Source organism: Zonotrichia leucophrys, chromosome Z (assembly GCF_028769735.1).
Source record: "Zonotrichia leucophrys gambelii isolate GWCS_2022_RI chromosome Z, RI_Zleu_2.0, whole genome shotgun sequence".
NCBI lineage: Eukaryota > Metazoa > Chordata > Aves > Passeriformes > Passerellidae > Zonotrichia > Zonotrichia leucophrys.
In genome coordinates, this window is record NC_088200.1 from 52,366,582 (window position 1) to 52,510,760 (window position 144,179).

The following is a 144,179-nucleotide window of genomic DNA, read 5'->3' on the forward strand; positions in this document are numbered from 1 at the left end:
TTACTCAGCTTGTAGATCGAAAATTATAAATTATTAAAAGACACATTGATATAAAACTTACATTAGTTTGAAAAGGGTGTAGAGGTTTAGTATGTCAGCCACAGAAATAGTCCATCTTACTGCTGGGGTAAAAATCCAATATACTTGGCCAGACACTTCTGCATCAATATGATCTGGGAAACAATGAGGTGATGAGGATGTGTTTGCAGTGAGTACTCTTACACAAGACAAACAATGATGCTCTCTCATGCCAACACCCACTTAAAAAAAATTTTGCAAGACTAATCTTTGATCTGCTACTAATGGAAGGGATTGGATACTATTGTTAACTCATAAAGTATCCTCTTTACTACATAGTACAGATTACAAATCGTATGTAAATGAAGGTAGGTTTAGGAGACAGACATGTATTTGAAGATTTTGTTTTTAAAGCTGTTACCAAAGACACAATCTCTCATCTATAATTTAGAATAATGGAATCATTTAGGTGGGAAAACATCTTTAAGATCATTGAGTTCAACCATGAATGTGACACTAACACGTCCACCACAAAAACACATCCTTAACGACCACGTCTACATGTCTTGTGAATACCTCCAGAGATGGTGACTCAACCATTTTCCTGGGCAGCCTGTACAGGTGCTTGGTAACTCGTTCAAGGAAGAATTTTTTCCTAATATCCAATCTAAATATCCCCTGGCACAACTTGAGGCCATTTCCTCCTGTTTTGTTATTTGTTATGTGGCAGAAGAGACCCATGCCCACTTAATTACAACCTCCTTTCAGAGAGCAGAAAGATCACCCTTGGGTCTCCTCCAGCAGAAACACCCCCAGCTCCCTCAGCTGCCCTCCGGGACTTGTGCTCCAGACCCTTCACCAGGTCCACTGCCCTTCTCTGGACGCTCTCCAGCACCTCAGTGTTTTTCATGGGTTGAGGGGCCCAGAACTGAATGCAAGATTCAAGGTGTGGCCTCACCAGTGCCAAGACCAGGGGGACAATCACTGCCCTGGTGCTGCTGGCCACAGGCAGGATTCCACTGGCCTTCTTTGTAGCCACGAAGGGCACCTGGGCACAGCTGGCTCATGTTCAGCCATTGAACCAGCACCCCAGGTCCTTTTCCACCGAGCTGCTTTCCAGCCACTCTGACCCCAGCCAGCAGCACTGCCTGGAACTGTGACACAAGGGCAGAACCCATCACTCCACGTTGCTGAACTTCTCCTGCTATAACTGTAATTTCTAGAATGCATAAACTACCTACTAAGTCACCTGAGCTTATTACACAGGTATTAGTATATTAGTTACGTACATGTAAATTACATAGCTATGATATAAATATTATATACTCACAAATGCATCAGTTCATGCCAGATAATATATCTATTTCCAATGTGCTGAGAAGTTCAGCAAAGCTTTATATTGTATAGCCATAATTTGTCTTTTCTAGGCTAACTGGAAGTAAGAGGACCAGAAGACATTGGGAGAGTATCTGAGAAATAAGCTAAGGTTTTCTGAAAGTAGGAGTCAGAAGATAGCTTAAAAGCAAAAAAGGAAAAAAAAGTTTGCCTTACACAGATTATTAATTCTCTATTAATAATGTCCACATACATATTGAAGGTTAGGAATTTGTATGTAAATAATATGCAGATAAAAGGTATTGGGATGTTTCTTCTCTGTCACTAAACTCTGTTCTTCAGAGGTATTCATCTGCAAGTGGCCCAAGATTTCTCTAGAGTTTATTATTGCAAATTAATATACCCAGTGAAATTACCTCCCCAACAGGCTGACTTACTGTCACAGAATCATAGAATAATTCAGACTGGAAGAGGTAAATTTCCAACTTTAATGACACAATTTTAAGTATTGAATTTACACATTTATTTCACGTTGTATGCAGTAAGAGACTGTCTATTGCTGTTATACGTGACTTTCATATGTTTTCTTGGCTGTTAATGAATCTTTATTTACCTACTGTTCCTCAGAATTCCCATAAAAAACATGTTTCTGGTAAAATCTTGTTTATGTAGAGTAGCTTTCTTAAACTGCTATAGGTCTCATCCTATGTCCAAGAATCAGTAAGAAATTGCTAATTTTTTAAAGTTAGTTTAAGATATTATAAAGAAATAAACATTAATTTCTAATTTTATTTCTGATGCACAAACATGTGATACTCATAACGTGACACTAACTGGCAAATGAACAACCAACATATTTCATAGATTAATGGCAGTGAACCCATCTTTGATCATCAGATAAAAAGAACTTGAATTGGACAGAGACAAGATTTTTGATTTTTTTTTCAACCTGAAATCACTTTAAGAATGATTTAAACCAGTCCATTATCCACGCTTTCTTAATATAAATCTTGAATTAATATTTGCCAAATAACTTCAGCTTCTTACACTATGAACAAATTCACTTACTGCAAGTCACAACATATCTCCTTTTTATTTTCCTAAGAGTAATCTGGTCATAGCAGGGAAAGAAAACAACACACAAATAAACAGAGCTACACCACTCCACCCCTCCCCAACACCAACCTATAAATTTAATCAAGATAATGATCTCTAGAAAAGTGCATCCATTCACCAATCACTTGGTTAAAGAAGAGTCAAAGGAAAATTACTTCTGCCTCAGATTTTCAAAATGGGCTGCTTCAGCATTATAGAAGTACCTTAAAAAAATTTAAACCTTGTTGCATTGATGGCAACAGGTACATAACGAAAGTCTGAAATTATTCAGGCCTGCATGAGAATTGTCTGACTTTGAGCATTTAGTAAAACCTTCTGATTTAGTAAAATCCTGTTTATCAGAGGATTATAATGCTTTTGAAGTCAAGGATTTGAAGAAAATATAATTTCTTATATGCTGTAAGTGTTAATAATAGGTTCTGGATTAAATTCACAAATAATTACAAACTCTAATTTAGATATTGTATTTTCAATAAGCTTGTGCAGCAGCTTAAAATTATATACTGCCAGTAAAAAAATAATTACTTAACAAATGAAAATTACTGCATTAGCACTGTATCTTTAAAAATATCTATATAATTAACTGAATTACTTCTTATTTTCCTCTGCCTCTCATGCTCCTTGATCAGATGAGGTGAACCCAAGCCCTTGGTTTCAAGCTACTCAGAGTAGAAGGATGAAACTGGTTCCCACACTCGTATTTAAAGAGTTGGTACAGAAGGGAAGTTATCTTTTCTCTTCAACTAATGTGGCTGCCTATATTTTAATGCTTGCTCTGAGAGTCTGCTGCTGTGAACACTTTCTTAGAAGAATGCAGAAGAAAGGAAGAGGTGTCTACAGAGCAAAAGTTACATTTTATTTGAATTTATGGGAGAATCCAGCTTAATGATCTGAAATATCTCTGAATAATATTTGTTTTCATGTCTTTTTACACTTTTTTAAAATATTAGTACTGTTTTGATTTTATTAGAAAATTGTAGGGTGACACTTTCCTGATATTTCTTATTTATAGGAAAATAATGTTTCTGTGTCAAGCATTCATATGAGCAGTTCTCAGAAGAGGTTTAGGAAAGCTCAGAATCGCCTCCACAGAGAAGGATGCTCAGCCCTGGACCAGAATGGAGACATTAAATAACCAGAATTTTCTTAACATGATCATGGAGAAATTCTTAATATGTTCATAGAGAAAATTACATGGCAGGGGACCTCTGAAGTATTCAAAGCAGAGCCAACTTCAGACTTAGACAGAGCTGCTCAGGGACTTGTCCAGTGTTGAAAATCTCTGAAGATGGAAAGTCCAGTTTTTGAGCAGCTCATTCCGGGGTCTGATCTCTTTACCAGAAACAAACTGCTGTTTATAATGAGTCAGAATTTTCACTGCTCTAATTAATGACTGCTGTCTCTTGTCCTTTCACTGTGTATCTCTGAGAAGTGTTTGGGTGGTTAAAACTGCAACACACCCAATCACTTTGAAGAAACTGCTTACAAGCACAAGTTTAGATAACACATAATTAAAACAACGCACATACATATGGCCAAAAAAGACCCCACTTGTGAAGGAAAACAGGTTGTCAGTAAATCATGTTGAATTTACCTCACCTGCCAAAAGTGACTCCTCAATATATAATTGTTCCTCCATTTTTCCATTTCCACTATGAGCAGCCAAAGCAAATTTTCAAGAAGGTGGCTACATTGCAATAGGTAGACTCTAGCGTAAATAATCTGACAACTTATCACAGGCCTTATCTAAATAAATAGATATCTTGGAGATAGATTATGGGATCTGCTTCTGTTGAAATGAGGGGCTTTAACCCCAACATCCCTTTTGTGCTCATTCAGCACCCCCATTTTACACAACATCACTGTTGGTTAGACAAGTTTAAATAATTATCATGCTAGAACATGCATTTGTGTTTCAACTACACTTTCACTGCAATTCAGACTTACTGGAGGAGACTTAAGGGAGCTGTTTTCCAGTCAAGTGAACTAACAGACATAAGAAGCCTCAGTTTATTTATCTGCAGTCTAATTTCCTCTTGTATTCTTTCCTTTTCAACATTCTCTTTCCTAATGGATCTCTATATTTGAAATAATATTGCAACCCTTGCTGCAAAGCTCATGATGAGACCTTATAAGAAGAAAAGGTTTGTTTATTTTACAGTAAAATCAATTTCACCCACACTATCATTCACACTCACAAGTGCACTCAAGAAGTGTGTGTCCATGAGCTGTGTCATCTGTCAAGCATCAGGTGCCACTTAGTGTGCTGTGAGGTGTCTTTACAGGACTCAGATGACAGTGCAAAGGGCAAGGTACATAGACTACCAAGCCTCCTTTGCCACAAAAGCCACTATATTGCTCATGATCAGTTTATCCACTGGTTTCAGCTGTGTTTTGCATCTGTGTGTCTACTCCTAAATTTCTTTATCTATTTTGCCAGTTGCTCTTTAAACTCTCTTTAGCAATTGCAAGGGGAACAGAAAATTTCTATTCTTTGTATCATCTGTGTTGTCTGTCAGTGAGCATGAAGACAGAGGTGCCAATTGCTTCAGCCCCACTGAAGCAGACACATATGTGGCTGCAGTCTAAATCCCCAGTTGGCATCCCCACCTCCCAAACATGATGGATGTTGATGCTGCTATTGGACAATCCATGTTACTTGTTTTCTCTGATTCATAAGTTGTCTACACAAGTAACAAAGATTTAATTTCTCTCTAAGTGAACAAAAATGGTATCTTTTGATTCTCTGGAACCATAGGTAAAAAAACTTCACGGATCACCTTCCTCAATCCTGCTACACTACATAAAAATCATGACATAAACCCCAAGATATTCAGATACTATTCTGTTGCAAAGATTGATGATTTCTGCAAGCAGGGGAGACTTCATTGAATCTTATAAGCTTTTTTGAGAGTTAACTCTGAACATCTCCTAACAGCAGGAGCTTATAAATTACTTTTCTTTCTTAATGAAAGGAAATCTACTCTATATTGAAACCAGGAAAAGTTTACCTCAGTATTTTTTGAACAATTTTCTTTCTGCAGTATCTTTGCTGGTAGGCTGGCTAGCTTATTTCAGATCCATTTGATTCATTAACACCTCAAGCCGGAACAGTTTGAAGCAACTTTCTTGTATTTTTCAATATTGATTCAATTTCTGTGGCATATTATTTGTTCTTCCCAATGATTGCATGATTTCATATTGTATATTTTTTATCACTGTGAATGAGAGCTAAAGCAGAACTTAAAAAAAAAAAAAAAGAGGTGAAAATCTAACTCTGGTTGGACAGGAATATGTTTTCCACAATGAAATATTTGAATGACAATCCTTTGTGGTTTTTTTAAACATGACAGATTGCTTTGTAACCATCTGTATTATAGATACTACAGGTTATAGAAAACAGTCGAAAGAGTAAACTAATCAACTCTAATATCAAGAGATACGTTCCCAGATCACAAATTCATATGTTGGATCTGAAACCACACTGTGAAATCTTGTCAATCATTATTCAGCATATTCCAAAAATGCATATTCATGGAAGGCTGCAAGAAAATGCATTTTAGAGAGATCTACCCACCTGTGAGATGTTCATGTGAATTTCAGTTTTTAATGTGTACAGTACCTGGAAATATTCAAGATATTTAAAAGGCACAGGTAAGCCTCAGGAAAAAAAAAAGTAAGAAACTGTTCTGCAATTATGGTGATCACTAAATACTACCATTCGGGATTTTGGTGATCATTAACTATCTTCTTTCTGGAATTAACCTAGATGTTAAGTTTTGATGGTTTCCTTTTGAGTTAAGAGGAAAGGAAAATATTTTAAATGAAGGTGCTGAGAATCTCTGTAAGTTAATGAGCTCCCTTAAATCTTCTCAAGATTTACAAAGTGATCTTTATTCTCCATATTAACTGTGTACTAGAAATACATATAGTCTGACTGCTGCTCGCTGGCTTCAGAAAATGAAAGACTACTCAGGCTGAGTACTCCAGTAATATTATTAAATTTAAACAGATTGGAAACAATTATTTTTAGACTGTAGACTAGAGAATTTCATTATATGAACAGTCAGTATATGCCATAGTTTGGTTAAATCTGGCAGAAGAAGCACAGGAAAGCCTTAAGAATATTTATCTAGTCAACTGTGCTCACAAGAATGTTCATTCACAGTACCACTAACAGGTGCTTATATAAAAATTTCCTTTACTGCATCTACCAGTGCAAAAGGAAGTTGTGGGAGAAATCAAGACTAAGATCAGAAATTAGATTAAGATAATTTGAGCAACCAAACAAAAATCGCACCTATCATGCTAAGAACATTTACATTAAATTTAACTGAGTTGTACACATTAACATAAAAATTAGAAAAAAACAATGCTCTGTACGAAGCAAACAGTAGCAAGTGGTAGAGGAGAGTAAGCGCTAGTAGGGAGTATCTGAAGTGAAATTTTAGATTACATATATACAGAGAAACAAATTCAGAACAATTTCTTCACTAAAAGGGTTGCCAGGCTCTGGAACAGGCTGCACACGGACAGGGCAAGAGTCACTATCACTGGATGTTTTTAGAGGACATGTAGGTGTGACACAGAGACATAGTTAATGGTGGACCTGGCTGTGCTAGGCTCGTGGCTAAACTTGATCTTAAAGGTCTTTTCCAACCAAAACAATTCTATGATACTATGTCAAAATCCAATTTTTTAAATAAATTCAGTTAGAAACCTTCGGTCCCCTTGTATAAATGTTTGCTCCCAAGTGTGGTTTAGAAGGTATTTTTTTTAATCCCCCCAGAGGAAAATTATTAAGGCACAAAGGACAGTTATTTTGTCAAAATACTACTACTACTAAATGGATGTCTCCATCCTTTATCAACTGGTTCAAAAGCAGTGTTTGTTCATCAGAACAGCACATAGTTCCATGAAGACACATGATGGTGCAATGGAGTGGATCACATTCCACTAGATACATATATAGAATTATTATTATATTTTGATGTTTCTGTGCTAGGAGGTACCTATTGAAGTAGCTGTGAAGTTCTGTGGGTATGTCTTCTATCCATTGTTCTGGTGTGATTTGGTTCCATTTGCAGTATAGGCTTCAGGAAGCTTGACCCTAACGAGTCTCACAGGGTTGTGCAGAAATTTTAAAGTTTAAGCTTTAAACATATTTTATGAATTCTTATAGAATTTTCAAAACAAAGTGGTATAAAACAACTGTATGAGGTATCGCTTCATATTGTACTAATTTTACATAGGTTTTCCTTAAATTCTTCTCTCCATGCTGAGCTTTGCAAACTACTTTTTCCTTGTGTTACTCTTTCTCAATTTCTTTTCAGGTTCTGTTGCAAGTGCAGCTGAGTATAAAGTAATTGAGGCTTTTACGCAAGCATATGTTTTAGATGGTTGCAGGTTTTATGAAGGTGGATGTGTTATGTCTGAGTTTAAGTGCATCTAGTAGTCCACAGGTTGCTATTTCTTTTCATGTTCATCGTCCTACTCAGAGCTTACTGGATAAGTATCACTATAAAAACAGACTGATTTGTACCCCTAGACCATCACAGCTGAGACCACTAAAATGTTCATCCTACCAAGTTTTGTAGAGACTGCATCTTCAGTATCAATACAGAACACAGTAAAGCCCACTTCCCTCTTTATACTAACCATGTGTAAGAACTAGCAAACACATCTGAACTGGAAGTGACATGGCTGTAATTAAAGCAAAAAAAAAAACTAAGTAATGAAGACAGCACACATAAAAAGTGAATGAACAAAAGAAAATAATAAATATAAAGCACAAGTAAAGTACAAGTTTTCATGGTAAATATTATGAAAAATTGAAACAGAACGAGATATGCTAATAATGCAACTGGAAAATACCTTTTAAGTCCTAATTAATCCAACACTACTGGGAGAAAATCACACAAGATTATCTACATTGTATTTTCTATCTTGCATAGAAATACATTTGCCTTTCTTAAAAGTATTTCATAATTTTTCTTCTGCTTTCAGTACTAAATCTTTGAAATAACAGTCTTCCTATATTCCTTGAAGGCTATTAATAAGTTGAGATGACATGCCTTTTTTCCCAAGATTGGTCACAGTAGTTTTCTTTCTTTTTCTTCCTGCTGTGTACATTTTTAATATTACTGTTTGGTTCCCCTGGAAAGCCTTAAAAAAGAACATGGCACAGAGACCACACGAATCTCAAATGCTTGTGTAACTCCTTTAAAATAAAAATCAGAATGGAAATGGTTGTCATATATTTGCAAAATTAATTGTTAATCAAACTTCTCATGTTTCAAAGCCCATATAATGGAAATCATGAACAAAAAGTGTATTTTGAAGTATCTTCCTTTTCTGTCATAGAGATTAATTTCTTCTACCTATATGGAAATCAGTGGAAAAAAATGTTATACTTTGTTCTGCAAAAGGCTGACAACTACTTATTTAGGATATATGTGTATGAAAGTGAGGAGGGAAGATATAAGAGTGGGAGGAGAATGGTTTAAATTTCTGCAATAATAGTATGATCCATTTGGCATTCTCTCTTGCTGTGACCAAAGTAAGTCTGTGAAGCAAGATGTCATCTCATATGACAGAAATATTTATCTGTTTTAAAAGAATGTTGGGTTAGTATCTGTGATTCTTCTCTCAAAGCACATTAGACTCCTTCCCCTTCAGTAGTTTATCACTCCTTGACACTTAGTAATAGATCATTCACTTATAAAAGGGATGTAACTACACCAGTAAAAATGAAGGCTTTTGTTAATAGTAAGAAAAATGTAATCACGAATTGAGACTGAGCTATAAGAAAAATAATTAATTTAGCTACAAAACCTTCCTTATCAAACCTCTAAAATTTCAGTTGGTTTTTAGATTTTGCTTTAAACTGAAGTTCTAATTTAGTTTATTTTGAACATAGTTTAGTTTGTTTTTTACTTTTTATATGTTTCAATTCTAAGCAGATTCACTGTAAGCCTAGAAATTAAACACATTGATCAGAAGTCACTCTCTCTGTTAGCACATGATAGATATCTCTGATAGATCCTGAGCATCAGTTCTGTAGTAGCTGGAGAATCTCTTTAGGCTGAGCTTTATTCACCATGTTCTGATGCATACATAGATACATTTTTAAAAAAGACAAGTTATAAAATCACCAATATTTGAACCTTATTGTTGTTTTACTTAAATTGTTAGAAGACAGGTATTTGGCTCCTGTAGACATGATAATACACAAATGTTGCAATCATGTCATTCAGTAAACACATTAGGAGGCCTCTGTTTCCTTTAATTTTAAATAACTTCTATATCAGCTTTATAACAACTAGCTTGGAACAGACAAATTTTCCAGAGAGTCAATTAAAGCTACCCTTTAATACAGCAATTAAGTCCCCTTAGTCCCTTAAATAAAAATTAAAACAATAGGCTGACTAATCACAGTATTAAAGGATGTGGATTAAAAATCAGGCTCAGAGGCAAGGTGGCATTTCCCCTTCAAATCCACAAGCAACTTGAACTCCAAGAGTTCTTGATTCTACTATCAAGTCAATAATCAATTTCTTTCTTCAAGACTGACTGCTGATAATTCCTAGACGAGGAGGATGTTGAAAAAGAAAATGTTTCTGGAACTGGTGGGAACCTGGTTCCTACCAAGATCATCCCAACTGCCTTTAAAGCTTGTGGGAGATTTCAGCCATTCTGTTCCCAGAGAAACTAGACATCATTTAGAGCATTGAAAATTCCAAGAAGTTTTTGTACAACATTTCGTAAAAAATCAGGATACTAATAACTGAATTAAGCTGCTTTTTGAGTTCACAATGTGATGGTGCCAAATTGAGCTCTTCATGACTCTTAAGGTACTCCTAAGGAAGACAGATGAAGAGTGTTCTACGGGTCTTCAGGAATTAGTTTCTTTGTCTTATGTTGTAACAAAAAAGTCACATTATGTCATGCTATACTTGCCAAGCTCTAGTGGAAGGCTTTTCACCCTAATGGAACCAAAATGTAAGGAGCACAAACAACAGTTCACCATGGCCATGTGAAAAGAACTTGCAACCTTGTGCTTTTTTTAGCAGGGAATTTTGAAATGTTCCCCTACATTCTTTTTTGTTTCCCTGGTTCACAGATGGCAAGAAGGAGACAATTTTAAAGGAAGACTTCTGATGGAACTACTCCTCCTGCAGTTGAAGAAATATTGCTGAGTCTCTTCCATAAGGAAGACTATTTAGTATAATATATATAAAATATAGTATCTGGGTTTGCTTTGGTCAGCATCTGAGGGCTTGTATTGCCTAGCCTAATTAGTTGTCAGGTAGCCACAAAGTCTTGGGCTTCTCTGTACAGACATAACCTCCAACATTTCCTCAGAAAACCTGAATGGACACAAGAGCTCCAAGCTTGTGCCAAGGAATCCACAGTCAGGCTGAAGCAGACAGTCAGATCCAAAGCTGCAAGGGTTACACAGTTCAATTTGCCCTGCCCTGCCCACAGTCAGGCAGGAGCTCTTAGCAATTCAGAAGGAAGAACAAATGGCCTTGATGGGCAGTCAGTTTCTCAAGAGCTTCTCAATCAAGTGATCTCCTATGCCTCAGGGATCATCACACTTCAGATCCTGAAGTAAGGAATGGCTTGATAGCATTGAGGATCCTTTTCTATGAGGGTTTTCCAAAGTAATGGCTCTCCCATTCTTCCCAAGAGAAGACAACAACTACAACCCTCGCACAGTTCAGGATTAAAAGCAGTTGCAGTTTTCCTTTTAAACTGCTCCTCCCTCCTCCAACTGCATAACAAAACCACAATGTCAGGAGTGTGTGCAGGACTGAATTCACCTCTTGCTCCTGGGACCAGGGAATGACTTAGTTGATTTCACACATGGACTGATGGCTTCAGGAACAAGACCTCATTGGACTCAAATACTATTTCATGTGAAAAGCAGCTACATCCCATTTATGTTCTGTGGCCCATACACTGAGGTACAACGCAAAGGCTTCTGGGTGAGCATGGTAACTGGAGTTATTGGCAATGCTTATTTTGGTCTGGCTTCCTGGGTACAGAAATATCTGAACTGACAAAGTGTAGGAAGACTAGAATTGGTTCTTATACGTTGTGATCTGAATGGAAGCTTCAGACAAACTTAAACAGAGAGACCTTCCCATTGCGACAGAGGGTTCAGAAAAGACTCCCTTGCTTTCTGAACTCCTTCTCAGAGAGAAGTCCAGGTGTGCTGGATCCAATCCTAGTCACAGACTTAACCAACGGTTATGTCTAAAGGACTACATAGGTGTGATCGAAACTTATATGACTTTGTTCTGCAAGACTGAGGATGACAAACCAAACACATCTATATGAAGAAAGAAAATCAGTTACTTTAATTGATGATAGTGATTAGACTAAAAGACTTCAGTCAGGACTGTAACTACTAGCAGAGTGCGCTATTTGTTAAATCAGTAATTTTGAAGCTAGCTAAATAATTATTAAATGGAGACTGATGCTACTTATCTGAACCAAAGACCATGGGCAAAGCAACCCTGAGGGACATGAGCACTCAACAGAGGAATCTCCACATGTACTCCTAGAAGGACTGTGTTGCAAGTTCCTCCTGGAAGAAGAGGGACTGGGTTTTCATAGTACAAAGTCACTGACTGTAAATTACATGTTTCTAGGCCAGCTATGTCAGCTCAGCAGCCTTTACACTCAGCACCTTTAAACTGATTACAGTGTAATCACTTGCTGGTTTCTTAATCAGGATCTTTGTCTGCAGCCTCCTCAGCAATGTCAGTTGCTGTCAGAACACTGGTTTTCACATCCTCAGAATGTTTAGTTTTGGGATAAAAGACTCAGGCTGGCTTCAGCATTCTTCAAAAACAAAAGCAACATAAATCCCTTCTCTATCTAACTGAAAACTTTTACAAATAGAGAAAGGTTTGAGCTATTTACCCCCACTTAGGCAGAGCATCCTACAGTCAATGACAGCTCAAAAGAACAAATCCATCCTGGTGCCATTAAATCCTTTCAGAAAAATAGCACCACAGCCACTATGAGAGGCTGTTACTATCCTTCCCTTATTAACTAGCTAGGATATTAACTAGCTGTTAATATCCTTCCATGATGGAGTATGTCCCACACCATATATTCAGATCTCTGTATTCTCGCTGTCTGAACAGTCATGCATGATTTGATGGGTGGACTGTTCAGAAGATGACGAATATGTAGGATGCTTGCATCCACAGAATAGCGTTCAGAAGCTCATTGTCCAGATGGAGGTAGGTGACAAGTGGTGTCCTTCAAGGGACAAGTCCTGTTTAATGTCTTCATCAAAGTTACAGAGAGTGAGATCAAGTACACCCTCAGCGTTATCTGCAAACACCAAGCTGAGTGATGCAACTCACACAACTAAGGCATAAGATACCATTCTTGTGGACCTGGACAAGCTCAACAAACGTGAATTTCATGAGGTTTAACAAGATCAAGTTCCAGGTGCTGCACCTCAGTCAGGGCAACCTGCAGTATCAATCCAGGCTGGGGATGAGCAGAGGGAGAGCAGCCCTGTGAGAAGGACTTGGGTATGCAGGTGGGTGAGAGGCTGGACATGAGCCAGCCATGGGCACTCCCAGCCCAGAGAGCCAAACGTGTCCTGGGCTGCATCCAGAGCAGCGTGGGCAGCAGGGCAGGGAGGGGATTCTGCCCCTCTGCTCTGCTCTGGGGAGAGCCCACCTGGAACCTGCAGCCAGCTCTGGGCTCCCAGCACAGGGAGGGCATGGAGCTGCTGGAGTCACTCCACAGGAGGGTTATAGAAATGGTCAAAGGGATGAAGCACCTCTGCATAAGGGAAAGATTTGGGATAGTTCAGCCTGAGGAAGAGAAGACACTAGGGAGGCCCCACAGTGGCCTTTCAGTACTTAAGCAAATGTTGTAATAAAGATAGGGACAGACCTTTTTGCAGTAGCTGTGAAGCTGAACAAGGAGCAATGATTATATACTAAGTGAGTGGGGATTTAGGGACCATAGGAAGCAATTTTTTACAATGAGGGTGGTGAAACACAGGCACAGGTTGCCCAGCGGATAGATCCCTGATCCCTAAAAACACTCAAGGTCAGACAGATGGGGCTCTGAGCAACCTGAGCTGAAGCAACCTCTAGTTGAAGAAGTCCCTGCTCATTGCAGGGGCATTGGACTACATGACTTTTGAAGGTCCCTTCCTAGCTACATAATTCTATTACTCTACGTCTATTTTAATTTCAGGAAAATTTAGCCAATGATTGCTTATCTAATGATATGCAAAGCTGGTTGCAGATTTTACAATCCCACACAGATTATTAACTTGTACTCTCATCTTTACCAGTCTTGGTCTCCTACTTCATTGTTTCTCACTCTCTTTCTCTTTCTTTCTCAGAAGTTTCTTCCTTTAAATTGCAAATGAATAATCTCTCAGAATCTCAGAACCCTTTTATCATAGGAATTACTGGGGACACAGTTCCTTGGATGAAATTAAGAGATGTGAAAACAACAAAGGAGAAACTAAAAATAACATTCTCCTCCTGTTCTGCCAATAAGAATTTGAAGCAAAGTTATGTGTGTCTGTACCTTCACATACCCATATTTTACTTTCTGTCACAGGCACAGACTTCATGAATGATGTGATCTGTAAGTGTGACTTAGTAACTTGGATACTACCCTGTGCATTTGCTACTGTTGAACTAAGAAATCCCAAATGTCCATTCTTTGAACAAAATCTTCCCTTCCCCAAGCTGACTTAATTTCTTGCCAAGCCTTGCTTCAGAAAAAGGTACCAGTATGATTTGTTATGGCAGATCAGCTATCCAACTGTTTCCATTATTAGACAAATTTGTCAGAAGGTAACAATCTTACTGATGTTTCCCATTTCGCTGTCTGCATGAATGGATCTTAGAGGTCTGTGCTGTAATGATTTACCAAAATGATGGACTAGGATTTGATGAGACTGTATTTTCATCAATATATTTTCAGAATATTTTACTTTTTTTTTCCTCCCCTAATTAATGCCTTAGACAGTTTCATCTGAAAATTTCTGGTGTTATAAATGATCAGCAAGAAAGCCAAATTAATAATCATAGCAAAAGGCGAAGAAAAATTCGGTCCTCAGAAGCCACAGCCAAAGAGACAGCATCGAGCCTGGGACCAGCGCTGGGTGAACCTGGATCTGACCTCTATCACATCGGGCCTCCTTCTGTTCACAAATGCCAGTTTCCAGCAGGGCTGTTTTATACAGTTTGTTCTGCCTGAGGCAGAGGTGACCCCATTCCTTTTGTCACCTCGCATTTGCATGAAGTTTCTTTTCACTGTACAGGGCTGGACAATTGCTGTGTGGTGGCGGCGCTGATCATGTCAGGAGAAGTCTGTATTCGGATGTATGCTCTTGACAACTTCAGTTGTCTTGATTGATGATGCTTATCAAGTGCTGATCATCCTTGGGTGTTCCTGGATGGTTCTAGGGGAAGCCCATCTCCGCACCAGCCACATCTTTTATTAGTTAACGAGGCATTCTTTCCTGCTGCCACCAGGAGTTTCACAACTTCAGTGCGGTATCTGTCTCTGGGCTGTCCATGGTCTGAGGCTCTTTGGATTTTTGTTACATGTTTAATTTATTTAAAAATTTTTATTTTATACATTTTCCACAGAAACATGAATTACTTTACATCACATATTACACTGGTATGGCTCACCGAATTTCTTCCTTGTGTTCCACTCTGTCTAGATCATGCATGTTTCATGAATTAGAAAAAACTCCCCATAAGGATTAAGAAACATACTAATTTTCTCCTAGATGACCTGGCATCTAATGCTAACAGTTGAAAAGATGGCATCTTCCTATGGTCTGTCAATTGCTGAACAAGTCTTGATAACTTGCAGGTTTTCCATTACTGCTCCCTCAAGTACCGCTCCCTCAGCCTGCACGCAGGACAGCCCGTCAAGAGGGGGAAAGAATTTTTAACTACCGCTTTTGCTCAGCATGGATTTTTGAAGGCTTCTCCCCTTTTTTACGTCCTTATTGCATGGATCAACATGTTTTCAGGGAAACCTTTAAGTTTTGAAGGAACTACATCTTCTTTCTCCCAGTAAAGTTGCCTCTCTTGAAATGAGAAGACAATTTCATACAAAATGCAGTTGTTTGCTTGTATTATTTACAAATACTTCCCCTGCTCAGGTTAAGTGCCAGTCTGCCTTTTGGCAGCTGCACCACACTCTTGACCTTCTTCAGCACCAACCCTGGCAGAATTCAAGAAGCGTTTGGACAATGTTCTTAGGAACATCGTGCGACTTGTGTCCCTTGCGGGGCTGAGAGCTGGACTCGATGATCCTTGTGGGTCCCTCCCAGCACAGGACATTCAGAGACGGCTCGGTGGCTCTCTGCGCCGACTGAGGGCAGCAGGGTGACCTGGGGCACGGCGCCCGCCACCCTCGCCCCGCAGGCCGTGCTGCCGCCCATGGCGGCCCGGGTGGGGCTGACCGCCGCAGTCGGGGCGGCGCAGTGCGCCTGCGCGCCGCCAGGGGGGGCCAGCGCGGGGGAAGAGGGCGGGCCCCGGCCCTGTGTTTTGAACGGCGCGATGCGGGCGGCTCACTATTTGGCAGGAAGGTGAGGAGGCCTCTATCCTGGCGGCGGAGATCGCGTAGGGAGAGGGGGATCCAAATGTGGCAGAGGCGAGCTGGAGGCAGCGGCGGCGGAGGGGGACAAGCGAGACGAGGGGAGCGGCCGTGCCCGCCGCCGCTGCTGCCGCCGCCGCCGCAGAGAAGCTGAGCGGCCCGGCTGGGAGGGGCTGAGCGGCAGCCCTGGCACCCCCGGGCGCCCGCCCCGCCAGCAGGTGAGCGACCGGGGCGAGGGAGGGGACGGGGGGAGCGCAGCCCGTCGCGCCGCCCTTGGCCTGGCCCGGCCCAGTACCGGGTAGAGCCGGAGGGAGTCGCTGTGGGGGGACCGCCGCTCCCAGGCCGGCCGCGCCTCGCCTCCCTCGGGCCTCTCACTTCGTGGATCCCCCGCCCTCTCCGCCCGGAAGCCGCGGGCGGCATCGGGGCCGCGGAGGCTCCGGTCTGGAGGTGTCGTCTCTGTTCTCCCTTTAGCCGCAAGCTCCCTGGCTGCTTGGCAACCCTGGCAACCCCCCCCCCCGCCCTTCCGGGCTCCGGGGCTCTGCCGCCCTCCCCCGGCACGGCCCCGCGCCGCATCCACCCGTAGGGGAGCGGTGCCCTCCCCCTTTCCCCGCTGCGGAGCTATTGTGTGCGGGCTGGGGCCCGCCGAGGGGCTGCTGGCGGATAAGCCTTTCCCCGGGGAGGTGGAGGCGGGAAAGCGGGACGAGGGGGGCGTGAGGGCGGCGGGGGAGCCGGGGCCGCGGGAGACAGCGCCGGCGCGGTGTGTGCGCACCCCGCTCGCTCTGCGCTGCTGCGATCCTTTGTCTGCTGTGCCGCTTTCCCCTCCTCCCTCGCTCCTTTCCTCCCTCCTCCTTTCCCTCTCCCTCCCTGCGTTCCCCTCTCTCTCCCAGGCTCCAAGCGCTGCTGCAGCTGCAGGTTTGTAAATACTGGACCAACACACACACACACAACATGGCTGACGCTCGCCCTGCTCCTCCACCAGGGTCTCCGCCTTCTCCCTCAGTCTCCGCTGCTTAGCCGCTCCTCCGTGTAGGCTTTTGTTTCTTACCCCCTCCCCCTTCATCGCCCATCAAAAAAAAAAAAAAAAAAAAAAAAAGAGAGGAAAAACAATTCACCCTCCTTATTTGCGCGCATGGCGGGATTTCAAGGGTAAGGATCCTCGCTTTGGAAGCTTTCTCCTTTCGTTTTGCTGTTTACAACAAAATGAAACCTAAAATCAGGGGTGATTTGGGAACCTGGCAAGGCCTGGGGCGAGGGAGGAAGGGAGGGAAGGAGGGGGAGAACTGGGTGAGCCCTGCTGAGAGAGGCTTGATTGGAATGTGCGTATCTTTTTCTCGTGTTGGGTGGGGGGTGGCTGATGCACCAAAGTGCTGGCAGAGATGAGAATACCGTGTTACACTTGGCAGAATGAACTAGGGCCTTTTCTTTCGTTTCAGGACGATTTGATATAAGGGGTCAGCTCTGGACAATCACATTAAAAAGATCTGAACTAGTTATGTCAGAATAGGCATTGTGTAGTTAATACCCGTAAAATCGGCGTTTTGGCTTTTTCGCATTTCCTGTATCTCCTTGTTAGTATCTTAAACAGCTTGCGAAACATGGAGCACGTAAACCGGAATTTACACTTGTCAGGTCTTCGTGTTGCTAGCTTTCTGTCACAAATTAATTTGCCCTTGTGATGACAATAGTACAAACCGAAGCATTTCCTTTTTCCTAAAAGGAGTACTTTCAGATTTTTTGATTTTGGGTTTTTTTTGTTGTTGTTATTGCTTGTTTATTTGTTTGTTTTTTTGTAAAAAAGGCATGGGGACGTGAAGTTAAGTGAGCTCCCAAATGAAAACAAGACAGCATGCTTTTGACCTCTTTAGTAGTGCAAGGCAAATGCTTAGTTCAGTACCCTCCACCTCAGTTATTCAGAGCACCCCCTTCTGGCTTTGATAAATATGGCTTATTTTTTTGCTGCTTGTGACGTAAAACCAAAACACTTGAAGGTAGTTCGAGCGTATCTAAAGTGATCTGCCATGAAACAGTTTTATTTCTAGTTTGTAAATTAAGGGTGAATGGTGAAGGTGTTATGGCATGATGCTTTATATTTGCTTTCTAGTCATGTTACTGTAATTCCAAGTGTTTAATTTTTCAAGGATCATACTTAAAGATACAGTCTTTATTTATACCCATGGATAGCCATAGGTTTCTGAGCACTGCTCTTAAGTAACAAATGTCCTAGCTATGTCGTCTTTTGTCTGCTTTGCTTCAGAAGCTTCTAGTGGAGAAGCATTGGAATGGCACAGTCTTGCTGCTTTTCCTGAGATAGAAATTGCGAATTAAATACTGCATATGAGTACTTCTTTCTGCTGCTTTTTCCATCCCCATTAATAAGCAGTGATTAGCAAGCATTGATTATGGAGAAAATAATATACAGAAGGAGTTTACAACAACATAAAACTTAAAAGAAGTAATCCAAATTACAGTATCATTTTGGAATGTGTATCTACGTCATGGCTTCTGAGGCAACTGTTTTAATTCTAGATGGAAAAGTCAGAGTAAAAGTCTATAGCCTGATACATCAGTAGATTCCTGCAACAGGCAGTTACTTTTTTTTTTTACATTTTTCAGTCTGAAGGCAATATTGCCTAAACTAGAATAGTTTACCAGTTGTAGTTAGTTTGTTATTTATTGTGATAACTACTGCATTTTGAAATTATGCTCACCTACTAAAAATGTGAAATGCATTTAAGTATGCAGCTCCTCCCTCCAAACAGGCCTTCAAATGCTTGAGCCAATTCTTAGGCTGAAGAGCAAAACAGAATAAAAATAAGCCATCCGCAATAGAGTTTAACTCTGTTACATTGCAATTTTGTTGCTAGAGCTAAATTTTTTTTTTCTGTAGCATTTGTCTGTATTTCATCATCTTTGTGAAGTTTCTTGCCTCTTTTTGTAGCATCTTTACTTCACCTTGCATTGTATTATTTTCTGTGACACTCAGAAGGTTTTTCTTCCTGTCTTGGTTGTGTTGATTTAGTCAAAAATCAGTATTGTGGGGATCAGAGCCCAAAAGGAGCAGATGTAGTTGAAGAACCTGCCAAATCTCTGCATCTTCACTTAGTGAAGACCCTCCAGTGTTTTTGCCTCTGTGAGTTATGTGAGTTATTTGGCTGTATTCAGCCAAATTAAAAACCTGAGACTAGTAAAGCCTTCTTTTCAGAAAGCGTTTGGCAAATGAGACTGAGGAAAAGGAAGACTGCAGTAAATGCAGTCTCAGGGATCAGCTTGCTGGGAGAAGTTAGAAATTGACTGTTTTTTCAAAGTAGGCATGCTTTTCAGTAGGTCTTTAATCAAGTAAATCGTGACTTGCTGTAGTTCTAAATATTTATGAAATTGCCAAGTACCATACCGTCCTAAAGGTAATAAACATTTAGTACATTCTTATTCAGTACTTTATATTTTCTTAGTCCAAGTATTCTTTCACCCTCTTCTTATCCAGTATTTTTCCTTGCTATCTGTTGCCAGACTGCACTCTTTGACATGTTCAGATCTGTAAACCAATAGCTGATGCAAGAGCTGTGTGTTAATGTAATGCATGATTTGCTTGCTATTTGACAAATTAAATATTTTTAGAAGGATTCTATTTACTGAAGCTAAACACAATTTTTTAACCTTTTTTTTCCCCTTTCCAAAGTATGAAGCCTTTTGCTGCATACTTCTCTTCATTCCATTTTGTTTTTCTTGTATCCTTTTTTTTTTTTTTTTTGACCTGGTAAGAGAAAGTTTGATTTCTTGATGGTGTGGCATGGCAATATGTTTTCATCGGTGACTAAAACCAATTCAACAAACTGGTTTAGAATACCATCTTCGAAAGCTGTGCATTGAAGCTGAACCGAAAGAGAATGCTCTTACGGAAAGTTTTTTCCTGTTGTGTGGTTAGATAGCTTGTTTTCATGACAGGTGTGAGAGAATTTTTTGTTTGTTGTTTGTCTTGTGTTCCTTCTCTTACTGCTCTTTAGAGGTTAGTGATTTTATGATGGAAGGCTGAATGCTGATCTTTCTTGACTCTGGTTTTCATAATGAGTATCTCCTGTATATCAAGATGTGTCCCACTTGTCCAGATGCTATCTAGCTGTTATTGTGCCACCTGCCTTAAAAGAATGGAAGCTGACTTTGCTTTATGAATGTGTAGACTTGCTTCCATCTGATGTGAATACATATTGAGACCCTTAAAACAGTACATTTAACTGGTTTGTATTTAGCTATGAACAGTTGATTCTAGAGACAAAAGGGCCTCCTCACAGACCCATTTGAAACAATGGTGAAATAATTTGAGCTAACTGCTTTCACCATGTGGTGGCTGAAGTTAACTTGCTGTTATATAGTAAAATGTGAATTTGCTAAAGATATACAGAATTCAGGAGGTGAATGGCTTTCAGTTTGTGGGGGACAGTTCTACAAATCCAGGTTATATTTTTTCTTATTTATTTTCTGTAACGTATGTCATGAAACTGCTGTAAATCTATGTTAAATGAGGTCTTGAACGATTGACTTGGAAACTTCACTATTGTAATGATTCCACAAAATGAAATATATAGAAATAGTAATGATTACCTGTGGTATCTACTAGCTGTAACTGTTACCTTATTGTATTTTAATTTCTGGAGTTATTGCACCTTGGTTGGGAGGTTCTTGAAATATTTTGATGAATTCATACTCTTTTTGATAAGACTTAAAAATGTCTAAAACTTGATTAGCTCTTTGATTGGGTAAATTTGGAGTTTTTTTAGTTGGTTGGTGGTTTTTTGGTGTGATTTCCTAATGTTACTGTGGAATATTCCAGTACACTATTCAAGTTCTGCACCTACAGATACTGGTGAGAGTAGGTGCTTATTTCAAAAGCAGTTCTGTGGATTCCAGTGATATAGTAAATACTTGACTTTCACAGAAGGGGTGCTGAACTCAAGACTGTTTGTTCCATATGGCATTTTGAACAACATGGAGCTGTATCAATTAGTTACTACTTTGTAGTATGGTAAGCTATTCTAGCTGGTCTGTGCCATCCTGCTGAGGTCTATAAAGTGTCACCAACACAGACTTCAAAAAAACCCATAAACAACAACAGAACAGGCAAAACCCAACTGCCCAACTTCTTTTCCCATGAACTTCTTTTAAACCAGTTTAAATGTGAAAGGGAGCTTTGCGAGGTTATGATTTCTTACCCTAGCTGTGTAAGGACAGAGAGAGTCATTAGATGTCAAACTTTTGGTCTATTTGATTTATTACAATCAAGTAATTATGTGTTTCAGAACTGTCAGTTTTACTAATTTAGTGGTTGTTTCCTAAATGGAAGTCATTGGTAGTTACATTGAATCAAGGCAGCTCAAGACCAGTATATTATCTTGTGATTTTAGTTGAAATTTTTGAATAGAGAAATTTTCACCTTTCTAGATTTAATGGGTTTTTTTGAGCTGAGTAGCACAAGAAAAAACATGTTCTAGGTTAGTTCTCCAGCGAAAATTCCATAAAGTTTTGTTGAATAACTTGTCTGTATACCTTGACAAACATGATGTTTGCTGAAGTCTGGAGCTCTGCTTCTGGTTCTTTTAGTAAGCAAAGGTTAAGTACCTGCCATGGACTGGGAAGTATTACGTGTATTCTGCTGCATATCTGTAACTTAGTTCTGATTTTAATTGTGCACTTAAAAGTGTCTGCAGATTAGACTGTCTTTCTCCAATTTTCTAGGAATTATAAAAATTAGTAAAAATAATGCTTCAAATTTGGAGTTTGTGTAATTCATAAAATTATACTTGGAAAAGAGTTGACTGATTCTGGACAATTGCTTGGCCATCATGTTTAATAAACATGTATGGTCTAGACGATGAGCTAAACATCACAGTGAAGCTAGAAAGGAGGCAAACAAGTTAGAGATCAATGTACTCCTTTTTTCTCAAAGCATTCCAGTTGCAGAGAGCTTTGTTGAATGGATGCAATTACTTTTTTCTTCAGAAATCCCCTTCAGAAGTTCTTTGTCTTGTTGGTGAAAGATGCCCCACAAACTCATTAATTGCTTAGGTGTCAGTGGAACTAAAAATGAGATACTGTGGTGCTGAGATATTGTGAGATGTGATAGGCCAAAATCTGTACTCTGACAAGTATGCCTTCAAAAGCAGCTTAACAATATATTCTGACTCTCATGTGACTTCACAGAAATCTGTTCGTGAGTGCTTTTAGGGTTAAGGGATATGCAGGTGTTAAATATACTTGAAAACCACAGATTGTTGCATATTCTTAACGGTAGTTTGATGATAGGCAGAGCAGCTGGCCTCTGGGTCATCACTCCCTACTGCTGAAGGGAGGAGTAAATAAGCACAGAAATCTTCATTTCCTAGACTGCAGGAGTACATCTCAGGTGAATTACATCTCTGTCTTATGCACTTCTTTTTGTCAGTAAAGCATACATACTGTTAGGTGCCAGACAGAAGACCAGAGGGAAAGCGGACTTTCCTATCTGCTCAAGTCAGGGGAAGTTTCACTCCTGCCTTCAGTATCCTTCACATACCTGTGTGTCTTGGTTTGAAAGACACTGTCTGCTAAGGAAGGCAAGAGTGTCCCTTGGAATGCAAAATATTATGCTCTTCTTTCTGAATTATTATAATTTTGAAATTAAGGGCCTTTCAGGCGAGGATACGAGAAACAGAATAGCAGCTCTTTGCCAGTGTGTATAGCAAGGCAAGCCAACAGCGGTGGCAGCGACCGCAAAGCAGAGCAGAAATCCCGTGGAAGTCTCCTCCCACTCTTCCCCATCGGTGCGGTTCCGGTAGCGGCCGGCAGGGGCGCTGCTGGCTCCCGGTGGGCCGGGTGAGGGCAGTGCTTCCCCCGCGCCTGCAGGGGGCGCTGTGCGCGGGTCCGGCTGCGTCTCCCCGCCCTGACAGTGGCGGGCAGGAAGGGAGGGGAAAAAAGGGCTTCCTTTAGGAACCCCCAGGGGCAGCCATCCTCCCTCTGGATATCCGAAGGAGCTATTGCGGGGGTATCGGAGCAGTAAGCTGGGACGGTAGGGATCAACAAAGTCCCGGAGTGGTGGATGAGATTTATCAGAAACTTCGCAGCTGCAGCTGGAACCACGGGGCATTCTGGGTGTTCGGGGGTGCAGCGCTACAATGTAGCAAAAACTCAGAACCGTGGCAGGAAAAAACCAAAATGGCGGGGGCGGGAAGTGGCGGCCTGGCTCTGAGCAGGGCAGGGAAAAGGCTCCTTGGGAAGGGAAAGCAGTTGGGATCCCGGAGTTTTCTCCTGAGGCACCTCAGCAGATGGTGAAAAGTCCCTTTTTTAGTGAGTTTGGTTGGTAATAAGGTCCTAGTTCAGTGTCTGCTCTCACCAGCAGAGAAGCAGAACTGGGCTGGGCCTCAGCGGCGGCAGCGAATTCCCTCCCCCAAGCTGCAGCTCCAACCATCCTCCTCCAAAGCCAAGTGCAAGAGAGCTAGGAGCTGCCCCAGCCCCTTCTCTTTGCAGCACAATTCTCGTGGCATCTCTGCCTTTCCCAGAGAAACCCAGGGAGAGTAGCCAGCTGGACCCCTCCCTTGAGCTGTGGCCACTTCGCTTGTCCCTCCTAAGTACCCAGTCGTTACTGTCTCCTAGCAACACGTACGGGAGAAAATTCCCCAAGAGAAAGAAACAAAAGGAAGAATCTTAAAGCCCTGCACTATATTTACAGTGTCTGTACCTGTGGCTTGCATGGAAAGAGATCAAACAGGTTAATGTTACTTCATGGCAGTAGGGAGATGTGGCTGTATTAACAGTAGATGAAAAGTACTCTTTCCAGTGCTGTAACCTTGGCTAACCAGAAATGAAATAGACATTACATTACAGACAGTTTTAGACTAGAAGCATGAAGAACTGAATTTGCATGGATTTGTTTGACACAGGCTTTTTGTTTTGCTCTTAGGTATAATTTAATTGAAGAAGGAAGAGTGATGGTGTGAATAAGCATCCCAGGTTTTGATTGTACTTAAGCCTCTAATCACATTTCTTGGAAAGTTTGTGTTTGGGTGATGGTGGTGCAATATGCACTGGCATGAACTAAAAGGGCAGAGGTGTGGTTGTTGTAGTGTGTGCTTTGATTACCTCCAGGACAGACTCCTAGAGAGCCTCATCTGATTTCATGGGGAAGAATATCCTGCGTCCTGAGATCCTGTTTGCTGGAAGATGCCTCACTTTTTCTCTTCAGTTTCTATATTTCCCATTCTCTGCTGCCCAATTGAGTAGACTCAACTTTGTTTCAAGGACCACAGGACTATTTAGTCCTCTCTACAAATAAGCATGTGCATTTTCAAAAGGGAAGATGGATGTGTGTGTTTTTTGGGAGGATTGTTGTTATTACCAATACCTAGGTTAATGCAGAATCTCAGGAAATACACTTAAGTGTTTATTGGTGAATCTAGTTCAGATCAGATATAAAACTTTTCAAAGAGAAAATGAGATAATAAAGCAAAAAAATAGACTTGGTTTATCTGTTGCTGTTGCTAGAAGTTCTACCTCCAAGTTCTATAATAATTAATTTACTTTCTCATTTAATTTCTATTTGTGTACAGTATGGTAGTTTCAGAGCAGCAGTTGTTTTGATTACAACTTAACCATCAAACTTGAAGAAAGGAAGGCAGGTTTACTGTGGGTCAGACACAATACGGTAAACAAGTAATTCCAAGGTGATTGTTGTGGAAGTAAGGGAGCGACCATCATTGTTGATTTTTCGCATCTGACTCCGGTTTATTCATCAATCCATCACTTTTTATAACCGTGTTAATTAAGTTCATGCATATTGCAAAATCTGAGCTCCTGACAGGCTGTAGAGAAAACTTCAGCTCCTCCTTTTGTTTACAATACCTGAAGTTAGTTTATTGAAACCAAGATCAGTGTTCCCACCATGATATGAAGAGTTCTCAAAACTTTCATCTATATTTCTTTAAGGCATACTTGAACCAGGCTCTCCACAATTGTCATTCTGGAAGCTTTGACTTCCTTCGTGCCATGATTTTAATACCTTTCTGTGACTAGAGAATGAGGACAGCATAGTGTTTTAAGTCAGCTATACTCAAATGCATGCAGATGTTGTCTTAAAGTTCATTTTTTCACAGTCCAGTAAATAACTTCCCAGAGTAGCTTGAAATAGTTTGTCATCTGCTGAAATACTTCACATCTGCTAATTTGTTTCCTGAGTATGTAAATTCCATCATCAAAAGTAATATTTTGTAGTACCATAAAATCAGAAGTAATATTTTGTGCATTTTTCTTCTGTGCTTTTTAAGAAATACTAGTGGTATGAGGGTTGGTGTGTTCCAATGTCCCTGCAGCTTTTAGGGAGAGTCTCTGGTTTCACAGCTGAACTTGCCTCTCTGTTGCCTTGCCCCTTACCAACACTCACACTCACACACGCATACACACTTATGCAGGATGTGTTGTGTTTTTTCACCAAAAATGTGAAAGAACAGTGCTCAAGCAAAGAAGATACCATGGTACATCACAATGCTGCTGATGGTTCTCATCTTAGAGAAGAATGTATCATCGGTGATTTAATAAGTACCATTGTCTTTGATGATGAATCCAGTTCTGACTGAAGTATTTAAATTAATATTGCAAATATCTGACATAAATTTTCTACAGCTAATTTATCTTCTTTTAGAGTAAGTTTTTGTTCTTTCACTGACCCTCCAGACTTACAGAAACCAGTGTAGTTAGCTGCAATTGGAGCTTATATAATAGAATGCTGAATTTTGTTTTCAGTGACTTGCTGTTATGCAGATTGCAGCTTTGACATCTATGGCAGCTATTCACCATTTAAATGTGATAATCTCTTTAGGCCAAGATTTTTAGACGGTGAGTGAATATTCTTCAGTTGATCTGGAAAAACTAACATCTCATTTTTCATTAGTAGCCATGGCAAGAGACTGCCATGTGTAACAGCAAGTGTTTTCACTTAAGTGGTTTATAAGCCCACTGTAGACTGTTACATGGATGCATTTGAGAACTGATTTAATATAAGCTAAAATGGCTGAATAGGAAGAAAATAGGTAAGAAAAATTTGGTTTAAGACTGGCTGCTCAGTTTTTTCAAACGGTAGATTAAAGCCAAGAGATAATTTTCTCTGAATCCTTTTTTCAGTTTTGTTCTTTTTTATTTTTTTTCCATTGTCATTGCAGAGGTAGGATGAAAAATGCTATTGATTTGAATTGTCTAACTATGTAAGATTTTTTCAAAATGAGGTATATAATGAGAAATTTTCCTGTGCTTGGAATATGCATTTAGTATTCAGTGTGATCGTGTTTCAGTTTGCAAAAATGGTATTGTCTGCTCCTTCATTGCAGTAATTTGTAAAAAAATGTGTCCATCTTCTTCTGACTAGAAGAGGCCAAAGTTTATCAATACTTTCACTCTAATTCCTCTTCCTGCTGTTGGCTGATTTAAGAAACAGAGCTACATTTTTATTAGAATAGGGGCAATCAGTGTTTGTGTCCAGTGGAAATCCAAGTTAATATCTGATTTATTAAAAACTGTCTGTTATGTTTGTAGCTACTGTGATGTTGGTATGGGAGAAGTTTGCATGCATGTTTCTGAAATCTTTGAATAAATGATCTTGTGGCTAATCTTGTCATAGTTTTGGTTGTATAGAAAGCTCTAATGTAGGTAACTGTTTTCTAACCTTATCCCTTTTCAGTATTTTGCAGTCATGCTCTTTTTGTTATTTAAGTGTGGAATTACTACTTACATGTCAATATTCTCACTGGTTACTTAGGTTGGGGTTCTTAACAATTAAATTTTGACATTCCAGCCAATGCCATGAATAATATAAGAATCTTGAATGTTTATGCACTTTGTTTGCATTAGAAGTTGATATCTGGTTGTGTTGCACAAGAATTTTTTTACAAGTATTTGTATCACAAATTCTTACATTTGTTTTAGGATTTTTCTTTTATTATGCCTAGGTTTAATTTAGTTTTGCAGTGGTATCTTCTCAGGATAGTCAAACACATCAGTCAATGATTTGGTACTTACAATGCACAGACTAAAAGGGCTCCATCTAACGGAGATCATCCCCCTGCCCCTGAAAACTATGCTGCTTGTATTTCCTCCATGTTTGCAGGTGTATATAGCTGTCCTGGTGGCCTGCATTGTGGGGAAGTGGTTGTGATGTACTTAAAATTATGCTTAGAAAGATCAGCCAACCTTCCCAAGAGTTATCAACACAGGAGTTTGATTTGCCGTGATTACTAAACCTAAAAGACTTATAAGTGCTGTAACTTACCACTCCATTACTTTCTAACAGAAGGGTTGGTATGTTTGCCCTAGGCTTGCTCTTCCAGAACGTTGGAGTGATCCTTTTGGCTTTGGAGCAATCCTCCTCTGTCTAGCACAATAGAAGTTAAACCTAGTCTTCTGACAAAGGCTAACTGAGGTATACTCCTTGAAGAGACACGAGCAGAGAACAGTGAAGTGCCTTACTTTCATAAATAGATGTTTTTCCTCCATGGTTTCCAGAGACTTGTAAATGTTTCCAAACCAAATTCAGTACACTTGCTTAGAGCTGTAATAAATTATTTGTGTCACTTCTCTCTGTAAGAGCATTACTAAGAAAATAATTGCATTATACAACTGGAAGTTCACTTGCATTCACCATAGAGTGGTAGCAAACACAGTGATTGTGCAGTGCTGCTTCATATCCTGGGCAACTGTTATTTTTGTGCATGAGTTTTTGGGTTTTTTTATTGGAGGGAGGGGAGGACAGTTGTCTACCAGGAAAGAAAATTCTAGAACCACAGAGTGGTTTGGTTTGGAATGGATCTTAAAGATCACCTAGTTCCAACTCCTCTGCCATAGACAGGTACACCTTCCACTAGACCAGGATGCACAAGGGCTTATTGAGGCAGACTTTACACTTCCAGACAAGAGGCATCCACAGCTTTTCTGAGCAGGCTGCTCCATTGCCCCACCATCTGCACAGTAAAGAATTTCCTCCTGATACCTGATCTAAACCCATTCTCTCTTACTTTGAAGCCTCTCCCTCATGTCCTGTTGCTCCTTGCCTTGATAGTGTCTTTTTCCAGCCTTCCTGTAGCAGCTGAAAGGCTGCCATAAAGTTACCCCAAAGCCTTCTCTTTGGGGCCGAGCAACCCCACCTCTCAACCTGCTCTTGTAGTGATGTGTTCCAGCCCTGTGATCATCATGAAAAACTTACCCAGTTCGCATTTACCATGATGCAAAGGTGTGCTGCTTAGGATGGTTACACAAGCCTGTGACAGCTTCTTGTTGTGTCAGCGGTGCAAGTTCTTGCCCTGTGGTTAAATGCAAAGGTATTTGCAGTAGACTGGACAATTAGGAGTGGGTTAAGATTTACCTTTGGATAGAGTGATGTAAGGGAGGTTATCATGGCTTTGCATAAGTACTAGATAGATCTCTTCTTTATATTTTTTTAAAAAGCCTTATTTTGTAAGATTAAGCATGGAGGACCATGTAAGTATGAAATGATCAGGCTGTAGGTTAGAACATACACAAAGTTAAATCAGCAAGTATTTTTGCACTGCCTGTAAGAGTGTGGTTTAAAAGAAGTTTTACTTCAGTGTCTTGGTATATGGTGCAGCCATAGGAAGAATTGTGGCAGTATAGTAAAAAGAAATAATACCTTTGTATTAATAAATAGATTGTAAACTTTGTCACTGTTTTTAAAGCTGTTTGGCTAAACTTTGATAGTTGATGATGATTCCATAGTAGAAGGACAGAATAGTACTGAAATTAAACCCTGTGTTCTGTTAGCATAGGCAAATAATTCATTAATAAAAGAGGTTGTGCTTTTTCATGCTGCTTGAGAGAAGAGTGGACAAGAGCTATAAGAAAAGTCCTCTAAAATGTGCTATGTGTATCTTCATTGTTCTTTTACTAAGGTCTGCATAATGTTGCAGTAATGGAATTTTTTTTTTATTAGTTTTGCTCTACCATCTGTACGTATAGGAAAACAGATACATTTGTTCTTAGCCATTAGAAAATGGACCAGAAATTTATTTTAAAACCACTGCATGATTTAGTGTAGAACTTGAAGGTTTATGTTGACAAGCGTATTTCATTTGTTGGGTTTTTTTGGGTTTTTTTTTTTTTTTAAGGAAGTTCTTGTAAGCTTATTTGGCATGAATCAGTTCTTTTATCCCTTCATTAGCTTCATTTCTAGTCAGTAGAACAGCCAAAATATGGGTTTTAATACCAGATACATGAAATTTTCTTTTGCAATTTTGTGTTTAATTTTTGGGATTTATTTTTTGAACCAAGAGACAAGCAAGGAGTGCTTCAAAGGGCAAACACGCGTCAAAATGTCAATGAGTCCTTAGCCAAATATTTAATCTGATTGTAATATTGTCTGTGTGGGGAGCAGATCAAATAAGGAACTATTACAATTTAATCAGTTTAATTTTAGTAAAATGCTCTGCTTTTGCACAGTTTCACTGTTAATACCTTGTAAAAAGCCAGACTAAGCCTACAAGGTTTTCTGAAATTATTTTCTGGAGAACTTTCCTTTGTTTACTGGGTTATTTATTTATGAATGCTTAAAGTTGTCGTCCTGCAGTTTTCCTTTACCCTGAAAGTTTTTGTGAATCTCAAAAACATATTTAGTGTGAGCTTAAACTTAAAAACTGGAGTTAATTGAGCTTTTTTTATTTTGTTTTAGCATTCTGGATATGGCATGCATATGTTATTTTCTACTTTCTTTTGCCTCATTAATCTCATTTTTCCTTAATTTATCACTGTTTTTGTCAGTGGGTTGTTTTTGGGTTTTTTTTCCCCTAGTGCATGTTGATAACTAGCGTTTCCTTTTCAGGCAAAATCCTATGCCTGTTTTTAATTGCAGTCAGCAGCTGATGTCTGCCTTAGTGGCTATGTAATGTTGTCACTGCTTCTTACTTGTAATCAACCCATATGACTTGACTTGGCTTTTAAAAATCAGTGTTTTTTGGATGCAAACCTAATAACCACTGATGTATGATGCCTTTAGGAATGGCATTTAATAGAGGTTTTTTGCCACTTTTTCTGAAGAATTTAGACCATATAGAGCAACATATAAACAAAATTAAGTAAGTTTTGATCGCAGGTTCCCAAACTCTTTCCAATTGATGCAAAGGCCCAGACAATGGAAGAAGCCTTGATCTGTGAACTATTGAGCTGTGCCAGCTGAGATGGTAATCTCTTGCAGGTGCAACTGTCTGTTCTTTATGGGAGGACTGAGAACTTTTAAAACCTCTGGACAGAGGTGGATTAATTCCTACACAACAATAGGAGGCTGGATGTTTCATTAGTTTCTCTAGTGCCTTTTTTATGGAAAAACTAGAATGAAAAATAGATAAAGCATGATTAAAGTACACCTTTCTTGTGTTGAAAGTGACGTCATTCCATTTGCCCTTCTTTGTGCATTTTTAAAATTCCAGAGGTAGAAAGACCAGCTGGTCTTTGGTTCATTTATTTGGTAGGAGAGGGGAACAATAACATGACTATGGACATCTGCATTTTTAGTGCAGTTGAAAAAATCGCTCAGTGTATCATGTCCATGCTGGTGTTAGGGATGCTAAGCAAGTTCCTGAGTTCAGAGAACTATTAAAAACTTTCTGCTTATGCTCCACGTGAAACTAAGTATAAATGTGGTTTTTATGTTACCTTCACTCTAATGACTCTATTCCTGATAGTTAAATTAGGGTGCAAGTTGAAAGGTTGTGCAGCTGTGGACAATTAAATAGTCACTTACTGAAGCATAGTATGTCTGATTATTTACAGAATTTTCTACCAAAAGATGATCTTCCCAGCAGAAGTATCTGCCACTAATGGGTTGGAATAATGAAAATTAGTCTATAATTATTTGAAGGGGATTTCTCAGTTTGTGTGATGCTAATGTAAGCTCTGTATAACTGGTGATCTTTTAGTGCATTTTAGGAAACAGATATAAAAAACTGTAATTAATTGATCCCCATCTTGGATTGTTTTGCTTATTAGAAGTAACGGCACTTTTTACTGCTGAAAGCCTGAGGGTTCAGAGGTGTCCACTCTATCACTGCCATTAAGATTTGTGAAGGCAAAACGGAGAATCGTTGTTGTTGAAGGTTGTTACGTTAATTTTTCTGTGTGGATGATGCAGGTGTTAAGGTATACTTGTAAAATGTGATGAGTTTATAGATGCATGTGTATACCAGAATGTCTGTCTGGAAATTTGTTCTTACTTCATCATTTATTCATTGCATTTAAAAAAAAACAACTTTATTTTTGCTCCATAAGCACCTGTAACCGAAGACAAAACCTTATATCTCAGAAGTTTTTTTCTCAAACACAGTGAAGTATTGTGAGAGTTGTGTCAGAAAAGATACTGTTTTCATCAGTCAGCTAAACTTCTTCAGATGAAAACTTGTCTTAGTGTAACCTACACTTATGGGAGCTATAAATGTAAGTAATAAATTATAGGTGTGTGCTCAGAGGTAGTTTTTGTTATGAAGGTAAGTTTCTTGAGCTGTAAAAGGTGTTTATAAGTAATGACTTGTTGCACGATCTCCTGAGTCCTGATAAACCATGTTTAGTGTGTCCTTGAGTTAGTTTTCATTAAAGTTCCATTAATAATTTGAAAGATAAAATGAAAGCATGCATACAGAGAATAATTTTAGGCAGTGTATTTTAAAAATAAGAATAGAAAGTCTTGCTAAATGGTAAATAGAAAATACAAGACTTGAAAAATTTGCTTTAGCTATATTAAATTTAACCTACCCTCAATTAAACAACAGAAGAGATGATAATATTGAGGACTTTTAAGGTCTAGTTCTCTAAGATTGTATTTTATTATACGTTTTACAGGCAAGAGGAAAAGCCCTTTGAAGCTTTCACTGTACAGAGTAATACAAGAGTAGTTGGAAAAGCTATAGATTAATAAGGTAGGCGTAATTTAAGAAAACTGTTGTTTTAGTTTTATTTAAGTTGGTAATATGTTTTTTAAAAGCTACTAAAAGAAAATGCTGATAAAAACTAAATCACAAAATTCTAGAACATGCTGACCTGGAAGGGATCCATCAGGATCATCACATCCAACTTCTGGCCCTCCGCAAGACCATTCCTAAGAATCACACCCTGTGCCTGCCTGAGAGAGTTGTCTGAATGCTTCTTGAACTAGACAGATTTGGTGCTGTGACCCCTTCCCTGGGGAGTCTGTTCCAGTGCCCAGTCACCCTCTGAGCGAAAAACCTTTTCCTGACATCCATCCTAAGCCTCCCTGGCTGAGCTTCTTGCCATTTGCTCAAGGTCTGCCTCTGGTCATGAGAGGGAAAAGGTTGGTACCTTCCACTCCTCTTCCCCTCATGCAGAAGTTGTAGACTGCAATGAAGTCTATGAGTCTCCCCTCAGTCTCCTCCAGGCTGAAAAGACCAATCATAAAGCTTCCCCTCCAGACCCTTCACCATCCTTGTAGTTCTCTTTTGGATGCTCTCTTATAGTTTAGTGTCTTTTTTTAATATTGTGGCTCCCAAAACTACACACAGCACTCAAGGTGAGGCTGAACCAGTGCAGTACAAGCGGAGTGGGGCAATCCCCTTCCTCTGTTGGCAGTGCTGTGCCTGATGCACCCCTGGCACCTCCTGGCTGCCAGGGCACTGCTGACTTATATTCAAGTTCTTTTGACTAGTGGCCCCAGGTCCCTTTCCACAGTGCTGCTCTCCAGCCTCTTGTTCCTTAGTCTGTACATATATCCAGGGTTGTCTCAGGTGGAGAAGTCAGTACTTGCCCTTGTTAAACTTAATAGTTTGGTGATCACCCGCCTCTCTAGTTGTCAAGATGTCTCTCAGTCCTGATCAACATCTCCTAATTTAGTGCCCCTGTCAAACTTATTTAGTATCCATCTGAGTCATGCATCCAAGTCTTTAATAAAGATGTTGAAGAAAACTGGGCTGAGGGTTCAGTTTAGTTAGTTGAGAGGGTTTGTTTTTTTTTTGCATAGCAGGTTTTTTTATGGTATAAGGCTATAGGGATCTTAAAAATCACAGAATTTGAAGGGACCTGAAGATCATCTCGTTCCAGCCCCCCTGCCGTGGGCAGAGACACCTTTCACTAGATCAGGATGCTCAAAGCATCATACAGCCTGGCCTTGAGCACTTCCAAAGATAGAGCATCCACAACTTTTCTGAGCAGCCTGTTCTTGTGCCTCACCACCTGCGCAGTAAATTTCTTCCTGATACCTAATCTAAACCTATTCTCTCTTTGAAGCCACTCCCTCATGTCTTGTCTCGATAAAAAGTCTTTCTCCAGCCTTCTTGTAGGTCCTCTTCAGCTACTGAAAAGCTGCTGTAAGGTTTCCCCAAAGCCTTCTTTTCCCAGGCGGGACAACCCCAACTCTCTCAGCCTGACATGGCAGCTCAGTGGCCCTCCTTGGGACTTTCTTCCAACAGGTCATGTCTGTGTTTTTGTCTCTGCTGGGGGACAGATCTTGATGCAGTATTCCAGGTGCATACCATGCAGTTGGTATTAGCTCTCTAGTCCACTTGTGAGAGTGGACTAGACAGGTAATACCACTTTCCCAGACTTGCTGGTCATACTACTTTTGATGCAGCCCAGGATGTGATTGGTTCTCTTGACTGCAAACACACATTACTGAGTCATATTGATCTGCCTCTTATCTACCAACACCCCCAAGTCCTTCTCTCTGTGCCTGCTCTTCAACTGATTGTCTGCCCAGTGTCTGTATTCGTGCTTGGGATTGCTTCAGGCCAAGTACAGCACCTTGCACTTGGCCCTCTTGAGCTTTATGAGTTTCCCAAAGACCCATCTCTTAAGCCTGTCCATGTCCCTCTGGATGGAGCATGTCCCTCCAGCGTGTGGACTGCCCTATACAGCTTGGAGTCTTCAGCAAATTTGATGAGGGTACATTTGATCCCACTGGCTGTGTTGCTGACAAAGATGATGAGCAATTCAGATCCCAGTACTGACCCCTAAGGACCACTTGTCACTGCTCTCCTCTTGGATATTGAACTGTTGACCACAACCTTTTTGAGTGCAGCCCTCCAGCAAATTTTCTACTCATTAAGTTGTCTAATCTATCAAATCATGTCTTTTGAGATTAGAGACAAGGGTGTTGTGCAGGACAGTGTCTAATACTTCACACAAGTCCAGGTAGATGATGTTAGTCACTCTTCCTTCAAGCACCAAAACTGTAGAAGGCCACCAGATTTGTCAGTCATGACTTTGTCCTTGGTTATTGGCTGGTGTTGACGTGAAAATGATCCTCTATTGTTACCCAGAAAATCCAGTATAATGTTTTTCTTCAACCATCAGTGAAGATGTTGAAGAGAATTGGATTATGAAGTGATAAATTCATTATGGTGTGATAAATTTAACTTGGTTTGAGGGCCAGGATTATTTTCCTATATTGGGTCACTGAACTACCGGCACGTTAGTAGAACTAAGTGTTAAGGCTTGTGTTATGGTTAAATACAGCTGGCAACCAAATAAATACAACTAAGCTCCATGCAGCCACTTGCTCACTCCCACACCAGCAGGGTCAGGGAGAGAATTGGAAGGGTAAAAGCCAGAAAACTCATGGGTTGAGAGAAAGGCAGTTTTATAGGGAAAGCAAAAGCCATCCAAACAAGCAAAGCAAAACAAGGATTTAATTACTGTTTCTGATGGCCAGGTAGGTGTTCAGCATTCCCCAGGAGAGCAGGGTCACGTCACACATAATGGTTACTTAGGAAGACAAATGACATCACTCCAATGTCCCCCAACCCTTTCTTCTTCCCCCCACCTTTACATCCTGAGCATGATGTCGTAGGGTACAGAACATCCTTTTGGTCAGTTTGGGTCATCTGTCCTGGCTGTGTCCCATCCCAACCTCCCATGTACCCCCAGTTTCCTCAACAATATGGCAGTACAAAAAGCATAAAAGGCCTTAGGCCTGTGTGAGTCTGCTCAACAATAATAAAACCGTTCCTGATGTTATCAGCCCTGTGTTCAGCAGAAATCCAAAACACAGCCCCATACCAACCAGAAAATTAAACTCTACCCCAGCCAAACCTAGCACAGAATGTAATGGAGAAAATAAAATTCACCAGCTTGTCAGGAAGTTATAATTTAATAGCCAGTGTTCTGGGAAATTGGAGGAAGAGAAGTCAGGTTTCTTTTTAACCAAATCTTTCTTTAGAGCAGGGACATGTGCTAAATCTTCAGATCTTAACAATACAGAAAAATAAAAGGAAGATGCTGAGCTGCTGGAAAACTGGGCTAAATGGTCAGTGCATTATTTAGAGCTGGAATATTTGGCCTCTGAAATTATATTGAAAATGCCTGAAGCATTTCTAATATCAGTAGATTTTATTGTCACAGATTACCTGCTTTAGAGAGTGGAAAAAGTCTTGGTTTAACTGTGATAAAAGATACTCTTTGAAGTAAAAAACCTAAGAAAGACAACTGTTTCGGCTTTCGGCTCTGAGAACTTTAGTAGCAAAAAAACAGTGAAGAACCTCCTGTGTAGTTAGTAATTGTAGTACAGATATGTAACTATATTTCAGTAAAGCAGTGAGTAGTAAGCAAATCAGAAAGAAGAATTTTATATGAATGCTTCCTGTAAAAGGGAAACTATTTCCCTGTGTACATAGGAAAGGAATGGATCTCCTGTAGATCTAAAGCTCATAATCCTCTTTAATTATTCTGCTGGCAAAATAGCTTCATGCTCTTTATCTAGAAATACTTGTTACCTTACTTATTCTGAGTAGCTTCAAACTGTCCCTTGCTTAATGTGCAAGTATGCAAAGTGTATACTTTTTGACATGTGATAATTGTGTGCTGGGGTCAGCTATATTAGATAAGTTTCTCTGGGCTTTAGATCTAGAAAGCCCAGAGAAACTTTAGATCAGAAAACTCTAGATAAGTTTTCTGCCTTTTTAAGCCATCAAACAGAGAGGTCACTTGAATTAACCTGTGAGCATTTCTTTCTCTTGCTTTCACATGCATGGATGCATGTGGTTGCATTACATTCTGACCAGTGTTAGTTTTAATTAGTTCTATTCCTGATAGATGATGACTGCAAGGAAATTTGAAAAATGCTTTTAACTTCTGTACTGCCTCTTTTGTTCTGAAAGTTGTGAGTAGTAATATAAGATCAAGTGTGTAATCAATTGAGTTTTATGTACTGTAATGGAAAATACTGTTTTCGTATAAAGTACAAAAGCAATAAAACAACTTAAGTAATACTTCAAATAATATTTAAAAAACATTTTCTCTTTTAGATTTCAAGAAATTGCAGTGTATGGGCCTATGTGTGCCCTGCGTGTTGGTGTTGACTGGCTAAAACTTTTGAATAAATAAGTGAAAATTATGTATGACATGACTTGTCAGATAAGAGTTTTCTGACCAAGATGTTTGATTCAGTACTTCTCTATGATGCATGTTTGTGAACTAAGCTACAAATATTTTTGGAGGTATAGTCACAGGCTGCCCAGGAAATTGTGAAAGAAGTGACTGGATGTAGCACTTAGTGCTACAATCTAGTTGACAAGCAAGATTGTGTTCTTGCTTGTCAACTGGATGGTAGCACTAAGTTCCACAAAAAATTCCTTATTTTCTGTCAAGGACAGTTAATTTTGGAGGTCTTTTCAGACCTTAATGATTCTGTGAGATTTTTTCATTATTAGTTGGTGAACTGAATATTTGCTCTAGCCCTTCTATCAGTTTGTATGGCCTAATTGATTATAAATCAGACATCCTTGGATGAAAGGCAGAAAGGGTTCATTGGTTTTAAGACTGCATAGTGAAACATCAGTCTACTAACAAAATGGTGAAAAGAGCTGGCCAGAACATGGTGTAAATTGAGGGATTAAAATGGCTTCCTTTTATTGCATTTTGAACTAGTAAGTTGAGTGTATTTGGGGAGTGGTTCTAAGCAGGCATTTAAGAATTTTGTGGTACTGCTTATTTGCAGTGCTTGTGGTTGACATTAGTATTTCTTAGCCTGGATATGGCCTCAAAAATTTAAAAGAAAATTCATGATGAAACTTCAATCAAAATTTCTTAAGTCTTTTTATAACTATGTAGTTAGGAAAAACTGATTTTTTTCTTTCAGAAAGAAACTGTATTGTTCTTGATTAATATGTCAGACTTTGTATCAAAGATTTGAAATTGATAAGTGTAAAGAATATATCTTTGTTAAGGGCATAGGTTTTTATAAGTGGAAAAAAATTTGTGAACTGCTAATGGATCACTTCAACTCAAAGAAATAAGCATTGAACAATTCTTGTTTATGCATACTTAAGCAAAGACCCACTGCACCAGAGCTTGGTAAATCCCCACGTTTTCTATGCAGCCTGGTGTGGGCTAGGTAGGATTGCAACTGTAATTTGTAGTGTTACTTGTTGCACTGGTGAAGACAACCACTGAGAATTTTTTAGTTTGTGTTCTGTGATCTGCTTTTTGCTTTTTTAATGCTTCTGCTGTTGACTGAAATGTAGAATTTTTCATAGTGATGGCTATGAATTTTATTTGTGACAAGTAGCCCTCAGTGAGAGGCCAGAAGCCACAGAGAACAGCGTACTATTAGCTTTGGTTGGTTTTGCAAACAGCCTAGGATAGAAAAAAATGCTGCAGGAATCACAAGATTATTGGTATGAGGAACTGTGTAAAAAAAGTTGAGCAACTGATTGAAGTGGTTATGGTCAAATGACTGAAGGATTTTTCCTGTGAAGCAATGGTAGAATGACTTAAATGGAAGAAAGACCAAAGGCTGAGGTCGGGGGAGGGGTAAAGAGAGAATGTAAGGCAGTTGTTGAGGACTAAGGTGTTTTAAAAGAAAATAGAGAATTCTTGGCTTACTTTAGTTCAATATTTCATAGTGGCAGATAGCTTTAGCAACTGCAGAGTGGCTTTGAGAGGTAAAGAGACCTTCCAGTCTGGAAGGGTAGCCAGTGTATGGTAAATGTGGGCAGCCAGGCAAGCCTACATGCTGCTGGTGGCACAGACTTGTTAACCTGATACCCTCGATAGAAGCATTTGAACGTGCTTATGCAGCACCAGTAGCGACTGCTGCTGTGTGCCTGTTGAGGCTTACCTCATCTCTTAAATGGTCATTATGCATGTACTTAAAATGTTGCGAATGTGAGAGGAGCAGAGCTCAAATTAACATGGAAATAATGAACTGTATTTTTATAAAAATGCTGTGCAGTTATAATTAAGCAAGTGTAAGGGTTGCTCAGCTTTCCCCTTAATAGTTGTTGAACTCTTACTAAGTGGCGATGCATCACAGCAAGTTTAAAAGATCCTACTAAGAAAGTGCTAATACTGATTTACATGATTTGGAGAAAAAGAAAAATTTCCTTGAGTTCTATAGAAAAAGTCTTTAAAAATGTAAAAGTAATTTAGAAGCCTGCTTTAACTTATCAACTAGGGGTTTGTAGGCAAAATCTCGAGCTTGCTGTTTTTAGGGATTTGATCTCTGAATTGCATTTTTCTCAAATGTAATATTTAGATGAGGTTCAGGTATTTTAGATTGTTTTTAGTATTGTACACTGCTGTTTTGTTTTGTGTTTAGTTATTGTATTCTTTGAGCATTTTTTTTTATTGCTCTGGAATAAGAAATCTAAAATCAAAACATTGCTATCTTGGAGTTTCAACAGCCTGGGCAACAGCGGTTCGTGTTTGAGATCTGATGTTTGATCGTGGGCTCTGTTTTATTTACAGTGTTCTTAGCACAGAGTGTGCTGAAATAAGATCAGGGAAAACTGTGTCATAATTTTAACATACATGTTGTGAACCAAGATTCTTTACATGTTTTTTGATGAAAAACATGCTATTGGGTTTCTACTTCCTTTAACAGTCCTTATTTTCTTAAAAGAATACAAAGTTACGACTTTAGGTAATATTTAATGTAAAAAGAGGTTCTGATATAACCCAAATGTAAGGACTTTAAGAGCACAGTTGCCTGTCCAGGCCTTAGAAGGAACTTACCATAAAGCGAACTTGCACAGCAGCAACTTTAGATAGCAGAAAACAGAGGAAGTTGCAACAGGAAGATGCTAATTCTAGGCCTGGAGGAGGCAGATCCTTGTTAGTGCATCCTGGTTAATGCATCCAAGGATTCCTACTGTGTGTGTGAAAAGTGTGTGAAAGAAAGCAACTGCTCATAGAATTATCATCGGTCAAACACAGGTCTCAAGGGAGTATGCTGCCATGCATACGTGTAACTTTTACAGTGGACTTCTGCAGGAGGGCAAACTTTGGCCTGTTTAGGAGACTTATTCAGAGTTCCTTGGGAAGTAGCCCTTAAAAACAAAGGAGTCAAGGAAAGGTGGGCATGCTTCAAACCAGAGATCTTGAGGGCATGGGAGCAGACTGTCCCTGTGTTCCAAAAGATGAATCTTTGAGGCAAATGTCCAGCCTGGATGGGCAATGAGGTTTTGAAGGAATTGAAGAAAAAAAGGAGGATGTATCATCTTTGAAAGGAGGGTCAAGGTTCTCAGGAAGTATTTAAGGGGCTTGCTAGGTCATGTAGGAAAAAAAATGGGGAGGCCAAAGCTCAGTTTGAACTTAATTTGGCAACTTTTGTAAAAGATAATAACAAATGTTTTTACAAATATACGAATGGTAAAAGGAAGGGAAAGACTAACCTTTGCTCTCTATTGGATGCAGAAGGGAACTTAGTAACTTCAGATGAGGAGAAGGCAGAGGTGCTTCACACCTTCTTTGCCTTTGTCTTTAGTGGGAAGATGGGTTGTCCTCAGGACTGCTGTCCTCTTGGGTTGGTAGATGGTGTCAGGGAGCAGAATGGTCCCTCCATTATCTAAGAGGAGGCAGTCAGAGAATTGCTGAGCTGCTTGGATGTTCATAAATCCATGGGCCCAGATGGGATCCAACCCAGAGTGAGGAGGGAGCTGGCAGATGAGCTTGCAAAGCCTCTCTATCATTTACCAACAGTCCTGGCTCACTGGTGAGGTTCCAGATGGCTGGAAGCTGGCCAGTGTGACACCCATTCACAAAAAGGGTGCAAAGGAGGATCCCAGTAATTTTAGGCCAGGTAGCTTGTACCTTACTCAGTACCTGGCAAGGTAATGGTGCAGTTTGTACTGAGTGTCATCACACAGCCCTTACAGGATGGCCAGGGTATCAGACCCAGCCAACATGGAAGGGGTAGGTCATGTTTGACTGACCTGGTCTCCTTTTCTGACCAGGTGATCTGCCTGCTGGATGCAGGAAAGGCTGTGGATGTTGTACCTGGACTTCAGCAAGGCCTTTGACACTGTGTCCCAGAGCACACTCCTGGGAAAGCTGGCAGCCCAGGGCTTGGACAGGAGCACTCCTTGCTGGGTTAGGAACTGGCTGGATGGCCGGGCCCAGAGAGTGCTGGTGAATGGTGCTGCATCCAGCTGGGGCCAGTCACCAGGGGTGTCCCTCAGGGGTCTGGGCTGGGGCCAGTTTGTTCATTTTTACAGACTTACATGCATGAGGGTGTTGAGTCTTTAATGGTAAATTTGCAGACAACATTAAGCTGGGAGTGTGTGTTGATCTGTTGTGGTGGGTAGGAAGGCTCTGCAGAGAAACCTGGAATGGTTGGATGGATGGGCAGAGTTTAACAGGATGAAGTTTAATAACTCCAAGTGCCAAGTCCTGCATTTTGGCCACAATCACATTATAGGCCCCTGCAGCATTATAGGCAGGGGATGGTGTGGCTGGACAGGCCCAGGCAGAAAGGGACCTGGGGGTTCTGGTCCACAGCCAGCTGAACCAGCAGTGTGCCCTGGTGCCAAGAAGGCCAATGGCTCCTGGCTGTGTCAGGAATAGTGTGGCCAGCAGGAGCAGGGAGGTCATTCTGCCCCTGTACTCAGCACTGGTGAGGCCTCACCTCGAGTGCTGTGTCCAGTTCTGGGCCCTCAGTTTGGGAAGGACCTTGAGACACCTGAGCATGTCCAGAGGAGGCAACGAGGCTGGTGAGGGGCTGGGAACACAAGGCCTGTGAGGAATGGCTGAGGGGGCTGGGGATGTTTAGCCTGGAGAAAAGGAGACTCGGGGTGACCTTATCACTCTCTACAACTCCCTGAAAGGTGGCTGTGGTCAGGTGGGGGTCGGTCTCTTTCTCCAGGCAGCAGCTGACGGAACCAGAGGACAGAGTCTCAAGCTGCACCAAGGGAAATATAGGTTGGATGTTAGGAAAAAGTTTTTTACAGAAAGGATGATAAAGTACTGGAATGGCCTGCCCAGGGGGGTGGTGGAGTCACCGTCCCTGGATGTGTTTAAAGACTGGATGTGGCACTCAGTGCCATGGTCTAGCTGAAGTGTTAGGGCGTGGGCTGGACTCAATGATTTTGAAGGTCGCTTCCAACCTTGTGATTTTGTGTGTGAACTTGGACCATGTGGGTGGTACTCCTGGAAGAACAACTTGGGGATGCCCACCACCAAGAAGCCCAGAGTGAGAAAGGATCCCTCTCCCTGTCTTCTTCTGCCCTTCTCCAGAGCTTTACTCCGTCCCCTGGAGAAATAAGAGTATGGGCCCAGTGGACTGATGTGTTTGCATGAGAACCTTTTGTATGAGAGGTGGTTTCTGTTTTGCAAGAGAACCTTTTATGTTGAAGATACATACACTCAGTGACTGGATGAGGTATGTGTTCAGAGACCTTAAATTCCAAGTCAAAAAAAGTGTCTAAAAGGGCTTTAGATACGTTATTATTAAGTGAGGAAGGGGTATGTGGAATGTTAAATCTTAATAAAACTGAATGTTGTATCACTGTTCACAATGCAGTGGCATTGACTGAAGAAGCCCAGGGCAGAATTAAGAGAAATTGCTACCAATCACTCCAAGACCAAGACAGTTCTCTAGGAGTTAGCACCAGTTCCTGGATTATGTCAATACTTTGATCCTTGGGACTCAAGGATATGGGGAGGGTCGGGGAAGTGGCTAATGAGACTTGGGTTGATGATTGCCATTGGATTTGCGTTTTTAATGATTTGGATAGCTATCGTACATTGTATGACTGTTCATATTATTGCTTCTGTCTTTTCTTCTTCTGTTGCTTCATATACATCACCCTTGTGGCCAGCCTATGAGCTGAAGAAAAGAGTCCCTGGAGCCACGGGGTGTAAGGTGTAAGGACTTAAAGAGCACAGTTTCCTGTGTCAGATTGTCAAGGCCACAGAAGGTACTTGTCTGTAAAATAAAGCATCACAGTGAAAACTTGAGGTCAGGGACAGAAGGAAAGGATTTGCAACATGAAACTGCTAATTCTAGGCCTGGGAGAGGCGAGATCTGATTAGCACATCCTGGTTAATGCATCAGGACAAAAATTCTCGCTGTACTAAAATGCATGGGAAGCAACTGCTCATATACATACCACCAGTAAAAGAAAGAGCATGTCAGAATCCTCTGTATTCTCCCTCACTCCCTCCCTTGTTAACAGTTAAGGCACATTGAAACTTCTGATCTGTAATCTCCATCCTTATTCTATGATCTTAATTTCACACTTGTCCTAATTTTGGCTAGGACAGAGATAATTTCATCACAGTTGCCAGGAGGGGGATGTCCACACTGTGTGGACAGGGCCAGGTTATTTTATAGCACCCCCATCATTATTAGAGGGCATGGCTTTAAACTGGAGAAAAAGGGAACGTGATGCAGAATGGCCTTTATTTTGTTCAGTTTTTTCAGGAGATCAAAGGAGCCAACAGAGTAGTATGTGGGCAGTCCAGCTGGGGGATATGTACATTATGGTTTTTGTCTTAGGCCTGAGGAAGGAGCATGGGTGGAGACAGAATCACAGAGTGAACTGGGCTGGAAAAGACCTTTTGAGATGATCAAGTCCAATCTATGACCCGACACCTCCTCATCAGCTAAACATGGGACAGAGTGCTACATCCAGTCTTTTTTAAAACACATCTGGGGATGGTGACTCCACCGCTTCCCTGGGCAGACAATTCCAGTGCCCAGTCACTCTTGTAGCGAAGAATCTTTTTCTAATGTCTAACTTAAACTTCCCCTGGTGCAGCTTAAGACTGTGTCCTCTTGTTCTTGTGGGAGAAAAGACCAACCCCCCAGCTGGCTCCAGCCCCCTTTCAGGAAGTTGTAGAAAGTGATAAAGGTCACCCCTGAGCCTCCTCCTCTCCAGGCCAAATACCACCAACTCCCTCGGCTGTTCTTCGTCAGGCTTGTGTACCAAGCTCTTCACCAGCCTTGTTGCCCTCTTCTGGATGCATTCAAGTGTGTCAACGTCCTTCCTAAACTTCCCAAGATGATTCGTGTACCATTGTTTTTCATTGTCTTGGGCTCAGGGAGGAAGATGGTGGCTGTGGTAAAGTCCGCAATATTCTCCTTTGTCTGAGGAATCTGTGTGTCACTGGACAAGGTAACACTGGGTCACGTGGACTTCTATAAGCATTTTTTGCATGTGATCATCCTCTTCTATACGCTGCTGTTATTAGTATTGTTGCTACTACTGTTTGTGTTCCTTAGCTCATTGCTGTTTTTCTATTGAATTGTTGTCTCAATCCATAATCTCTGCCTTTTTGTCCCTTTCTCACTGGAGCTGTTGGAGGAAGAGAAGTGGTAGTTTGGAGCTTAATTTCCATCTGTGTTTGAGCTACAAGAGCCCTCAAAAAGAAATCTATTTATGAGAAGAATTTCTGTGCATTGAGCTCACAGTTCTGTGAACCTGTAGAGTACTGTTTCCTTACAATAACTGCGTATTAAAGTTTCCTACACATTGATTTCTTCAAGTACATGGACAGATAATGCAAGTTAACTATGGAGTTTTTCACAGGTTATGTTGAGATTCTTACCCACATGCAACGAACTGATAATTCCAGGTCTCTAATGGATCATGCTTCAACCTCTGGTTTGTTTGCTAGTATTGTTTAGGCAATTTGTAGTCAGGGTTTTTTTTTTTTTTTTCATTTCCCCATTATAAAAAAACCGAAAAAAACCCCAAAAAACAAACAAAAGGAAAAACCCCAAAACCCTAGACCCTAGGCTGGTACAGCCTGGGCCTTTGTAACCCTGAAGCTAAAAAGTAGTTGTTTTGTGGTCATACATACTTGCTATTTTGTTTTGTGTTAAGTATGTTGAAAATGTTGCCTTCCACACTAAAGGAGCCACAAAGGAAGCAAGCCAGATGATCTTTCTGAGGAGCACCCAAAGGCAGGTGAAAACAATAGCATTCTTGAGGCCAGAATTCCACATTCATGTTGTGCTATATCCTGAGGTGTGGCATAAAATATCAAGCCAGTCACAGGAGAGTCAAGATGACATAATCTTAATTTGTAGTTGCCCAGAAAGTCTGAAATATTTCTATTCTTTGTATGCAGTAGGATCTAGACACTTTAGAAAGTGACCCCTTGCTATGTTTAAGAAGAGTAGGCATTGGATTTTAGATACCTAAACTTTCAGGAAAGTGCTTCTTGCTGTTTGGAAAGACTGTGACTCCCTAAAGCTGAACTTCAGTAATCAATTTCAGTGATGTGGCATTAGTTAGGTATATTGACTCTTATATTGGGCTGGAAAACAATGGGGAAGTTCCACATCTCACAGACACTTTTCACCTATGGATTTTACTCATTTTAAACTACAGTACAAATTTATATGTGAACATTTTAAGACAAACCCTGTCCTTCTTTGCATAGTGCTTAGAATTCTGAAATTGATTTTTCTCCCAGGAATCCAGGCCTTTTCAAGGAACATCATCCACTCTTGCCATCAAATGCGATATAATGTGTTCTTCCTGTAATTTTAAGCAGTTCTCCTGCATGGTAGAGTCTAACATGATTACTCTGTGTTTTGGATGTTTGTTTGGTGTTTCTCAGTAGACCGTGAAAGGTCCTATTTCCGTGGGGTTTTTGGTTTTTCATGCTATTGATGGATGGGTACTCTAATGCAGATAAGAAGACTTATTTTTAGTACCTTGAATCTCCCACAATGATGAGGGATACTGCAAATGCATGTGCATACAAATACATGTAAGCGTAAGGGTATGCTAAAATATATGTAGATGTAGACACTAAAAATTACGTATAAGCTTGGAGAAAACAACATCTTTTTATCATCCAGCCTAAAGTGCTTTTTTCTTAAATCAGAACAAGCTGCATTCTAACATGGGGACTGAGAATCTTGTGCCTTCCTGACCTCTTCACTGGTGCTTTTATTGCAGTTTAGAGGTGTAGTGAGGGTGTTCTGAAAATTAGTCTTGCAAGGTAATACTCTAATTCTATAAAGGTGTAATTAAGTCTCTGAAATTAAAAAAGATAATGGTAAATAACTTGCTCATTTGTTTAAAGTACTGTTTTGTAATCCCAACTCTAATGAAGTTTTTACTGCTGTCTTTGCAAATTAACCCAAATACACACTTCAGAGTTTATTTAAAGTTACACCCATTGTAATGCTGAACTGGATTAAGTGAGTGAGCTGCTTTAATGATATAACATGAAGGAAATGTAATGGAAGTAAAGCACAAACTGTACTGGGTTCTCTAACTGCTACATTTTGCTAATTGAGAAAGTAAAAAGACTGGATAGGAGACAATGGAAATTGCAATTCTGGGATTTCTCTCTGTCTGTTTTTACCATTCATCTTTATTTTTAATGTGTGTAAGAACTTTTGAGTGCAGTATTCACAGGTTACCATCTACATGTGATCTTGTAAGACTATATAATATTTCAAGTTAATGAATTCAGACAAAATAAATCCACCTTTCACCTTGATCACCGTTCCTAACTTTAAAAGAGCTATGGTAAGGACATGCGCTAAAAGATGATAGGTTTAATGAAACTTGCTCAAACTGCTGCCTGAGATAGCAGCCTTCTGAAAGAATAGTACCCTTTTTAAAGCTACCCATGTAATTCTAAACCTCTGGGATAGTTCTTCAACGTAATTACTGTTCATACTTATTGTTCTACTATAGTGTTGCCAAATTTATTTTAGGATTCCTACGTTATGTCAGTTTTCCTGGTTTTACTCTTATCTTTATAACTGTGGTGTTTTAACACCAGCTGGAAACTATACTCCAAATAAGACATGTCTCTTCTCCCTGCCCTTCTAATAAGAGAGGAGAGAAAGGCAGATGCTATGGGTTGACATAACAATTCCTGAAAGCAAACAGGAGTGGAATAAGAAATATACAGTAATAGTAGCAATGCTGATAACAAAAGTATAGAAAATGAGAAGGCTTTACACACAAAAGCAGGTGTTCATCACCATGACTTAGCTTTGCCTGGCTGCCAGGGTAAAGGCAGGTTGGTCGCTGTTCTGCACTCAGTACTGTGTGGTTTCCCTGGAGAAAGACAAGATGGCAGATGCTCTTCACAGCCAGCTTTACCTGTCGCCAAGGCCAAGACAACAGAAAACAATGGCAGAAAAATCCCCAAAAGCAAGGCCATCCATGTCACACTGCACCACTGTATCATTCCTGGTGGCTTCTTGAGCCAGTGACACTACTTTTGACGTCTCCACTCAACTCCTCTGGACTCTGCTTTTCCTGGCACCCAGAGCCACAGATTCCTGAGGGAATGTTCTTGTCATTCGTTTCTAGTCATGCTTACTTCAGCTTTCACAGTCAACTGTTGGGATCCCCATGTCACCCCAGAAAGAGAGATGGATTCTGCCCCTAGATACCTTGATGGCATCAGTGTGTTGGTGCCAGTTAGAGCCGTACATTCTCATGGGTCTTATGTGCCAGGGCATCAGATCCACATTCCAAGTAGACGTGATCATTCCTTTCCCCCTCCTGTTCAGAGGCAGGGCATCTCTTGGTCTGGTCATGGTACTTGTTACTTCTTGTAAATATGACCTGGAGGTCCTTTCAAGAGGATCAGAAATAACATCAGCCTTTTTAATCTCTCTGAGGTCTTGCCCAAGGAAAACTGGAGCTGCATTTATTATCAAAGAGTTTAATGTGGTGTTTATTATTCATCTCAACAGAAGTGCTGCTAGAGCAGAGGTGGGGTTTCCGTCCCATTTCCTCACATGTTCTCAGTGGTCATGCATCTAGAACCACAGATTACCTTGTGGTGTGCACCCTCTCTCTCTAGCTGGGGAGCACCTGCTTCCTAATAGCAGGAGCTCTGATCTGTACTGGCAGGGCATGGGACATTTCCTCCTTAAATTCTGGGTAGTCTTTTTTAAATTGTTGTTGGTCCTCTTTAATTTTCCCATTACATTGTTGTGAGTCCTTGGACAATCATTTCACAGATGAGATTCAGTCCTGTATTTGGATGGAGATTGTTTCTTTATATAGCTGTAGTTTGGTAGCCAAATTGTTCATTTTTTTCTCCTTCCCTCTATGACTTCTCTGCCAGTGAGTTGGCATGTGACACTGGCACACTCTGTAGGAACTTCACCACATGTTTTGTGCACATTGGATTCATCTGTATTTATAGGGGACTGCTCATTTTTTGAATCTTACAGATTACCTGCATTATAACTAATTCTCTCAGGTACTGGATACCTTGCCTTGGTGGTGTTCCACTTGGTTGATGCATTAAAAGGTCATTGTGCAAAAGTACCTCTCCATCAGACTTGGCAGGGGTTACTTGCAGAGACTGAGAGTTCCTGGTCTTTTCTAAATCCCCTGGTCAATGCCTGCATTCCAGGACAGAGATCCTAATTGCTTGGCTTCATTGCCATCTAGTGTTGCACCATTTGCCACAAAATCCCAACATCAAGCAGCCAGGTGAGTAGGGCTCACCAGGCTGGTGGCTGTAATCTTTTTGTGTATCTCAGAGCTCACCCATGGATAAGCATCAGGTGATTATGTCCAGCCCTGTCTCTGCCTCTGGTTTTGAGGGTCCTCATCCCTCACCACGTGAATTGATTTGTTCTTGAATTTTTTTCTTCTGAGCAGGGGCAGCTGCTGCTGGCATGGGTTGTTCCTCTGGTTCAGCTGCAGTTTGAGTCACCTTGCTGCCTGTTGCTCTGCTTTCTTCTCCTTGCCCTGGGCATGCTGTCAGACACACAAGCAGTGTCTGACAAGTGTCAGCAAGTTGCATAACTTTACGCCTCTCTGGAGCTGTCACAGCATTTTCCTTTCAAATATTTTGCCGCTTTATCAAGGTCCTCTCTTTTTCAGGGGTGAACTTCCAAACCACTGGAGCAGCATGCTCCTTTAAAAGCTGGCTTATTTTCTCCACCATCCCATACTACTCATGACTGTTCAGCTCAGACTACTCAGACTATTCAGGGCAGTTCACTGAACAGCTTCCCTAAATGTGTCTATGCTGACTCAAAACATTGTGTAGACGTAATTTGTTCTAAATTTCACTTATTCTAGACTGCACTGAAGAAATTTGGCAGATATTACAATTAGAATATGCTTTCTTTAACTTCCAAATGGAATTCAAGATTCTCAAAAACTGTTGTAGGAGGCTCAAAGGAGGAAAAAAGGGTGAAAGGATGAGAAAAATCATTGTTCTCTGGCCCCTCTACAGGCTGGGTGTTAGTATTAATGAATCCTCAGAGGTAGCAGCCAAGGCCAGGACCAGTGAACAGCACTGAACACACATCCCAGATGACCTTTATTGCCATTGATGTTATCATGTCACACAGTACAGCAACAAAGCAATCCTGGTCCTTCTTCCTACTCCGTAAAAATAGCATCATGGGGAGCATGTATAGGAGCATATGCAGGGTTAAATATCATACCTCCATGAACAAACAGAGCAGCTGTAAATAGTGATTTCTGTACCTAATGAGACAGATTCTTAGATCAGAGTTATTTCAACCCTTTTGTGGCTCACAGTGGGCACCAATGAATAGTGATTTGACCCCAGCCACAAATTAAACTCCAAATAAGCCTCTCTCCTTCTTCCTGACAAAGACAGAGACTCCAAGGGTTAGATCACAATTTAGTGAAAACAAACAGCAGTGATCACAATTTAGTGAAAGCGAACAGCAGTGGAATAAGAAATGCACAGTAACAGTAGCAATATTATAACAAAATATGCAGGAAGAGAAAGTGCATTATAGACAAAAACAGGCGTTCACCACCTCCACGTAGTTCTCTGTGGCAGCTAGGACAAGCACAAGATGGCAGCTGCTCCCCACAGTTGGCTTTCTCTGTCCTGCAGGTCTGAGACAATGAAAAACAATGACAGACCCCTGAAAGCAAGATCATTCACATTGTGCTATGCCACTGCTTTGTTCCCCATGGCTGATTCCCACTCGAGTATCTCTGCTTTTGCCCTCTTCACTCTGTTATGGCTTGGTTCCCTGGGTTTCCACAGGTTCCCAGCAGCACCAGGGCTTTTAACTGTTCACTGGGCTCAGCTGTGTTTGACACCCAGAGCTGCAGTCTCCTCAGGGACAGGAATGGATCAGCAGTGGCAAGAGAGGGCAATGTCCACTCAGCTGATTCGAGCAACCTCTCTGAAAAGAGGTAAACAAAGTTGTGTCATTTTTGCGGGGTAGTCACCATTTCTTTTCCCCAGGGCTGTGCCCTGCAGTGCTCATGTAGATGCTATAGAATAGCCACACCTATGCAGTTCTGAGTTCCACCCCCTCCCTACAACCCCAAGAATTTAACAGCAAACCTTTTTATATTGTTTTTCATTATGGTAAATAACTTGTCCATTTGTTTATGCTAATTTTTTTTTTGTAAATAATTAGAAACTGCAGTGTGCTGTCTCTTGAATTTTAAAGACACCTTGTCAACAAAAGACTGTGCACAAATTTCAGATTCTTCTAGTCTTCTCCTGAATAATCTGCAGTTCATCACAATCACATGCAGTTCATGGGATTGCAATGTGAAGTTAACTTTGGATTTTGTGAGTTTTATATCTGTCATGAGAGTAGTTTGTGTTGGAAGGGGCATTTAAACAACATCTAGTCTAACTGCCCTGCTAGTGGCGGGGCCTTCTTTCCCTAGACCAGGTCAAAGCCCCATAGAGCAGTACCAGTGCGGTGGTATGGGTGTGTTTGTGTATGTGCACACACAGTTGCACACCAGTGCTGTTTGTTTCTGTACAATTGTAGACAGCACTTCTCTGGGTAGAGGTAAAACTGCAGAGGCCATAATAGTGGAGTGGTAGTTGTACTTGATTTGGGGTCTTTCAGTTCATAAACATGTTTCTGAAAAATATTTTTTCCGTAGTTGTTAGCTCCAAATCACTTTTATCTTCAGATTTCATGTACTGTAACTGTACTTTCTTCTCTTACTACCTACACAAATTCCTAGTGTAGAATAAAAGATGTTCCTAATAACTAATACATTGATTCAGCTGCTAAGATATTTCAAAAATTTGTAATTTGAGTTGCTGAATTCTTGTACCACAGGAAAGCATTTTGGATTTTTTTTTATTAGGTAATGAAAAACGAAACCCAACAGTAAACAAACTAAAACCAGCATATTTTTATTGCAATCATTACTTAAGAGAAATCTTAACAGTAAAATTGCCTTTGGGGAGGCAGGTGCAGAAGACTTGCAGAGCATGATCCTTTCTGCTCATATGATAAGGATTGGGAGTCTGAATAACAGACTAAGATGCTGAATAACATACTTCATCCAGCTTGTTAGTGCTGGAATAAACTATACTACTACTTCATCTTAAACATATAGCAGTAGCTCTGAGCTAATTTATGGAAGTCACAATTGCTTACCAAGGATTTTAGTGTATGCATTTCAGTTTAGAATGACTCCTTCCCCAGAACATTTTTGTGAAGCACTGGTCCTCCCCTGAGCAGCTAGCAGTGAAAGTTCTCAGTGAGTTGTATACAGAAGTGTGTTAGATAGCAACGTAAAAATATTAAAGCCCACCAGGTGGTGCCAGAAGGCCTGATCACTGGTGGCTCTGACAGCTGGAACAGAGCTGAGAAAGTGCAAGCCTGCCAGTTTTGGCAGAAATTGTACCATCTAAATGCAAGCAATAAATGCAATTATGCTTCCTCTCCTTCCAAACTTCTCTACCCCAAAAGCATTTCCTCAGCAAATACTTTCTTCTGTGTTCATGATGGTAAAATTTAAATATGCTGGTTAGGAATGAGGCACTTAAAATTGTGATGCTTGGTGTCAGCATTAACTATCATTGGTTTTGTCTGCTAGCATCCCTCTTCAGTGGATAGCAGAGCCATGAAGCTTTCACTAAACAGCATTATGCCATGTGTTGCAGTGAAATGCATGCAATTTTATGGAAATACAGACATAAATGTTAAGTAAAATTTAAGCTAGAGAATTATTTTAGGTGGTTGTACTTATTTTCATGGAGTTAAAAGTTCATATAACCATTTTAATGTTTGTAAACAATTAAGTTTTTAGAAAGGGGATAAGATATTTCACAGTAAGAAGTCTGTGCATGTTGTTTTTTCCATAATTTCCCTTTATACTGCAAAAACTTTTTTTCATTACTTTTTTTTTCTGTCCTTATGTCATGTCTTTCTGCCTATTTTGATAGTATGATTCTACTATTCTCAAGTAGAGCTGGTATGATTGACAATTTGTAATGCTAGTGTTTTTAATCTAACACTTAATAGCCTCTGAAACTCTGCAATAATTAGACTACTATCAGACAAAGCAGTCATCAATTTCCACAGTTTTTCCTAAAGTGTGCTTTTGTGTAGAAAGGCTTGTAAAAACAGATGAGCAACACACCTGGGCTGGTGAGTAGCAGCTCACAAGTCAAAACAATGTCTGTCTTGTACGTGCAACCTGCAGCTGCACTGATCATGACCTGTGCTGTTGGGTGTCGGGGGAATGGGTGTCTGACATGTAGGCAGTCGTTCTTCTCTTCCAGAAGTTACTGGCAGTCTGTAAAGTCTCATCTGTAAAGTCGATTTGGATGTGTCATTTTGTTTCCAAAAAACCCTTACTTATGTATGTTGGATTTACTTTAGTGTATCTGCCACTATCAACAGAATGACTTTAAAAAGTTGATTGTTTCATAGGTCATCTTACCAAACAAGATGCATCAGAAGTGTGTTTTGGTTTTGTGTTTCCTACCTTTATATGAAGCATGACATTTCTTGAGACTTGCAGTAAAAGATTTTTCATTTTATGACTTAATTATCTTCTCTTTATGATTTTTCATATTAGGACATCAAGATATTTGCATTTTGGCATTAAGTCTGATATTTTGTCATTTATCACTTTTAAGAATCCTAAGTTGTACAGGATTTAGTGTATTTGTAATTAAATAAGTAAGACTTATATATTCTTAAAATTCAAAGTGTTCTTAAAGTGCATAAATTTGTTTTCAGAAAATGAGGTTTTATGCCTCATTGTTAGTAACTTCACAACTGTTGCTATGCAAGTGAAATGTATTGAATTCAGAATACTAGTGTTAGGAAAGCAAAGTTTCATCTCCAATAGGGCTTGAAACTGGTAACAGTTACTGACTTAGTTTCTAGCAAATCAGTTTAAACAGCTGGATCTGGTTTTAACTTCAGTAGCCTTGTGTCCATCCATTGGTTCAGAGAGTATAGTGAAGCACTTTATTAAGTGCTAGCAAATTAATTGTGACTTTAAAAGGATTATGAATAAATTTTCTGTCTCCAAAGCATGATTTCAAATTTGGGAATATTCTATTAAAAAAAACTTTACTGGTAGAAAACCATATCTTTTGTTCTGGTTTAATTATTTTTCTATACATAACTGCATAAGCAATGCAATCAAAATATCTAGTACTTTATATTTTCACTGTGAATTGGAAATCTTGTGAGGGGGAAATATGTAATACTGGTGTTACAAAATACTTCCCTTGAATAACAGTTCAACAGCTTACTGTAAAAGGGTGTATTATTTTCTGAATCTGAAGATTTTTCACATTTTGTGGATTTGTGAAGGTAGTGATGGTTGGTTTGTGTTTTGGAGGGATTGTTCTTTTAGTTTTGTGGGGCTTTTTAGATCAGAAGATATAAGATGGCAGTTACTTCTCAACTAATAGCTCAACTAATAGCTGGAGGAGAATAGTTATCTTGTATTTTTATGCAGTACCTGTAAGACTGAGTATGGTAGTATATCACAGCAGTGCTATGATTTTAGAGTTGGTTTTTCATAATCTGTGATGGTTCTATATTAATGTGTTTTGGTCCATAGGAGAATACATCAGAGTTCAGTAGAAAAATAATCCTTATGCTGTATTTGTAGTAAAGTAGTTAAGCAAACTAATTGGTTCCTGTTGGAATATTGTTGAATATTGTTGCCATGGTAGCTTTTAGCATGGTTGGGTATACACTGGTAGATTTCAGGATGAGATGAAATGTGGAAAACTAGTATGTTTCTGTAAATAATTTTTTAATTTCAGAAGTTCTTATTGACTTCATCACTGTAAATTGCTTAAGTTAGTTCTTTCTAACATTTGCAGATGGCTCCCTACCGATTTTTCCTAGGTGTATTGCACTTAGTTGCTGTACTGTTCCAAGAAGTTAATGGGTACAATTAATGAAAGAATTGTCAAGTGTTAGATGTAAATGCATTTTTCTGTGTAACAGTTTTACCATACCTTAAGATGTGTCACCTTTATGTTCTGTTTTTCAGTAAGGCATTAGCTTAAGCTGCATTTTTCCCTTGTCTGGATCACTAGCTAGGGACATTCTTCAGGTTTTAACCCCTGTATGAAAATTGACAACAGTTTCCAAAACTGAAGTAAAAGAGGGAAGATAGTGCTGACTCACAGATTAGACCGGCCCCATCTCTCACAGATTAGCAGTGACATTTCTTAAGGAAGTGATCTGATCTCACTTGCCTCTTTTGTAAGCAACACTGAAGTAGGGAATTCTTAGACACAAATGTTTCTGGCCTATAAATGTTATTCTGAAATAAATTAACCTGTAATGCTTAGATTTTTTTCACACGGCAAAAATTTTCTGTTTTTAAATCTTGGAAAGAGTATTAAAAAATTGTTCTCAGTTACTTCCCTTATCTAGAGGAATGTGATGACTAAGTGCTTTAGGAATTTGATGATCTTAGGTGGAAAGAATTGCCAGAAACTTAAAGAGATCTATGAATCATCAGATCTATGAACTATTGACCTGCTCAACAAGTTGCTGGTATAAGCAGTCATTGCAGTGAAATCAGTGCTTTTAAAAGCTTTTGCGTTGCATTTTTTTCACCAGTCTTTTTTAAACTTGTGTGAGGCAAAGTTACTCTGCTATGTGAGTGTGTCTGCTATATTATTTCTAACCAAATAGATTGGTTAGATACTTTGATTGGTACTTAAACCCAGTAGAGATAATACAGTTTCTCTAAGTTAGTAGTCTTACCTCCCTGTGTTAAGCTCAATGGTTTTTAAGAAGCTTTCCTTTCTCTTTGTAATTGACATAGTGACCTAGAAATACACTGTGATTAGGGGGTAAAAGTAGCAGCCCTTGTATTTGTTTAGCCATATATGTCCTGTGTTGCTGAATGTTTTCAGAATAATAAAATGTGAAGGAATATCCTATTGCATATGAAAACAAACATTAAAGCAGGGCTTGGTTAAGATGGAATATTTTTTGTTTCAAAATCAAGCTACTTATAAACTTAATCTGTTTTATTTTTCAGAGTACTGTAATTGAAAGAGCATCTTTTACATTTGAAGAAGGACAAGTTGTTGATTGAATGGTGGATTAATAAGTGATTGTCTCATCCTAAGACTAAAAAGAAGATATCCTGGAAGTTGGAAAGAACTGGATTTTCACCCTAGTCCAGCAGCTTTGCTGCTCACTTAAACACAGATGAATGAAGACCCCATTTGGAAAATCACCAGGTCAGCGGTCCAGAGCTGATGCAGGTGAGGTGTTCTTTCTGAATGGTTTTCTTTGCTTTTAATGGATGAAAAGCATTCTTACTTTACTGACTTCTTAAATATGTGAATGATTTTCTGCACATGTTGGTAATTTTAGATGTCAGCATTCCTCTTTTAAAAGAAAATTTGCTTTTATTCTAGAAGATCATGGCTTGAAAAGACAAACTAAAAAAATAACTAGTATATTTAAATGTAAATGCAGCAGTACAGATCTGACTGTCCTATTTTGTGTTGTCAAAAGTTATTTATCAGTGACTTGTGTGGGAAAACCAACATAATTTTTTATCACCAACCATTGTGAGTAGCTTTTATGAAACTCTCAAGAAACCAACTGACAAGTGCAATTGGGAAAGCTCAGTTAACTTTTAAAATACCTATGCAACAGATGATTTGGGTGCCGCCAAATACACATTTGATTCATTGAAACATGGAACTGATGCTGGAGGATTTCTCAGTAACCCTTTGGAGACTTTCAAACTTTTATTTTACCTGAGGCTGTGTTAAAATTTGCTGCCACTTGTTTGAAACATGTACTGATTCCAATAGTAATGCAGTTATCTTTCAAGTAAGAGCTAGGGGTTTCAAAGGAGAGATCCAATGCAGAATCTTAAACACTTGGTTCAGTGACCAAATGGAGACAGTGATGACTGGAGCTCCTCAGGTGTTACTATTGGGAGCAGCATTGTTTAACATCTTATTCAGTGGTAGGGATGGTGGGATTGGGTGCACTCTCAGCAGGTTTGCTGATGACACCAAGTTTGTGTTGCAGTCAGCATGCTGGAGGGAAGGAATGCTGTCTGGAAGAACCTGGACAGGATTGAGAGGTGGGCCCTGCATGCCTTGGGACGTTCAACAAAGCCGAGTGCCAGGGGCTGCATTTGTGCTGGGGCAATTCCAAGCACAAATATATCATGGACAGAGAATGGACTGAGGACAGCCTTGACAAGAAGGATTTGGGGGTGTTGGCAAATAGGAAGCTCAACATGTCCCCTCAAGGTCACAGTCATGCAGACACACTCACAGCCCCAGTGGCCTCTCTGGGCTGCATCAAAAGCAGCATGACTAGCAGGTTGAGGGATGTGCTACTGCCTTCCTAGTCCACTCCAATGAGACGCCACCTGGAGTTCTGCATTCAGCTCTGAGGCTCCTAATGTAAGTATGATGTGGATCAGTTGGATTGAGTCCAGAAGGAGGGCCATGAAGATAATCTGAGGGCTGGAGCACCTGTCCCACAAGGGCAGGTTCCAGGAGCTGTGGTTGTTCAGGAGAGAGAAGGCCTCAAGGTGACCTAATTATGGCCCACTGTTACCTGATAGAGACTTCAAAGGAAGCTGTAGAGGAGCTATTTACAAGCTCTTGTAATGACAGGACAAGAGAAAATGGCTTCAGACTGAAAGAGAGTAGGTCCAAAGGATGGCCATGAGTGACTAAAGGGCTGGAGCTCCTCTCATGAGAAAAGGCTGAGAGTTGCAGTTGTTCACCTAGGAAAAGAGGAGGCTCCAGGAAGTGCAACCTTTTAGGTTTTAAGTGGTACTTACAAAGAGGACAGAGAAAGGCTATTTGCCAAAGCCTTCGGTGGCAGTACATGGGGTAATTGTTTTAAGCAGAGAGTACAGTTAGGTTTGACTATACAGAAGAAATTTTTTACAATGAGTATATGTGGTGAAATACAGGAACAGATTACCCAAATGTGAGTGACTCCTCGTTGGAAATATTTAAGGTTATGTTCAAAGGGATATTAAGCAACTTGATCTAGTGAAAAGTGCCTTCCCCCATCATAGGGCTGAACTAGGTAAACTTAACAGAATCTCTGAGATTACCTAGAGCAGCTGTAAAAAAAGGAAAATGTTGTAGTTAAAGAAGTAACTTTTTAATCAGATTTGTTGAGCTTTGCTGCATTATGGATACAAATATCTTATTTACTGCCTTCCATTTTTAATGGTGGTTCCCACTTTCCAAGAAACTTTACAAACACACATAGGGTTCCAGAATAGCTACATCTTAAGTAGAAATTAGAATTTTAAGTGTTGCCTATAAAATTCTGTCATCCAAGATTGAATAATAAAGCACTAATGTAGTCTTCATCAGGCGGAAAAAAAATTAAAATAAGAAGATACAGTGAAAGAGTGGAAAAAGTCCATGTATTTTATATTTTAATAATATAAAATATTATGTTAATAATATTGTATTAACATAAAATATTATTAATGTTAGCGTAAAATAATAAAATTGTTGGATTTTAGGATCATGTATGGGTAGGTAGCAAAAAACAGTTCTGGAGGTTAGAGATAAAAACCGGTGGTAGTGTCACGTATTCATACAGGGCAAAACTTGATGCTTTAACAAAGCATTTTTCAACTGGCGTTGATTTCATCCTTTTGTAGAGACTTATCAATCAGTGACACTGCAGGTTGGTAGCATCGTTGACAAAGACAATTTTCAGCTGTCCTGTCTGTCTGCTTAAGAAGGAAATGGTTTTATAGATTGTTAACTAGGTGTAAAAGAAGAGGTATTTGTGATTTATAATATCTAGGCTTTTGAAATCTCTCTCTGGGAAACATACTTTGTATGTAGTTCCTTTTTGAGAAGCAAGGGGTAGGATTGAAGTGGGGGAAAGAAGGCAGGGTAGATACTTAATTGTTACACAACAGTAGAGTACATGGCTGCAGACTCTTGGAGTTTGTCAAAGTATAGAGTTTCTTTCCATGATATAGTTTCCATGAATCAGACTGGGGCTCTTGGTGGTGTGCCTCCCTGTCTCTCTAATTAGTGTATTGCTGTCCCAAATATAAGAGAAATACAGCCTTTTAAAAAAAATTAATGTACTGTATATTTGACTGTAAAGTAAGATGTGATTACTCTGTGTTAACTCAATTGACACTTCTAAATCTAATGATCACCTGTATAATGCTGTATAAGTGAAAGGCATGGTCCTCTGGAGTTTTTCTTAGCTGCGTTCTCCCAGAGATACAGATTCCTACTGAACTGCATGATGGTCAGGAACAATTGTAAAGCCTTTACTGGATGTTTTGAAAACAAAAAAGTACTCTCTTAGTAAAGAAAACTTTTAACGCATATATGGGCATATGATGATTGAATCACCTATGAGCATTTGTAGCTTTTTCACTTGTAAATCAAGTGTAAATAGTTTCAGTATTGTTTTAATTAGCTAAGAAAAGAGATAATGGATCTGAATTGCTTAGAATTGCAGTGAAATCTTTTGTGCAGAGTTAGAGTTTGGCTTATGTCTGTACTTTTAACCTACTTCAATTAAAAGACCTCCCTTCTTCAAACTCATAAGTTGAGGTTGAGCAATACTAGGTGTGAATCAGTGCACTGAAGTGTTTCTTAGGTCCCTGAAAGTAATTCTGAAATAGTCTCCAGAGTGGAATTACTGCTGTTCACACTGATGATTCTGGAATACAACTTTAAAACACCTAGGTTTTGCTGCCTGTTGTAAACCTAGGAGATATTCAGAGAAGTAAAATATAGTTGCTGTTTTCTGGAGAGCCTGTCTAATTTTCATGGATTGCATGGAGGGTACCAACTCATGTGACAATAGCAAAACATTGCCAGTAGCTTTCTCCTATCTTTCTTCCTATTCTCCTATAGCCCCAGCTGAAATGACGTGTGTATTTCCCTTGAAGGCAACATCCTGAACAATTATTTTTTTAGTCTTGTCATATCCTATTTCTTTATCTTTGTCTAGAGTAATGATTTCTAGTTTTGTTGAATTTTAAGAGTTTAATGTAAGGAGTTGAATCAATGAGCCTTTGAAAACACAAGTATTACAAAACACCATATGACAGTTGAATTCTTAATTCTGTTGCTTTTGTCTGGAAGCTGGAGGTTGTGGTCAATTTTTATTACAAAAAATATGTTTCTGTGCTCTTAATCATAAAAAAATAAAACAGTTTTATATGAAAGGGAACTTTTAAAGGTCATCTTGTCCAACTCCTGCAATTAGTGGGAACATCTTCAACTAGATCTTTTTTTTTTTTTCACAGAATATCCCCAGTCATTACTATGCCCCAAATTTGAAATCATGCTTCAGAGACAGAAAATTTATTCATAGTCCTTTTAAAGTCACAGTTAATTTGCTAGCACTTAATAAAGTGCTTCACTATACTCTCTGAACCAGTGAAGGGGCACAAGGCTACTGAAGTTGCAGTGAAGACTTGGACACTTCCAGGAATGGGGCAACCACCAACTGGGCAACCTGTACTAGTATTTCACCACATTCAATGTACAAAAACTTCTTATACCTAATCTTCTTATACCTAATCTTCTCCTTTTTAAAATCGTTACCCTGTGTCCTATTGCACCAGGTCCTGCTAAAAAGTCTGTCCATATATTTCTTATAGGCCCCCTTCACGTACTGGAAGGCTGCAGTAAGGTCTCTTCAGAGCCTTCTCTTCTCTAGGCCAAACAATCCCAACTATCATGTTTCTTCATGCAGGAGGTGCTCCAGCCCTCCAGTGATATTTGTGGCCTTCCTGTGACCTGATTCCAGCAGGTCTCTTCAGTGCTAGGACCTCTGGATGCAGGTTCCGGTTGGGGTCCTACCAGAGCAGAGGGGCAGAATCCCCTCCCTCCCCTGCTGCCCACGCTGCTCTGGATGCAGCCCAAGACACGTTTGGCTCTCTGAGCTGGGAGTGCCCATGGCTGGCTCATGTCATCCACCTGCTCCATTCTTGTGGACCTAGACAAATTCAGGAGGCAGATAGTTCTGATTTTGACCTTCTGACTAGAATATGTTAAACCTAAGGATTCTGTGCTGTCCTCTCCACATGTCCAGAGCTGCTGTACAGGACAGAGAAACTCTTGTTGCAATTTCTACAATTGTGTAGCTGTTATGGGTTAACACAGTTTAGGTTTTAGTTAAGAAAAAAATCCATGAGCTATGGAAGTGACTCTCTGTAAGGACCTCGGCAGCTTCCTTTGGACCTGACAAAACCAATCAGTTGGCTAGTTTGAATATTGACAACCTATTAAACCACTTAAAAGAGCTGAAAATGCCTCTTTGGAAAACGTGTTTAAAAATGGACAAATCCTGGGAAATGCTCTCTTGCTTCTAGCCTTTCAACAGGTAACTGGATGCTAGCCAGGCAAGGCCTCACTCTGCTGTGTTGTCTGGCCGGGCCAGTCTGGCCCTGCTCTGCCTCATGGCCCAGCCAGCCCGGCCTGCAGCACAGCTTGGCTGAGATTCTGCTGCCACCGAGTTCCAACCACAGCCAGTGGACCATGCCGGCTCCATTCGGCTTCTGATGAAGCCAAGCCAGGCTCCATTCCAGCCATGAGCCACCAAGCCACTCTGCTGGTTCTGCAGAAAAATCATGTGGCTAAGAACAGAGATGGCTCTGCAACCCTACACAGAAATCAGCCCCTGCAACTGGAATTTAATGCAGCAGGGACCAGAAAACAGCCATGCAACCAGAGTGGCCACTGCCCGGCAAAGATCATATGGTTATCCGCAGGCCTGGGCAAGATGTTAACATTTTTAGTGTACAGATGGAACTTGCAGACATCAATCCTCCCTCAAGTAAGAGAGAAGGAAAGGGTGAAGACACATAGAGAAAACAACATAGAGGCACCAAGGTCCGTAAAGGAGGAGATGGGAGGAGAATGAGGAGATGCCTTAGTCTTGGGCTGAAATTCTCTTGTATGGCTATGGTGAAGATATAATTGATACATCAGACTTTTTTTCCCCCCTGTAACTCATGGAATGCGCTGGGGGATGTAGCATTCTAGCCACAGTGAGCAGAGGCACCAGTGTTGAAGCAAGGAGGTGTTGAAGTAGCCTGAACAGAGAGAGATGAGACAGATGAGAAACCTTTCCCCAGAGATGGAAGAAGAAAACCTCTGTTTCCAGAGATAAAAAAAGAGAACTTTTGTTTCTATGCTAGAACAACTCATCCTTAAAATTGTACTCCAGTAAGCTGAAATGACTCACCTATGGTGATAGTTATGGAAAAAACTACCAAAACTTGGGTGGGACTTAATGATTGCAGATTTCCAGGCAGCTGCTATTTGTGAAGATTAAAACCATGAGGGGACTGTTTCTTGTGGAAAAGTCTCCATGGCATGGCAAGAGAGTCTCTTCTCCCTAAGAGAACTGAAGAAAGACTATTTTAGAGGTGGTAAACTGACTGAAAGTCCCAGGCTTTGTGTCTCTACATTGTCAGTGGAAAAGAAAAAAGGGTGTGGTAGGAGGTGAAGTGTGTTGAAGGTTTGTTCTGATTTCTTTCTATTTTTCTTTTAATTCTGTTAATAAAGTTTTCTTTATATCCTTTAAAGTTTGAGCCTGCTTTGCTCTCCTTCTAATCCTTATCTCACAGCAGAAAATGAGTAAGTAATTCTAGTGGGTGGACTGGCATTTGGCCAGCATTAGACCCACTACGGTAGCCAAGCAATTCAATAGTATAATCCCATATATCCTTAAAAGGAGTTTATATCTCTCTGAGACCTATCTGAATTCAGACTGTGCAAATTAAGAGGGCAAATTGTGATAAATCAGGTTCTGGTTAGTACAAGAGTGTGTTTAACCTAGGATCTTCAAATACTTGATATATTTATTAAACATCCAAATGCCATCACTTCATGTATTAAACTAGGAGCTCTCTTAAGAGACTGACTTAATATGATGAGTAGTACTTAGTTGTCTGTGTTGCCTTTGGTATAGAGCTCATTACATCAGTGAACAAGTTGAATCTTAGCAAAATTTGGAGATCCCAAAGTGAAAACTTAGGAAACAGCAAAATCCCATTCCTGGAGGTCGGCATAACTTCTCTTCTGTACTTACTGCAAATGTTGGAGTAAATCTTCCTTCTGTGTCAATCTAGTGTTTCAGTTTTTGACTTTGAAAGATAAATCCTTCATATCTCCCTTCTTACAGTTTACAGAGTCCTTGAGAGGACAGAAAGCAAATTCTTGTGCTGCACCATTCTGTTGTTTTGCTGTGTTTTTACATGAGCTACTTTAGCCAAAATCTTACTTTTCTCTCATTAGCTGGAAATGTAAAATGTTAAGTACATATGTTCATCTTCTGTTGATGAAGTTTCTCTATTTTGTAAGAATAGTTCTTGGATTTGACGAAATTACTTCTTTTAAAATAAAACACCATATTTTTAATAATTTTTTTAAAATTATATTACATATCATAGAATACAGCCTCATATACAGAGAGGTAACGGAAATTAAGCTTAGAAAGTTTTTTTACAGGTTGTAATAAAGTCCTAAAGTCTTACGGGTTTCTCATCATACTTTTTGTGATTTTTTTTTTTGTCTTCCCAGCTAAGCTCTTACTCAGTTTAATTATTTGGTTTTGTAACAGTCAAAAATTGCAAGAAGGATCTTTACTGCAGTAATTGAAAGACAAGGTCTAATTTTTAAAAATTATGAACGCTTCAGATGTCATTACTGTTGGAAATGCAGATTCTTGATTATCTGATGAAAACTTGAATATACTAAACATAAGATTATTTTAATTATTAATTAATTATATTAGTTCTGCCATTTCTGTAACTTTGTGTATGCCCTCTTAAATTTTGCATACAAAAATTAAAATAGTAAAATACTTATGAAGACTTCAAAGACTATTGGTACTGTCACTGCTTGACTCCTGTGTGATTCTCTTCAATATGTATGTAGTTATAGATATGCTTGGAACAAGAACATAGTGTAAATTGCAAAGAATTGGTTTGTTTAAGCCTATAGAGGAATTAAAGCACTTCTCTGCAAATGTTAATTCAAGCATTCCTAGTTAAAATTCTAGGCATGTTTGTACATAAACACGAACTGTTAGAGTTATACATGGTTCAGTCCAGCACTTGACCAGATTGTTTTAGATATGGCAACCAAGAAGGAAAAAATCCAAAACAGTCCAAAACAAGCTCCTGTGAAGAAATTTTAACTCCATACTGTTCAGAGGCTGTATAGTGAGGAAGACAAGGAGAATCAGAATCAAGGTCAGTTATCTTCTGGCCATGTGGTCACCATCAGGCATCACTTTAACAGGGTGTCCTGGTTTAGGGCAAATTTGTTAAAGAATCTGCAAAGGAGGGCCCCTCCAGAAAGCAAAACCCACACGGCCCCTCCCCCCAACCGGCTCGGGAAAAAATTCCTCGGAGAGAGGTGGAAAGAACCTGTTTATTTGACTGGCCCCGCACCCCCCAGCACACAAAATGAACAATACCCGATGACACCGCTCTGAGAAAGATGGCAAAATCAGAAAGTCTCTTTTGGGGGTGGTTGCTCTGTTCTCAGTCCCTCCGGTGCTGGGCCAGCTGCTGCAGCCGAGCCTTCGGTGTTCCCGGGTCCCAGTCCGGAGCAGGTTCAAGATGGTCACAGGAACAGGAGAGGAGAAACAGTCCAGGAAGCAATGTGGACTGTTTAGCTAGAACTAGCTAATAAGCAGAGGCAGAAAGCAGAGCAGAAGCAAGAGCAGAAAAAGAGAGCAAGCAAAAGCAGCAAGCTGAAGCTGGAAGTGAAAAAAAACAGTCTTATGTACCGCTTTCCTCTGTGTGCCTGATAAGACAAACCCAAACAAAACTTCCACTCTTCAGAGCCGGTCTTAAAGGCACAGAACAGATGAATGGGGATATACAAGCATCATAACGTCACCCCAGGACATTCCACCCCTTATCCCCATATCATTCTTACCCCACAATCAGATCTCCCTGAGGTACACATCGTGTTCTTCCATCTCTTTGCATTATCCACCACGTGCAACTTGGTCCCTGAGCAAAGACAACCCCACGAATGGGTTTGTCTGTACTCGAGGCAGAATTGATCCACACAGTCTTCCCTAACAAACCTCTGATATGTACCACTGGGACTTTGTCCCCTTCTATTACATTCAGGGACTCAGACTGGGCAGGACCTGCTCGGTTGGTGGAACCTCGGGTGTTAACTAACCAGGTGGCTTTTGCCAGATGCTGCTCCCAATTCTTGAAAGATCCCCCACCCAAGGCTTTCAACTGGGTTTTTAGTAGTCCATTGTACCTCTCCACTTTTCCTGCAGCTGGTGCATGGTAGGGAATATGGTACACCCACTCAATGCCATGTTCCCTAGCCCAGGTGTTGATAAGGCTGTTCTTGAAATGAGTCCCATTGTCTGACTCGATCCTCTCAGGGGTGCCATGTCTCCACAGAACTTGCTTTTCAAGGCCCAGGATGGTGTTCCGGGCTGTAGCATGAGACACAGGGTAGGTTTCCAACCATCCAGTGGTGGCTTCCACCATGGTCAGCACATAATGCTTGCCCTGGCGTGTCTGGGGCAGTGTGATGTAATCAATCTGCCAGGCCTCCCCATACTTGTACTTGGACCACCGCCCACCGTACCACAGGGGCTTCACTCGCTTGGCCTGCTTGATGACAGCACACGTCTCACAGTCATGGATAACCTGAGAAATACTGTCCATGGTTAGATCCACCCCCTCGGTCTCGTGCCCATTTATAGGTGGCATCTCTGCCCTGGTGGCCTGAGGCATCATGGGCCCATCGAGCTAGGAATAACTCTCCCTTATGTTCCCAATCTAGGTCTATTTTGGACACCCCTATCTTTGCAGCTTGGTCTACCTGCTCATTGTTCTGGTGCTCCTCAGGGGCCCTACTCTTGGGTACATGGGCATCTACATGGCGGACTTTCACAGGTAGCCTCCCTACCCTGGTAGCAATGTTTTTCCACTCACCAGCAGCCCAAATTGGTTTCCCTCTACGTTGCCAGATAGCCTTTTTCCACCTCTCCAGCCATCCCCACAGAGCATTGGCTACCATCCATGAATCAGTGTAGAGGTAGAGCTTTGGCCACTTCTCTCTCTCAGCAATGTCTAGGGCCAGTTGAACAGCCTTGAGTTCAGCAAATTGGCTTGATCCACCTTCTCCTTCGGTAGCTTATGCAACCTGTCATGTGGGGCTCCATACGGCTGCTTTCCACTTCCGGTTCATCCCTGCAATGCGACAGGAACCGTCAGTGAAAAGAGCGTAGCGTGTTTCCTCTGGGGGCAGTTGGTTATAGGGAGGAGCCTCTTCAGCACGTGTCACTGGTTCTTGTTCCTCTTCATCTGTGACACCAAAATTCTCACCTTCGGGCCAATTTGTAATGACCTCCAAAATCCCAGGGCGATTCAGTTTACCTATACGGGCGCGCTGAGTGATGAGAGCAATCCACTTGCTCCATGTAGCACTGGTGGCATGGTGAGTGGAAGGAACTTTGCCTTTGAACATCCACCCCAGCACGGGTAGTCGGGGTGCCAGAGGAGTTGTGCTTCAGTGCCTATTACCTCCGAAGCAGCCTGGACTCCTTCATAGGCAGCCAGGATTTCTTTCTCTGTTGGAGTATAGTTGGCTTCAGCCCCTCTGTAGCTTCGACTCCAAAATCCCAGTGATCGACCCCGAGTCTCCTCAGGCACCTTCTGCCAAAGGCTTCAGGACAAGCCATGGTTCCCAGCTGCAGAGTAGAGCACATTTTTCACTTCTGGTCCTGTCCTGACTGGGCCAAGGGCTACTGCATGAGCAATCTCCTGCTTGATCTGGACAAAAGGCCTGTTGCTGCTCAGGGCCCCACTGGAAATTGTTCTTCTTGCGGGTGACCAGGTAGAGAGAGCTCACGATCTGACTGTACTCAGGAATATGCATCCTCCAAAAACCTATTGCACCCAAGAAAGCTTGTGTCTCTTTCTTATTGGTGGGTGGAGACATTGCTGTGATCTTGTTGATGACATCTGTAGGAATCTGACGCCGTCCATCTTGCCACTTCACTCCCAGGAATTGAATCTCACGAGCTGGTCCCTTTACTTTGCTCTTTTTAATGGCGAAGCCAGCTCCCAGGAGGATCTGGATGATTTCCTTCCCTTTCTCGAACACTTCCGCAGCTGTGTTCCCCCACACAATGATGTCATCAATATACTGCAGATGTTCTGGAGCCTCACCCTTTTCCAGTGCAGTCTGGATCAGTCCGTGGCAGATGGTGGGGCTGTGCTTCCACCCCTGGGGCAATCGGTTCCAGGTGGTACTGCACTCCCCTCCATGTGAAGGCAAACTGAGGCCTGCATTCTGCTGCCAGAGGAATGGAGAAAAATGCATTGGCTATGTCTATAGTGGCGTACCACCTTGCTGCCTTGGACTCAAGCTCATACTGGAGCTCTAATATGTCTGGCACGGCAGCACTCAGTGGTGGAGTCACTTCATTCAATGCACGATAGTCCACAGTCAATCTCCATTCTCCTTCAGATTTTCGCACAGGCCAAATGGGGCTGTTGAAGGGTGAGTGGGTCTTGCTGACCACCCCTTGGCTCTCCAGCTCTCAGATCATCTTATGGATGGGGATCACAGCATCTCGAGTGGTCCTATACTGCCATCGATGCACTATGGAAGTGGCAATTGGCACTCGTTGCTCTTCTCCCGTCAGGCATCCTACTGCAGATGGATTCTCAAACAACCCAGGCAAGGTGTTCAATTGCTGGATGCCCTCTGTCTCTACAGCAGCTATTCCAAATGCCCATCTGAGTCCTTTTGGGTCTTTGAAGTACCCACTTCGAAGGTAGTCTATGCCCAAAATACATGGGGCCTCTGGGCCAGTCACAATAGGATGTTTCTTCCACTCATTTCCCTTTAGGCTCACATCAGCTTCCACCAAAGTGAAATCCTGGGATCCCCCTGTCACACCAGCAATAGAAACAGACTCTGTCTCCACATGTCTTGATGGGATTAACGTGCACTGCGCACCAGTATCGACCAAAGCTTTATACTCTTGTGGCTCCAATGTGCCAGGCCAACGAATCCACACAGACCAGAAGACACGATTTTCCCTGGCCTCTACCTGGCTAGAGGCAGGGCCCCTCTAAGCCTGGTTATCATTCTTTCCCTGGGTGTATGTTTTGGATGTTCCTTCAAGGAGGTCAGACATGTCATCATCATCATACCTGGCTGTTCGGCTACGGGCAACTGGAGCTGCTTTCCTCCTGGTGGCTTCCTTCAGTTCACTCACCCGTCGTGCCAGAACAGCGGTAGGTTTCCTATCCCACCTTCTCATGTTTTCCCCACAATCATGCAGGTAAAACCACAGCTCAGCTGGTGGGGTGTATCTTCTCTCACCATCTGGGAAACGTCTGCCTTGGATACCGGAACCTCGGATCTGTACTGCTGAAATTTGGAGAAGGTCTTCTTTAATCTCCTCTCTAAGCTTCTTATGGTTCTCCTCTATCTTATCCTCTAAGTTCTGCAGACGTGTTTCTACTGCTGCGATTCTGGCATGTGTTGGGCCTTGTACAGCATCTGCATATGCTCGGAGCTTCCTTGCCATGTCAAGCACAGTCTCACCCCTCTCATCCCTCTTCATGATGGCTAAGGCAGAGGCATATTCTTGTGGCCCGAGTCGTACGAGTTTTCGCCACATCACAGACGTGCATGGTACTAAGTCTGGGTTCTTAGTTGTTACATCATCTGAGAAGATAATCTCAGCCACGGCCATTTCTCTCAGGCGTTGGATCCCTTGCTCTATTGTCTTCCACTGAGTCTGCTGCATATAGAGATCGTCTGCACACAGGTATCTTTCTGCCACACTTCTTAGGACCCGTTCCCAGAGGCTGTGAGAGTTAGCCCCCCTCATCATTCCTTGGTCTATGGCAGGATCCTGTGACAGGGATCCCAAATGCCTGGCTTCAGTGCCATCCAAAACGGTAGCCTCGCCTGCAGCATCCCAGAGACGGACCAACCAACTAATTATGGATTCATCAGACCTTCGAGTGTAATCCTTCCGTAGGCCAAGAAGGTCCTTCAGGGAGAAGGACTCAATATTGGCATCTGATCTTGCACCTTCTGCTTTGACTCCTGACTTTACGTCCGGAGGCACTGAGGTTCCTTCTCCTTCATCATCATCATCCACTGGTCGATTGGTCTTGGCTGTGCATTTCCCACTTCTAGTGCTGGTAGCAACAGCCATTTGGTTCAGCTGCTGGCTTCGAGCCTGGAGTGTTTGCTGCAGCCTGAGTCACCGGGACAGTTGCTGATTTATCTCCCTGCCCCCCTGCCTCTGTCTGCTGCCCTAGAGTATCTAGCAGTGTGCGATAAGCATATGCCAGGGCCCAGCTCACTGCAGTGACCTTCCTCTCCTTAGGCTCATCCTGGTACTTCTCTTTCAGATATTTCCCCACCTCAGCTGGGTTCTGAATTTGTTCATGGGGAAAATCCCACACTATAGGGTCAGAGAATTCTTTCAGGATTTGGCCCATGTCCTCCCATTTCCCACACCACTTAGGATTTTCCACACCAGGGTTTAGTCCTGAGTCAGGGGTCTCATCAGCCCGTCTAGAAATCTCAGCCCTCATTCTAGAGAAGCAGCAGGCTGTATAGAGGAAGGTTACCAGGTTGAATACCAGGAAGATGGTTTCTTTAACATTGAGGGGAAACTGAACATCCTTCACTAGTGATGCAACTGATTCATAGGAGAAGGAGGAAAGCAGAGGCTGAAAAACCTCATTCCCTCCTGCTCCTCCTGCGACAAACTGGATGCATAACCATAGCCATGAACCAGTCATACCTGGAGCAGACCCCAGCATGTTTATAAACTTCTTGCACATTATTGCCACCAAACACAGCAGGATAGTTATTCTGGTCACAGCCCCTCTGATGTAAAAACTACGTATTAGGGGCAATACTAAAGCTATTTCTGGATACGAAAATAAACCTAGGGACCAGAGAGGTATTAAAATCTCAAAAAACCCTTGGGACCAGAAATGCATGCAAACCTTCACCCCAACAGACATTATGAATCCGAAAAGCATGGCTATTACCTGATTTAAACGAACACAGAGTAATAGCAGCCAAAATACAGTCAAAACAGGGTTTTTCCACTTTCTCTCTCGAGCCTCACGTTTAGGCACCAAAAATTTGTCCTGGTTTAGGGCAAATTTGTTAAAGAATCTGCAAAGGAGGGCCCCTCCAGAAAGCAAAACCCACACGGCCCCTCCCCCCAACCAGCTCGGGAAAAAATTCCTCGGAGAGAGGTGGAAAGAACCTGTTTATTTGACTGGCCCCGCACCCCCCAGCACACAAAATGAACAATACCCGATGACACCGCTTTGAGAAAGATGGCAAAATCAGAAAGTCTCTTTTAGGGGTGGTTGCTCTGTTCTCAGTCCCTCCGGTGCTGGGCCAGCTGCTGCAGCCGAGCCTTCGGTGTTCCCGGGTCCCAGTCCGGAGCAGGTTCGAGATGGTCACAGGAACAGGAGAGGAGAAACAGTCCAGGAAGCAATGTGGACTGTTTAGCTAGAACTAGCTAATAAGCAGAGGCAGAAAGCAGAGCAGAAGCAAGAGCAGAAAAAGAGAGCAAGCAAAAGCAGCAAGCTGAAGCTGGAAGTGAAAAAAAACAGTCTTATGTACCGCTTTCCTCTGTGTGCCTGATAAGACAAACCCAAACAAAACTTCCACTCTTCAGAGCCGGTCTTAAAGGCACAGAACAGATGAATGGGGATATACAAGCATCATAACGTCACCCCAGGACACAGGGGCTGTTTCAGTCAGCCCCAGTAAATGATCCCTGTACAGGTGGCCTCTGACTGTGATCTGAGGCTGCAGTTTTCATTCCAATAACTAATTTTGATTTTTCTACCTGTACGCATTACCTTTTATGTACAGTGTTCTTTTGAACGTGTTTTTCTGTCATTTTGATCTTGCATATTTCCTCTGCTGAATTCTTCATGGCTGCTCTCTTCCAGCAGAAGCCTGATTTCCACTTTCCTCATTTCATCTTATTAAAAGCTTTCCATTTTTCAGATTCATCCCAAGTTTTTGCTGGGTTGAGTGCAGTGCTCTTCTTTTAGTAAAAAGTTATTTATTTTTAGTTTTTTATGTGCTCTGTTAGGCACAGGTAGTGCTGATCTTGCTAGCTCAGGATGATGTATATTGGCATCTCCATTTACTAACTCAAGGATGGAAGCTTAAAACAGCCTGGTGATTCACTATTGTTGCTGATTGACCATTGCAACTACTGTCTCTGTTGTGTTTAGTTCAACTTCCATTTTAATAGTTGCTGTCACTCCTTAACGTTCATCACTTCTGTGTTGGGTTTGCATGGCAAGGTGCCAGGGGAGTGCAAGGGTGACTTCTGTGAGAAGTAGGTAGAAGCTTCTCCTGTGTCCAAGAGAGCCAGTGCCAGCCAGCTCCAAGATGGATCTGCCACTTGCCAAAGCTGAGCCTGTCAGTGATGGTGGTAGTGCCACTGGGCTTTGTATTGAAGAACAGATTCTGCCCCATAGCAGTTGCAGGAGAGGAGTGAAACTACGTAAGCATAGCAGCCCTGCAGAGTCCAAGGTCACTGCAGAGGGTGTGCTTCAGGCCCTGGAGCAGAGGGTCCAGTGCAGACAGTGGTGAAAATCATGGTGAAGCAGCTGTGCCCCTGCACTGCATGGAGGACCCTGCACTAGGGTATGTGGATGGAGTCTGAGCCTGCAGGAAGTCTGCACTGGGGCAGGTTTCCTGGCTGGACCTGTGACCCCATGAGAGAAGAGCCCATTCTGAAGCAGGTCTTGTGACCCTGTGGGGGGCTCACTGTTCCAGAAGGATGGCACACTGTGGAAGAGATCCATGCTGAAGCTGTTTGCCAAGAACTGTATCCCCTGAGATGGATTCACACTGGAGTAGTTTGGAGGACTGTCTCCTGTGGGAGGGGCCCCACACTTCAGTGGGGAAAAAGTAAGATGAGTCCTTCCCCTGAGGAGGGAGAGCTAACCCTAGCCCTGAGGAAAGAAGCAGCAGAGACAACTTGTGATTAACTGACTGCACCTTTGTTCCCTGTCCACTTGTGCTACCTGGGAGACAGGAGGTAGAAAAAATTGGGAGTGAAGTTAGGCCCAGGAAGAAGGGAGAGCTGCGAGGAAGGTATTTTAAAGATTTAGCTTTATTTCTCATTGTCTTACTCCGACTTGCTTGGTAATAAATTGATATTCCCCAAGTCAAGCCTGGTTTGCCTCTGATGGTAAATGTTGAGTGATGCCTCTCTGACCCTCTCTTGACCCAGGAACATTTGGTTGTATTTTCTCTCCCTTGTACAGCTGAGAGAAGAGATAGAGCAGCTTTGGTGGGTACCGGGCATCCAGCCAAGTTCAGTCCACGCCAGCTTCATGTGCAAATAGCCAATGTCTACCTCTTTAGAGCCTTTTCCTCTCTAGAGCCTTTTCACTGATCAGTCATAAAAGGAAGTGTTTGGATTCTTTACATTTTGACATTCAATATGATGGCTTTTATGTAAGTTCTTAAATTATTTTTCAGTAATTCCAACATCTTTTATATTGTAGGTCATGCAGGAGTGTCTGCCAGCATGATGAAGAAAAGAACATCCCACAAGTAAGTTGTTGATATATTTACTAAAGAATAGCTATCAGTAACTGGAAGTACTGTTCTAGAAATATATCTGATTGTTCCACTCTGTTTTTGAAAACTGTGGAATAATATTCAGTCTGTGTATGTGTGTAGAGTCAGACTTTTAATCCTTTCAGGAGGGTAGTAGGGTAAAGAAAGCCCCACAGATAAAGTTTTAAATGTTGTTTTGACTGTTAATATTATATTTCTTTTTAATACAATTTTGAAATTCTTCTGGAAACTGTAGAGAAGGATTTTCAGGCATAGCTTAGACATGTCTACTGTAGGATGTTTGTTCTCTGGCACAGAGTTCATGCAGTCACCAGATCAAAAAAATCTGCTGATCATCCTTACTAAGAACCCAGTTGGGAAGGAATCTCAGATATATCTAATCATAGATAGCATTGTAACTATAGTGTTGGAAAAAAATTTTCATTTTTTAAAAATAAAGAATATACTGAAATACTTCTGTAAGGAAGTTGCTGTTGGTATGTGAAGGAAGGATACCTGCTTTTGCTACACTTTCATGGCATGTTATTTTTCCATCTTCAACATCTTATATAGTGGAGCTGAACACTGGTGAGTAGCTGTGTGAAAGTAGAGGCAACCTTCTGGATATAATTGGTCTTAGTGTCATGCAGCAAGATACCATATCTGGCTGTATCTGGTGAGAGAAATCTAAGCTGGGTAAGTGGGAAACTTGAAATGTTACCAGCTGTTTGTAAGTGTAAAGTCATATAGTGTGTATCAATCACAGGCAATTTGTTTGGCAGGTGTATTTTCCACAATTAATCTAGTTAATCACTATTAACAGTGTTAACTGTTTCCCAGAGACAACACTTGATGTTAAACTACTCTGATGCCTTCCACCAGCTCATCATTATCCATTCTTGTCTATCTTCATAGAAGGCAAAGAGAAACATTTTTTTGTCTAGGGGCAGGTAGAGTTGGTTAAACTTTAATTTCTCTTGTTCTCTTTCAACCGCTCAGAGAAAGGAGTGTATGATGGGAAGACTATCAGAGGTGGGTTGCCTTTTGTACTTGAGGGTGGCTAGATTTGTCTTTATTGTTGTGTTAATATACACTTATTTAAATAACTAAATAGGCTGTAAACTTATTAGCATAAAAGCTTTTGTGGGACATAACAAGTTTTGATCTTAAGTGACATAATTTTGAGGTGTTTAATTAAGCATCCAGCTCAGTTTTATGTTAATTTAGTTCAATTTTTTATTACTTAGTTAAGGTTTTTTTGTACCAAGCCAAGGTGACTTCTTGTGTGCTGCCTGAGAATGAAGTGTAGTAGTGGAACATTGTTTATAGTTTACCATAAATGAGTAGGATATGAATATGATGTAATACTGTATGCTGACACTACTCTGAGCCAACATGATCAGCTGTGAGTTAGTAATGTACTTTGGATTTAGCTATTTATATAGTTATGTCCTCATTTAAGGAAAAAAAAAAAGAAGCCTACTAGTACTCAAAGGCCATGGAGATTTTAAAGGTTTGTTTCAGAAGGTTTGTGGCAGAGGAAGGAGCAAGGCATGACTAAGTAAGTGAGGCTGTGATAGAATGAGCAGTGTGGATGAGCCTTCTGAACTCTTTAAATAGCAATTAACTATTTGTCAGACAATACCCTTTTCTTTAAAGGAAAGAGGGGCCCACAACCATTGAGTCTTTAGGAGATGATTCCAGTGGTTTTAGGGCAGTTCTTCCAAGCACTCTGTCTTGAGTAGTGGTGATCTCTGCCAATATGAAGCTGACCTCACTGGGATCAGGTCAATCAATAAATTCAAAAATGTCATTCTTTCCACGCTTAGTGTATAAGGATAGTGCAAGATCTAGGACAGGTATGAAGCAATCCTTTCTTCATAGGCTCTCCAGATTTCTTGTAGTTAGCAATTCAGAGACTTGGAGGTGTAGGTTATAATTGCAATTTATTACAAGTGGACTTAAACATTTTGAAATTTTGATACCACTTTAATGTAATGTGCTCTTGGCTTCTGCAGCATCCAGAACTGAAATTCACAACTTAATGAATTTTTTTATTTTTGAAGGAGTACAGAATATACTTGAAAACTTCTGTGTTAATTAACATGCCTCATAGTCTGAATATTCTAAAAAGTAGTTAATAACAATTCTCAGATCACCATTATGTTATTAGTCATAGACATGAATTAGATCACAGTTGTATTAAGTTTTGTATCCTATTTTCAATAACTTTTGTTTTGTACCATGAGAGATTTGAAGGCATATTGACCACTGCTACTGTACTGCTTCTATAATATTTTTTCATTTTCATTCCAGTTTTTCACAGTTGTGCATGTTTTGCATATCTGAGAGATATGAGAGAGAGTCATTTTCTCTCATCCTTCTGGTTTTTTTTTCCTTTTGGTGTTTTTCTGAGATGACATGATAAGGATAAAAAACAATCAACAACAAAACTTAAATGAGTAACTTTGTAGGTTACTGGGCATTGCCATTCCTATTTTTATAAATGCTAGTTTGTGTTTTAAGCACAACTCTCTGGTAATAGCTGATTTTTCTGCTGGCAGTCCTCTGCAGTTCTGAAATATGTTGGTTTCCCAGATAGCAGTAGCCAAATTAAAGTTTGTGTAAGGACCATATAAACACAGCTTTAACATCTGGGCAGATTTCCTTCTGACTGTGTAGTCTTTAGAACATTTCCAAAGTATCTGGTTCTGATAATAAAACTTTTTCGCATTAGGTTTTTATTTAACAGCATACAGCCTGCAAGATAAAGAAGAGGATCAGAAACTTTTGAGAATCGAAAGGCCGTTTACAATGATGATGTGTCTGATGTGTCAAGAACTACTTCCAGGACTTGCTATTTTCTGTTTATCCTGGCTTCGTTTCTTACATGTCTAATTGTTTTCAAATATTCAAGAGCAAATGTCTGTGGAAATTTTAAATACTGTTTTAATGAAAGAGAAGGAAAAATTGTGTTGGACCTTCTGGATAGAACATCATAGAAGGTTATCTGTGTAACTTGATTTATTACAAAAATGGCACGCTGTTGAGGAAAGGAGATTTGGTTACTTGGTTGTCTTACATGGAAGTACATTCATAACTTACTTCCTAATAGTTAGAAACTTTTGCTTGCTTTCTTACCATGTTCAGATACAAGTATGTTTTCCTTGATTATTTACTAGCTTGAGTATCTAATTTGTTATAGTATGGACCACTTCAAATGAGAAGTGAGCAGCTGTTCAGTTATGCAACCTTCAAACAAAAATTTGAACTGCAAGTACATGTAGTGGGTACTTGATTTGTAATTAAATTCCTAATAATCTTTGCTCTGAGGCATTTTAACCTGTTTGAACTCAGTTATGTTATCTTCTTCCATCTTTTTTTAGGATGAGTGTAAAGCTTTCTACTGTATTGTTCCAAATAAATATTAAATATTATGCTTTGTAATCAGAAAGTAAAAGTTGACTATGAGGTTGAATATCAATAGCATTATATTTTTTTTTTTGAAAGATGAAATGATGAGCAACATAAACTACTTAAACTAGACAAAGCAATGTCAGTTTTAAACTTTTTTTATTTCTAGTAGTTTTTATTCCCTTCTGAATAAACCAGTGTTCCATTAGCACTAATTAAATGAATCGAATACAAAACAACCTCAATTTTGTGCTGAGAACCTGATCTCTGAACTTATTCTGTAATAGTAAGCTATTACTGACACTTGTTACAATTAAAAACACACATATATACTTGAGTAGAGCTAGAATCTGAAAGTACATTCTAGTTTTTGCATAAAATTAGATCCAGCTTTGTGAGAGAGTTTTTCTTTATAGGAACTCAAGCCTGTTCCAATTATCTGTGCTATCAAGGTTAGGAATGCAAAACTGCAGCCTGATCTTTGGAAACCTCAAATGATAACAAAAGTGAAATTTGAAAATACCCTTGCTAAGATCTTCATGATGAATTAAAATCTGGAGGTGGGACAAGTACTGAAGTTAATTGTGTATCTTGTTTTTAATAGTTACGATTACAGTTATGATACAGTGTTAAACATTCCAGTATCATATTGTGAGTGTATTATTCTGAAATACTGCTTCCAGGATTTCAGTGGTATGATTGTTATCTGTGTTTTTTGGATCATCTAGGGACTTCTATGAGAGCATTAATCGTATCTGAAGACTTTTTTCTTTGCTCACAATCTCTAATCTAAGGAACAATATTGCCTTCTGCAACTCATCATCTTTTAGATGTTACTTTTAAGCTAGTTGTGTGCACATATTACTGCCATTGAAATGATGTGTGCTACAAGTAGTAGCTCAAAAATTTGTTTTACAAATAGTTGATATCCAGGAGAATTTTATATATTGTCATAATCCCCCTTAGTTTCTTCCATTTGTGTTCAAAATTGTGTTTTTGATAGCTGGATAAAACAAAACTTGTATACCACGTTCAGTGATTTGGAACTGTCAAATAGCTTACATTACAGTTCATCAGAACTGTAGCAGCTGTTACTTACCAGAGGGAATTTTCATGCCAATTCCAGGATAATATCAGAAGGACAAAAAAGTTACTTGATCTGTTTTCCACATAAAGGAGTATCCCCTCTCTGGCCATTTACATTACATGCAGTTTTTAATTTTCCATATTAAATATGGAAGTGTTGTTGCTGTCATGTGTCTTTAAAACTACTTGGACTCAAAATTACCTGTAAATGAAGGAGCCAAAATTTTCTTCAGGGATTAGGTCCATTTTAGGGAAAACAAACATTTTGAAAGAATTTCAGTCAGCCACATAGTGCTTGCACTGACTTCTTCCTTCTGGGAAGGAGTTGTTTACTGTTGTGCAGAGAGTAACAAGGTAGTAAAGTTGTAGTACTGCCAGGTAACCTTGTGTTTTGAGATTTGATCAGGTGAGTTTCACTTTTGACATTCAGTGTAGCAAAGGATAGGATTTGTTATTTTGGTTTAAGCAAACTACATTTAGAATTTACTGCTAGGAAACTGAACTTATACAGCATGTCAGAAATGTGTCACTACTTCTAAGTATGTTTTTCTTTTTTCCAATTAAATTTTATTAGCTTTATGACCTAATTTGAATAAGGTATGCTAAGCTATAAAATATATTGTCATGTAAAAGCATACGGTTATTTTCTGAGGCAGATTATGTATGTACCTGTTTAATATTAATGTTTGTATCTGTGTACAGAAAACATAGAAACAATGTGGGACCAAGCAAACCTATTTCTCAGCCACGAAGAAACATTGTAGGCTGCAGGATACAGCACGGATGGAAAGAAGGAAGTGGACCTGTAACACAATGGAAGGGCACAGTTCTTGATCAAGTTCCTGTAAATCCCTCACTCTATCTCATAAAGTATGATGGATTTGATTGTGTGTATGGACTAGAACTTCACAAAGATGAAAGAGTTTCAGCACTTGAAGTTCTTCCAGACAGAGTTGGTAAGTGTTTGGTTTTTGTCTCGTAAATAGATACACATATTGGCTGACATTTATCACCAAACGTTTTCCCTGCAGACTTCCCCCAGATAACCCATGACCACTTAAATGTTACTGCTCAATTTCACTTTTGTCTCATGGCAGGTAATCTAAATGCTTTGATTTTTTTTTCTATTCCAACAAATTTTGATGATGCTAGTGAGTGCAGTTGCTGTCTTCTGTCTTTAAAGTAGTATGCAGTACATTCTGTAGTTTTCAGATTAACATTGATATTTCTGTTAAAATTTCAACTCTAAGCCATCTAGACTGTGTTGTCTATTTTCTGTGTCTTAACAGTAATAAGGTTACATTTTTTCTTGTACAACCACCATGTACTATAATAATGGCTGGAAGACATTTTCTAAGTGAATTAACCTGATGAGTAATAATGCTTTTTGTTTTACTGAATTAGCACTTGGATTGTTAAACTGCAGGTTTTTCAATCCACCAAGTTTGATATCTACTCAAGTAAGCACTAGTTTGTAAATAGAAAAAGCTCTTGCCTCTTCTAACTGCAAAGGAATTGGTTACAATCTGTAGGGTGGCGTTACAAGGAACCATCCCCAAAAGTTGAATTAATGCCATCATAGAACTGCCTTGAGATAGGCCTTTTGTTTCTGCCTCTCCCTGCTCAGTGTCTAGTTAAAGTACAGAGTCTCTGCTGCTTGATTGATCTCCTGTTAGCTTACATTGTGATTGTTCAATCACAGGGAGTACAATAATTCATAATTATTTTAACAACATTCTGAAGTTCTTAGTTCTGCAGCACTAAACTCTCTGGAATGGACACTATTTGTTTTGTGTATGAATTTACTAACTGCCAATAAGATTTGTGCATTAATCAGCATAAAGATTATTTTTACAAAGACACATTTTGAATGAATTTCTGAAATGCTGTCGTTTCAGCGTCGTCTCGAATTAGTGATGCCCACCTGGCAGACACAATGATTGGTAAAGCCGTGGAACATATGTTTGAGACAGAGGATGGCTCAAAAGATGAATGGAGGGGGATGGTTTTGGCTCGAGCTCCTATTATGAACACATGGTTTTATATTACCTACGAGAAAGATCCTGTCTTGTACATGTACCAGCTCTTAGATGATTATAAAGAAGGTGACCTTCGCATTATGCCTGATTCAAGTAAGTAGGCCGCTTATGTTGGGATCCATAAAATTAGAGGATTTTGAGGAAATGGTAAAAAAGGCAGGCCTCATACAGGAGATTTGTGAACATTGGTAATGCAGCAGAAAGTTTTCTAAGCTGTAGCACAGACGTGAGAAATAGAACAATAAACTTTTGCGATTTGCCCTTTTAGGTTGCAACAAGTTTATCTAATGTATATCTTTAGAAGCTTAATATGAATGAGTCTCTGTGCTTTGTCTCTCATAAATGAGCCATTGTGTTAGAGAAGAAGTCTCTATTGTGTTAACTACAGTTACGTGTGTTTCATATGATTGGATAGAATTATTGTCACTTTGTTGTTGCTGTGTGTGTGATTGGCTGAAACTTGGACTGAGATGGCTTTATGCAATGCTGTAACGTTGTTTCCTTAGCATTCCATTTGAATCAGCCAGCTGTTCACATCTGTTGTCTCCATTGTCCTAACAATGTCCTGAGACCGATGTTTGAAATGAACAGCTCACGACACTGATTTTGGGTGTCCCGTCCCTGTTTGTGGTTGTATATAACCTGCAGACGGCAAAAAGTTACTGTTTTCTTTTGACAGCTTTTTGTGTTAAACATTTAGCTGTGGTTTATGTATGGTCAAGACAGCTGACAAACAACCATCATATTTGATATTCCATTTAATTTTTTTTCAAAGTATCACAGCTAACAAATGTGGTAGTACAAGAAAGAACATCTGTGTTAACTGCTGAAATATTTAACTTTTCATAGCAGTGACATATGCAGGGTAATACCTTTTCATAATTAATCCTAATTCTGCTGAAAATATGGGTGTGCTACTGTGAAAGACTTTACATTTTGGTTTTTTAGTGGAAATTTACAAGCCAGAAATCTTCCACTGCTGTTTTCTTATAGAAGTATCATGTTGTGTGGAGTTGGCTCTTATTTGTGTCTCTGAAGCAGTTCTTGTGGGAATGAATATTTGGGGTCAGACTGATATAGTAAAAACAATTTCACTAGCTATGTGTCTTCAGTGTGAAAAACTTCTTGAGTAGTTGCTTGTGGGAAAGAAGTACTTATTTTTTGAAATTGATTTTCTCTCACATTTTGTAACACTAATAAGAAAAGATTTCCTCTTAATATCTTTCCTGTCATTTTGGATGAAGTAGTCTTCTTCAGGACTTCTATTAGTTTAGGAGGCTTTTCACAGAATCAATATTATTCTAGAGATTGAGATAGTCAGTTCAAAGAAAGATATTATAAAGAATACTTTGGGTTTACTTCTCCTGTGTAACAAAGCCCTTTCTGACAAAAGCCATCTGGGATTTAAAGAAAATTATTGTAACTAATACATATGCAAAGCACTATGTAGCCAGCCACTACAGTTATCCAATTAGTAATTTGTTGAATTTGAGATCATCTTTCAGATGCACCACTGGTAATGATCTACTGGCAGAATAAAGAAGTGGCACTTATTTGCATAATCTCTGTGTTAATGATGTGTTTAGATTACCATCTCCTCTGGCCCTAGCAAAAAGCAACATCTCTGATGCTTTAAAGAAGGAACCACAAATGTTAATGGAAAAAAGTGGTCTTCCTCTTCTTAAAGAAATAAAGCAGGCTCTTTCAGATTTGAATGTTAAAATAACTTGTTCTTTGTATTAACCATCAAAACGGACTAGGAATGTATTTTAAGTCTGCTTTGCTTTCTTCCACCTTGGGAGTAGGGAAAGCTTAAATGCTTTCTTTCCATTTAAATCTTAATTGGTTTTAGTGCACTTTACCCTCTGTGCTTGCCAAAAGATTATTGCTTACTGATTTTCTAAACACTTCTAAGTATTTGCTTCCTTTCCTGAATGTGAGTGCTTTCCAGATATTTTGAATCATGTCCTTGACTCAACAATTGGATGTTAGTATTTTGGAGTAGTATTATTCAAACTCAGATTTTAGAATATCTACAAATACTTCTATAAATTTGGTGGAACTTGCCATAATGTTATAAATAAAATTTCTAGGGTACTGTCCCTTATCAAATATAGGTTCTGCACATGTGAGGAGACCAAATAATAGGTAATTTGTTTTAACCTTTTTTCTTTTTGTGAGGGGAAAATATATTGCTGGATCTGATACTAAAACTTGGCCTACACTTCTCAGTGAAAATGTAGGAGTTGCATCTTTGCCAAGAAATATAAAACTCATACTAAGAGGGTAATAACTATGCGTGACAATGCATTTATAGAGGAAGTGAAAACCAAAAGCCTTCTGTTTGCAAGACTTGCAAAGTGCAAATGCAAGCCAGTCTATTCATTCCCTGATGTTTTTTTTTTTCTCCTTTAAGAGTTTTTTCACAGCTCTCAAAACTCAAAATAAAATTGGTAGAATCTGTAAGGGATTCTTAATACAAACTTGTAACTAAATTAGTATTTAAAAGCTTATGATTTCCAGAATAAAAGCTACATCAGATATTGCAACTGCTTTTGAAAGTTTTCCTTTAGAATGCAAACTACAAGTTTATCTGAATTAGGAATCAAAGAGAAGTTGAGAAAGAAGATGTAGTTAGCTTTCAGTTCTCCACACAGTCCTTTTTACCCTTTATCAAGTTCCGTAATTGGCTTGTATCCAATCACTTGGCATGCTACAAATCACACCTTTCGTAATCCAGATTTAGCATAGGGATTGTCCAGTTAGGTTTTGCCAGAGAGGAAGATAATACAGTCAGACTTTACCAAAATTACTCAAATATGGGGTCAAAAGTCCCTTTTAATAAGGAGTTGACACCTACTACCATTTCAGAAGAGGTGCTTCTGTTGTAGTTAAATGCACGCATTGAACCTTTGAATAATGTGTGTGGGAAGAGGAAAGTTAAGTTAGGGTACCTTTCTGCTAAGTAGATCCAATGCCTTTTTCTGCTCATTCAGCAGAAATTCAGCTATCTACAGCCATTTTCTACAACTTGTGCATACACCCTCCTGTCAAAATTTTACTTCTCTTACCAAAGTGCTATTTTTGTCTTAATAACACTGAAGACAGCATTGCTTGAAGACTTTTTCTGCAACTACTTTCTACAAGCATGCCAATTGTTAAATGCTTGTCTGAATGAAATTAGGTAATCTGTTTACAAATTCTAATTGTTTTGTATGAGTTTTAAAGATGACTGTGCAGTTTTCTTTCATAGTGCAAAATTTTATTAAAATGTCTACTAAAGCATTCTGGGTTTATGTTACAGATGATTCACCTCCTGCAGAACGGGAACCAGGTGAAGTTGTGGACAGCCTGGTAGGCAAACAAGTGGAATATGCCAAAGAAGATGGCTCGAAAAGGACTGGCATGGTCATTCATCAAGTGGAAGCCAAACCATCTGTCTATTTCATCAAGTTTGATGATGATTTCCATATTTATGTCTACGATTTGGTGAAGACATCCTAGACATCATCATGAACTTTTGCCAAATTTGTGGAACTATTAAATGTAAAATTTGTAGACACAAAGACTTGACTGCTTTCCAGTTTAACGAAAGCTTAAATGTCCCTGCGAACCCACAATCTCTGCCAGCAAAACTGTTTTGTTCTGAGTAATACAAACATGATACATTTTGTGTAAAAGAACTCCTTTTCTTGAAGGAAGTCAGTATGTTTGGGCAGGAGGGAGTTAAAAGCAAAGAACAGCTGCAAATTCAAGCTGTGTAAAGTTGATCTAGTGTTGTAATCATTAATCTAAATTTTTTCATAGATTTTGACTTTTTCTTCAATCTTGCACTCACTTGTTCAACTGCCACATGCGAGTGTAGTTTGATATTTTGATATGCCTTCTTTTGTAACATTAAATTTAATTTCTTGGATACTGGCAGTCCTTGTCTTCAGGGTTGGGACAGAGGTGACTTTTCTGAAAGGTTTAAACAGTTGGTGCAGTATCAAGGAGTGCCTAACCCAAGTAACATCAATCTGCTGTGTTTCTACACTTTATTTCAAATTTAGCTTTTTAAGAACTTGCAGTGTATGGAAATGCTTGTGCATTTTTTACTAGTCACAGGGCAGTAGGATATCAAGTGTTGGATTACGCACCTTTCAGTGAAAAGGCTTTAAGCTATAAAATTACATTTAATCTGTATAACCACTTAATTAGAATATGCAGGTGAATGGCCCATATTTACAAGTTGTAGGAACCAGTAAAATACATGCAACAAGGCTGCCTTCAATCCTAAATGTTGTACTTCTTTCTTTGTTTGTTATACACACTTCTTAGCAAAACCCAAGTGCTTGGTGCCACAACTCTAACAGTATATATGCTACTTCAGAAGACTTTAGACTACGCATTGGCATCAGTAGTCTCTCATTTAAAATCAAAACCTAGCAACCTGAATGTTTGTGTGTGGACTTAGAAGCCTAACAGTAGTTAATATTTTACATGATAAATACAATCTTACACCAGGGGAGTGGGAGGGGATGTCCTTTTACAGTGAAGATGTAATTTTAGAGAAGGAGAAGCATTTGTTGCCTTCTGCTCAGTCTGTTGCATTCCTTTGTTTGGTTTGCTTTTAATAATTTTGGTTCAAGAAGGCATCTTCCCGGTTTATTCTTTTTCTGGCTTTTCCACTTAAGGAGTGTCTGGAAAAATCTACAATTTAAACCTGTTGTTGCCTTTTGTGGTGTACATTGTACTTGCTTTGAGGTATGCTGTTAACATTAATTTCATTTATGAACACTAGAGTTCTGCATGCCAGTGGTGTACTATCTAATGGAAGCTATAAGGCAGTCTCAGTGGTTCGGTCATCTGCATTAGATTGTGGATGTAAATAGCAGCCCACAACTGCAAAATCTTTTCATGGTTATAATCTTGCAAGATAGTTGTAAATGAAAAATAGGATTTCCTTAAGTGTGGCAGCTGTTAAAAATAATGGAATTGGAACAACAGTGCAGCACAGCAACAAGGTTGTCATGTTACAATAAGGCAGAGCTCTGCAAGTTTCAAGAACTGCTTCACAGAAGTACAGAACGTGAAGACAGTTAACACTGTTGATGGAAGGAACAAATACCCTGATATCCAGCTGTGTGCCATTAGTGGAAGAATGCAGGAGCTGTTAATCAGAGGACAGAGGTGCAGATGACCTCTGTTGTGGGTATTCCTGATATTGAAGACTCAGTGGTTTAAGCCCCTTTCTGTCCATTTTTTTGCCTGATTTCATATTTTAGCCTTAAGGCTTGTGCCTCATTATGCTGTTGAATGGTAATAAATACTCTCCGTATAAATATGATACCTTAATTCTTTGTCCATTGCTACTATATTGCATTATGTCCAGTATTTCATCATGGGCAACCAAAGGCAGGCTATTGTATTTCAGTGAATAGCTTCCGATGCAGTCCTTATGCAGTAAGTACCTGAGTCGTAAATGTTTCTTGTGTTTGAACAAAGTGAGCAGATTTGCAACACAGTGTTTTCATCCTGCAGATCTGTTGTGTTTTCTATTGACTCTTAAGAGTCCTGCATGTAAATCTCAAAGCTGAGCCTGGCTCCGTGAGCCCAAGTCGGTATTTGTGGCATAGGAATGAGTGAGTGTATTAATTACACACAAGATACATGGATTACCTAGTACACTGAGCTTGGGGCTATATATCTGAGGAATAAGAGGTTTGTTTTGAAATATCTGAGGTTTAGGTCTACTGGAACACTTCTAGAATTAGGCTTGCATTTGTGGGTTTTCTGCAAGCCTATTGAATACACTATGTATTCTGGCAATTAGAGTATAATCTACAAACTGTAAATTTCACTGTCATTTTTGGATGTCCCCTTTGTCTGTTGTGTGGATATTTTCACTTGGGGTTTTTTGGGGATTTTTTTTTTGTTTTGTTTTTTTGGATTTGGTTTTTTTCGATAGCTTAAACCACAGTTTTGAGGCTTGAGACTAATTCCACTCCCTGCCCATCTGCTTTGGGCTTTGTTTTAGGCTCATGTTTCAGATCTGCATGCAGTGCTTGCATTACCCTGGTAACAAAATGTTGGTTCCTTGTTATAGGGGTTCAACATTACTTTCCAAAATCACATAGGGCTTGTGATGGCACAAGCCATGGATCTTTGTATAAAAAGTTATTCACCTTTCACATTTACCTGCTGTAGTATTGTTGTATATTGTGTGTGTGCGTGTGTGTGATGTCAGGCTGCCATGTAAAACTTAAAAGGGAAAAAAAAAACGAACTTAAATGCAGACCATCCTTTTTTGCATGCTTAGAGGGTTAGAACATTCAATGTAACAAACTAAAGTTGCATGTTAAAATGTTTAGGTTTTTGTTTTGTTCTGTTTTTATTTTGTGTTCAGTTTTTTGTGAATTTGCTTATTGTGCTGTTTTAATGGTTGTTAGTAGGATTAAATGCACCGGTGAGACGAGCATAGTGCCAACGGAAGGTAATTTTCCAGTTGTATGTGTCATACAGCATTTGAAGGGACCATGTATTCTGTTGAAGAAAAAAATAAAATTTCAGTTGAATAGCAGAACACTACATTCTTCTTCTTTCTTTTGAGTGCCAAACCCTAAACTACGTTGGAGTAGAGATGGGGAAAACCCTTTTTGTTGGAATAGGTAAATAGGAATCTTTAAATGGATTGTTTAAGCATAGGAGCTTTGTCTTCAGAGAGAATTGTCTAGTTGCATCAGGGAAAAGAAGTATGGTAAAAACAGTTTCTGGTTCCTTGAAAATGCTGTGCTTTTTGTATTTTACATCTTTAGTGCAATTTGGATGGTTCTTGGTATGTGTATAGTTCAGAGGTCTTCGTGTTCACATTTTTAAATTAGGTAATTAATTCATCTTTAGAGCTTGGTTTCTTTATTTTTATTTTATTTTGAACAATGTAGACAGTTCCCTGTTCTCTGCATTTAGAAGTATAAACACTTTAAATTGTTACTTAATTCTGTAAGTAATTTTTATAATTATGATGTAACTCTATCCTTAAAACATTTAAAATAAACCCTTTATGTGCAACTTATGCTTGTAAACTTTGTTCTCATGAGCAAAACACAGAGATGTGATTTCAGATTTTGAAGAAGCAGTTTCTTCATTTTTCTGATTGAAGGGGATTTATTATTTTAATGCTGAGCCATGTATGCTGGTATAATACTTGCCCTGTGAAATATGTTTGCTTGCAAGATGGGACTTACCTAAGGAAAAGCATACTGTTAAATTGTATTTACCTAAACACAGAAAATTCCCCCCCCACCAGGGGCTGTGCAGATCTGTGAAGCAGTCTCTCTTTCCAGAGCACACAAAATGTCTTGGCAGTGGGGAACTGCAGAAGCATTTTGCATGTTTCAATGTTTTGGTGGTACATTAATTTACTTTGAATTAAAGCAGTTTAAAATTTAATAAAGTGTATTGTTCTGGTGATAAAAAACAAAGTTGATGCAAATTGGAGGTGATGAGGAAAGAAGATAACATTACCATGTTGTGGATTTTCTTAAGTCTTCTAAGTTGTTTTGAAGACTTTATGTGGTTTAATTACTAAGGCAGGCTTCCCATATTGAACAGATTTTCTTTATTACTTTTCTGATAATAAAGGGTGCATGGCACTTAATGGATGTGGTATAGTGGTAAACTTTGTAGTGTTAGATTAACAGTTGGACTCGATGATCTGAAGGATCTCTTCCAACCTAAATGATTCTGTAGTTCTAAACCATGTTTTTGGCACCAAGCTCATATAGTCATATACTGAAGAACATGGAGAATATGGAGAATGCCTGCATGCATATCCAAGCCTTTTCCCTTAGTTCATCATCCAGTTTATTGTATCCTGTTGTCTCTGACACTGCTCCCAGTGAAGATTTATATTGTGTACATCTGTGATTAAGGAGAGTCTAAGACTTTATTCCAAAAAGTCTTTGCACCTGCGAAAAGTAGGTGTTTATCTCTGTGATCAGTCTGTTAAATTGTAGTTAACAATAGATACTTACACTTTGTGACTAATGCCTGAACCTGTTCTGTATTACCACTAATAAACCACCCTCAGTTTGGTGGCATCTTCCTCTGTATAGAGAAAAAGAGAAGGCTTAGAAAAGCAAAGATATTTTTGTTGTCTATCACTGCAGTAATGAACTTGCTCCTGAGAGCTGGTTGCTTACAAGCTGACTTACAAGCCTCTGAAATGTTCCTCAGATTTAAGAGGGTGATAGGGGTCTTACTCAGAGCTATTGTGTTAATGCTGCTGTATTGTATTTTCACATCTGTCAGGTTCCTCCTTGTCAATATGAACAGGTTAAATTTTCAGGGGGAAAAAAAAAGTTATTCGCTCACTGAGTTATTTATTTTGACATAATTTTTTTTTATATTCATGCTATAAGCAGTGGAGCCATTGATGACTTCAGGGGACTACTGCTTTCTGGAAAGGATAAAGTTCAGTAAGGATATTTTGGAGGAGGTTGGGCTGCTGTAATTTAAGATCATTAGGGTACAAAAGGAGAAGTAAAAATAGGTGAAGGTAATCAGAGGTGTGTTCTTTCATCCTCAAACACTAGATAATAAAAGATTTTTACTATTTCACAAACTTTGAAGCATTATTTTCAATCTGACTCATTTTTCTTTCAGTAAGTTCCTGCCTCAGCATGTTACATCATTAACCTCTTTGCCAGTATCAGTAAATTACCATTTTAATTCATTTCAGGATTTACAGCCTGAGGAAGTTATCAAACTAGTCAGGATTTTTTCAAGCTCTGCTCTTCCCATTGCCTTGTGAGTTTCCTGATTTCCAGAGTGCAGAGCTCTATATGCACAATGTCCACCTGTGTGTATATAACAGGATGCAGCTGAGATCTCAGCAGTGAAAGGATGTTCTACCCAGATCTGAGACATGAGAGGCAATTTTTTTTTTAATTAAAAAAAAAAAAACAACACAACTTTACACTACTTTAAACACGCATTCTTGTTGATCAAAGTGATTCCTTGTAAACAGCCACTGAGGAGAGAGTGGTCTTATTTTTCTCTTTCTTTTATGGAAGATTACTCAGTGTCAGGGCCGCACTCATCTGAGTTTTGGGCTGATGCGTTCTGTTCCTGTGGCACTAGCTAGCTACACATTATGTATTCAGCTTTGAAATGGACTGGGGGATGACTGATTAAATTATCTTCATAAAGACCTTTACCACTGGATAAAAGCTGTCACTAATTTGTTTGATTTTGCATACTGTTCACTAACTCCTCACTATTTTTAGCTTACAGAGGCAGATGTCTAACCTGAACTTCCATTGATTTAATGAATTACGAAACATTAACCTTTTAAGCTGTAAGAACTAAATCGGCACTAACAGCAGAAGCACTAGAGAAGATAAAGAAGATAAAGTGGAAGACTGACAACAGCAGTTTTTGCAAGTAATTTTTCGATAGGATGCCACACATTTCATTATGGAAATTTGGAACTCTCTTGTGCTGGGAGTGCTCAATATTCTCCAGCATTTTTCATTTAATTCAGGTTTTGCCTTAAAAGGATGTCGTTCTGCCTGACACAAAATCCTCTTCCATTATTATTACTGCATCTCAGTGTATTGTCTACTCAGTTGCTCATAGACAAAAAATAAAAAAGGGAGTTACAGTGCAGTTTTGTGAAAAAGTGAGGCAGAAAACCTAACCACTCTGATTCAGAACTTCTGATGGTAAGGGGGAAGAAAATCCAAACAATATAAGGAGCTGAGATTTTATTCTAAAAGAACTGTCAGGAAGATTTAACAGGAAGATGCTCATATTATATGAGAAATGCATTTTGTTAAATTTTACTGAGAAGAAAAGAAAATTAAGATTAACTGCAATAGGTAGTGCTTTTTAATGTTGTAAATCCAAATATTATCCTGGCCTTTAACTAGGCTAGGATAAGATATTACTTAAGATATTGCAAGACTAGCAGTGTGCACAGGAGAAGATTCTTAGCATTTCGGCTTCCACAGATTTGGTTTAACACATGAAAATTGTCATATTTAAAATATTATTCAAATTATGCAGGTAAATGGCCCAAAATAACCATATGTTTAGAACCATATGTTCTAAAAATTCTGAATATTTAATTCAACAAATACCACTCTTGCAACTACAACTACCTAAAATTACTATTAATTGATACTATCTAGTCATACTCCTCCAGATAATACAAAAGCATGAAATGGAGATCTGAATTGCTTCAAATTTTTAAAGAATGCACTTGTATGTGGAAAATATCTGAGGAGCGCTAAAAACCTTACTGCAGAAAGCCTGTGCATTTCATGCTTTGTTTTGAGATGTTCCCCTGTAGAGTACATTTTTTGCACTCAATATAGGTTCGAGATTGCAAAGATACGAATTGCTGACACCTGTATCCTTTTGAGTCAATTAATAAAAAAATGTATTTACTATGCCGCCAGGGGCAGAAATTTGAATTCTTCAGACATTTGCTTGTCTGTAAACTACCTAATTATATCAGTAAAAACATTTTGGAAATAACAAATGCAATTTCAAAGTTAATTTTGGTTTTCTTAGCTGGGATTAGTCAGTACTCTTGAGTGGCAGAGTAAAGGTGCAGAGTAAGCACCAGAGAAAATGGTGCTATGGAGTAAAAAATTACCTGCCAACTGACTGAAATCCTGAACTGCCTTTGGGATGGCACTGGGATAGGAGGCTCCTGCAAGGTATGGCAGCAAATGAACCTGCTTATTACTGGCCTTTGGACAAGAGCTGTAAGGGTATAAATACTTAGTTCTGAAGCAGTGATCCTTTCTTGACTGGACCAGATTAAGGTTGGTCCTGACCCATGTAGTGCTGTCCTTGCAATGGGATTAACAACATAAGGAAGGCTCTGTCTTGATGCTCTGGTACTGGGAAAGTCCTGTCTCACTCTGTTACTTCTATTCAAGATCCAGGGCCATCTCACAGGAAGAATTTCTGTCAGAGCCACTTGGAGATGCAGGATTAAATGTGGTTTTACTGTGAACATGAAAGACTCCTGCTTTGAGGCTTTAATACTTTTAATACTGCTTATGTAGAAAACAGATCCAGCCTTCTAGTGGCAGGTGACATAAACAGCATTGAGGTCTTTGCATCCTGGACTCAACCTTCTGCATCTTCTCCATGTCCTGCTCACAGTGATCTGTTCCTGTAGCTTAGCCCCAGAAGTATGTCTGGAGCAGCCATTTTTTTCATAGTTAGCAGCCTTAACAATTTCTTCAATATGAAGATGACTGTGTTCAAGTAATTCCTCTTCTAAATTGTTTCAACCATAGAAGAAATTTTGGGATGAATTTACTGGGATGCAAGAATTTAAAATAGGGGTATTAGGTGTACATGCCAAGTGTTGGCAGTAGAGAAGTTGTAGGGTGGCCTTTGTGAGAAAACAGCTGGTGCTGCCCTTGTGTAGAACACAGCCAGCCTGAACAGTCCCACTACAGGACACTGCTGATCACATTAGCCAAGCTATTAGTGCTGCCTCTGGAAAGCATTTTAGAGAAAGGGTACAAAATGCTGCAAGACAGCTGTGAGAGAAAAGTGAGTTTATGTGAGAGCAACAGCACTGCTGACACCAAGGTCAGGGCACAGTAAGGGGAAGAAGGTGCTCCAGTCATTGGAGCAGAAGTTCTCCTGGAGCCCTGTTAAAATCTGGTTTAAACCCAGAAGAGCAAAGGAAATTAAGTCTCTGTGTATAAAACAGACTTTCCATTTTATACACAGAGACTTCAATTTATACACAGAGATTTATTTTATACACAGAGACCTAATTTCCACTTTGAAAATTGGAAATACACCTAAAAGCATGATTAAAAACAAATGAGGTTAGATGTTGGTGCAAAAAAATATTATTTTATAGGGGAAGGGAAGGGAAGGGAAGGGAAGGGAAGGGAAGGGAAGGGAAGGGAAGGGAAGGGAAGGGAAGGGAAGGGAAGGGAAGGGAAGGGAAGGGAAGGGAAGGGAAGGAAGGGAAGGGAAGGGAAGGGAAGGGAAGGGAAGGGAAGGGAAGGGAAGGGAAGGGAAGGGAAGGGAAGGGAAGGGAAGGGAAGGGAAGGGAAGGGAAGGGAAGGGAAGGGAAGGGAAGGGAAGGGAAGGGAAGGGAAGGGAAGGGAAGGGAAGGGAAGGGAAGGGAAGGGAAGGGAAGGGAAGGGGCATATGTGGGCCACAGGGAGAGAGTGGCAGGGGTTAGGTGGAAGCATATCACCTTCTAGACAAGAGACGTCTCGTTGCTCCCCTCATCGGGTGTTCTTGAGGCTCCCCTGCGGCTGCCGTGCCCCCAGGGCACACGGACTGTATTGAATCCCGGGGATGGATGTACCTGTGGGCAGCGGGGATGCCCGGGTGCCTCCCTTGCAGGCCCGGTCTGACGGCGTCCCTTGCGGCGCTGCGGCTCTGTCGCACCGCGATGCCGTGCCCCGGGCGGGCTCCGGGAGCCCTCGGGGGATCCTGTGGCAGCCCACGGCACCCCCGGGTCCTCGGTGTGGCTGCGGCTTCTCCGGGGCGAAGGGGCTCCCCGGCCGAGCCCTCTGCGCAGCCGGCATGGGCAGCTCTCACCTGCTCTAGCTCACTGGCCCTGTCAGGCACTTTGGACTGGATCATCTCCAGAGGTCTCTTCCAACTCCAACAGTTTTGTGTTTACATGAAGGAGCAGCAGAGATGGAGTATTACGAGCAGACCACTATTTTCCATTTCTTTGCACTAGCTGGGCAGGAGGAGGAGGTAGAAAATTCAGGATCAAAGTTGAGCTTGGGAAGAAGAGAGGTGGGAGGAAGATATTTTTGGCACAGTCTTTCTTTGTTACCATCCTACTCCTCTTTTTCAATTTGCAAAAAATTAATTTTTCCTCGGTTAAGTCTGCCCTACCTTCAATGGTACTTACTAAAGAATGTTTGTTTCTTCATCTCAACTGATGAACTTTCTCAACATTTTTCCCTCCCAGTTCTGTTGAGGAGGGGGACTGAGAGAGCAGCTGAGTGGGCTTCTGACAGTCATGCAAGGTTAACTCACCACAATAGCATAAGGATTTATTCTACTCAACTCTAATCAACTTATGTATGATTTCTCTTTTCCTTGCCCAAGATGATTTTCTATGTAACTGAAAAGGATAGAATCATAAAATGTCTTGGATTGGAAGAGACTGTAAGATCATCTAATTCCAAACCCTCACTATGGACAGGGATTGCCCATGAAAATTACATGAAAGTCAATGTTCATGAGGCACAGAAGCAAGCATGTGAAACCTGAATCTTTGACATCTGTCGTTCTCTGCAGTTAATTGTTATTTTAGAGCTCTAAAGTACAGTCATTGTTTTGTTAATTCACAGTCAACCAAAGGAACAGAAAATGGCTTTCTTAGACTACTTTTTGGGGGGGGGGAGTTGTAGTGGAGACTTCAGCCTATTTAGTGACATCGCTTTCTCAATTATTTCTGTGCTTCTAATGATTATAAAATCAGAGCACATGGGACTACAGGCTACAGAATGTTACATATTCTGTGTATGTCTGTGTAAGGGGAAGGCCTTTGGGATTTTACAGTGGTTAGATAAAACATGAAAATGACAGTGAATGCCAGCCTTAAAAGAACATTCCCTTAATTCAAACAGCAAAACCACAGCTTTCTTATGAAAAGGAGCATGCTAGACAGAAAAGTCTTGGGAGGATATCTACAAACACATTAGAAAAGTGACTGCAGTGAGGTGAATGTGCTGTGCCAAAACTCTCAATATGAACTCCTGCTACAGCCGCAGCACAGCTGCATTGGCAGCTTGGTTATTGGCAGAACAGTATTCTAGCTTCAGCACTGCAAAATTTACTGGCTTCTCTAGACCCAGTCCTTTTTTTGCCAATAAATGACCACCTGAAACACAAGGTTTAATGAAATCATTCAATCTAGCTAGAAGAGAGTCTGCTAACAAGGTGGGCAGTAGATGCAGGCTGTCCCTTCCACAACTGAACTATTCAAGTTTTGCCAGAAGAGGTTGTGCAGATGCCAATTACTTTTGTATGCAGCTACCAAATTAATTAAAGCAACTGAAACTGCTATTATACTTATGGAGCCCCTCCTTGTAGCAGAGGGCTTGTGACAATCTGACCTTTTTCTTCAACCAAAACTCTGACAACCGTAGGGCACTGACCTAGATTCTGCACGAAGACTCAAAAGCAGCTTTACACTTCTCATAAGGCACATAAATGCAGGATCTAGTGTTGGATGACTCTGAACCTGAAAACCTCTAGTCAGAGGTCTCTTCAGACAAAAAAACCCCTAAATGTCCTCTTTACTACATTAAACTGCCAAAAGGCTAGAGTGAAGTGAAAAGTGTGACTGAACTCAAATGAACTAGAGCAGAATTTTACCACAGTATTTTTCCATTTCTGCAGGTGAAAATGTTGTTTCTAGTTGCCACACAGCTGCTGCTGTATTAGATGACACTGCATTGTTTCCCTGGTATACCTGTTTGGAAGTCAGAGAAGTTACAGCACTGATATTTAGACTATCTAACACTTGGTAATTTGAGATACACTGCTCAGGATAAAGTTTGATGTAAAGGATCATTGAATCAGGCTTTTTGTACTGCAAGGAGAAGTTCATACACCTTTCCTAAATTCAAAATCTGTAAAATAGAAAGAATGTACCCATAATTGCTGCACTTCCTATCACAGACTTTTTGCATAGTAGGAATCTGTTAATAGGCTGCAGTATTTCCTGATTAAAAGAAAAAATATTCCTTGAAAACTCTCAAATCCAGCTAATTTTTAAACATTTTTAAGAGCATTCTTTCACCCTTTCCACATGTGCTATTTATTTACATCAACAATGCTTATTAAACTGGGACCCAGACCTAATGTTGTAAATGTTTACTTAAAATTTGCTATTGTGGAACTAAAGAATAACCTGATTTGTAAGAGGCTCACAAGGATCATTGAGTCTATCTCCAGGCCCTGGAGAGGACACCCTGCTCTTGCCTGAGAGCATTGTCCAAATGCTTCATGAACTCCGTCAGGCTGGTGCTGTGACCACTTCCCTGGGGAGCCTGTTCCAGCACCCAATCACCCACTGGGATAAGAACCTTATCTTAATATCCAACCTAAACGTCCCCTGACACCATTGCAGGCCATTCCTGCAATGAGATCTCCCCTCAGTCTGCTCCAGGCTGGACAGACCAAGTGACCTCAGCCACTCATCATAAGGCTTCCCCTTAAGGCCCTTCATCATCCTTGTTACCCTCCTTTGGATGCTCTCTGATAGCTTAATGCCTTTTGATGTTGTGGCATCCAAAACTGCACACAGGACCCAAAGTGAGGCCTCACCAGCACAGTGTTCTCTGATATTTATTGCCTCTTATTGCTAGCAATCTGTTGCTTCAAAAAAAGGAAAACAAAAGAAAAGGAGGTATACCTTACAGTATCTTCTGTACTGAAATATTTTGGTTAGGTGGTAGCTGCTACAACTCTCATTCAGTCTTGATGATGGCAGATGTCTTTGTGGTGAGAATACTAAGCTACATCCCAGTGTCTCTTAGGAAGGAAAAGTAAGATTCCCTAACAGGTAACCCTTGGTGTCTGCAGCAATAGGCACCAAAGAATTGAAATAAAATTAATAAAATAGTAAGTAATTAAGATAAAAAAGCGTTCTACTTATTTGATTACTTTTCCCACTGGAGAAAAGCTGGTATTATTTCTTTTGTGTTTGGAGGTTATGTAGGGGAAGCAGCTCCAAGAACAATCACGAAGGAGCATTCACTACATATCTGTATCACTGCTGACTATGTCGTAAGATCCTGAACCCAGCTGAGGAAAAGGTGTTCTGAATGTGTCAGGTCTAAGGAATGCTATGAATATGCAATAACTACTTTAGTTGGCAGGTTGTGTACAGTAAAATTTAATTTTTTTGGCTCAGTAATTTTTTGTGCACTGGCTTCTTTCCCGAGCTCATAGGTTAATGTGTTGGCTTGAGATCAAGAAAGTTGCTATTCCTTTTTTTCACTATATACACTGTGGTGAGTAACTTTGCCTGCTTTCTCACCAGTAACTCAGATTATAACTCTCTCCTGTAAAACATATTTTTATGTATTATGAAAAGGAATTTTAAAAACCCAGCAATTTTACAAAATTTTATCAGTGATTGCTACAAATGTAACTCTTTAATCCACGGATGTGTTTCCTTTATTCTGTATGTTCTGATTTTCTGTTTGGCTAATAGTCACACATAATGGGATTCACCAAGGCCAGTTGCTAATATGACTTCTTCAGGGATTGCACTATATGCAGTACTGCCCAACCAGAATTTATCTTTATTAGTTTTGTCATTTGCATGTTTTCATCAGGTTATAATTAAGTAGATGGTGCACTAATGATTAATTGTACACAGGGCCAATAAGCCCTCAACCAGGTGACACTCTCCTTTGAGTGAATTTAGTCAGCTTTTGCCTCATGGCTTCTCACTGGATGGATATACAGCCTGCCAATATCAACTGTGTAATGATGGTATGCATTTCCTACAGAATGCCTAAGAATTATAAGCAGATTGAAACTTGGTGTTCTGTAACTTTTCATTTGAAAATCCAGTATCATGCATATAACATGAGTTTTAAGAGACTCTTTATTGCAAATATTTATTGGGTCAAATTCACTACTCAGACCTGTGCCAGCTATGAAGAAGGTACATGAAGGACAGAGCAATGGGTATGTTCCTTAAAGACCTAGACAGGCTTTCAGAACCTTCTCACACTTTATCTTGTGTATAGCTTACAGAGACATTAACTCTGCCACCATGGATGTATGGAATTCTTTTGTTCTGAGCATATATTGTATTTTCTTATATTACTTAGGAGTCAGCAAGTCTGAACATTTTTACTTCCAGTTCATTTCTTCTACAGGTCTTTCTCAGCATGCTACCCTATGCCATTAAAAGCAAGAGTTTATGATTCAGAGTCTTCATATTTTCTTTTTTAAATTCTCAATTGTGCGTCAAAATCTGGATATGTAATTAAGTTCAGTGTTAACTGAAGCACAACTCACAAGGAAAGTAGGATAATCTTTGCAATGTGAGCACAAATAAACTAAAAGTCTTGGGCTTAGATTAGAGACAGGACTAAATACTGTTACCTTAAAAATTGTATAGTAAATTCAATAACAAAAAGCTCTTTTCTAGCAAAATCATAAGCACAGTTTTTTGTGGTAGGAAGTTTTTGTTTCACTTTATCCTGGAATTCCCCAGAGGCTTCCACTGGATGAGCATTGTGTGCAGATTTTCTGATAGTGTCACATCACATCCAACACACTTGAGACAGGCCCACAGGTTCTGCATAAGGAAGCTCCAATATTTTCAGTCCAAGGGGAGACTGGGGATGGAATAAATCACCACGGTGTTAACACCACTAACAAGAACAGTCCTAGAAGACTTTTCTAACTGAAACAGGTCTGAGTCTCTCTGGTATGAATCATACATTTCTTTATTGGTCCATGTTAGTGTCATGGAGAAATGTCTCTGTAGTCAGTTCAAGGGCAGGTGCAAGACAAGATATTCCATGTTATGCAGCATTTTCAGTGAATCTTTGATACATTTAGAGAATTGATCACCTTAAGCTTCCTGAGGGAAGGTGTCTGGTTCCTCATGCCCAGTAGCTGTTCCTCAAAGAGCTTCAAGAAGTTTAATATCACTGTCATGTACATCCAGCTCTTCTCCCCAGGGAAATGTATGTAGTTATCAACTTTTTTCTCCATACCTAGAGGTCTCAAAGACAGTCTCGGTATGTTCTTTTGTCATGGCATAGCCCTTTTTCTGGCTAACCAGCTTCCTAATCTGTACAAATGGAACAGTTGGAAGTTCCCCGGGTCATTGCTTCCACTCATAATACCTGAGAAAATACACTTTCACCACCAATGGAAAGAGACATTGGTAGGAATGTCAACAATGTATCTATGGCAGCCTGAACTTGTATGGAAACTTTTTTTTCCATTTTTTGATGATTTTACAGGCTCCAAATGCTTTGTCTCCATCCTATTTCACAATGGTCTCACAAAAGCAATCAGAATGGCAAATCAAAAACTCAGGTGAGCCTAATTTCTCATCTGTGTTATTTTAAGAACAGGCAACCTTCAAAGTTCCTTTTGTCTTCTACTTTTGACATCTGGAGGAATTTTGAAGTGGAGAACTGCACAACTCAAAAGTTGGAGAAAGGATTGATAGGAGATGTGACAGATGGGAGAACTACATTGTTTTAGATGTCCGTTCTCTACTGGAAGTAGATGACTACCTGGGTTTGAAAAAATGTAGTTTAACCCTCCATGAAAAGTGGAGAAATACAGTATTTGAATAAAGGCTACTTTTTAAACACCTAAGCAATGTTTTTGGTTCTCCAGTAGAATATCAGAATTGAAGTAACATATTAGTCCAGATATACTTGGAAATAAATTAAAATGTCTACTCTGTAAAGATTAATTCCAAAGATTCTCTTAGAAAATAATGATGAATGAACTATTTTCTTTTAAATGTGTGAACTTTTGCACAAGAAACAAACAGTCTTTTAATTAGCAGTAAATCTTCATAATGAAAGGCAAAAGGGGTAAGAGAAACGGTAGGAACACAGCTCCCAATTCAAAGTGACCCTACAACCAGTTTTGATGAGCTTACTGAAAAATACCCCAAGATTGCTGTGTTACTTCTGAGGCTCATCTTTGGGTTTTCTCTCTTTCCTTTCACATCTTCAACTATTTTAAACAAGACCATGTCCTTTTTCACTCAGGACAGAGCAAATAGACAAAGAAAAATTTTTTGTCAGGTCAGTGGAAGAAAAGCATGTTTCAAAAAGACGTCAAAAGGAAATAAATGTGGGGGAGAATACTTGTGTTCAGTTTATTCCTATGCAAATTTAAACTGGAATTCTGTCTTGAAGTATCTCTGTTTTCACTGTTCATACTATATGGTCAGAACATGGTCAGATGTAGAAACTGGACTTTAATTTCACTATAAACTTGGTTGCAATTTACCCAAGCAAGTACTCTTCATAACTAAGGACCATTCCACAGAGCTAAGTATTTGAATCATAATACATATTTGTCACAATTTTATCTTTTCTGTAAGTAAAATTGACAGATTTTTGAGAGGTTGCAGATTAAAACAGGGAAAAAACTGAAGAGTAAATCCTATAATGGACTTGTACACACCATTTTAATGTGAAATATTTTTAAGCTAGCTTCATTAGACACTTGAAGTATCCATTATAAACACTAGAATTTATTTTGGAGGATGCCAATAATTTTTTTTTAAGACAAATTCTCTTTAATTGGGTTTTGCACAGTTCATGGAAAGGAGAAAATGTACCAGGTTTGATTATCATCCCATCATGATCCTTTAATTAAACTGTAATTTAATAGCCCTACCACCAAATCATCTTTCATTTCCGTTTTTGCAGTTTGCTTTAGGCAGGAAAAAAAGATTTCTTATTTGTAATACAATTTTTATTAATTTCTAACTCAGTGTCAGCTGGAGGAGAAAAAGCATTATTCAACCCAAACACATGATAATTGTGCTGGAATAAAATGAGAATTCCTCTTATCTACTGGGACAGAGAATAAATACCCCTTTTACATCCAGAATTCAGATAATTTTCATGTTACCAAAAAAAAGAAAGTACAGGACTCCTGATAATAAAAATTTTATTGTCAAAATTTCTGAGGCTGGTGGCCAGACCTCCAGGAGAGAGGCGGCATCTCCATGGTGCGCTGAAGGGGCGGGCGCACGGGGCTGCGCTTTGAACTCGCCTCGAGCTCGGCGCCGTCAGCGCCCTCGGTGTGCACCGAGCTCCTGCGCCAGGAGGGGGCGCTCGGGGCAAGGGGCCGCGCTCCGGGGCTGCGCGGGGCGGGGGCGGGCCCTGTGGCGGCGGGCGCTATAAAGCGGCGGCGGCGGCGCTGCCATGGCACGGTGGCCGTGTGGTGACGGCGGTGTCGCGGCGCTGTGGCGGCGCTGGGGGAAGGAAGGAAGGAAGTAGGGAGGGTCCCCGGGGAGCGCTCGGGCCCGCGGCCGTGCCAGCATGGTGGATGTGTTCAGCGGGCGGCTCCTGGTCAGCAAGGACGGCCGCAGCGTGGACCCCGAGGAGGCCCTGCAGAACAAAGTCGTGGGCTTGTACTTCTCCGCCGGCTGGTGCTCGCCGTGCCGCGACTTCACCCCCGTCCTCTGCGACTTCTACACGGAGCTACTGGAGGAGAGCGAGCCGCCCGCCCCCTTCGAGGTCGTCTTCATCTCCTCCGACCACAGCGCCGAGGAGATGCTGGGCTACATGCGCGCCATGCACGGGGACTGGCTGGCGCTGCCCTTCCACGACCCCTACAAGCAGTGAGTACCGGCGGCCCTGCCCTCGGACAGCCCCAGCACAGCAGGTGCCCCGAACCTCCGCCCCTGCCCCGTTATCCCGCGCCTGCCTTCCCGCTGGAGCCGCGGCTGCCACGCTGCTCGCTCGCGGGTTTTAGCCCGTCCCACACGTAAAGAACGCGGGCTTGTGCACCTCCCTTGGGAGCGAAAAGGTCTGTGAACGAGAGTTCAGAGAGTAAAGACCCCGTGTGCTAAAGAGATGAGTGAGGTAAAAACGAATGGCAAGTGAGGATCAAGTGATTGCTTTTCAGCACGGCGGTAATTGTTACTAAGGTTGGTCTGCATTGTCTAGGTGAGTGCTCTGGGAAAAAGGCAAAGGAAGGCAGCAAAACTTGTAACTGAACTACTTCAAGCAGAGGAAACTGTGAAGAATTTCAGACAGATACATTATCAGCTGGAGTTTAGCGGTGGCGCACTGCACCTGGTACTGGGGTGTAGAACTCCTGTGCTGCTCCGTTTCCAAAGTGACATTCCTATAGGCAGCTTGCTCATGAAAACAGCAAAAGGAAAGGGCATGTGTGTAAGTAACAGGGTGAAGGATGATACCAAGAAGTGTTTTGATGACCTAAGTCAAGGATGGAGCCTCATTTGGATGACTTTCAGAAATCTGATTTAGCTCCTATAAGTATAGACTGGGATTACAGGAGGACAAGTAAGATGTTCAGGGTTACTGAAATGCCTGTAACTGGAGACTTGAAATACATGTAAATATTGATAAAGAGATTTTTTTCCCCCTCTCTTTAAATGAGAGTTTAAAATGAGTTGATTGTAGAAATTTTTTTTCCAGGTGGTACCAGTCAAGAAGGTAATATGACTTTTAAATAGAGATTGGGTAATAAAACTTGCAGCCAAATCAATTATTTTAAGAAAGGAATCTTTTCTAGTGCTTCTAGTAGCTTCTATCTTTCCTTTTAATTCTAGATCCATCCCAGTATGCTACCTGGTGTGTAACACCCCAGCTACTCACTCAACAGGGAACATGTTGGCTAATCTTGTTTTTTCAGTGCAGTTTAACAAACTCAAGAGCAAATTACTTAAAGCCAGGAACAATTTCATCCTTTCCTGGCTCATTTCTGGATGCCCACTACCAATTTATGTTAGACCTTTTTCCCACTGACTTAAATATTGTTTTGCTCAGTTCTCTATAATCTTCCCAGGCAGTAATTGTATTTGATATCTACTAAACATAATAGAGTGCAGGCAAATTTCCATCAGGAAATGCAGCCCTTGAAGTCCCGCACCCAGCAAGCTGTTCGGCTTGGCCCATGGGAATGTGCTTACGGCTTCATCCTCTGTGGATTAGAGGTCTATTTCTGACTGCTCTTGCTCAATGCAGATGGGGGCAAAGAGATTGTTTAATTGGCTTTTGTGTGTCATCCTGTAATGCCCTTCACAGTTCTGGACAAGTTCTGGACTCATCATCGTGGCTTGTCCTGCCAGATGATGTGAGATCGCAGTGGTTACTGAAGAACAGAATGGAGAGGGATATGAACCAGCCATGTTTTTGGAGTTGTGTTTCTCGTGTGTAGCAATGAAAGACTGTGTGGAGCTCTTCAAGGTGCTTAGACTGGATTAACTGGTAGTTTGGTGTCAGGGGTACTGGTGAATCATCGTAGACTTAGTGCAGATGTGTAGTCACTACTCCAAACTATAATTCTGGCTAGGTACTAGTTCTATTTAAAAATATAATTTTTTAAAAATGGGTAAGATAATTGTATTATTAATATTTTAAATTTCATTATTATTTTTAAAGTTCCATTGCAATTAATTGAGTTGGCTCTTGGTTTTGACTGTGTAAAGAAGGCATTTAATATCTTCAGTGAGGTTAAGATATCCTAGCTGGTTGCTTCAGTGTTTAAGATACATAATTGCAGCATGGACTGATGTCTCTTCTAGACATAAGAAAGCCAATTTTAAGTGTGCCATCCAAAATACTTTTCAAGAACAGAAGCATTGGTGATTAATTTTTCTTAAGAAATAGCCAGCATTCATTCTTGTACTGTGTAGAGCCTAACACTGCAGTGTCAAGCCTACCTTCAGAGAAACAGAATACTGAATTCAAAGCAGGATCTCCAGGCTCTTCCATGCTGTCAGTCCTGGCTATTTCCCAGAGGTGGGACTGCACCTTTACAGACCTATGTGGTCTGTGGCATGAGTAATGGGAAATACTGCTCCTGATCCTTTTATTCTCTGAGGTTGGTGTAAATTTTTTTTGTTGCCTGAGGCACAGTATTTTGATTCTTGAAGTGGAGTGTGAAGACTGCCTGGTAGGAAGTGAACGCTTGGAAGAGAAAGGAGGGTAGTAGAGAGGAAAAGCAGGTGTTGGACAGAACATCAACAGCAAAGGGTGTTAAATAGGACTGATGTTTGATAATGGCACACAAAGACATACTGCTGTGTTTGTACTGAACCTTGTGATGAAAAGCATCAGTTTTTGTGAGGGTGCCTGGTGTCAACAGTAGTTCTTGCAGGCTTCCAGGTAGGCAGGTATTTACTGAGTTGGCCTGTACAGCTCAGTAAAAATTAGAATTATGGAAAATGCCCATAAAAAGAAAATGAAAAGGTTGTATGTACATTTTGTATTAGGAAGCTTTATGTATGAGGGTAGATTGGCACCTGCAGAAATACTGGGGAGGATGAGATGTTATAGATAGAATAATGTTAAGTATCTGAGCAGTTAAGAGCAATTGCTTAGTTCTTAGACTTTTTAGACTGCTATTGCAAAATCTCAGCAGACACTTTAAAACTGAATCCCCAGCATGTGACATGCATGCTTATGACTTAAAATTTAACAATGCAGAAGTTTCACAGCTAAAAGAAAATACTTACAGCTGTATTACAGGGCATACTACTAGAAGCAGATGAGCAAGAAGCCCATCCCTTTCACATGACAGCACTTCCAAGGGAAAGCTGTTATAATACAAGTGTTTCCAGATATCACATTACACATGTGTATAAAATTTACCATTTATGTTCCCAAGATTATATTTTATCTGCCCATGTTGTCTTCATCTCAGGAATGCTCTTGCCCATAGATCTTGAGCCCTTACATAAAGATACTTGTGCTGTGGCTCAGCCTGGGTAGGCAGCCAGGCCCAGACAGCTGCTGGGTCGCTCCCTGTCCCCATGGGATGGGGAGGGAATGTGGACGGTGAAAGTGAGAACACTTAGGGGTTGAAATAAAAACAGTTTGATAGATAAAGCAAAAGCAAAGCAAGATACGAAATTCATTCACTAATTCCCATTCCCTGAAGGATATTTTAACAGCTTCCAGCACAGGATAGCCTCATCCTGTAATGACTGCATGGGACGATAAATCTCCTGGCTCTGAATGTTGATCCCTCCTCCCTTCTTTCTTCAGCTTTTACAGCTAATCATAGTGTTGCATGATATGGAGCATCCTTTGATCGTTTGAGATCAGCTGTCCCAGCTCTGCCTCCTCACAGATTCTTGTGCACCACCAGCCTACTCACTGGCATGGTAGCACAAGAAGCAGAAAAGGCCCTGGTGCTGCATTAGAACTGTTCAGCAATAGCTAAATTACTCATGTGTTATTCAGTGCTGTTTTGGCACGCACCATGAAGGGTGCTGTGAAGAAAATTATCTCTCAGCTAATGCCAGTATTTTCTAGAAATACAAAATCTGTGCTCTCAGAAACTTTCATCCAATGTTCTCTTAAGAATAAAAAGATCTAACAATGGCTATGCCTTCCAGTTTGCCTCAGTCTTAATGTCATGGGTTTTATTTCTATTTATAGTTTAATGATACCATGAGTTGCCATTGGAGTTAGTCCCATGGGACATATGTGGCTTGTGGAGGTGAATCATGAGATTTTAGGTCCCTATCAGAGAGAATGATATTAATAACTTTTAAAAAGTAATTTTTGTAAGCACATGTGCCTATGTACACAGTGATTAAGAAGCACTGTCTGCAGAACTCTTTCTAAGCCCTCTTCAGGTCCACCGATCTTGAAAGCTGCACACAAATGTGAGCAAAATCTGTGCACGCTTCAGTCTGGTGTGATGCAGGCAACCTTCTGCCCTAAGGCTGTCTGAACAAGGTGCCATGCTGGGCTGGATATGTGCATTCCCTTAGGAAAGTAATGTGTAAGATTCCAGTTCCATAACAAATTCCATGTCTTCAGTCTCCTAGGGCTCTGTCTGTGATTGATACAATTGTGTTTATCGTTCACTGAACCAATAAGTCTTCCACCCATCTTGTCTGTCATTCAGGTGGTACGAGGTTGTGAGAAACAGCTGCTCACAATTTGAAAATTTAAAAAGGTTTATTAAACCTTAACAAAAATACAACAAAGGACTGCCTAAGGAAAAACCTGCAGCACTGGCTACATGGTATATGTGCAAACCACGTAGCCAGTTAGTCTTCAAGATGGATGCTCAGTCTTTTATACCCCTGGGCATTGCATTAGCCAGCCCTGGCCACTCCCAAAGTCTGTCAGTCAGCTCCTCTTTGCCATTTATCAGTGGAGACTTCTTTCTTGTAACTTGATTGGAGGTCAGGTGTTGCCATGCTGCACCCCCTAAGCTCCAAGCTTTTCCATTCCCAACTGCCCCATGCAAGGGGCACGCGTGCAGCCTTCTTTTATCTCTCCTAGATGTTATATCTGCCCAATTATCCCATCATCAAAAAAAAAAAAAAAAACCCAAACAATATTAAATGTAGCAGCAATTTTAATTGAATAGCTTAGAATATATAAAATTGGATACAGTTAAAATATTGACAATATAATTTAGTTAAAATAGGGGATAATTTGGTTCCAATAATAGCGCATAAGCAAAAAAAATAACCATGCGGGTATGGAGTGCAGGGTCCTTGGACCCCTGCCACCTCACGTAGGAGCTTGTCAAGTGAAAATTCCCCCTTTTATGCCATATGTCAGTGCCATCTTCTCCCATTTTTGATTCATCACACTTCTACCTCTGCCTCCATCACCACCTGTACTGCGCATGCTTCACCACTCATTTAGGTGGTCGCATCATTCTTTGGGGGTCACCTCTGATGAAGGCCTCTCCTCTTCCTCGATGTCCTTTAACTCACCTTTGGGTTACACATGTGCACTGAGCTAGTATAATGTAAGCCAAAACTAACATAATAATATATTTAAGCATCAAAGCAATAAATCTCATATAATTAGCATATTCCTGGGACCCAACCAAATTTTCCTTTCTTTCTGTTAATTTTTAGTAACTGTTATCTCTTGCTTTTTTCTGCCTTGCACATCTGCAGGAAAGGGGAGGGGGGTGGGCGGTGGAATGCCTCTTTTCCCTTTCTTTCTTGGCATTACACCTTTTAACTGTTTTATTATTTCCAGATATTAATTACTGTATCAATATTGATTACTGTTTCAATTTTGTCAGCACGAATCATACCTATTTACCACATAGACAGCCCAGGCAGTCTGATGGTCACAATGGCAGGGGGAAAGAGAGTTATGGGGAGAACAGAGGACATCTAAACTCTAATAACATAACTATACATCACTACAACTTTTCTTAATACTGACACAATAGTCATCCCTTATTTGTGAAAGCCAATCGTCTCAATATCTACCTATAACAAGGTGATAGTAGTTTTACATGGCTTCTATGCATACTTGCTGTGGAATGTGTTTTTTTCACCTGTTTTAGCAGATTTTGGAAAGGTCTGTGGGAAATGTTTGTTGATTCCTTGTACATCACAATTCTCTGAGGAAGAAAACCTGGTTCATACACATTGCTGCTTCCATAATATTTTCTGCATTATTGCTCAGCCAACAAAATAGCAGAGCAGTTTGCTTCACCAGTTGATTTTTCTTCTCTTAAGGAAAAATAGAGAAGGGAGGGCACATTTCAGGTATGCCTTATCTGGGTCAGTATTTCACTTAAGTCTTATTTTTTTCAGTACTTTTTTACCTCCCAGGAAATCATTGGGAATGTCTATGTATTAGTGTCAAGCATTTTTTAGCAATGTCTACATTTTTTTCCTACTCAAATTTCTGTGGTGTTTGAACCTCATACAGCAAATGTTCTTGCTTGTGGTGATGCCGCTCAGGCAGCATATTTCCATTTAGTATTTTAAGTATGCTTTGAGAGAGATGTTGTTAGTGTTTTGGAATTTGGCTGTTCTGTTACTGCCTGTTTTGTGTCTGTCCTCTGGTTCTTCTAAAGGTGCAGAGGAGGTGTTGAATTTTTTTTGTCTGGCAACATAGATGGGTGGCTCTTATCCCAAATATTTTGATTGCTCACTTTTCTGTCTGTAGAGGGCTTGTTTCTCTGAGGGAGTTTAAGGAGTATCTTCAGTCTCTTCCATTTACACAAAAAGATTGGTGTATCATGCTTTCTTTAATGGTGATTGCAGGAAGTAGCACTATGGGACACTCAAGTGTATTTGTAGGGGAATGAATATCAAATACTAATCTAAGCGAGATCCTTCTGTGCTGTAAAATGGACCCAGAACTACATCTGTTTTGGGCTAGTAAAAAAACAGTTGGAAGAGTATATCAGACTTTGCTTCTATGGACATCTTTTACATCTCCAAGAGCCTCTTCTCCTGTGGAAACTGCAGGCAGCAGCGATGAGCATTTACAGGAAGGATGCTGCAGCTCTCTTAACTCTCAGAGCTACCTTTCACTGTGTAGGCTTCCAGCTGCAGCCTTGTTCATCTCCTGACACTGCCCAGTGCTCTGCCTCAAACTCTGGGGAAGCCCAGGCACTCATCACTTCTGCTCTCCCATGTGTCCTGGCCAGAGTAGCCTTTGTAAAGACACTAGGGATTTTCTTAAATGCTCCTAATGGTGTGTTTTATTTTTCATTTTTTCCCACAGTGATCTGAAGAAGAAATACAACATAACAGCAATTCCTAAGCTGGTGATTGTGAAACAAACTGGCGAAGTCATTACTGACAAGGGAAGAAAGCAGATCAGAGACAAAGGGCTGTCCTGTTTCCGGAACTGGCTTGAGGGTGCAGATATCTTTCAGAATTTTTCTAGCTAAAATGTTGTCAAATAAAAGCAATAAAAGGCATAGTGGAAAAGTTGGTAGAGCTCTGAAAAGACTCTTGCTTTGTTCGGAATGAGAAGGGTAAGACTTATTTACCTTTGCTTATAAACAAATTTTGGATTTGACTTGAAAACCAATTATTCCAGTGTCATAAAATGCAATTATTGTTGTATTGTTCTATCTGTGATATTTAATATGAAACACAATGTTCCAAATAATACTAAAGAACTTCAGAAGAATCAGCTGTTTAGACAGTAATAATAGAAACGTTTGAAATCTATGCAAACACTTACTTTGCTAAGTCAACACAGTAAAAATAAATGCAAAAAAACTATTTATTGATGACTTTTTTTAGGTGATTAGCACATTTTATTAAGAAAATGAAACTGTTTGCTTTAATAAATAACTGTTTATGAAATATGTCTCATGTATTTCCTTATCTACCTTAACAAGAATAATCAGAAAATGTCATGACTTTTAAACAGAACATATTTGCTTGTCAGTACTGAAGAAATATTATGTTAGTATTCTTTTAAATACATTTTATTTTACTTTTATGGGATTTATTTATATTTATTTATAGTTCTACTCAGTTTTCCTTAACCATGGGTTTTAAAACTTTGCCCTATAAGCTAAGTTCCAATTCCACAGGATTGGAGCTAGATGATCTTTAAGGTCCTTTCCAACACAAGCCATTCCATGGTTCTGTTATGTTGGCATCTGAGTTAACATCAGTCAGGTTAAGAAGAAACCATTTTCCATCTCTTCTTTTGCCAAAATATGTAGAAGCAAACATCAACAATTATACCAGGTCTCTCTGATGAATGTTCATGTTGTATCTAAAGCACAGCTTGATTTGCTGTCTCTTCATGGTTGGCGGCCCAGCCCAGACATTCATGCAATTAATGAGCCAAAAAAACCACTTCCCATGCAAGCTTGAGTGTTTGCTGATTGGAACTTAAAGACTTTAACAGAGCTGTTGTTGTTTCCATTACAAGCACTTATGCTTCTAACACTTGAAGTCTGGCTGACTCAATTTGGAGTAAGAGAGCCTGCATCCACCAATTGTAGCTCTCCAGTTGTGTGTAGTGTCCCCACAAATCTTTTTGCGACCCCAAGGGGGTCACAGTCCTGCCGCTGCACCCAGAATTGTGACTGCCTGTCCATCCCCTGGGCTGCGTGGGTTAGTGTAGAGGCATTCAGTGAGGCACCCGAGAGTGCTGATTCCTCAGAGTGTGGTTGTTCCGCAGACAGTTCTTTGCATGAAGAGTCACCACTTCAGCCTTAAAACAAAACCCTGATTGTGATGTCTCCCGTCTGCAGTTATTGCCTTGCTGACCCCATCCACCATTATCTCTATTATTTGTTGAGGTACGTTTGCCTTACCATTAGAAAACTTAACAAAGAGGGTCTGAACTTTAATGTGTGTGAAAAAAAATTGTCTGAAGAGTGGAAATGTAAAAAGTTACATGTACTTCACAGTAGGTAAGAAGCAAGTACACCAGAGAAACTGGTTTTTAAATGGAAAATAATCACTCTAGAAAGTATTCAGCAGAGCTGTGAGTGCTGTGCTCCTTTTAGCTATTTCAAAAATTATATCTGGGTATACACAGACAATTTCTAATTTGTGCCATCTCACCATATTAGTATTCATCGTCTTTCCTAATGAATGCTAAGCTCCTTAGGAAATTTTTTGTGCAAGTGAGATGTGAGCTCTCCCTGCTGTTCTGAAACCACCAAATAGCAGATGTATTTCAAATATAGGATGAGAAAAACAATTATCAAAGTTTTTCCAAAAGTTTGAAAATAGGTTACCTGAATGTGGAAAAATTTTTATAGCAAAAATATCCACTGCACCCTATTATCAGATATCAGGCATTACTTCAGCCAAGATATTTTGATTCAAGATGATTGATATCTTGATTCTTGTTTGTCTATATGCACATATATGAAAGAACTCAGTATTTTATAACAGAGATGGACCTAGGCCCTTTGAGTAACACAAGTTCCAAGTAAAATTTAGCTAAAAATTCATAATGATGAAACAAAGATATATACGCTGTAAAAAGCTTGGTGTGACTTCAGTCAAGGACTGTTGGTTTTGCACATCGGTGTTTGGAATATCAGAAAATTGTTTTCCTTGTCAGTGCTAAAATAATCCATATATGACTTAGATGAAGTACAGAGTCGTGCAAAATATTTTCTTATTAGCAATACCTTGTGAAATTAGAGAAGCAAATCCTAGTGGGTCAGCTGTAAGCTTATTATTACTTGGGATGTGTGTTCTTTGGAAATGGAACTTTCAGTGTACTTGTCTTAGAATGTACAGAATTGTCCCTTTAGCTTTCTTAAATTATTCTTCAGCTCACTGATGACTTTCTATGCTCTATATTTAGTCACAGTCACCTTGAATATTAGTGAGTACCAGTACTTTTTCAGTGGAGTGAGGAAAAAACCCCTCATTTTAAAAATACAACAATAGGCAGCAGCATAGTGATACTGGTTGATGCTGCACCTTTTTAAAGGAGTAAACTAAAGAAAAAGTAAAGTTAAGAAGAGGAGCATTCTTCCTAATTCCACTGGACAAGATATTGTCCATTATTAGTAAATAATTTATGGATTGATATATGCTAAAATTGCTAAGAACGAGTGGTGTTGAATTTGTTGTAGGCTTTATGGACAATTACTTTACTAAGAAAAATGGCAAGGATTGTAAGTTGATACTTTGTGAATTGATAAATAGCCTGAATCTTGTAGAGACTTGCTGCAGGTGAGTGCTGCAGGCTGTCCTGTGACTCTTATTTTAGGAAGAGGCAAAGCAGAAAGGGTGGCAAATTCAGACATGAAGTAAACATCAAAAAGGCAATAATAATCTCTCTCTTTTTAAATCTTTTATTCCTTTTATTCCTTAACCCTTCTCCCAAAAAAACTTTCCTTCTTCCTCCTCCAGAGCTGCTGTTTTCAAACTTTAATAGTATTATGATGTATTTAAATGTATGTGCTTAAAAATAGGGGGGAAGGGCGTGTTAAATATCTGTTTATTCACCTAAACTCTTCAATTATGATATTTTGGGCTGAAGAAAAACACCTAAAGTAGGTACTTGAAAATTCCTTGAAATGCTGTCATGATATCTCGATATGCATTTTTAACACTAAATCTTTTACTTTTCTTCTCAGTTGAGAGTACATGCAAAATCTCAGTAGTTCTTCCTGAAGTATGAGTTAAATCTAGACTGCAAACAGCTGTTCTGAAGGACAGAAGTAGTAGTTGGTACATACATGACAGGGTTTTATTTTTGCTTTTCGTTTCATTTCCACCCTGTGCACAGCCTTGTTTTGCCTTTTGTACAGCTGAGTTTTTTCTTAAAACCAGATAAGAGTTTAACTGTTACATGTTCTCTCTGCAGGCAATATTCATAAAAGAGCAACTGTAATTTTTTTTCTGGTAGTTTCTGTGAAGATGGACATATAAATGACCAATACCAGAGAGAAACACTTTTAAGCCTTTTACCTCCTCAATGTCATTTAAATTTCTCTAGTGGATGAAGTTCAATGATCAGTCTCACTGACTTTCTGATGTCAGGTGAAGAACTTGCTGTGGAAGGTGCTATTTCTATCCAAAAACACTGCATTTAAACATAGTGGTACAGTCCCAAAGAAATACTTCAAGGAGAAGTTAAAGAAACTTGGCACAGGGTTGTTCTTATGTAGACTTCTCACTGGGCAGAACTGAGGTGGGAGCCCTAGCAATTCAAACAGACAAACAGAAGTTGTAGGCAGGTTGTAAATAGATATAAGCACTGTCCTGGAAGTGTTTGTACTGGCTGTTCCAGTAACTCTGGCTACTTGGATTTGTAGGACATTGACAAATCAATAGATTCTTAGAACAATAAACAACAATTCTGTATAGGCAGTAGCCAAAGCTCCCCAATCCTTCTTGTACAAATAACCTTAAGTGCATACAGGACATCCAAGGATGTATTTTTCAGCGATTACTCTTTTTCCAAGTATAACGTGAGGGCACATTTCCCATGCAAACATAAAATTTACTAATACTCATGCTTGGATCAAAATTGTTTTCAAAGGAAGTTATTTTATTTGAATAAGTGGGGCTTTGTCCCAGAACCATGCCATTTACTGAGATTCTCTTCTTTGGCAGTAGCTTCAGTTTAGTTTTGAAAGGCACTCAGGTTTCTAGCAGGACTGTCAAAGCCTTAAGTTCTCTTCAACAGATAGCATGCCTGTTTGAGCATAGAAGAGGATGTTTTTAGCAATTTTTCATTTATGCAGCAATCTCCTGGTTATGTTTATTTCTTACTTGGAAATTAATAGCAATACTGCCAGCCTCAAGTGGTACATTGGGGGTTGTAATGTCTATTTCATTGTGCAAGGAACTCTGTCTCTCTGCCCCTGGCTTCTCCCAGTATAATACATAATAACCCATTGAATACCATCTCTGAAGGCTGACATGTTTGAAGGGTGCTCTGAAGCTCCATGTGTGCTGATGCAATGCCAATGCATACACATTTTGTGACCCAGTACAGACATAAATTGGAGTACAGCTGTATCTTGTTGGCATCACCAAAGCAAAATTCCGTGGTCTACATCTAGATACATCCTCTCTAAAACCTCATAAAGCTGCTACCACATATAGTCGTATCTAATGACGAGAGCAGAGAATGAGGGGCAGGCAAGGGGAATGAGTAGACATCTTAATTGTATCCTGGGGTCCCAGTCCTGGCTTTGTTTATCAACACTGAAAAACACATACTCTGTTCCCTGGATCAATATGACGTGCTGCAGCTACTTGTGCTTATGAAGAGTGCCGCTTTTAGTGATACATTAACTAACTCCTATCATTAGAAGAGTATTCACATTAACAATATCTCCATTTCTATTCAAAGTTGACACATTATCACCTCCTCCAACAGAAATTCAAACAATTGCACATTTAAGGCCATGCAAGATTTTGAGTATATGGAGGATTTTACTGTTTGTGGTGCAGAGGGAGAGACCAGCAGCAGAGACCAAGGCAGAAGTGTCCCACATGTGAAAAGAAGAAAGACAGAACTAACTGCTTGATGTTGAAGTAGTTGTAACACCATGAAAGAAGTTTGAAATTGGTTTGAAGTTGGAACTTGGCTGGAACAAGTGTGGGGTTGTGACAGAAAAATTCTACTGTATTTGTTTCATCCTACATTCAAGATGGTGTGACTTTAAAAATGAACAAGATTGACCAAAACAAACACCCCCCCCAAAACCCTTCAATTAGATGGTAATAAATTTCAAAACTTCAAACCTTTGACTTTTTGTTTAAGTTGAGAGACTAAGCACCAACTTTGTCTGAATCTTCTAGCAATGTCCAAACCAAAACTACTTTCTGGCCAGTATGTGGAAGCAGGCCTTGATGTGGTCAAAAGGACACAGCAGCAACACAGATGGAGAAGCTGGACAGAGGGCTGTGAGTTCACATGGATGCAGTTTCTGGGTTATAGGGAAGAAGTGGGTACACATGCTGAAACACAGTTCCCTTTTTTAAAGATGCTGCTCTGCTCCCCTTCACAGCAGTTTGTATTTGCTGTAAATGTACGTAAACCCTAGTAGAGCTGTGGTATGCCATGGTTCGTACTGATGGAGGACTGAACCTTTCTCCTTTCTGCCCTACAGCTGTTGAAATACCCTCCTGCCTGACCAGAATCTGTGAAGTAGACTGTGTTTGCAGTATGACAGGTATTTTGTGTAAGAATGCACAAAAGTTCAATAGCCTCCTAGGCTCTAATAGGCCTCTAGTAGCCTCTAATAGGCCACTTCTTAGTGATTTATGTTCTGTTGTACTTTAAGCTTGGAAATTTCTGGCCACTCAACTCTTGAGTCCATGCAGAATGTTTCTTGCTCACAAATTGAGCTGTGGTTTATAATCTGCTTACCAGATGTGTTTTAAAAAGTCACGATGCACTTGACCTTTGAAGGAAGACATTAGTTTGAGGTATTTATCTTCAATCTCAACCTAGAACAACTTGTCTAGTGGCCATATGCCAAAACTTAATATGCAGTATAAAAGAGAGGGCTCTTGAAGCTATGTTAGAAAGTATTTGTTTCATCTGTGAGAGCATAAAGAAGAGAACTTGATGGGACCTTCAAGTGCAGTCTGGTTCTGCCACAGTTTATTTTCAGCTGTTTGTTGTTGACAAACTGTAGTTATCGACAAATAATTTGTTGCTACAGTCTAGCTGCACTTCATGAAGGTAATCCAATATTGCTGGGCTTCCAGAAGCATTCTTCTGTCTTTCATGAGGGTGGTGTAATTATCATGCTGGATAGAGCTCAGGTGATTATTGAAGGGGAACATGGGTGGGTCTCTTCTTCTTAAAATAGTAAGGGAGTGGGTGTTTGAGAGTTATGCAAGCTAGCAAGAGGCACAGCCATCAGCAGCTGCTCCTGACTAGGAGGGAGAGAGGAGGAGGAGACCAGGTATTACCCTGGAGGTGCTATTAACCTGGCCTTCAGGCCGTTATCCGTTGCTGAGGACCAAAGGCCAAGAGTAGCTCAAACTACAAGCAGGGGTGAAGAATGGAGGGACCAGACATACCCCTCTGTTTCTGCATGGAACAGAGAAGCCAAAATCCAGCAACAGAATGCAAGCTTGAATCCTCATCAAATGGTAACAAAGAGACAGGCTTAGTCCTGGTCTAGGGAAGGCGAAGGAGCAAAAAGATTGCAGACTTTGATGTATTTGTTACCTCCTCCCTCTCCTTGCTCTGTGCTAAGGCCATGTTAGGAAACCCTGCCTGTTCAGGTGCTCTAAGATGCTGAGATTCCTCTCTGAACACCTAAATGCTTCATCTAGAGAAGAGATTGTCCATTCGTGAGGACTCAGGAAAAAGGCTTTTTTAATCTCACCAGCTTGCTAAACACAGGGTCAGTTAATGCAGGATTTACCCCTGGCCTAGTAGTTTTATGCTGAAAAACTGCCAGTTTTCAGCATGAAATCTTTATTTTTCCACTTGTTTCTCCAGTTTTTGTCATCCATATTTATCACTTTTCTACTTACCCTTTTATATTGAAGCACACTACCTCCTAAAGTTTTGTGCATAGTAAGAGAAAATCTAGCAGACTTTTATTTGTATTCACTGTAACTCACATTTGTATTGTGAGTTACAACGCATGTTAAAAGAAAAAAATGTATTCCCTTGTAAAAACTAAACATATAAAGTTAGACCAGTTACAATCTGGAAGTTAGGATAGAAAATTAAGTTAAAAATTCAATACCTATGTAAGTATATGTTTTCAATAGGCAGAACTGAGGTTTTTCAGGTTTCTTATCCTTCTAGTTTATCATAGCAGGAAATATGTTTCTGTGTGTAAAACCAAGGCAATGGTAAAGCAGTGCTTCTATTTAAAATTAATTTAACGTTTAATATTTTTTATTCACTTCCCTCCTTTCTTTCTAGTTCAGAGGATAACACATTATTAGTTACAGGCATATCTGAAATTGTAGAGAGTATTCCAAAAGTTAGTTCATCACCCCTGTCTCAGGCAGGTGATTGTCTCCAGAAAAAAACTAAATCACATTCGTGCACATCTCTGCATTGCACAGACGTCCAAATGAGACCAGACAGATTCTTGAAGAGAAATTCTCCCTTATGCTTGAACAAGGTCCATTGCCCCATTTAAATTAAATTTAGTTCTAAAAATAGGATTTAAGGGAGATTTAAATAATCGAAGAAAGATTTTCACCACAGCACAGAAATTTTTATTTCTCCCTGGCACTGATCTCACCACAATCATTACATTGATCTCCAGGGACACCATTTTCTCAGCTTATGCCCTCTTTCTCTTTGAGAACATTTCTACAATTTACATAAACATTAACCACAGTTTCAGAAGAAAATACATTTTAAAATAGGTCCTGCAGTGTAGCAAAGAAGCCATTATTCCCATGTAAAATGTACGAGCATCAGCATTTTGATCCACATGCTCAGAAATTATGATTCTTTTAATTGGATATTGCAAGTGTGGAACAACAATATTCTTGCGTTATTTTGCACCAAGTGGAAATTTTGAGCTGTGTTGCTAGATACAAGAATAACAGAAAAGGCAAATTGATGGAAGTAGCAATGGTAAGAAGCAGAATGCTTTTTCTCTTAGGACTCATAACTGCAAAAATAAATGGAAGGGAATTGCTTTTAGTATGAAACCAAGAAATAGATTCACAAATAGAAACTAGTAGGCACAAGAAAAATAGCAAACTACAGGTGAGATTTTTAAGGTTTATTTTCCAAATAAACAATATGATTTGCCCGCTAGGAAAAATGATCTGATACGAGAAACAATGAAGCAATTGATGTTTTAATTTAGTCTTGCAAAACAAGCTTTTCCTTCCAAATAATAGAGTCTGAAAAGCTCTAAAATAGGCAGGGAGACGCTTAAAATTTCACAAGCAAAAATGGCTAAAGCATTATGTTTTTTAAAACATTTTGACAGACTATGTCATTACCCAGCTTCATGGAAGATAAAACTCCAGTAAAAGACAGAATTATTTTCTTCTGCACAGCTCTTGTAGGTGGATCTGCTGGTTTTCTGTGACTGTTAGGTAATTTTTTTAAAATACTTAGTTTAATGAAAGATGATGAGCATTCTTTGTTCTTTGGTTATTGGCCATTTTTTTAAAATTTCCTACTCTTCTTTCTTTAAATTCTGCTGAAATCTTACTCTGGAAGGGTTTATTTAATGGCAAAATCTAATAATGGCACTCTGTTCCTCTCTGGTCGCATCCACCCATATTTCACCACTATCACAACTCCAGTCATCCCAACAGTCCTGGGAAGCATCTGATGTAATCTATATTAATTTAATGACAGAGAAAACAATACATAATGGAAATGTCTGGAAAAGTTACCTGTGAATTTTGTAGCAGGAATGCCAGGACCTGAACACAAATTGTGGTATGATTTGATTCCTAAGCCAGTGGTTACCACACTACAGCCAGGGACTCATTGCACAATTGTGGTAAAAAGTCTACAGATAATTCACAAATCATAGTAGCTTTTCAATTAGAGAAGTTGATTGCAAGAGTCTGTAAGAAGTTGCACTTCCTTGGTCTGAAATATTTGGATAGAATAGCCAAAAGGCCTGTAGCTTTAATTGCTAAATAAGCTTGAGCCTTTATAAATCTGTATTTTTCTCTTCAGAGAAGTATGAATGAAAAATGCCACCATAACAAGTTGTGTTACATGCTTACACCAACATGTAATCCTAAAAAAGAAAAAGGAGAGGGAATACTTACTACAAGAAAAAATGTGTAGTTGCAGTATAGGAAAAGAACATTTACTGTGAGAAATATGGTGAAGTTCCTCAGCACACATGACACCAGACACAACGTAGGACCTAGGAAGGATGCACAGTCACTACAAGTACCTTCCAGGCCCATTTAATGAGACAGTAATACTGGCTGATTTTCTTAAAGACATACTTGAATCTTCTTGTTCTGTGGCCACTGCGTCCACTTTTCCAGGACATGTTCTCCTCTCCTGCTCTCAGTGTCCTGTCCAGGCAGATTTCTGGTAAAAGCAGTTAATGCCTGTGGTTTTTAGCCCCTGTGAAAGAAGGAGCTAGGGTATTTGTGTGGGAGGGAGAGCAGCTGTACCTGTGCCAGCAGAGCAGGCACCAACTGGCTTCTGGGCAGAGACCTCATGCTGGGGACAGAAGGCAAGGGAAGACGCCCAGCTTAGGGTGAGGAATTTAGGGAGACATGAAAGGAGTGGAACCAGCCAGAGCAGGAGGAATAGATTTTTTTTTTCTTGCAACCATATAGTTCTGAGTTGGGGTACACTGGAAGCCTTAGGACAAACTGGGACTACAGCAGAAGTGGAGGCCGCATATTACCTGAGGGTCCAGGAGGGATGGGGTTACACTGGAACAGCTGCTCCACTCCATTCACTCAGACAACTTAGCATTCTAAGGTTTGTGGGACAGAGACGTGACAAAACACGTGTTTGCCTTCTTCTCTGTTGTGTTATCCTGAAAGACAAACTGTCTGAATAGTTTCTTTCTGTGTACACCGGTCAGTTAGAGCATGCATCTCACCTTAGAGTGCAATCTCTTATTGCCCATCTCACCTTTACAACAGCCAGTTCCATCTTCAAAGCACTACTTGGGGTATCAACAAGGTATGGCTTGTTCTCTCCTCATGTGTCCTCCATCCCAAACAACTTGAAATTGAGACAGTTTGAACAAAGACTTTGAGGGAGTAAGATTTTACTCAGTCATTGCATTTGCTACCCACATTTGTACATGCATGCATACATGTACATGTATGCATATTTGGATATATATGGAAAGTAGAAGAAAAACAAGCCCTTCTAAACCCAGAACATATCTAGTTTAATTTACTTCTCTATAATTTTGCTGGGATTCTTAATAGCTGCTTCCCACAGTGGATGACAACTGGTAGGAATATTTTTCTTGTGATGAGAATAGAATGTTTATTAATGGACAATATTCTGGCAGCCATGCTTACTACAACAATCCTATATATGCTATTAACAGTGACCCACCTGTAGGCCTGGGTGCCTCCTTCATAAAGATTTCCTGAAACTGTCCTGCATTTTTGTCCTTGCAACCATGTAGACATCAGAAACCTACCTGGGCACCAGCAATATGCTGCTTTCTTTAAGGCAAAACCAAGCTGAGTTGTCCTCAGCCTTCCTGTCCTCAGCCTGTCTCCTCCTTCTTGCTTTTGCTCATTCTTCTTCATCCCAAGTTTACATGTTGAATAGTTCATCTTTTACAAGATTCTCTGAAGAGATCTGAGCAAAAATCAAAATCAACTTTCTTTATAAAATGTAACTCCTCAGGACAGCACATTTTAAATGTCCCCAACTGTCATGGCTGGAGAGTAACCCACTCTATAACATGCTTTTAAGTGCAGTCCACAATAATTTATAAAGGCTCTGAAATTAACCAAAAATCACCTCCATCCCAACACTCTGTACAGTATGAATTATACTTTTAGGAGATATGAACTGAATTGCTTGCAGACAGAACAGAGGGGAGCAAAGTGGTCTTAGCAGGATTTTACTGTCAGGGGCACAGATCTGTGTCGTGGCTCTTAGGATAAAACACTTTTTTTTTTAAAAGCTTTTCACTCTGTTCTCTCTGAAAAGAAAATCCTGACCCCAGATACCTGGCTTTCAAGGGGATGCTTCTGAGCCATATCCTCATAGTTATATCCTTAGCCAACACAGTGAACATTTTGGTAAAGATTTAATCCTTCTTCTGTAGCGTGCCACACATTCTCAACTCTGAATGACCTGAGCATATGGAAGGAAAATGTCAGGAGGTTTAAGCCCCTGCTGTAATGAGACTCGCGGGATTAACAAACCCTGCCGGCACTAGACGGCTGCGGCGCCGCTGCTTTCCACTTCAGCCTTTTCCCACGAGAGGGCAATGTCATCCCTATTTTCCATCCTTCAGTACCAGAGCGCTCCAGAGCTCTGCCAGCCTACGCATTGCCCCCTCTGCTGACCGATCCACACTCAGTTTGCTGCCTTGTTCTCATATAAATGGACCTATTTAGCATTGTGGCTGTTAATCTTCAATAAGGGGTCTCCCATTTGCTGGCAGAGGAAATACTCGTAACTGGGAGACTGTTCCCTGGCAAAGGCACTGCAAGCTCCAAAATTATCTGTCATTATCTGTCCCTGAACTTGTGTGCTCCTTTGAAATGTCATAATTTACTTTCTATGTAGATTTGTTTGAGGAAAGCAGCTTCAGACGTTAGTGCTGGCAGGCTATCTTTAAACAATACAGTTATCAAGCAGAGGAACAGGAGTCGTGGTCTTGTGTAATTGTTACTGAAGAGGAGCTGTGGGGGAAAAAGTTGTGAGGAAGAAGAGGGTAATTACTGTTCAGTGATTTGGTAAATCATCAGTGCCAAAGTTGTCCTGTAAATCAACCTCATGTTTCAATAACCTGCTGTAAGAGCTCTTCGTATATATCAGGAACAAACTATGAGTTCGTTGTTTCCAACCCAAGGTGAGTCAGTCATGCCCTACCTCTCCCTCTGTACCTGTCTGTTTAAAAAGTGCAGTTTTATAGCTGGTTTTTGCTCTTGCCTTTGCAGGCACACAGGGCAAATTAGCAACACTGTCCATTCCAGTGATACCAGTTGTTTTGCCATCTGGCCTGTCAGCAGTGCAAGCACAATATTGCAACATCCAACTCCTGCCCATCATTCTCTCTTCACCACAGCAGCAGGAAAGATAAATGGTGTTCCAGAAGAAACATCTCAGCAGAAATCCATGCCAGTGCTACATCCCTGCGTCTCACAGGAAGCCTTTAATATCTTTTGGGATTGAGACTATGTGAATTACCCAAGTGAGTGTGTGTCATGTCCAGGGCTAGGTATCAGAGCTTCCAGGCCTTCTGTTTTGACACAGCTCTTTCTAACTGCAGAAACTGGTGAATTTTCAGAATTGCAGCTGTTGTGGCTTACACAAATACTTTCCCTTACTCAAAATGTGCATGTTGCAAGTTTTAAACCCCTGATACCAAGGGGGGAAAAACCGTTCCAGTTGAAGCATTGTCATTATTCTAATTGAGTTAAACATTTTTTAATAGCCAAATCCACCTGTCCAAAACAGAGAAAATAATAAAATTGGACTATTTAATTTTTCTCTGAGATACCTTTTTTTAATTTGGTATTTCAGGGATCAGAAAATTCAAACTGTTGATGTTTTGAAAATGTTCCCACAGATGCCTTTACTGCTTTCCTCCAGCCACTGTAGATCATGTTCATTCAGTGCAGTCCTGGCTGGTGTGATTTATTCATGTGCTGCAGTGGAGATGCTCTCTGGAGCATTCAGTGGCTGATGGAGTTGTGTGATGGAGAAGGAACTCTGCTGCCTACTGAGAAAATATGCTGTGGACTCTTTGGGCAGCTTTGTGGTTTCCATTGTCTGAACATCTTTCTTGACTCCTACAGAGCAGCTTCTGCTACCTGAATGGTTAAAAGAATTAGAGGAGGGTCATAAGCATCCACAGAGTTCATGTTACAATTGTCATTAATCTCCTCTCTTGCTTTATATAGAGATTATTTGTTAGTGTAGTTCTCCAATATGGTAAAAGAGACTGAACACATTTACAGAGCCATTTTTTCTCCTTTCTCCCCCTTTGTTTAGAGGTTATGTTTGTTGGTGTTTGGGTTGTTTTTAAGTTGGTTGGTTTTGGGTTTTTTTGGTGGTGGTTTTTGTTGGGGTTTGGTTTATTGGGGTTTTTTTGTGTGTGTTACATGTATTGAAAAACATGCAAAGGTTATTTTCTGCCACTTAAGTGCAGCTCCTCAGTTGTTTATTAGTTTCATTTTTTGTCTAGGTACAGCCTTTAAAAAGTAGCAGTTAAATGCTACTTGTTTAGCTCAAAAGCTAAACAATCTCTCAGCAGTTACACCTCTGGAATACTGGCAGATTGAGGCAGGCAGGGGCCTGGCAGCTGGGCTGGGTTGAATGCACTGCGTGGCGCACAGCTGGCAGCAGCAGGGCACAAGTGCCATCCTGTGCCACTCACACTCACACCTTGCTCCTGGAACAACACTGATGGGAAGGAATAAGAGGTACATTTCAAATCTTTCTCTGCTCGCATGAAATAAACCATGTCTCCAACACAACTTAGCTAAATTACTGTCCCTTGCAGTCTTGAAGCTTTAACTGTAAAGTGTGTGTTTGGGGATTAAAGCACACTGTTTCCACAGAGCATGCATTCTAGTTTTTGAGACCCCTGTTCAGATTTGGGATATGTGATATATTTGGAATAGATTTTGTTTTGCACATAGGGGATTCTGTTTTAATAAATCTAGATTACATTACCCCTGTCATAAAAATATAGATCATGACATACATGGTTATGAGAGACTCTCATCTAGATTTGGCAAATTCATACTACTGTAAAAATATTTAAACAAGGCAACAGAAAAGTCCAAATAGTGGCACTGTGGTTTGGTTGGATGATTTTAAACCACTGTAGTTTTTCTAGACTACATGGATATGCTTTGAAACAGAACCTTTTGAAATGAACCCTAAATGCACTTTGGCACTTGGAATCAAGTGATTTTTTTAAAAAATTGGATCCTGTTTTTATTTACCTCTTGGTTGCTGGGAAAGAAATCTGGATAAATGTGTCAGTCACTCTTATTTGCATTTAGATGATAGAAACCGACATGTTTTCATTTTATCTTTCACAGATAAAAGATTTCAGCAGAAGAATTCAAATATGCACTTTGTTCTTTTCTTTAAACAGAGAACCTGGGAAATAGCTTGAAAATTATGATTTAAAAGGAGGTATATATATCAAAAAGACAAATGCATTTGATAGATCTGCAAATACATGCTGTACATTGTTATAGTTCTAAGTTTCTGAAGCCTCTGAATTTCATTTTTGTTCCTTTTAATTACATCAGTACTTCTCTAATTTTATTTCTCTAATGTTTTAATTACATCAGTATTTCTTCTTTTTAAAGAGAAAACCCATGCACAGAATGAAAGAACATGATAGAAGTTTTGTTTCTTCAGCACATTTGAAGTAAAAAGATCTGTACAAGAGATCATTCCTGCAGTGATAAACTGTTGATTATTACTTGTGCAACGATCCCTACAAATTGTGCCATTATCCTTCAAAAGGAACATACCAAAATATTACAGCCTTGTGATAAGTGACATAACTCACAGTTTTCCTATCGGGACAAGGGAGACAAGTCTGTTTCTTGCCAAACCTCAGTCTTGCCTGTCTCCTGTTCATCATGTCCACTCCTAAAGCATCACTGGTGGCTCCTTCCCAATTTTGACCCGCTACCCACTTCCTCTCCTTACAGCTGGTGTGTTTGGCTGTGCTACAGGATAGGTTTGTGCGGCTTATTGCCATTCATAACTGGGAAGTGGTTACCTCTGGAGTGATGCAGAAGACAAGTCAGTGTCTGGGAGCTGGTATTGTGTGAGTTAGCATATTCTCTTTCTAGCGGGTATCAGCTGAAGGAGGTGGCAGGTGTGATCCTCAAGATGGTAAGCCACAGCACACCACTGGGCAAAAGTGGGTAGAGCACAACAGACAGTGCCTATTAGTTAAAATTAGAAAGCAATTCTCAATTACTTGTTGTATTGACAGTAAACAAGGAGATGCTTTGTCATCAGAGGAATAGTCTTCTGTCACAGGCTGCCAGATGTTTAATTTTGGTGGCTTGGCCCCTATGAGTTTCTACCATTTGCTGGAGCATTACTTGAATCATGAGAATGAGCTGCTTGCGCTCTTTACCTGATGAATTCTTCTGGTGAAAAGTAACAGAGCAATTGCCCTACAGAGGAATCAGAGCCTGAGGAATGAAGGGTGGGAGCTGGCATCAGGTTCCTGGGGAAAAGAAGGACCAGCAGTATTAACTATGATAAAGCAGCTCTGGGCTTTAGGGCTTTTTTGATGAGGACATCCATGCAGTAGGGTTAACATCCAGGAGTGCACTCCAGAACCCCTCATCATGCAAGGTGTAGGACAATTCTTTAAAAAAAACCAAAGTTTGGGAGAGGACAATTCTTTGTTGTGTTTTGTGCACCAAGGATCACTTCTCTGCTTAGAGCTTGCAGAAGTAAATGCAATATGATGAGCCATCCAAATTTCATTGCTAGCTTGTGGAATATGGATCAGATGGATTACACTAAACAGTCAAAATCAACAGTTGATCGTGATTAGTGTGACTAATTAGAGTACCTTAACAAGATAAGTGGCCTGCAAGATGAAGCCTCCACATTCTCATGGAGATTTATTATTTTTGTGATCTGTGTTGTGCAAACACTTAAAAAAAATACAGTATGAATATAAGAAAGCTGTGTCATGACCCTTACTTACAGCAATAAAATGTTGGTTTTCTTTTTTGGGGAGTTTTTGCAAAAAGCAGTGAGCTCATCATCCTGTATGTTCTGCAGTGTGTATGACACTCTCAGGTTTAAAAGCTAGGGCTGAAGTGGGATGAAAAGAGAAAACTGTTTCCATTATGTATTTTTATAGATAGATAGATAGATAGATAGATAGATAGATAGATAGATAGATAGACAGACATAGATATTAGATTGATAGACATAATAAATATATATAAAATTTTTTTATATGTAGAATCTGTCCTGTGACTGAAGAGAAGTGAGAGTCATTGTCTCCTAAGGAAAAGCTGCATGCCCCAGTGATGAGAGAAAGATAGTCGTACTCGTTTACTTTCTTTCCATTTTCCAAAATTCATTTGCTCTGTGACCTCGAACAAATCTTACAGCTGCTGTTTACTGTGAATTAAACACAGGCAATGTTTTTCTAATTGAAAAACGCTTTGAAATTAGAGGATACCAAAATCCATGGAAACCATTTAAGAACGGTAACCTTTTGTACTCAGATGGGGTATGTAGGCCTTATCAGTTCCCAGAGTTTAACACCACTAGGACTACAAGAGTGTTGTGAGGAGTTTCCTCATTTAATTTCTCAGATTTTAACCCTTTTTATCCTTCTCACTCCCTCAGACTTATTTTGAAGCTTCTGGAATTGATGTGGCATAGATGTGGCATACTACCAAAGCTTAAAATTAAAACAAGAAAGCTACAAAAAATCACTCCAGTTTCAAAATGCATGCAATAGTATCTGGACACCATTGCCTTCTCTGTAACTGAAAACTAATGAGGATGAGCCTGGGCAGTTAACATTTTCTTAGAGATGGATTCTCTAGTCAGCCATAGCCAGGCTGTGTGATGCCAACACTTATAAATACAATTTTCTTGCAGCAAAGTAGAGAGAGGGCTCAGTGCTCTACCCTTGTTCCTTGGTTCCTGTGGAAGTTATCCTCTATGGCAAGGAGAGCTCCTGATTGCTGCTTATGGCAGGAGTGACACTGACATCACCCCTTCCCTTCTGCTTTCATTGACTCAGAGATCAGGTGCTGGTGGAAGCTTCCTGGCCTGCCAGCCACAGCTAAAACAGTCTTGTTCTGTCAATTATTTATCTGCTCCATGGAAAAGCGACAAGGAAACAGGCCCTCTCCTGCAGCTGATTTGAACATTGGCAGCTGCCAGTAAATATCTACGCTGTGTCCCATGTCAAAAGCTCTCAGATCTCATGATGCCTTAGAGTCTGTCAGATCTTACACACACAGAATGACAGAGATGAACTCTCCCCCTACTGTGCAAGCAGGCTTCAGTATCCTGTGAGCATTCACTTCTACTCACCTGACTTCCAAGCCACTTCATTTTGTTCTTCTCTGAATTTCAGCAAAGTGAATATACTCTAAAAGAGAAATCTGTGGCTTAGTGAAGCACAGAGTCTGAAGTAACACACCAGCTACTCCCGTTTTTTCCTTCTACCTGACCAGAGGTTGCAGAGCTTTCTTCCTTTGCTGGGAAGTCTGTTGGGAGCAGCTATTTTGCTCCACAGTGGTGTTCCCCCTTCCCTTATCAAGGCTAGTTTTCTACAGCCAGTCCTTCCTGGGGAGGGCAGCCTGGTCTGTATTGTGGGAGATAGTGTGGAGCTGCACATACAGACAGTCTTCCCCTAGAAATCCTCAGAGAACTGAAAAGCCAAGGTCCTTTATGGAAGGTATGATTTCAGACCATCTCCATGTCTCCACAGGAGCCCAGCTGCTACTGACATGAAGAAAACAAAGGAATTTTTCTTCCTTGCTCCAGGCTAGGCACCATATGGCATTGTTCTAGGAGAAAAAGTGGGTAAAACATTACTTCTTGCTGTTTTTAAGGGAGAACGAAATAATTATTTCAATTGTGATGCTTGATATTGCAGCCATTCTTTTCTTGTAAGTGCATTATCATAATATATTGATAATATCCATGATGTGTTTTCTTTTCCAACCCAATGGCAACACGTGGACCACACTTTCTAGGAATGTAATCTGACTAAAAGAAATGTGGCATATACATTGAACAACTGACTAAGGGAATGCTCTAGGCTTGTGGCGCAATCAGGATTGAGAGATTAGGCATCAGTCTTTTCATTTGCTGTGTGCTTTACCTCAGTATCAATTCAAGGATAAGAATGAGCTATTGCCACGAACACTAGAGCAGTAAATTTTTCCCTTATATTCTGGGTGTGACACAGCATACAAAAATGGCAGCTGCTCTTTGAAAGAGTTTGAAGAACTCACAAATCATTTATATCTCCATGACACTGCCTCTACCATACAGAGTAGGATTCAATAATTTTCTTCAAACTGTGATTCGAGAGAGAGATGAGTATCAGAAAGGCAAGTGGTGCTGGGCTGGACATGCCTCTGTTGAGTTGCCAGATGATGGTGCTTTCGAAGAGCCCCAAGTGTCTAAAATGTCCATTAAATTGAGATTAAATGGCTGAGAGTCTTAGTCCTTGAAAATTCAGGTAACTCTGAGAAAAAGAAAAGTCATGACTAAACCCATGCAAACTGTAGTGACTTTCAAGAATTGTCGGCAACCCCAAATGTATGGCCTTGCAACTTAATGTTTTGCAGGGCCCACAGTTGTCAAATAACTTATGTCCAGTATTTCTGTGTTGTTTTTAGCATTGTACGAAATGTTCCATGCTTAGACCATTTTTCTGAAAGCAGACATAAATTAACAAGAAAATCACATCATCTCAAGTTGTGTATTTGGGTCTCAGAGTACTCTCGTTATCTGTAAGGCAATAGAGACTCAGGGCTTTGCATAGGTCACACTGCGAATCAGTGATTCAGCTGAGATAAGATGATTGACTTCCCTTTCCCTTTTTTACCCCATTTATTAGATCCCCCTGCCAGTATAAACAGTCTGCACAGCTTGGTAAGGAGGTTAAAATGTCAGGTTGAGTTCATTTTAAATTGCTTGAGCCACTTGTGGAATGTAAACTCTATGATCAAGTTTGTATTTTACCACGAATCTTCAAACAGTTCAACACTGACACAAAAACTGATGGCACAGCAAGCCATGGCTGCCTGATAAATACAGGCCAACAGTGTAGGTGGGTCTTATCTTCTGCTGGAACTTCTAAAGTGATTTACTATCTCCATATAACAGATGTGCTTCATTCTCATTAAAAAAGTTAAACCCACCTGGCTACATCAGGATTAGCTAACACCCAGCCCTGCTAAACAGGACTTGCCAGAGTATGTAAAAATAAAACCACTTAATCAGCCACTAGGAACGATGAAGAAACAGTCATGATGTTTCTGCAATTTAGCATAATAACGAAGCAATATTCTGCAGTAAGACAAAGGGTCACAGGGCATGCCCTGCTCTGAGTGGAAGGAGTAACTGCACCATGTGGAAGCATTTCACATCAGTACAGCTTCACTTCAGAGCAGCTAAGGCAGGGTGGTGACTGAACTCAATGCACATTAACTGCACCAGGCATAATTATCTCCAGATAAGTTTGTTGCAAAAGTAAGAACTCAATGCCCTAATTTCTGCTCCTGTGATTTGCATTGTACTTTATTTCAGCCAGAAAACATGGAAATTTATATTAAGAACCAGTCTCTGCCAGCAAGTTCCCAATCTGATAGGCCACAGAGACTCGTAAACAGCTGGAAGAGAAAGTCTACTTGATTCTGTATTAATTCTGAGAATTGCTGTCTTGTCAGGATCAATCCTGCATTCATGCTCCAAGCCCCCTTCTACCCTCACTAACTAGCTCTGCACAATAAAGCCCAAAGCAGAACTACAGCAAAAGGCAATCCTGGTTTAAAGCAGGGCCTCTGCTCGTACAAACTGTGCGGATGCAGCAAACTCAAGCCCTTTGATCACAGTCACAGAAAGCTGCCTGGCCAGCCAAAGGCTGTTAAGCAAGCAAAGGCACCGGTGTTTCTTGGCCAAATGCAGCACCTGGAGCAGGATTGCTGCTGTTTGTTACCCGCTCACTCCCAGAGATGCCTGCAGTCCTATGGCAGCCACACATCAGAAAAAGACATCCTGCAGACACTGGTGCATGTCGTCAGGCTCACCTGGACCTGTGCACAGCTGCAGGGAGCTGAGCAGATGGGCAGCCATCTCCTCCTGCAGACCAGGGACCAGCCTGGATGACAGTCCCTGCTCTGTGTCACTGCGGACAGGAGAAGAGCCTGTCACAGACTGTGGGGTTTGGGTGGTCCCCCATGTTCAGGGGGTACATGGGCATGTGCTGTAAAACACCCTGGGTGTCAACTGCTCTTTTTATTCAAACCTTTTTTTTTTCCTGTGAAGCACTAGCAGTAAGGATAGAAACCTGCATTCTCATGCTCAATAAGAGACCTCGAGGCAAAGATACCTCTCTGTCTTGGATATTTTTCCCCTCCCCTGATGTCAGCAATCATAAACAACGTATTATTTTGTTCTTCACAAGAGCTTCAAAAGGGGACTTTGAAATTCTTATATATGACTGCTGTTTTCTTCCTTGAGTCACTCAGCCTCACCTGAGTCTTCTCTTCATCCTGACTACATTTCTTATAGGCAACTGAGAAATCTTATAACCACACTCCTATCTCAACCTGGCTGGCCTTTTAAATTTGGAAAGGAGAATGGTAAAAACTCGAAGCAGCTCTCAAAATGAAAGTGAAAAAAGAGACTCCCATAAAATTTCAATGTAAGCAAAAGGAAGCCAATTTGTTATGTAAAGCAGAACATCAGGTTGCATTCCCACTCCTCTCCCTCTCACTCTCAGGGCACCCTGGGAGACTGGAAGCTATTTTTTTTTCTCTCCTTTCCCTTCCTCTGCATAGGCACATTGCTTTCAATTGCATAGCTGGAATGGCAATCCTTTTCCCTCAGTCATTTTTTCTCTTTCCTTTGGGCCTGGTTCAAAACACAAATTAAGACAGTCTTTTGTGTTTGACATAGTAAGTCTGTGTCAGCAAAATTCAGTCTCCAGCAAGAATTGCAAGACATGTTGTGACATCAGGAGTAAATCACTCCTTGAAACACTTCTGAGAAAAACAGACTTTCAATTTATGACTGATTTACTGTTAAGGCTTTCATTTGGATATTTCAAAATAATTTTTATTTCTGAAAAAAAAATTCAATAATATCCAAGCTGCTGGACCTTTTCTTACTAAAATAATTAAAAATAACAACAGCATTTAAGCCCGCAATTAGACCGCAGTAAAACAGAGTAAATAAACTAATGAGGAATTGGAATTTTCCACCAATGCAAGCATCAAGTCACTTTTCTGTCAGACATCTTGTTTCACATCCAGAACCTAGCCCAAACATTACCAAAAAAGGACTGTTGAGGGAGCAGGATGGTATTAGATGTGAGAGAGCACTTTTGCTTCTACTAGAATTATTCTTTTAATTTTCTATATGGGTGGGAAATAGCCAGAAATTTAGGGTAGCACGCAACAAGTGAGGAAGAGAGACTGAATTTACTAGTATTTCAGGAAAGTAATAACCCTCTGAGACTGCAATGAGTCATTTGTACAAGATGTTAAGAGATTGTGGCATAAAAAATACATACCCTTGCCTCAGTGTGTTGCTGTAGCACACACACTACTTGAAATTTTTTTTAACCTTAATCTAATTAGGAACTAGTCAAGAAGAAATCATTTTAGAGTTATATCAGACCAACAGTGTGTCTACAGAAAGGAAAAAATAAGTTGTTTCTGCATTTGCATCTCTTTTTAAAAGACACTGTAGCTTTTCATAAAGCCTGAAGTAAAGCAAAAAGGATGAAATGGATGGCAGTGTGCAAAATACGCAACCAGATGCATAAATAAGGCCTAACCAAGGGAGGAAAAGGCAGACTGAATAGTTCTGTGGGTAGAGCAGATCTATCCAGCAGTGTCTGGGAGCAGGACCTGGCCCTCAGCCACAAGCTAGAAAATGATGGTTGTGAGGACAGGACAAGACCGCACAGGATGAAATGCAGCTTAACGTGCTGGGACTTACTGGTGCTAAATTAACCCAGAAGCACCTGTTTAATGTAAATTAACCACGAGGTTACTGTTTTCAGCAGCTATTAGCACAGAGCATAACTTTATTCAGTGGCCAGCAACATCAAGGGACAGGGAATCAGGGATAAAATGGGCTAGTAATTTGCGTGCCTGCTTGGGAGTTAGTCATGTCAGCCTATCTGTGGGCACATCTGACTGTGCCTCATAGGATAATATGTTTTTACCTTACCTCAACAAAACACAGAAGGTTTGCTCCCAGACCTGCTCAAATACCTGAGAAAAGGTGCCTAAATAAGGTTTAAGTCACTCTATGAATGGTTTTATATCACATGGAAAGTCCCAAGGCGGGTATGTATGATTTGCTGGACCAGAAACATTGTTTTGTCAAGATATATCCATCTTAAAAAATAGCTCTCATCTGTCATCAGCCCAAAGTGCTTGCCAGTGCTCTGCAAAGGGCATGAATATGAACACAATCAAAACTGGCTCCACTTTCTCCTCCCTCGCTTGCACAACTCGCTCCAGTTTCTGCCTAGCGTTCTGACTGCCCATGCTGTGCATCCCTGGCACTTGTATTCCTTCCCAAATGAGGACTGCTGGCACTTCTGACATCACTTTGCTCACTGCCTGCCTCTCTGTCTCCCCACCTTTCCAGCGTGGTTTGAACCTCTGCCCTTTTAATGGCAGGAGACCTGTGCTGATGTGATCCTTCCTTTTCTCTCTGAGGGCAAGCATTTAATGACATGATGGCTGCAGCCCTCTTCTGTACAGTTGTTGCCCTCAGTGGCACAGTGTGCAAAGGATTTTCTTAAACCTCTGTCATGGCATTTCCTAGTGACAAGGATTTCACTTGCTACATTAGGCCCACTGCCAGTAAGGTAATGAAGATATGAATAGCAGCAGTTTCTATTTCATTTCCCTAAGTGCAAAATTACTTTGTAGCTGAAAGCAAAACTCTTCATTTAGCAAGCCAGACTATTAGAGCAGAACATTATAAAAATACATTCTGGAAGGAGGTAGGGAAAGAACAATATATAAACAACAAGAAAAGAGTATGTTCAGTTTTTAATGCTGTCACTGCCTCAAAGTCCATGGTACAGAAGGATGAAGTCAGCCAAGGGCAAGTTAGATAGCCCTTGGGCGAGGAGGTCTTCTCAAGGAACTCACAGTGAGCCTGTGCATGTTGGTGGTTGAGAGGCAGACAGCGCTGCAAAAATATTCCTTGCTTTGCTGTTTGTTTTCATTCCTTCCTCATCAAGATCATGGAGAAATTTCTACCCTTCCAAGGGAGCTATTAGATCTACCAGTCCACTTCCTCCTCCACATCCTGCAAAGCCCAAGGTCTCAAGGGATGACTAAGCCAATGTTTTTAAGATGCAAAGAAGTGAAATGGATATAAACTCAGAGCAACCTCAGTCAAAGCATGGGAGGATACAAGTGTGACCATAAGCTGGACTCTGCTGAGACCAGAAAATGTGCTCCAGGCCAGCACTGTTCTTCTTAGATGCCACAGATTTTTAGGAAATAGCAAGGAGCGGAGAATGAGCCTGTCCCTTTCAGAGTAGGAAGGTAGGGTTGATCATTTGCCGAGGCACTTCCTCAGGGGCAGCTGGCGGGTAAACTGTGAACACACTGACCCCGAGGGCACTGAGCGTGTGGGAGACACCCGTGGGGAGCACTGAGAGGAGAAGCACGAGCCAGCATGCTGCGGATTGATACAGCTTCTGGAATGTCAGGTTTATGGAAATGGCACACTTTAAACACTGGCTTTTTGTATCACATTAGAAACACATGTAAGGACAGCACTAAGGCATTTGGTGTTCTGAACAGTTCCTGACTTGGCCTTTTAGAAGGTATTAAATAGGCCTGATTAATCTCTCAGTTATATGGTTGCAGGTGAGGATGATCTCACTGAATTTGGGCCATTAGTTATCTACAGCTGGAAACTGCATGCACTTTAAAATGTAGCATTAACCTCGACACAGAGATTTCTCTCTTTTTCCAACTACAAACTGTTACACAAATGTTGTAGTGTGTTTTAAGTTTCTCAGTTTGCTCCCCCATTTTATGTACTGTACCCTCCTTTGTTCTTTGTAAATGGTTCCTCTCTCCCCAGTTTTTCCCGCCACTGCCTCCTTGTCAGTTAAGTTGCCTAGTTACCATACTATTTTTAGTTGCAAATGTTACAGTTTGAAGGACCGCTCCTCCCTCATCCCACCTTATAAGTAGATGTTTTTCTCCTCCCTGGGCCCAGTCAATCACACCCCACTCCTCCCAGGTTTCGAGAACCTTCTCCTCTCTGGGGGTTGTGATTGGCTGTGGTCCCAGGGCCCCTCCTTTACTTTGTATTCGTTGGTTTCTAGTGTATGTCAGTTACGTTCAGTACCTCCCTTTGAGTTTCCCCATTGGATAGCTGGGCTCCCCTCCTCTCTCCTCCCCTTCCCTATAAAACCTTGTCGCTCCCCCTGTTCGGGGCCATTTTGCTGGTTGGTGCCCTTCCTTGTTGGTGCCTCCGGACCACCCAATAAACCGACTGTTCACCCCCAGCAAGTGGTCACCTCCTTATTCGTCTCGCGTGCGCAACTCCGAGCTCTTCCTCCAGCCCAGCCTGAGGCCAAGACGCCGAAGGGAGCTGGCTTCCTATGCGCAGGGGCGTTGGCCTTCTCACCCCTCGAGCTAGCCGGATCTAGGGCCACGTACGCCCTCGCGCAGTGTGGCGCCCAACGTGGGGCCTGAAGTGGACAACTGACCACCTGGACAGCTGACCACCGGACCCTTCGGAGTTGGACATTTTGTTCCTTTGGACGCCGCGCTACCCCAGGTAGTAGCAGGCCCTGTTTTAGGGGCAGCGCTCCCTGGGGATCGGGATCGAGACCCCTCGCACCCAGTGAGGACGACCCCGGAGACGAAGACCCCCACCTGATTTTTCTTTTGCTGTCGCCACCAGGCTGGTAAGATCGGGCCCCACTCTGGGGACCTTTCCGACTTCCCCCCTGCCTTTTTAACCTTCCCCTAGGGGTACATGCCCTGCATTGGGGACCTACCCCCCACCCTCTTCCCCTGAGGCTCTTCCTCACCCCCGCGCCTTTTTTGTTTTGTCTTTCCTGTGGGGTCGGTATCCCCAGACTTGGGGCCCGGACCCACCACCCAAATCCTTTTTCCCTTTGCTGAAACCCCAGACTTGGGGACAGTGGGGGGAGCAGGGGCTGGTGGCGAGTAGCTTGTTGTTTTAGTTTTTGTTATTTTTCAGGCGGGTGGTTGTACCACCAGTGGATTTTCCCCCTTTCTAGTGACAGCAGTTCCTGCACTAGAAAGGTGCCATGGGTGCTGGCTTGGGAAAATCCCAAAAGGAGGTGTATTATGTTGTTAAAGGTTTGCTGCTTGGGGGTGGTCAGAAGGCCCCCAAGCAAGAGTTAAAGTTTTTGGTTAAGTGGGTCTTTTCAAAGTTCCCCGAGGTCTCCCCGGAACTTGCCAAGCAGCCACGGTTTTGGGCAGCCGTTTTGGCCAAATTGGAAGATGCTGTTAATTCCGGGGAGACGAAATTAGCAACGGTGGCATTCTGGGCGGGCAGAGTGCTTGCGGCACTCCGCTCGTCAGGGGAACCTAAGAAAAGGCCCGCAAGTTTTGGTTTATCCCCCCGTTCCCCTCGTTCTGTTGCCCTTACCCTTCAATCCCTTCCCTCTCCCCTTAGGCAGGAGCCCTCGAGGGGGATTTTGAGGGCCGACAAGAGGCAGGGGGTCCATCCTTCCCCTGCTCCCCCTCGACCTGCTCAGCCTCCCCCTTCGAGGAGCCCTGGCCAGGTTCCTCTTCTTTCCTCACCCTCTAACCCAGTTCCCAAATCCCCAGTTGAAAAGCCAAAAGTTGTTCGGTTTGTTGACGATCCACAAAATGGCTCCCTGGGAGCCCAAGATGGCGGCGGCCACGTGGTCGTTCCCGCCAGGGCTCCTTCTTCTTCGGTCAACCCCTTCCTCCCTCACCCCAACCCCTTCCTTCCTCCAGACCCCACCTCCTTTTCGGTTACCCCTCCCTCATATCCGCCCTCCATCCCACCCACTCCTCCGTCCTCCGCCCCTCCATCAGCTCCTCCCCAAACACCTCCTCCCCCGGCTCAGCCCCCCACTCGCTCCTCCCCCGCTCCGCCTTTGTACTTCCCTCCGCCTCCGAGCGTCACCCAGGGGGCGGAGAGGGGTGGTTGGTCACGCCCACTCCCTCACCCTGCGTCATTGCCAGACCCCGCCTCAACCTCCTCCAGTTCCGGTTCCCACGCTCCTCCTTCCGGTTCCCACGCTTTGTGTTCCGGGGGGGGGGGGGGGGGTGACCGGAAGCCGGAGCAGGCGCCCTTGTTGGAAGCCGCTCCGGTTACCTACCACCTGAGTGGGGAGGGGACCCCTCAGGCCCAGTGGGTGCCTTTAGCACAGGCCCGGATCAAGGAGCTGTGCAAGGCGCAGAAGGACTACTCCCGGGGGTCAGAGTACTTCCGGGGTATGCTCCGCAATGCCCTTGCACAGGGAGATCTGGTGCCGGCTGACTTGAGGGCCCTCTTCTCCAGCCTTGCTAGGCCCATGGAGTTTAGGGTCTGGGTGAGGGAATGGAGGAGGGAGATATTGGAGGTTCTCCCAAATATGTGGGGGAATCCTGCAATGTCTCATGACGCAGATGGTCTGGTAATCACCCAGGAACACCTTTTGGGTGAGGGACAGTGGGCAGAGGGGGCAGCTCAGGCGAAGGCCTTATTCCCCTCCCAGCTTGTGGAGACCGCTCGGGCAGCTGAGCGGGCCTTCTTCAAGCTGGAGGTGGTGACCTCCCAATGGGAGGATGATGAGGTCCGGCAAGGAGCGCAAGAGCCATACATGGCCTTTATCGAGCGCCTCTACCGATATGTGGAGGCGCAGGCGCTCGGGGATGATGACAGGGAGAGGATGCTTCAGCGGATGGCATTCAGCAATGCCAACGCTGAGTGCCGCAAGGCTATAAAAACTCTCCCTCGAAGTCCCCGGCCCACGATAGAGGCCATGATTGAGGTCGTGGTGCGTCAGGTCTCCCTGGCATCACGGCCCAAGAGAACATCTGTGGCTCTTGCGGAATGCCCCGAGCCGGACTTCATGGAAGCAGAAGCTGCCCCCGTTGCCGGACCCCCAACACCTGGGTCCGGCAGAAGGTCATCAGCCACCCACCCCTGCCATCTTTGTGGCAAAGTCGGGCATTGGATGCCCCAGTGCCCGATGCGCCTTGATTACTTGGAGTACAGGCGGAAGCGGGAAAGGGAGGAGAACAAAGAGGCAAAAAACTAAGTTTGGAGCGCAGCCCCTCCCTGCGCGATGACAAAAGTACGGCGGGCTGTTCAACAACCTGCGGGGAGGGAGGAGACAGGAGAGGACCGCCGACATACGCTTTGCCGGATTTGACATATTTATCAGATGTGACCTTATCTACCTGTGGTGCTGTACCTGCAATTAACACCATGTCCTCTGCTTCTCCATACAGGCTGCAGCTGACTAGGGACCTTCACCTCCCTAGCAGTAACATCCAGCTGGTGTCTGTCGACCTGCAACATCCGGGTCGCTGGAGGAAACTGGGACGTTGCAGGTGGACCGTTGTCGGAGACACCAAGCACACACCGCGAGACATCCACATCGTCCCTGGTCTGGTAACTACCGACCGGGACCGTTTTGCGGTAGGGCTGTACTGTGTCCGACCCCCACTTTTCCTCCCCAAGGGACAGGTCATTGCCCAGGCCATTCCAGTGCCAGAAGAAGATCCCTGGACGATTTCGTCGGAGAAGACATCGCCTCCGACCGTGGCCTGGGCACAGCTAGTGGGGAGGGAAAAGCCCCGCCTGACCTGTCAACTTTCGTTAGGCGGAGACAAGAAGATAGTGAGGGGTCTTTTGGACACAGGTGCAGATGTGACGATCATTCCCTCTCGGGAGTGGCCGTCACATTGGGGCTTGCAAAGCGCTGCGGGCACGATCTCTGGTGTTGGGGGCCTTCAATTGGCAAACCAATCCAAGAGCATTGTACAAATTAAGGGGCCCGACAGGTAATTGGCCTCGATACGCCCGTTCGTTTTGGATTATACAGAGCCTCTCTGGGGAAGAGACCTACTGGCCCAGTGGGGAGCCAAAATTGACCTCCCGAAGGCTCCCCAGGTTTTTCGGGCAGTGGCCACTGAGGAGCACCGGACCTGGAAGCTGAATTGGCTTTCTGATGAACCAGTACAGGTCAAGCAGTGGCCACTCAATAAGCAAAAATTAAAAGCGCTCAATGAGCTCGTTCAGGAGCAGCTACTGAAAGGCAACCTGGAGGAGACCATGTCACCTTGGAACTCCCCAGTGTTTGTCATCAAGAAGCCCAACAAAGACAAGTGGCGACTCCTGACCGACCTCCGCAAAATTAACGAATTAATAGTTGAGATGGGTCCTCTTCAACCAGGGATGCCCTCCCCAGCAATGCTCCCCCAAAATTGGAATTTGGCTGTAATCGATATAAAAGATTGCTTCTTCCAAATTCCCCTTTACCCTGACGATGCTCCGCGCTTTGCGTTCACAGTTCCGTCCGTGAACTGTGAGTCCCCAGCCAAGCGCTATCATTGGCGGGTGCTTCCACAGGGCATGAAGAACAGCCCTGTGATCTGCCAATGGTATGTCGCTTCGCTGCTGTCACCCATCCGTACAGCCCTCGGGGATGCCGTCATTGTTCACCATTATATGGACGACATCCTTGTGTGTGCGCCCGACCACAGTCTGCTTGCCCATGCGCTTGACCTGACAACCAATGCGTTGGTTGCTGCAGGGTTCGAGCTCCAGCAGGACAAAATTCAGCGGATGCCACCTTGGAAATACCTGGGCCTTGAAATTACAAAGCGGACCATTGTTCCGCAAAAATTGGCTATTAGGACAAAAGTCCAGACCCTAGCAGATGTCCATCAACTGTGTGGGTCTTTGAATTGGGTGAGACCCTGGCTGGGCATTTCAACCGAAGACCTAGCCCCCCTTTTCAATTTGTTGAAAGGGGGAGAGGGGCTCAGTTCCCCTAGGGCTCTCACCCCAGAGGCGGAGGTGGCCTTGGAGAGGGTACAAAAAGCTATTTCGACCAGGCAGGCCTATCGTTACCATCCGGGCCTGCCATTCAAATTTATAGTACTGGGAAAATTGCCACACCTTCATGGCATCATCCATCAGTGGGACGACAGTCCGAAGGACCAAGGCTCAGGAGAGAAGCTCTTAATCATAGAGTGGGTCTTCCTGAGCCACCATCGGTCCAAAAGAATGACACGGCCACAGGAGTTGGTAGCCGAACTGATCCTCAAGGCGAGATCGAGGATCAGGGAGCTTGCAGGGTGTGATTTCTCATGCATCCATATTCCAATTGAATTGGAATCGGGCCAATTGAAATTAAAGACCTTTGAAGAACTGCTGCAAACCAATGAATATCTTCAGTTTACACTTGACAGCTACACTGGGCGCATCGCAGTAGATCGGCCGGCCCACAAATTATTCAATTCGGAGTTCAAATTATCGTTGAAGAAGGTTCAGAGCAGGGAGCCGCTGGATGCTTTGACAGTTTTTACGGACGCGTCTGGAGCATCCCACAAGTCAGTGATGACTTGGAAGGATCCTCATTAAGAAGGAATTTTTTTTCCATTACAGATTTTCACTATGGCACATACCTGATCATTGCTGACTGCAGTAAACATTAAGGAGAACAATCAATGAAATGCTTACAAAATGCTTTTAACAGTGTAAGAGTATTTTTTAAAACAAAATTTTAAGCCCCTTTTCAGAGGGAGGAGAAAGATGTTAATCTTGTCCATCACAGTGCTGAGAAATGTAAAGAAGAAAAACAAGGGGTGGGTGCATGGATACAGACCAGCTTGAAAGTAGCACTTTTTCCTGATATTGCCACTGGCAGCTGCTCACATGTACAGCATATAATCATCTAACTGCTGAACCTAAAACCTTGTCTTGGGAGTTCTGATAAAGGACACCCAGAAGCCTCTTTCATTGCAACTGGAATGCTGGTTTCAATGGATGGACAGCATAGTTTCATGTTGGGGTGGAAGGGAGAGCAGGTATATTGTTAAAAACATAGATATGTCCACTTTTTGTGTCAGGAGGAGATTTCTTTTGTCAACACGTTGTTAGCTGGACTCAAATATTTTGAGTCTACATCGAATATTTTGTTACATCAGAGGATTATTGTTTTCATCATTTTATATCAATTTAGATTGTAAATGGTATTTTTGCCACTGCGTTTCCCAGAGCACACAAATTTCATTTTGGATGAAATTAATGACGCAGATTTGCTGGTAATGATCAGTTATCAGTTATTTTGTATTAATACAAAGTGGTAATTAATTTTCATTAGTATTTTGCAAAAGCGTATTAAGCAAATTAAATACTAAGGGAGGGGGATGAGGAGGGGCGGGGGTAAGTGAATATTATAATTTTAGCCCAGTACACTGAAAGATAAGCCAGCAGTAGATAAATATACAACTTTGTGTTTTGACAGGAATGTGCATCTGTTTCTCATTAGGTTTGCTTGAGACAAGCAAGGAGTCAAGGTTTCCCGTGATTTAATTTGAAGAGCAATTTGGATTTCCTGTGCCTCAGCTGGAGGTATTATTGGTTTGAGACCAGAAATGCCCCAACTGTCTAAGGAGTTTCATGTTCCACAAAGAATAATACCTACAGAAATTTAAACAGGATGTCAAGAAGTGTTATATGTGGGCTCTCAGTGCTCTCCAGTGTTTCTAATATAAATTCACATGAGTTTCATTCTCTCTATTTGCCACATGAAGTTACCAGCTTGGAAAATATAATAAGCTAACAACTACTGCTCAGCATAACTCACAGTGTAATTCTGTCCATCAGAGGAGCTAAAATTCCACATCAGATTCCCTGGAAAAGACGTGACTGACCTAAACAGCCAAGACTGTTTTTCACAGAGAGGGAGCAGAGCCCAGACAGACAGCTGCCAAGCTCTGGTTATGCATGATGTTCAGAAAAGTCTGAACACATTTCCTGTGACAGCAAGGTTCTTCAATGCTGCTCAGGCTCTGTACACAGAAGTAGAGACACTCTTATGCTTATTTAAATCGTGGCCTTGGTTCCTGTGATCAGCATGTAATGCTGATGGTATATTTGCATGAATAATTGAACATTATTAAGAAAATAATGACCATCTGTTAGATGCTTTTAATGGATTTATTTACCAACTACACTTCACTGTCTTTTGAACAAGGAAACATGTTATTTTGAGCCAATCAGATTGTCAAGAGATTAATATATCAGCGCTTCTACGGATCTCCTCTTCAAATGAAATCTTAGTCCCCACTGAAGTCAGTTCTGGATTTTGTCATAGGGCAAGATATAGCTGATATTTTTACCTCTCATGTTCCCTGATGACTGAGAGAGCTCTGAAGACTCAATATAGGAATTGCGATTTTTTTAACACCTCCTCTGGCAAATATTCTTGCATACAGACAGATTTTTGTCTAAAATACTCATCACTTATGTTTCCTCCTAACCAGAATAATCCACAAGACACAGGATTTTAACTCAGCTACATCAAAAGGGGTAGTGCTGATTATTATTTGTAGCTTACTTACTTCCTTTCAGGAACTTGTAAAAACTATGTTAAAATTCAGTCACTGTCAGTTTTGAGGAAAACATTGCATTGTTTCTTTGACAGTATAAACTATACTGCATTTTTTCTGGTTATGTTAAACTGCACTGGATTTTGTAAGATCATACCAGCACTGGATATTTAGGAAGCTTCAAATAATTCTGTCGTTTAAAGATCTAGAGATAGAAATTTACCTGTAAAACTGTTTGACTCATTGTGACTGCAATACATAACTCTTCATAATGAATAGAAAACACAAAATTACTTAATTAAGGCTAGGAAGATACCAATATTAGTATTTATTTAAAATTCACACATTATTTTTCCTGTGTTTTCATTGTCATTGTTGTGTCCTTTAAATGTTCGCTTTATATGCAGACATCTGAATTTTTAGGTGAAAATCAAAAGAGTTTCAGCAGAGCAGTTTACCTCATATCTCGTGTTTTGGAGGCACTGTTGATCTCAAAAAGCAAGAAAGCAAGAAAAGCAGGCTACTCTGCTACTCTATTGAACTTCTTTTAGGCTATTCCAGGCTATTCCTGGAATATGCACTTTCTGCTGCTTTCTTCCTACAATTTACATTTTTTAGTGTATGAGATTTTCATTTTCATGTTGAGATTCTCCAGTGTTACTGATCCCACAGCTAAGACACCTCATGATTTACTAGTCTGTGTTTGTAGCTGATAGGTGATGTTTGTCATATTGTTCCACACAAATATTCTCTCAACACTGCAGCAACATTATCTAATAAAAACATGAGGAAGAGAATTTCTGTACAGTCTCCATGATTTTTTACTAAAAGTGGAGCCAAATGCTTACAAATTCTAGTCAGGCAGCTGAAAATTTGACTTATGACATTCGCTAATAAGTAATAATTATTCATATAGAGACGGAATTCTGTTGATACATATGGGATGTAGTGATCTTGAAACAAAATTGATGAGAGCTATAATCAGATATGGAAAATATGGAAAATTTCACAAAGATATATATTCACAACAAATAGATATTCTATCAAGTATGACCTTCTGTTAAGAAAATAAGGCAGGGTTTGTTATTTTTTTCCTATCAGCCATTGTATCTCGATTTAAAGGCTCTAGAGATCTCTTACAACCAGCATTACTGCAATGTCATCCCTGACTGGAGCTCAAAACAATTCTGTAACTAACATGAAAAGAACCTCTTTAATGATATGTGACCTGGAGGTCACAGAAGGATACAACAATACCAAGATGAAATATGACTTTGGTTCTGTATGAACAACCTTCTCTCACTTCTCCAAATCCAGATCAAGATGCTTAAGTGATTAAATGATGAAACAGCAGCTAGAAGTGTGACCTAGCCTACTTGAGGATAGTAATCAAGAGTCTTCAGGTTTGTAATATTTCTTGCAGTTGGTGATTTCAACCACCTACAGGTGAAATGTACAGAATCTGCAGCAATTTGCTTTGTGGAAATAACATTTGACCACTCAAAACATAGGCTGGTTTGAAACAGAAATTAATTTTTTTGGCTGGTACTAGCATGTATTTTCCTGATCTCTTCATAGAGCCCTGGCCATGCCATGTTGTGAGACCTTTCCTAGTGACACAAACATCTGTTTCTGTCAGTGGAAGCCTTTGCCTGCTGTGCTCTGTGTGACCCAAGAGCCATATGTACAATGTTTATACAGAATCGTTTGTAACACTGCTGATAACACAAGTGAGTGCTGCTTTTTCACATGCATTGGTACATTTTTTTTGAGCAGTCAGAGTTGCATATCCCTACCCAATCCATACTTGGGAGGTGCAGTCTGTATGGGCCTGTCTTCAGTCAAACCTTTTCCTTTCCTGGAAGGTTTCCAAGGCTTCCATATGTTAAAACAGTCCTTCCCCTTACTAAATAAATAAAAGAGAATTGATTTAGTTGGTTTTCTCTTGCTAAATCAAGGATTGAAATGAAAATGGCAAATACCCAAATGTACATCCAATGACTAATGTGAGAAAATGCTTTCTTACATCCCTAATGTATTTCCATAGCTGTGCCAGAATTCTGAAAAATTCTGACAGCTGAGCTCAAGAAATACAACATTTATTCTTTACTTCATGATATCTTTCATTAAGAAAAGAATGATCTCTGACCCAGAGAATTGAATAAACAGCTTTGCATGGGCTTTGGTGAACTGTGGATCAGTCCTGTGGGTTTCATCTGTAAAGGCAGTTGCTAGGTTTTGTCCCACCTAATTATAAACATTTTTATACAAACGTCTACCAAGTCACACCAGTCAGGGGAAAGCAGAACAAGACTATCAGTATTACTTTAGTGTCTACTTGAAGATGAGAGGAATCATATTCAGTGAGTTCTTATATTCCTCTATACAATGGGTAACTCTAATCTTGAGACATTTCCATTTAGTTTAGACAGATGAATACCATTAGAAAATTTAATTTTTGGTGCTTCCCCTGTGAGTTTCCTACCCATTCCTAAAATATCTCTGTCAAAGATAAGCATTTATCAAATAATGTGTGCTGCAAACATCAACACCGTAGGCAGGGTGATTATTGCAATGCATGCTTAATTTGTAAAAGCAACTAACAGTACATTTTGGGTTGAGAGTGTTTCAGGGGTAATTGTTATGACTATTTTAACAGCAAAAAACTGACAAAATGTTTCAATTAGCACTTCAAGTTGCACATCTGAAAGAGGTGAAGTTGTTATGATGTAGTATTAACTTTGAAAAAAATCAGATAATTAGTCCTTTTTCTGCGCATGTAACTCTCCACTATGATCCTGCCTTTAGAATCTGGCCTGAAGAACAAAATTAACCAGCATAACAAAGATACAAATCCACTTTGCCTTATGTAAACCATGTGACATTATTTATCACAAAGACAAAGTTAAATCATACCAGTTCAAAAAACCTCAATGCTTTTTAGCACCACAGCTTTAGGATTTAAAGTCTCTGAAGAGTGCAGTGAAGTGTTTAGGGAGAAAAGATGACCTGTCTTAAAATTCACAAGCAGATAATAATTTTAAAAACCTGTGTCTCATGTGCACATTTGGAGACCATTACAAATGTATTTTCCACTAGAAAAAATACAATAAAAAATAAAAATAAAATAGTCACAATGTCCAACATTATCCATAAATGATTACAACTTTGTAAAATATGGAAGAAACACAAAGGTACTTTGTGGGACTTTAAATGGACTTTGAACTGCAACCTTTCATTCACTCCTGTAGTGTCAGGAACACTCACTCAGCATCAGGTAAGCTGGATTGCATGCTCATCTTAGCCCCAAGGATTTTCATTAACCTTTTTAATTCCTAAGAAAATGAGTGCTATAATTACCAGATTGTATACTAACTGAGCCTAAGGTTGATGATGGAACATTTTGTAGCCAAAAGCACTAGCCCTAGAACTGGAAAAGAAGTAAGAATTTGCAACACAATATTATTACACTTTGTCAGAGTTGTACACAAACCATCAGATGTTGAGTATGACTGTTGAATCTGTCAGGAGTTGCAACATGTATGAGTTATTTCATTCCTTGCTCTCCATTTCTGAAAGTACATAAAATCTTTTCAGTTCTGAAAGTATGTAAAATCCCACACTGAAATTAACTAAAACACCATATTCTATACAGATATTTATGTGCTTTAACAAAATCTAGTCTTCTGTTTCAGGAAGAGAGAAAGCTGAGAGCAAAGATTCTGGGAATCCAAGAGAATTCAAGCACCTTAATGGCAGGTTCAGACAGGAGGGAAAAAAAGGATGTGTATAATGTATGGTCTTGGCAACACTTCCTAGGATAACAGAAAACATCCTCACAACACAACCATGATAGTAAAAAATGTAAGGTCACATTTAAGATAACTTAAAGCTTAGCTCATAATACTAATGCAGTAGATAGAGGAAAAATAAAAGAATGTGTAGAAAAATTATGGTTTTTTCCACAGGTGTTTCAAGAAGATGACAGAAACTGCTAGTATGGGCAAGCATAAAAATTGTATTTTTAGTTGCTCTAACACTGCTTCATAAGCCCCTAATGCGGCCTCCCTTAAATAAACTCTACATTACGAGTGACATTTGTTGCATGGGCATCAGTGGTGTAAAAGTTAGGTGACAGACTTCTCCTCTGTAATGATGGAAAGCCCTTGTCACTCTCCATTGACCACAGAAAAAGCTGAAACTGTCACACAAGTGCTGAAGCTCAAGAATAAGTGAGAAAATATGATTTTTTCTAGCACACGGTTTTGAAATGATGACTGCTGAATATTTTTATTTTAGTGAGAGTTTTTAGAATTTTTCCAAACAGATGACTGTAGGGATGCTGAGGAAACGGATTTGTTTCTTTAGGGTAAAACCAAGAGACAGCAGAAAAAATATTTTTGAAAAGACAGAAATAAACTCTATATATTCAGAAAATACAATCAGGTCGTTTTAAAGTGATTGAGGCAGCTCTAACATCACCGGGCTATAAAACTATCTGAACGTGGGAGCACAGGTAATTTTTTTCTTGATTTTAGTGTAATTTTCATGAACAATTTCTGCCATTATTTCTAACTCAGAACATGATTCATCCACTTGAAATCATTTTAAACCCTACAATTTTTATTAGATGCTTGAGTTCATTGACAAGCAACAGAAAAGTTGCAATCTATGAAAAAAAGTTGTCTCAACTTTTCCTTTCTCTGTATGTGGTTAACTGTCCTTTGGAAATGATGATGATGATGATCAATGCAGCTCTGATTTATAAGAAGTGAGTGAGAGAAATGTAAAATAAGGAAGTAAGAAAGAATAGAATAACAGTGACGACACTAGGAGTATCTTCTGGCAGACTTTAAAAAAAAAAACTAAGAGTTTTGTCAACCTAGGAGGATATGCCATCATCACAGAAGAAATATCAGCCTCTGTGACTGGTTTAGGTTGATGTCACTGCATTTGAGAAGACACACAGATTGGAGCCCTTTAGATGCTTGGATGTGCTGTCAAGAGAGCCAACAGTGCTGGACTGTCAGGCACAGAAAATCAAACCCCATTGATTTAAAGTTATGCCATCGGACACTTGGTGATGTCCAGCTCTTCCAAAGCAGCTGTCAGACACATTTGCAGTAGAGTGACTAATCTGACATACAATACAGGATTATCTGGTGATCACTTCCTCATCTTCACCTGGGGCAATACAAGAAGAAATTCCAGACTTAGAACAGATATTTATGAAAAAGTGCAGAAATGTCAGAAATACTGCAAGGTTTACAGAGGCAATAAATATACACAGTAGCTGATGGAGCCTGCTATTTTGGAGAACATGGGTAAAAAAATTATTTTTGTCTTCAGTTTTTTCCAGGCTGGTTTGTCTTGGCCTACAGATACATTTCCCCTTTGGAATTGAGGAAGTGCAAATGGTTGGTGTTTGGTACTCCAGCTGATTTTTTCCACACAAAGACACGTAAAAATATGAATTAAGATGTGTAACTCCAATACCTATTTTGGAAATAATTACACCTTTGTCCTCCATGTATGGTGCATGGCAGCAGAGTAGGTTTCCCACCAGACAGAGCGATGGCTGTTCTCTGGCACACCAGACCTCCAACAAATTCAAGGTGATCTTTTCCTACAGTGACTGTAACTAGACTTTGTCAACACATGTGTGATTTGTGATTAAGACCCACTGGAACAGATTGTTCTTCTTGGTTTTAGCTATGTTATTTTTCAGAGAAGCTCACCTCAACAAATAACTTCAGAACAGTAAATGAAAATAGGGTACTTTGAAACAGCAAGAGCTGTGAGCTGTTCCCTTACACTAATATAAACCCACTGAAATACAGTGATATAAATCCACCACAGAATCAATGACTCACAGCAAAGTACAAAATATAGCAATGCTTCACAGTCAGTAAAATTATCTTTAAGGTTATATAAGTTTACTTAGCGGTGATGAAAAAGTACCATGTTAGCATTAATATGATTTATTTTTTTAAGTAGAGAATATTTGTGATAAGTTGCTGTTAAAATTACGGTGGGGATCAGGTTGTGTTCATCTGCTTTCTATCCCATTTATTGTGTGGCAATTAGCCCACCTTATTTTCCCTTATGACATTTTAAAATCAGTTCAATGCATCCTTCTTTACAAAGATTGTCATACTTGTCTAAGTATATATTGAACAAGTTCTGGCTGTTTGTTTTAGCTGCAAAACAGGTAACTGTAACAGAACTTGGTTGGCATTAATACTGCCATTCACAGCATCTGTCTTGTCAAACATCACACCAGGTAGTAGGAAAAACAAGCTTCATTAATAAGTTCACAGTATTCGTTCACAGGTCATTGGGTAAAATTTGGCAGCTGTGTTATTAAAAAGAGCAGAAAAAATGTTTGAGATGTTACCCTCTGAGTTTAAAACCTGAATCCTACTGGGTAGCTCATGGATGAGATTGCATGGATAAATAAAATTGCTGAGAAAAATGATACTAAAAAGACAAACGTATCTGGTTTTACCTTGCTTTGGCAGTCAAACTGTAGCAAAGGAACTAACATTTCCATAATTTGGAAACAGAAAGCTGGTGTCTTGTTCTGTATCATGCTGACAGCAGAGGAAGCAGAACAAAATAATTCCTCTCATATTTTCTAATTCACTCTTCTCAAAAATCTATCACTCTCCTAAACTTTTAATCATGTCACTCTCTCCAGAACATTTTATCTTTCTGTAACATGCAAAGTGTAGTGGTATATTTCTGGATAGCATAATAAAACATTTGCCTATGTATTTTCAGCACATGTGAGGTGGTAGATCAATTAAAACATCAATTAAAACAAGTAGATCAATTAAAATATTAAATCGATTAAAACATCCAAGGGAGCATTTCTGGAAGTCAGTCTGCATGTGTGATAAAAGCTACATCAGGTAATACAGATGTATTACCTGTTATTGTTATTTGGTTTTTTGAAAAGGGATCTAAAAGACAGCTATCAAAGGATGCCAGTTATATGGCCTCCTTTTGTGATGCTGATTATGCTTAGGAGTACACCTAAACTCAGGGGTTATCTTTGCTTTCTTACTTAGCACACTGATCTCTAGCTTTCCCTGTCTGCATACACCAACCTTTTTCTGTAGCTCAATATGAAAGGGACAAATGCAACTTCATAGATTCATAGAATATGCTGAGATGGAAGGGACCTATTAGGATCATTGAAGTCAATCCTTGGCCAAGTGCAGAACAGCCCAAGAATCACACCGCATGCCTGGGAGCATTGCCAAAGCACTTCATGAACTCTGTCAGGCTGGGGCTGTGACCACTTCCCTGAGGAGCCTGTTCCAGTGTCCAACCACCCTCTGAGGGAAGAACCTTTGTCTAATATCCAACCTAACCCCCCCACACAACCTCAGGCCGTTCCTTTGGGTCCTGTCCATGATCACCAGAGAGGAAAGATCAGCGCCTGCCCCTCCTCTTGCCCTCCCGAGGAAATCACAGACTGCAATGAGGGCTGTACTCCGTCTGCCCCAGGCTGAACAAACCAAGTGACCTCTGCTGCTCCTTGTAAGGCTTTCCCTCCAGATCCTCTCTTGTCCTTGTTGCCCTTCTTTGGACACTCCCTAATA

The 144,179-nt window shown here is 40.6% G+C and overlaps 2 protein-coding genes across 5 annotated transcripts; both read left to right on the forward strand.

Annotated features, from left to right (window-relative positions):
- The first annotated feature begins 16,005 nt into the window (after positions 1-16,005).
- Positions 16,006-85,323, forward strand: SPIN1 (spindlin 1). Of its 4 annotated transcripts, none has more exons than XM_064735309.1 (6): positions 16,006-16,078; positions 54,552-54,780; positions 71,091-71,139; positions 76,348-76,601; positions 77,544-77,777; positions 80,989-85,323. In XM_064735309.1, the coding sequence occupies exons 2-6, from the start codon at positions 54,729-54,731 to the stop codon at positions 81,186-81,188; spliced, it is 789 nt and encodes a 262-aa protein (XP_064591379.1). In that variant the 5' UTR covers positions 16,006-16,078; positions 54,552-54,728; the 3' UTR covers positions 81,189-85,323. The 4 variants fall into 4 exon arrangements, with proteins under 4 accessions (XP_064591379.1, XP_064591377.1, XP_064591376.1 ...); XM_064735307.1 differs by having other exon boundaries at positions 16,039-16,304; XM_064735306.1 differs by lacking the exon at positions 16,006-16,078 and adding an exon at positions 16,727-17,232.
- Positions 85,324-97,626: 12,303 nt separating this feature from the next.
- NXNL2 (nucleoredoxin like 2) lies at positions 97,627-105,490 on the forward strand. Its single transcript, XM_064735948.1, has 2 exons — positions 97,627-98,040; positions 104,900-105,490. The coding sequence occupies exons 1-2, from the start codon at positions 97,739-97,741 to the stop codon at positions 105,066-105,068; spliced, it is 471 nt and encodes a 156-aa protein (XP_064592018.1). The 5' UTR covers positions 97,627-97,738; the 3' UTR covers positions 105,069-105,490.
- Positions 105,491-144,179: the final 38,689 nt, after the last annotated feature.

Coding starts and splice junctions, on each gene's coding strand:
- SPIN1 (XM_064735309.1), top strand. CDS start 54,729: ATGAAGACCCCATTTGGAAAATCACCAGGTCAGCGGTCCAGAGCTGAT. Junction 71,140..76,347: donor AAGAAAAGAACATCCCACAA/GTAAGTTGTTGA, acceptor ATCTGTGTACAG/AAAACATAGAAACAATGTGG. Junction 76,602..77,543: donor AGTTCTTCCAGACAGAGTTG/GTAAGTGTTTGG, acceptor CTGTCGTTTCAG/CGTCGTCTCGAATTAGTGAT.
- NXNL2 (XM_064735948.1), top strand. CDS start 97,739: ATGGTGGATGTGTTCAGCGGGCGGCTCCTGGTCAGCAAGGACGGCCGC. Junction 98,041..104,899: donor TTCCACGACCCCTACAAGCA/GTGAGTACCGGC, acceptor TTTTTCCCACAG/TGATCTGAAGAAGAAATACA.